General features: G+C 40.1%; 2 protein-coding genes across 3 annotated transcripts; one reads left to right on the forward strand and one right to left on the reverse strand.

Annotated features, from left to right (window-relative positions):
- The first annotated feature begins 16,243 nt into the window (after window positions 1-16,243).
- On the forward strand, window positions 16,244-114,396 carry RIPOR2 (RHO family interacting cell polarization regulator 2). Its single transcript, XM_037842533.1, is given in 23 exon segments — window positions 16,244-16,686; window positions 46,905-47,031; window positions 48,404-48,559; window positions 49,285-49,363; window positions 50,873-50,896; window positions 52,062-52,115; window positions 55,302-55,451; window positions 59,807-59,870; window positions 66,989-67,032; window positions 68,215-68,340; window positions 69,104-69,252; window positions 70,500-70,629; window positions 74,452-75,144; window positions 78,145-78,320; window positions 80,434-80,602; window positions 83,137-83,272; window positions 84,572-84,733; window positions 85,734-85,892; window positions 88,236-88,438; window positions 94,949-95,032; window positions 97,985-98,075; window positions 113,877-113,983; window positions 113,986-114,396. Coding segments are annotated over 22 exon segments (3,378 nt in total). The 5' UTR covers window positions 16,244-16,686; window positions 46,905-46,930; the 3' UTR covers window positions 114,307-114,396.
- A 12,793-nt stretch (window positions 114,397-127,189) lies between these two features.
- Window positions 127,190-140,580, reverse strand: GMNN (geminin DNA replication inhibitor). Of its 2 annotated transcripts, none has more exons than XM_037844581.1 (7): window positions 140,435-140,580; window positions 138,567-138,639; window positions 132,829-132,906; window positions 132,004-132,151; window positions 129,154-129,236; window positions 128,739-128,849; window positions 127,190-127,610 (listed from the first exon to the last, which is right to left on the reverse strand). In XM_037844581.1, the coding sequence occupies exons 2-7, from the start codon at window positions 138,612-138,614 to the stop codon at window positions 127,449-127,451; spliced, it is 630 nt and encodes a 209-aa protein (XP_037700509.1). In that variant the 5' UTR covers window positions 138,615-138,639; window positions 140,435-140,580; the 3' UTR covers window positions 127,190-127,448. The 2 variants fall into 2 exon arrangements, with proteins under 2 accessions (XP_037700509.1, XP_037700508.1); XM_037844580.1 differs by having other exon boundaries at window positions 138,567-138,671.
- Window positions 140,581-144,179: the final 3,599 nt, after the last annotated feature.

Genomic DNA, 144,179 nt, shown 5'->3' on the forward strand with positions numbered 1-144,179 from the left:
ATTGCACTAAAGCTATGCAAGCTGTTTTGGCCACCAGTCCACTCCTCTGATTTATGATCATCAGTGACCTCAGAGTAACTATTTAGATCAGATCCACGTCAATAAAGTGGCTCAATATTACAAGAAAAGCATTTTAATCTCTATTTTTAATACCTCTGTAAACAGTCAGCAAAGTCTTAACTTTTTAGGAATCCTGTAAAATATACTTGAGTGTGTCTTCCATAGGGCTTGAGTTGGAAACTAAAAGTACATGCTTATCCATCATATATGTAGTAAAATTTTTTTAAAAGAAAAAGCAATGTATAGTTGTAATGGCTAAATTCTTAGAATAAATTGGGAGTATGCCCTTCCTCCTCCCTCCTTGGTAGAAGCCATTTCACTTATTTAAGCCCAGATATTTATTAAGGAGATGTTATTTATCCACTTAATTAGGCCTCGTATAGTAGACTGTGCTTAACAAGTATCAAGTTTGCTAAACTTCACATTTATTTTTGGATGACTAAATTTTGCCTATTAATTGTTTGCCAAATGCTCTTGTGTTTAAGATGTTTAAAATTAAGTTAATTACAGAAGATATTTTAAAAATTTTCTAAATTGTGGTAACATATATATAACATAAAATTTGCTGTTTTAACCAATTGTAAGTGGCATTGATTAATTTTACAGTGTTGGGCCACCTTCCATAAGTACAACTTTTTATCATCCAAAGCAGTGCAGAAGAGATTTTAAAGGAAAAGATGTTAGATTAGTCAAATTCAAAGGACTATTTCAAATACCAAAAGGACAGAGAAAAGTGGGAGAGGAGGGGGGAAAAAAGTGACTAGTCCTAGCAAATGAGAATGGGGAGAAGAAAACAAAACCAACATGCAGGTGTTGGTGGGATACTGGACATTTGTGTACTTCCTCAACATTCAATATGTTCCTCTGTTTACAAAGAGGTGCCCATGTCTGGGGACCCTGAAATGCTGAGGTCCCTGGCTCACTAGGAGGACACTGATTCCATAGCATCTGCACTCTCTGGAGTGAAGTAGGGATTCATAATGGATTTGAACCGTTTAATCCTTGTCAATAGACAAACCAGGTCATTTAAACTAAAAGAGCCACTTCACCTTGCACTGTGTAGACAGAGCAGATCCCATAGTCATCTAGAATTTCCCTTCAAGAAAAAGCAATCTGCTTGATCCTTCTTGGATATTCTTTCATTTTAAAAAAATTATTGCAGTATAGCTATAACAAAATTTCCCATTTTAACCATTTTTAGGTGGCATCAATTACATTCACAATGTTGGGTGAGTTACCATCACCACCATAGATATTTTTAAGAGAAAAAGTTTGACCTATGCGACGATGGCAATCAAAAGGCAGGCATAAGCCATTCAGACAGGGATACACAGGCACTCTTGGGAGAGTACACAGACAGCTTGAGGATGGAAGCTGGAACAGGGAGTGTGCTGGAGTGGTAAGGGGGGGATCTGTGCTGGACGGGAGTCTGTGGGTGGATGTGCATTGGTGGCAGCTCCCCACTTGACCTCCCTGTCTCTGGCTTGGAGCCCGCTGGGCTCATGGCACTAGAGCCACACAAGACCCCTTTCTGGGTGTCCCTCAGCAGATGCTTCAAATGTCCTATAGAGGCTGGGGCTGCAGGCTCCTGCTGGAGAGCAGGATCAGAAAGTCTGAGCTGTTCAGGTAGAAATACAGCTGTGCCAACCCTACCTCTGCCTGGAGTGGGATGGAGGATAAGCCACTGGTGTTTACAATCACTGCCCACTGGGGACACAGGCCATGGGAGGACAGGCCAGTAGAAGACAGGCCACAGAGGGAAAGGGAAAAAAAAAAAAAAAAGCAGGAATAATGGCAAGTTTTACTCCAAAAGGCAAATTAATAATAATTTAATTTATATTATGGTCATTCTTTCACACATGAACTTTCCATATATTACCTTTTTTTCATGCCTCAATTTGCTTGACAAATGCTTCAGGCAGAAGATACTTAAGGAGGCATTGATGGATGCAAGGTAAATTTTGAACCTTCAAATATGAAGGTGAGGATAATGTGAACTTCTGGGAGGGCAGGGTATCTCTTTTCCCAATTGAAGCAGAGGGAAAACCTTGTTTTCAAGATTGATAAAGATTTTCATTGATAGAAAACCTTGTAAACAGAAAACAAGATCCTGAAGGTATTTTATCTTCTGTATTATGAGGTTTAACCACAGGAAATAATCGTTTCTAAACAAAGTAAAGAGAAGAAAGAACAAGTTGCTGCTTTCTGGAAAGTGATGATGTTATGTCACCTTTCCAGTGCACATTTTTCCTTCTTGGTCTTTGGATCATCGAGAGTTAGAAGTTTAAATATTTATATCACACGACTCAAACAGCAACAGAGGAAGACCAGCTGGTTCCTTCTCTCTTGACTTCATGCTAAACTGTCCATTCAGTGTATAAAGTAATGTGCTAAGAAACAGGAAGAAAATAACAACTTTCATATGAAAAGTTGAGTCAGCTGGCTGAACAGTTGAAATTTTTTTTTTTTTTTAATTTTCTATTGGCATTCAGAAAGCTCTGAGAGGGAATAAATATGAAAACATTTCTATGGTGGGATTTTCTATCTATTTATAACCGCACAATGCAATGATAAAATGGTATTTAAAAGAGAAATATACTAAAGAATCAAATATGCAGATATGATTTGTGGAAGATGCTCTTACCTGTCTTCAGATAAATCACGACTAAGCTATTAGGAAAAACAAACTCTTCTCTTTCAACCCCTGGTTTTTATGTTGAGGGGTACCAAGGATGTCTTAGGGGAGGGAAGTGCTTCAGCCCCATATTAATCTCCATAAAAAACTAGAAAATAAAAATTTTAAATCTTAATGAATTTTTTAAATGATTTTTTTTAAGTCTTTTAAGAAAACTGATATTTTGAGTGATCTGCACTCTACCATTTGAGTAAAAATAGTGTGCTTGCTTTCAGATAGTGCCCAACCCTCCCTCTAACCATATTGCTGTACTAAGTACTTAGTTTACAGAAATTCTGAAGCTACCATTGTTTTTAAATCTTTGGTTTTTGCTATTCAGACTTTCGAACTCAGGTAAGGTAACATAGGAGAAAGAGCAGAAATTTGGACCTAGAAGAGCTAGTTCAAGTCCTACTTTAATTTGCTAATTGTTTGACCTCAGGCAAGTTACCTAACCCCTCAGAAGCTTCAGTTTCCTTCTTCCATGTGTGCATGGTGATAAATGATGGTGAGGTGATGGTGATGATGATGGTGATGATGATGGTAGTGGTGGTGGGGATGATGATGATGGTGATAGTTGGTGGTGGCAGTGATGGTGATGATGATCGTGGTGGTGTTGGTGATGGTGGAGGTGATGGAGATAGTCATGGTGATGATGGTGATGAGTATGGTGGTGGGGATGGTGGTGGGGATGGTGATGATGGTGATGGTAATAGTGGTGGTAATGGTTATGGTGGTGATGATGGCAGTGGGAATTGTGATGGGGGTGATGATGGTGATGGTGATAGTAGTAGTGGTTATGGTGATGTTGGTGGTGGTTTTCATGATGATTGCCCCTCAAAAAATTGCTGTGAGGTTAAAGGAGATAATATACAACTGAAAACCATTAAGGGCTTATTATATAAATGCCAGATATTATAAAACTGTGATTTTTCTCAGCTGTCCCAAATCTATACAGTTCCCTCTTCTCCTACTTCTGGCCTTTGTCACGGGAAGAGCTGACATATTTAAAGACACAAGTTGATTGGAGCAAAGCTGTTGAGACTACTCGCCTCAAATGCTTTCCTGGGAATATAGAGGTCCCTCTGGCTCATGAGTTAACAAGCCTGGCTGCTATCTGATCTCCACCATGTGACTAAGGCAGAGCTTAGAATAACCCCACTGCTTGGCATGGAATGAAATACATGATTTTGTACCCCTTTTTTATTGCTTTAACCAACCATTCTCCCTATGAAAATTCTTGGAGTATCAAAGAACAATATACACTGTAGGAGTATGCTTGTGGAGAGAGTCCCCTTGCCTTGTTCAGGAATTGTGCTTGTTCCAGGCTTGTTCTGGAAGTGGAGAAAATGGAGCATATCTTTAACAGTATACAAGACCTATTCCCTGGGTAAATATTTACTTGCGGTAAACACACCAACCAGTTACTGCCTCCCCCATCGCCACTTTACAGAGCTCTTTTAAAAAGGGGAATTGAGAAAGGCTGGGCTCTCTATATGTGTTAAAACATTTCTAATTTAAAGATAGCAGTCACTGACATTTTGAATTATATATATGTTACAGCATATTAGGGAAGTAATTGAAATTTTAAATGATGCTTCAACAATGTCCCCTCTAATGGTGTTTTGTTGTTTTTTTTTTTTTAATTCCCACTGCTTTCAAAATACTTTCTATGGTAAAACTTATTGGAGGAAATCATGATTGTCTGTTTTTGTATATTTGTGTATGAATATATTAAAATGTGCCCACAAATGTTCAGGAGGACAAACATCAGCCCAGTTGCTTAAAAATGTGACTTTTTTAAAGCAATCTATCAATCTGCTGTGAATTAATCAATAAATATGTATTGAGTACCACTCAGTAGAAGTTACAATCAGGGCACATAATGGGTCAAAGAGGCTGTGAATGATACCAGGGTGAGGTGTAGCAGGGTGGACCTACGATGGATCAATCCAAATTCTCTCCCAAATCTGGGAAGACAACCAATGAGGGGATCAGAAGCATCAACTTCTGTATGTGAAAAGACAACACATTTTATTATTTACAACATGGACTACAGCACAAAGGACAGAAGACACCCTGTGAGTCTTCTTAACATTGGCGATATGCCCAGAAAGAAAGATATTTATGCCTTTGTGACCTACCAGGTAATGCTGAAAAGTTTAGCAAATTACTCACAGTGAGTCAATAACTGTCTGCACTCTTCTTGGTGTAAGGCAGGGCTTGGCAAACCATGTCCTGCAGGTCAAATTCAGCCTGCTGCCTGTTTTTGTATAACCTGCAAAATAAGATGCTTTTTATATGAACATTTGCAATCAATTTGATGATAGGGCACACTGACCCTGAACCCCAATTAAGCAAAATGCTATCCCAAAGAAAAAGAATTAAATACTTCTTAGCAGGCCGGTAATACAACAATAACAACAACAAAAATGTGCTCAATCATTATTATTTACTTTGAAATCATTTAAATTAATTTGAAATTTGTCAACAAAAATGTATGAGAATTTGTTTTCTCTCTTGCTATATATAAGTATCTCAATAATATCAATTTTATCTCTTGGCCCAAGAAACCTAAAATATTTACTATCTGGGTCTTTACAGAAAAAGTCTGCAGACACCTGGTCTAGGACATCAATTTTCAAATCATTTTTATCTCTTAAGGTCATTGAGAGTTTCTTAACCATCCCTCCCTCTAGCCCTCCCCCTTGTCTGCTGGTAGGGTCTTATCATTGCTAAACTCCCCTTTTTAAGAGGATGTATGTCACCATATTACATTGCTGTGTAATCCCAGTTGATCTGGAAGGATGATGAAAAATTAATGGTCCAAAACAGAAAAGCAATACTAGAATGCCTTGGGGAGAGGGGGTGGGCGGGCAGGAGAAGGCAATGTCATACAAGGGAAAAACACAGAAAGACAAAAGACTTATTCTCGCAGCCCAAGATTAAGTATCTTCTTGGACAGTGAATTTGGTAAAAGAAGATGGAGCATAGAAGGTATCCAGGACTCTTCCCACTTAGACCTCTGGATTATTTCAAGGTACTCCTCTCCCCATTTGATTCTTTGGATTCCTACATGTCATCCCAGATTGACAGCCTCCGAGTCTTGGAGCCTTTGGACCTCCTTGGAATGAATGACTGTTGCATGAGCATGCCTCGGGACTATCTTCTTGGTTTTTCCATGGGCTGTTCTGCATCTCCCTATTCACCAAGGAGTGGTGGTGCCAGGCATCAGGAAGCATCTCCCAAAGAAACAACAAATTGGAAATACATTACCTTTACATTGGGAGATTACATGGGATTAGAAGAGCTTTGATCATCCCCAAACAGTGCTGGCTCTTGCCCGCAGCCCCAGGTCCCATAAGGCAGACCAGCATGTGTCTGCTTGGCCTGCATGTTAATTCAAGAACAAGGAAGCCTTTTCAAAACAGCCGCAACAGGAGAAAGCTTAAAGCACTGCCACACACACCCATGCACATTTAGTGGGGGACACTCGGCTCCTGGTTGCTAAGCATTTCGAGAAGCAAGAATGTCTAGCTTTATTAGGCATCTCTGAGTAGTTTTAACTTGCTTGAGGGGAAAAAGTCTTGCTATTAAAAAGAGTTACAAATGGATACACCAAAAAACCAGGAAAGATCTCGGAAATTCTGCAGGGTAGTTGCTTTCTCTTTCTCTTGAGCCTATACTTTATAGTCGGGAACTGAATTTCCACATGAGCTGACTCTGATCAAAGCTAAGCATATCTGACATAATCTTAGAGTTTTCTTCATAACAGGACTGTAGAGTTAGGTATGGGAGTTCTTTCTACTAATTTCAGCCTAGTTGAGAATCAGTTTTAGGATCTCCGCATAAATACATCAAAATTAGCACTTACTGAGCTTCCTTTAAAGAAGAATAACAAAATGAAAAGATATGGCCCCTGAGGAGTTTATGAGCTATTAAGACCCATAAGGTTTGTTTTGTTTTGTTTTGTTTCATTCATTTAACAAATATTTATTGAATGTCTACCATGTGCAAGGTTCTGTTCTATTTTGGCTCTGGGTTTTAGTGGAATACAATGAAGTCTCTGCCCTTGTGGAGTTATATTCTAGTGGAAGGAGACAGGCAATAGTCAAATACTGTTAACAAGTAAAAATACAGTGCATCCAATGGAGATAAGTGTTGTGGAGAAAAATAAAGCAGGATGAGAAGGATAAGGCATGGTGGTCAGGGAAGGTTTCCCTGACAAATGGCCAGCGACTTGAAGGAAGTGAAGGACTGACCACATGGAGGTCGAGGAGAGAGTGTTTCAGAAAAAACAGGAAGCCAATGTAGCCAGAGGGCAGTGTGAGCAGGCAGAGAACCATAGAAGATGAGATCAGAAAGGTTTCTGGGGTGTAAAGCCTTATAGGCCACTGTGAGGATTTGAGTTTTTACTCTATGTGAGATGGGGAGCTATTGGCAGGCATTGGGCAAAGGCACATAATCTGATTTACCTTTCAAAACAATCCCTCTGGCTGTTGTGTTGAAAATAAAGAAGAGGGGATTGGGTGTAAAAGGCAAACACTGGAAAGCCAGTTAGGAGACTCTTGCAATAGTCCAGAATAGAGTTGATAGGCCCTTACCAGGCCTGATACCAGGAAATCCATAATGTTTTCTGATGGATTGAATATTGAAGGTCAGGGGGAAAAGTAGCCAAGCGTGACTTCAAGGCTTTAACCTAAGCATCTGGAAGGATGGCTTTGCTCTTTGCTGAGATGCTGAAAACTGCAGGAGGAGCAGATTTGGGGGTGGGCATTGTAGTGGTGGGGAATCAGGAGTTTAGACAGATAAGTATATGGAATAAATATATATAAATAGCATACACATAAATATATTTTTATATGTATAAATACATAGAATAAATAGTAAATGGTAGATACTTAATGAAATTTCACTTCAAGTACCCAGAATAGTGGCACTCAGGAACCAACCTGTTGGAATGTTGACTATAAAGCAGCAAATATTCAAGAGAAGATGATTCTTAGATTAATCTCTAGCTTATGGGGATTGGCCTATATAACCTATATGGGCTGTTTCGTAAGACCAGGAATTAAGTAATACATGGCCAACTGTTCACAAACAACAAAGGGAGGTTAAAGGAAAGATCGAGGAGAAGGCCTGGATTAACCCAGAAAGGCTTTCTGAAGGTGAAGATTTGAAGGAGGGCTTGGCATCCTTACGGGCACTGCTAAGATAAACATGAGAATTATGGAGAAGCGCCTATGAACTCTCCATATTTACAGAACTTCCTGCATTCATTTGATGCAATACACTCTAATTTAAAATGCTTGCATTTCTTGGCCTTTTGCTCCAAGGCTGGACAGTCATAGAATCTCAGCTAGAAGAGATCCGGAGACATTTTTGGTCTATCCTCCTAATATTAGGCAGGCAAGAGTGCTGTCCCATTGCTAAACTCCCTTCCTTTTTTCCCTTTCCCCCAAAGATTTATCAGACTCCCTCAGTTACACATCCATTTAACAGTCAACGACTAACAGAACGTTCTCTTTTGGCTCATATTCCACAAACTATGTCTTCAATTATGTTTCTTTATCCTAATCTTAGGGAAAATTGTTCTTCCTCCCATGAGAGAGTTTTTCTTGTCCTCAAAAACCATTATAAGAACACGTTAACAAGCCAGGAACTCTTCAAACACTGAAATAGCCAGTGAAATATTTTTATTCTACCAGGCACTTGAGCTGAATAACGTCTCTACTGCCAACAAGGGGACAAGTGTATTCTGGGTGAAGAGGCCCCGATGTCAGTGGATTTGGATAAGATACAGGGGCACGCGGCCTAACAGCTGTTGAACTTGAATTCCTCTGTGAAGGCAGCACCCGGGGCTAGAGGCACTTCTCAGAGAGGCCTGACTGCATTCTGCTCTTCTAGAACCTGCCAATGCTGAGTGATTATCCTCATTCTGACTAGGCCGTCATCTTGGGTGCAGAGAACAAACGAGAGCAGGTGTTCACATTTATCTTCCTCCAGGAGCCCCTTGAGGCTCGTCGGGGGAGGGCCATGTGAAGGATGAGGTTGAAAAAAAAAGCGCCTCCATCTCCCCCACTCTTATTCCTGCCAGCCGACAGCTGCTTCAGCCTCTTTCTGCTTCTGCTAATGAAAACATAACCAGGATTCAATAAAAGATATTTAACACTAGGGATTCCTTGGAGAAGCCACTTTCTTTGGAGGTTTGCTTAAACCAAATCACTTGGATTTGTTGCCATTCCTGTGAAATTTTCATGCACTGCAGCCTGAGCATGAATGACCTATTTTGAATGTGACAGCCAATTACACATTGATGGCATGAATAATTTATTAGGTGTGAGAGCACTGTCAACGTAGTGATATTACAGCTGCCTTGTCTGCCTGGCTAATTATGGAAGGTGACAGTTCTCTGTCCCATTGTCACAGCTCCTTTCCAAAGCTGCCGGGGACTGGGACGGGGATTGCGTGTGAGCCCAGAGGAAAGAGGGGAAATGGGGCCAAGAACTGGTTCCTGCTACCAAAGAAGGCTTTGTGGGCTGAGCAAGCGGGTGTTGCAGGAATCAGCTTTCCACTTTTTCACCTCTGCAAAGCAAAACTGTGAAAGGCCCACAGGGATGGATCTGGTATCCGAATCCCAATTTTGCATAAAATGTATGTTAGTAGGGAGAGGTATAGACCATGAATGGGTGACTTAGGAAAGAAAGAGGCCTTAATGGGTCCCCAGGGCTAGCAAGGCTCCCTAATGGTTTCCAGGCCCGCTGGAGGAGCATAAGGCCCTTTTAACTCGCAGCTGGATTCACAGCCCAGGGGCAGGATGATGAGACCTGCTGAGAGAGGCAAAGAGAGCATCCAGCCAGGAGGAACCCTGGTTATGGCTTCAGAAGCTGTTCCCCGTTTTTTTAAGCTGCCTTAATACCCCTAGGTTTGCTGGAATAGTAGTGGACAGCTCATTTAACCTCTCTGAGATTTCAGTTTCACAGGTAAATTGGGATCTAAAATAACGTCCATGAAGATTGTGAAGGTTAACAACCAGTGGCAAGGCTTTAAGGAATGGGGCTTTCTGGGCTTGTCATTCCTATTAAAATGACCTCCTGAAGTTAACTGTCTGAACTTCAGGAATTAGGGAGGGGACCTTTGGAAAGATCTTTGCATAGTTGGGGGTAGAGAGAGGGAAAGGAATTAAATGGGATAATGTACAATCATGTCTCTGGCCTCAAATGGAAAGAGAAATGAACATAATTGAAGGAGTTACCTAAGGAAGAAATATGTTAAAATATGAACGAGTGGATAAAAGCAGATTTTTAAATATTTTCAAGAATCAATAGTCATTTATTAATCTCTTATTGATGTATCAATGAGGGCACTGACAGAAAACCAATGATACTCTCAAATTAGAATAATTCAAGGAGGGTTTGGTTACAGAGATGAATTTCGAAGGTATGGAAAGAGTGGGTGAAAACTACAGGGACTGTCAGAGCTAGGAGCAGCTGCACTTTCACCACTGCTAGGCCCAAAGGATGGGAGAGGAAGAGGTTGCAAGAACCTGTGAGGAGAGAACTGTATAGAGTGGGCCTCCTTGGGAAGGGCAGTTGTCTTTTATGGAGGAACACAGCCAGCCAAAGTGACCCCACAGGGTTGAGCCTGGGAATGAACATCCTGAACTCACTCCCTGCCTTTTCTCCCATATCCTTGCCAGGCTCCTCATTGACCAAACCCAACTAGACATCATAGGGCAGAGTCCCTACGCAGGGTCCCTGCAGGTGAGCCCCCAAGGCAGTGAGCAGGATGGAGAAGAGTGGAGAGTGGACAGAGAGGAACAATGTAAGATGTCCTCATGCTTGGGGCTGCATTGGGCCCAGGAATACAAGGACAGATCAATCACAGTGTCCCTGCCTTCAGGAATATTTCCCCTGATAATGAGAGAAATAGGAAGAGAATTATGAATTTAGGACCTAAAATCAAGTACCAGGCATTGCGCTAACACAGAAATTGATAGTTTTTGATCACTTCTACATTTGTCTTGAATTCTGTTATACTTATTTTAATATCATTATGCAGTATTACTTACTGAATTAAATTTATGCATACCTTCAGCCTATGGGGTTCATTAGCTGTAGGCATTTGTAAAGTTAACATTCTGCCAAAATTTTTGTCAGTCTAGATCAGTAGTTCTCCAAATATGATCTGAGGGTTTCCTGAGACCCTTTCATGGGGTCCCTGGGATCCTCAATAGTTTTTAAAAGTTAAATGATTTCCTGGGACCAACAAGTGTGAAAACTGCTGGTTTAGATTGTTACTGTGTAAATAGGTCTTGGGATAGAAAAATTGGGAATCGCTGGACTAGATTATGTTGAAGAAAATGACATCTATATTTAACATAACAATGTATGAGAAATCCAATCTGAAGTGTCTGGATAGAAGGGGATTGTTTGATATAGTTAGGGCATGTTTTATTTCCTATCAACTTTGAACATTTCGGTATCTTCTATGCATGCAGTCTTCCAGGTCATTTGGGGCTGAAGCTAGAAGTAGGGGAAGAAGTGGGGATGAAGAAGAAGGATTGGGGATGTGTGCCTGAGTTCAAAAGGCTGACTTTATCACCCTGGGACATTCATTCCTGAGATGTACTAAAATGCTAGGGTGTTGGCCAAACAAATTTCCCATTGTGCAAGTAGATATGTATGACAATGGTAAGGAAACAGCCTGAGATGTCTACTCCCTTGAGGACCTTATCATCCATACCAGACATGAATGAAGGAAAATGGGGTCTTGCTCAGCAGTTCAGAGGCCAGTAAGCAAGACCCAACTGGCAGTTGTCAGATTGCAACAGGCTTCTGCAGATGCAGCTCTGATGCCAATAAATACAGCTCTGTTATGCTCTTTTTCCAGGGTAAAAGGTGACAGAAGCCAGCAGGGGCAGTGTCTGCTGTCATTCCTCATTCAGTCAATACTTACTGGCCATCCTCTGCACCCATTACTATAGAGCTTACTATACTTTAGGTTGTAGAAAGCATAGTTCCTGATACCAAGGAGCCTATAAACTAGTGAGGAGAAGTTTACCGTGTATCTTACAACCGAACAAAGGTATTTGGTCTGTATTCAGGGGGCACAGTGCTTCCAGGACTGGAGAGGAGGACTTGGGTAGAGCATGGAGAGCAAAGGGAACTGTCATGAAGGAAAGAGTGTTGGAGCAGGGCTTTGTAGGCAGGCAGGAATTTTAGACACTCAGAGTAGGAGGAAAAGTGATGGGCAAGGGGTCAGCAGAGAATTTTCAGGCGAAGGAAATAACTGAGCTATAAGATGGGAGCAAGAATCATTACAGACAGAAGGAAACTTGAAGATTAGGTTGCCAACCCTTCATTTTATAGATGAAGACACTGAGGTCCACAGAGGTTGAGATGCGTCCTAAATTCTCAATCAGAAGAACCAGAATAGAAGCCAAGTGTCTTGACTCTGAGTCCAGGACTCTTTCCAGGGCTGTTGCCTGGACACTGAGCACAGTAGAAAATGCCAGAGCATTGCAGGGTGGTGGAGATCCTACTGGAAAGGAGTCTGGAACCACAGAGCAGTGTCTAGGGGATTGGGCACTCATTTGGATCTCATCCAGACCAGTGTTTCCCAAAGTGTGTTCTAAGACTACTGCACCAGAGCCATCAGTGTGCTTATTAAAACAACAGACTCACAATGGGGGGGGGGGGAGGTGTGTGATCTGAGAATCTGCATTTTAATCTCCCTCACAGAGTGACTGGAATGCGTTTCATAAATTAGAAAATTAAAAACAAAGAGAGGGGAGTGAAGAGAGCAATTGGTCAGAGCAGCAAATAGAGAATTCAACTGATATGAGCAAAGTAGAGGTAGAATTATAGTATTAGGAAGGAGTTCAGGAATCTTAGAACTGGCAGTATGCCAAGCCATGAATTGGCCATTCATTTGCGTGGCCATATGACTATAGAGGAAGGTCATAAGAACCTTTGAAGAACCCGAAGGAACTTCCAAATCAGTGTGTTAGATTTGCTATATTAGACATCGCAGTTATAAAGAGAGATTAGATCTCAGTTGTGTCTGGCTCCTCTCTCTGGGCTTGGATGATGAAGGGGAGGGTCATTCAGCATTACCAGTGGGAGAGGTTGGAGTGGGCGTAACTGTCCAATGGTTGTGGAGAAGGCCACTGAAAAGTTTCCTTTCTGCTCGGTCTACATCCCTACTATATAGTTTAAGAGTAGTCAACTAGACCAAGAGTAGAAGCCCAAATCTACCAGCATCACAGGCAGAAAGTAATAGAGAAATATGAATGGATAGGGGTCACTAGATATATCCAATATGTCTAAGAGGACCTTCCAGTTAGAGCATCAACTTTACTTCATAATGGCAGTGCATCTTCAGGCATGTTCCAAGTTCTGTATTACATACCTGAAGGTCTAAATCAAGAAGCTAAACTGGTTGCATTTCAGATGTTCTTCACTTTCTTTGGGTGAATTGTGCATTCAGTAGGATTGACTGGTGGTGGAAAGAACAGTCAGGCTGGCTTGGATGATTCTGTTCTTTGACCAAAGACTAGCTTTAAAAATGTCCATGAGAGGACAGGATAAAGTTGAGTTATTGAAAGAGGCCATTTTCAGTGCTACTGAAGTACAAACACCCTGTCTGATGGTACCAAAAGTAATAACACTTCCCATAGCATCCCGTACTTCCTCCTTCACAACACTCATCTCACGCATTTACAGCTGTCCTCATCGCCGGGCTCCATGAGGCATGTTCTGCGACTATTGTGTTTACTAATGTGTCTCCTGCCCTTAGCAGAGTGCCTAGCCCCGGAGTCACACTCAAATTATCTGTTTAAATAATAGCTATCATTTGTACTTATGAGTGTTTTTAATTAAAATTGACATATAAGGAAAAAAAAAAACAACTTGCTTTAATCTGTTTCTCCTTTGGAGGGTGCCATTCCTTTCTACTGGTGTGAAAGAACAACAAACTTGCTAGGCAAGTTTTTTATGATACCCCCATTCCCAATCCCTGACAAGCACTGGTCTTTACTATTTCCCTGGATGAGGTTGCAAGAGCTCAGCCAAGGTATGCTTGAATGCTTTGCTCACTGACATTTTAGGGATGGAAGGAATCCTGCTTAGGCAGTAGCAGGAACCCTAGAAGAAAGCAAACAGCATTATAAGAGAGAGTGGGGACAAGGAGTAATTAACTGCTCATGACCACAGCAAGGGATACAGTTTGAGAGGCAATGTGAAGAACTTTGGAGTAAGAGCCAGGAGACCTGGGCTCTGGTGTTGTCTCTTCATTTGGTTGTGTGACCTTGGACATGTCATTTAACCTCCCTAGGATTTGGACAAGACAATCCAATGAGGATTGTGTCCTCGTTGTTTTGACCTGTGGTGCCTGGGCCCATTCACTCATTTATCTGATCTCGAGGATTGTGCTAGGAACTAGGGGGCTACAAGATCACCCAAGACAGATCCCATTGCCAGGAGCTTCCAATTCAAGGAATGAAATTGGGCCTGTAGGGCTCTTCACCCTCTCTACCCCACACACTGTGCTCCCTTCCTGAGAGAGCCAGCTCAAGGAGGATTGCAGCTTATTGAACCCTTTTATTCCTCTTCATAGCTTTGGCCCCAAATCCAGAATGATGAGTAGGGCAACCTCAAGGGAAATCTAAAGGCAGCAGCCCAGGGAACCACTTCCATGCTTCTCTTGTTCCTCTGGCCTCTACCTCTGCATGTATACACCCCTACATTTATACCCAAGCCTCACAAAACACTCCACAGCCAAAAGGGGAAGGTGTTATTGTAGTAACATATATACAACCTAAAATTTCCCCTTTTAACCACATTCAAATATATAATTCACTGCTATTAATTATATTCACCATGTTGTGCTACCATCACCACCATCCATTACCAAAATATTCCATCACCCCAAATACAAACTCTGCATAATTTAAGCATTAACTACCCATCCCCTACCCCCAACCCAGCCTCTGGTGACCTAGATTCTAGTTTCTGACTCTATGAATTTGCTTATTCTAATTATTTCATATCAGTGAATCATACAATATTTGTCCTTTTGTGTCTGGCTTATTTCACTCAACATGATGTCTTCCAGGGTCATGCATATTGTCACATATATCAGAACTTCATTCCTTTTTATAGCTGAATAATATTCCATCGTATGGCTATACCACATTTTGTTTAACCATTCATCTGAAAACCCAGTTCTCCCAGCACCAGTTGTTGAAAAGACTATTATTTCCCAATAGTGGGTGTGAAATGTTATCTCATTGTGATTTTGATTTGCGGTTCCCTAATGGCTAATGCTATGGAGCATCTTTTCCTGTGCTTTTGGCCATTTGTATATCTTCTTTGAAGAAATGTCTATTCAAGTCTTTTGCCCTTTTCTAGTTGGGTTGTTTATCTTTTTGTTGTTGAGTTCTAGGATTTCTTTATATTTTCCGGACATTAAACCCGTATCAGATATATGCTTTCCAAATATTTTCTCCCATTGTCTTTTCACTTTCATGATAAAGTCCTTTGATGCACGAAAGTTTTTAATTTTGATGAGGTCTCATTTATTTTTTCTTTTTTTGCTTGTGGTTTGAATGTAAAGTCTATGAAGCCATTGCCTAACACAAGTCCTGAAGATCCTTCCCTACATTTTCTTCTAGGAGTTTTCTTATATTTAGGTCTTTGATCCATTTTGAATATGGTTTGGGCTGCTTGTATTCCAGGCCTGAGGACCCAGTCTCCCCACCACAATAGGATGCAGGTATTTCCAGGGTTGACACAGTCTCCTGGGGTGTTCCTTTTGGTCAGTGTCTAAACTCACTGATTCTTACCAATTCCCTCACAAAGTAACTAAATCCCAAGTTGGGCAGGGGTGGATGCACCTCACAGTACTGTTTCATATAACACATTCTAGGTACATCATTTATTCTGTATGGTGGCTTTACAGATGAAGAAACTGAGGCAAGGGCTCTAGGTCCTATAAGACTCCCAGTATGATAACTCTCCCAAAAGGCTCTTTTCCATCTTCAAAAGGACCTTTATATGGAATGTTTTTTATTTTTTATTTTTTTGACTGACAGACCCACAGCATACACCCTAAAGGGAAGCTTTATGTATAATTCAAATCCACCAAAACAAAACAGAAAACAACTCTGTTTTCCCCCATTATTATATAAGATCTCTGTCCAACCAAGCACTGGTGGACGGCGACACAAAGCAGCCCTTCCCCGAGCCGAGGGGCTTTCCAGAACAACTTTTGCAATGAGCAACGGAAGTCTCTTACCCCCTCTCCCCTGTCCATTGTTTTCAAGGCACAGCCTTTGTTAGAGATCCCAAAAGATTAGCTGAAAGGGCCCTGCCTTGCCTGGTTTCCCCCTACCCTTTCCCTCTCAATGGCTCTATCCACCGAGCTCGCTCCCCAGCGCGGATTCCATGGATAGTCAAAGCTGCAACACAGCTAGTTGCAAAGGAATCTGGCGTGCCCAAGATCAGCTGGAGGCAGGCACCAAAGCGCAGCCTCCTGGAGTTGGGCTAAAGTAACTGTCAAGCAGCTGTCTCCAGCAGCCCTCCCTGCCTGCACAAGTGACGCCGCCAGCCCCCGCTGCCGCGCCTCCCCCTCCTCGCGGTTCCCCGCCCCTCCGCCCGCTCCGCGGTGCTGGCTGCGCGCTCCGCCACCCTCGCGCCCGCGGGACCCGCAACTTCACCGCCCGCCGCAGCTGCGGGCAGCGGACGTGGGAGGGCAGCGGGTGCCGGGGACTGGGCGCAGGGACCCCACTGCTTCCCCCGGCCTTTTGCCGCTTCACCCAAGAGAGGAACTCCGGCTGTCAGCAAAGCCGGAGGTGCGGGCAGTCCAGAGCACTACATTGGTACGGAGGCTTTTGTATGCCAGAGGAGCCCTGAGTGTCCCCTGTCATGACAACGAGCCTTCGTCTTTAGGTAGGTGAAGCTCAGGGTTTTTGTTTTTGTTTTTTTTTTTTCTTTTTCGCCTATGATTTTCCTTACAACCAGTGTGGGGGTGGGGATGTTCTCGACTTCAATGAGCCTTGCATATGAAGGCTCTTGGGATTGGAGCATCGCGTCTGTTTCGTCTGCCCTGGAGGGTTCGGGCATCAGGTGCCCGAAGGGTAGAGCTGGAAGTTGCTGAGCAAAAGGGGCACACGCATTTTTTGCAGGCAGTGTTGAGGGATGCCGGGTAGAACAACGGGTAGGGAGCGCCGTGGCAGTGCCTGGGACTGGGGCATTTCTGGGGCGGGGAGGGGCAGGTGCGAGCGCTCCCAAATGGGGATCCTCCGTGACCCCCAATGGCCCCCTGCCACCGAGCGACTTCGGGCAATCTCAGCGCCGAGGAGGGAATTCTGCTCCGGGCCCGGAGCACGGTCTCGCGGGTCCTAACTTGCCCCAAGGCGGACATCAGCCCGGCTTGCGCTTGGCTGTGAACCAGACCCTTCCCACCGTGTCTGAATTCCAAATTAAGAAGGGGGGGATGGGAGTTGGGAGGAGGGACAGGAAAGGGCAATATGTTGCGTTGATTCCTAGCTTGTGTCTGGAAAGATGAGGGGGTGGGGGGATAGACCTGGGGACAGGACCACCCTGGCAGGTCTCCGTGGCGCAGGAAGGGCCTGGAGAAGGGAAGCTTCTGCAACTCTGTTACCCATAGGCTATAAACCCCTGTCTCCCTCGCCAGGGGTTGGGGCGAGTGGATACAGACTCGTCACTTTAGAAGGCAGTGGGTGCTGTTTGAAATCAGACAAGTGGAAGCTATCCAGGTGTGAAGGTGGCAGAACCACGTGCGGGTCCCTCTGAACCGCCATCAGATTCAGGAGCAAGAGAACAAGTTGAAAACCCAGAGGACGGTGCTGATTCTGTTGGGTGCAGGGCAGAGGGAAGATCCACAACTCAGAGGCTTTTTTTTAATATTGGAGAGACCTCCCCGTTGACCAGGAAAATGCTTTAGTCTTTTTATCAGGGGAAATGCACTCTCATGTCCAGGCACTTGGCTGAAGTTCTAGGATTGTGTCTTATCATTGCCCCCAGCCATCTCTACAGGGCTGGGCATATTCTGTATGTGTTTGCCCCATTGTTACCTGACAGGCATTCGTTTCTTCCTTTTTGTTTTCCATCAGGTTTATGTGGCTCTAAGAATGTACCCCTCCTCCTTCCCCACCCCTACCCCAGTATTCCTACTAGCTGATTTGTCTACTTCCTCTCATTTGGACCTGCCTCTGAGTAACCCCACTAATACTGTCTACCTCCATTGTGTCTCCATCAAACTGTGTTTTAGCAGCTGTCACAGGCGAGAGGGATAATAGCCTTGAACTCTCCAAGAACCAGCATCATCCCGGCTATTCTCCTGTGGTTAATTAGGAAGCAGTCAGTAGCTATTCAGAAGGAACAAATTGCAGAAGTGTGTCTACTTAGGGTAGAGGTGGCTTGAGGAAAGGGACTCTCCCCATCTGTTCCCAGCCCAGCCCTCAGGAGGAGCCTCCTGCATCCAGCCGCCCCCTTCAGTTGAGATGCTGTCAAATCATGGCTTTTGCCCAAAAATCTACTGCATCCAAATATCTGAAAACCTGGACACCGGAGAATCTGTTTAGTAAAAACAGGCTGCATATGTTGCTTTTCCAAAAGACCCCAATTGGTGTTGCTTCCTTCTTCCTCTGACACACTAATGTGAGATTTTGCTTTGACTGTTTTATCTTCTGTGTAGATATAAAGAAAAACCAAGCTAGAGAGGGACTTGCATAAAATTCTGAGTACCCAAACACAAACTCCAGAAATGGCTCTTCTTCCTTGTGTTAATTGCAAAGTAAAATTATTTCCAGCAGAGAAGGGACCCATCCCCTTTCAAGGGTGACCTGGAGAAGCAGGGGGGCTGGAGAGGAGATGTTTATCTCTAGATGTTGGTACCTCAACTCACATGAAAATTCCCCACTGATGGGGCCTGCAGATGATTGCCAGGTGTCCTATCCCAAATTTGAGGTCATTAAAATGGTAACATCCCTGCTCTGATAAAAATCCACAGCCCAACTGTGATACCAATCACACGCCCACTTTTAACAGTAACCAAGTCACTTCCCTGTTATATTTTTATTTAATTCACAGATTATTAGTTCACTCCTCTGAGACAAGAGACTAACACACAGAAAGAGGCAGTTGTGGAAGGTGAGCAGTGCAGCTTCTACATTTCACATTAGATGCTTGGATTGTGCAGACGACAGTCCCTTGAGTTGAAGGGTTTGCAAACTAGCGTTTGATTTGACTGTTCATTTTGTTTAATGGGCTGTCTTGTTTTTATTCTGAAAAGAAATCAGAAGGCTTAAACCATTTTGTTGCTTTTCTTGGGGAGGAAGTGGTGGTAGAAGTGAAAGTCATTATTTATACAATGGGTGCTCCTCAGGGCAATGGCAGATCTGACTTTCCACTTGGGCTTCCTCTGCTCTGATGGCTACAAGCAGGGCCTTGTGCTGGTGAACAGCTCCTTTACAGGGTTATTTTCATCTGCCAAACTGAGCTCCATGAGCTGTGGGAGATAGACAGCTTGTGTGTGTGGCCATTCAGCCAGAAAAGAATACCAGCTGAAACAGACAATGAAACAAGGGAATTGGGGGTGGGGGTGAGGGGATCCGAATTGGCCAGCATCACTTAATTGGTTCCCCAAAGGCAAACCTAGATGTAGAATGGTGTCATGAAGCAGTTGTCATGTAAACACCTACCATGTCATTATTAGAAAGATCTGTTGAGAACAGGAAAATGATTATGTTTCTTTTCGTCTAGGAGTCCTTCATTTGCCTTCATTTCTCCCCACTTTTGAAATCATATCCTCATAAGCAGTAGTTGCTTGAGACATGTCCCCCTGAAAATTAAAACCTCACCATGATGCAGGCCTTCAAGTTAATTCAACCAATAATATACATGAATGAATTAATAAATATATGAAACACCTGCATGTCCTCTCCCCTCTTCCTTCCTCTTCTCTGAGGCCACCAAGTTCCTCTCTGGGTTAATGGCTCAGGGTTTTGGGCACAGTACACTCTTCCCACTTAGGTTGGAAATGTTCCCTAAAAATAATGGATGTTTGTGTCAGAATGTGGCAGGCTACCTAGAAAAGATCATTTTACACATGACCCCATGCCAGGTTGCCCTCCCTCAAGGAAATTTAGAACACCATCAAGAAAAGAGGCCACTCCAATTTATTTTATTGTGCACTGTTTACATGACACTGATGAGTGTTGTGGAGGAGAGGAATGTTTTCACACATTCATTCCACTAATTAAAAAGGAAATTACATTTTTTAGCAGTGAAAGCAAATGAGGTGCAATATTTCTGTATTACATTTCATAAGATCAAAATGAGGTTCTCTGCCAGACCAAGGAGGGATGAGTCTTAAATGAAGGGAATATTTTTCACACTGTTCAACATTCTGGAATATAATGAACTGATTAACAATTAATTTTATTTCTGAGGTGGATTTTAAGTCCAAGTCTGCAATGTTATGTAATTTAGTGGCATACCACTTTTTTTCAACTTAAGCTCATGTTTACTGAGCACCTCTTCTGGAATCTGGACACAAGTTTTATATATATATATATAAATGTAAGACATGGATTATAACTCATAGGGAGCTCATGGGTCTGGTAGAGAAGTAGGAGGTATCTAAAACACAGAAAGCAACCAAAGAACATATAATTGTGCTGGGCAGTGTGCTATGGGAGACCATATGTCCTGGTTTGCCCCGTAGACACCTGTTGTTGCAGCATAATTATTAATAGCACCCACTTTCACTCACAAGTGCTCCGGTTTGGATGAGAAGTTACATGGTCACCTTAGAAATAAGTGCTATGGGAGGTCAGAGAAAGGAGATGGCTGTGATTGGAGTAGTCAGTGAAGATTTCATCCATGTGCCTATTTATTATAAGGTGCAGATAAATGGAAGGGAAAAGGGAAGATTACCAATCAAGAAGATTAGGAAGACAGCCCTGTGAGGGTACCGAGGGTTTGTTTCATTTGTTTCTGTATCCTCAGGGCTTGCCTGCTGCCTATCACGTAGTGGGCATCAAGTGTTAATTCACTGCCTGTGGACCTAGATTTAAGATCAAGATCGAAGGTAGTAAAGCTGAGGAGAGCGAGGAGGCATGCCTTGCAAGGAAGGTCAGCTAAGGTTGATTGTGAACATTGGGAAATAAGGCCATTAAAAATGATGAAGATGACACTAAAACAAGATGGGCAAGAGACCGTAACCAAAACACAACATTATGTGCAGAAAAATAATATCTTGTAATGCTTTCTTGTATTTGCCATTTATCTTTTAGTTTTAAAAGCTATTGGCCTTCATCACTAGACTTGGAAGTGATTTCTTCCTTCTCAAGCAGATTGTTCATTGAAGAAACAATGACTGCATTCTCTTCAAGCTTGTCCCTTTCTGTCCTTGTCCTCCAGGAGGACTCTTGGAAGGGAGGCAAGGGCCAGGAGGGGGTGGGGATGGGTACCTTAGAAATATAAAAGCAATGTAAATGAACACAAAGAGCACAAGTTTTTTCCTTCTCAAATAGGAGGAATAAATTCAAAGTGACAGTTTCCTGGAGCCAGTGCAACTCACAAGAGGTTATTCCCTTTATAACATTTGACTTCCCTACTTTTTGCTATAGAATAAGGCCTGGAGCGACCTGACCTTGGCCTTAACTGTGACAGTTTACCTTCTCATTAATGTGTACCCCACTAGGTACCCTGCTATGTGGAGGTTCAAGGTTAACTATCCTAAATGACAATTCCAGGATAACTACCAGCTGGCAATCCTTGAATGGACATGCCATACTTTTAATTTATAAGGTTATTTGTAGCATTTTAACCATTTTAGTATGATCCATATCCTCCCAACCTCTAATTTTTGTATTGTCCTGGGGCTACATCAACCTCAGAAATAAGTAGAGCTTAAAAAGAGAGAGAGATTGGGCTGAGATGATGTACACACATAGGGTTAAGGCACTGAGAACATTCCTCAGGGTTTAGTTGCAGAGAACAGAATCCAGTCACCAGAAAGGGTATACATTGGCTTACAGAATCTTTGGGTCAGGAAGACCAAGGAAACACACTCTAGGCAAGTTCTCCAGAACAACTTTGAAAGTCACCTTGACAAACGGGACCACTAATGGAGCTACTGTCTGATTTATGATCAAGAAGCTGCCTGCTGATTTGGAAAGCTGCCTGCTCCAGAATGAGGCTACCACTGCCATGATCAGGAAACAGTCACAATCAGGAAGCCACCACAAAGAAACCAGACACTCTAGGAAGGTGGTTGCCAGCAGAAGATGCAGAAGTACAGTGTAATGGGCAAAATAATACATGCACACATGCAGATACACACTCCAAAGATGTCCCAGTCCTTTTCCCTGGAACCAGTGAATATGTTACCTTACATGGATAAAACACCTTTACATGGGGTGATCAGCTAGGTCCAATCTAAATCACAAGAGTGCTTACAAGCAGAGAATCTTTCCCTGCTGTAGTCAGAGGGACATGTGACTATGGAAGAAATGTCAGAGATTCAACGTTGTTGGTTTTGAAGCTGGAGGAAGGGGCCACAAGCCAAGGAATGTGGGCAGCTTTTAGAAGCTGGAAAAAGGAAAGGAAATGGATACTCCCCTAGAGCCTCCAAAAGGGGACACAGCTCCACTGATACCTTGATTTTACCCCTTGAGATCACATTGAACTTCTAACCTCCAGAACCATAAAATAATAAATTTATGTTGTTTTAAGTCACTAAATTTGTGATAATTTTTTACAGCAATCATGGGAGATTAATATACACAGTCTCTTCTCCCCGATATCTGCCTTTAAATCTTGTGCAGGTACATCTGATGGGGGCACCTACATCACATCTGGAATACTAGCTGCAAGGGGTTCTGGGAAATGCTGTTTTCAGCATTTCAATACAGGAAGGCACCCTGGAGGGGTGTTGGAATGGACGTTCAGTGTCAATCACTTATGTCCAGTGCAGCTGCCCTGGGAAGTCATGGGGAGCTTGGGGAGTCACAGGAATGTATGCTTATGAGACAGTCTTTAAGGGACAGTGGTATATAGCAGAACACAAATGAAACGTTTAGGAATGGAATGTTTAGGAAGTTTAAACAGTGTTACTAAGTCATTAAGCCACCAGGGATAGGGAAGAGGAGGCAGCAAAATAGTTGCCTGGTTTACCACACTAGAAGTTACCAAATGGTCTGTGAGATACACCTTAATACTCACAAGGTGGTATTAAGGAGACAATCTATATAATCTATATATAATCTATATAATTATCAGTGTCAGGGATAAATATTGACCTGCTACAGCTTAACCCTAGCTTTTTATAGTCAATACATATGGTTGATGATGTTTTCCTTTGATGGCCTCAAGAAAATCCACCCCCTCCATGATGGTCTTCCTACAATGTAACTCTGACACTCTTCCCACCAAGACATGGGGTCTATGGTCCCTTCCCTCAAAATGGTGACTCTCAGCCAATAGAGAAGATGTGTTCCAGGGCTAGATCATAAAAGATAATTCAGCTTCTTCCTTGTTTGCTGGAACACTGACTCAAGGCCACCAGCTTCCATGTAAGCTGCCTGACTATCCTGGGGTTGCCACACTGAGAGCAGGAAGCTTGCACTTGCTGACCACATGGAGAGGCTCAAGGCTGTAAGAAGAAAGACACCTGGCCAGCCCTGGCTGCTCCAGCCCTCACTGTCCCATGTCTTGGCACCATCTCACTGCGTGAGAGACCCTGAGCTAGAACTGCCCAGCCAAGCCCTTTCTGGCTTCCTGACTCAATGTTGTTGTTTTATGCCACTACATTTTGGGATCGTTGATTATACAGCAAAAAATAACTGGAATGGCCCATACAGTTAGAAGCAGTAAAAAGTTTTTTTAAAAAAATCCACAGTCTTATGTTATCTCCATGAAATTTCTCCACCCTGAGGTAAATAACAGGACAGTGATCCAAAGCCCACCTTCTCCTCTTAGAGAATATGGGCTTAAGAAACTCATTCCTGAATTTCACCTCACAAACAAATTTTCACATATTTTGGCTTGTTTGTCAGAGGAGGATTTAGGAAATTGGAATTGGTAGCTTTGAGAAGGAATTTCAGACTGGGTAACCCAATGTCTGTATAAGAATCCAAATAGCTTTAAAAAAAAAATTTTATTGTAGGAACAAGCATAGAACTCAGAAATTCCCATTTTAACCACTTGCAAGTGTACAATTCAATAGTATTAATTACATTCACAGTATTGTGCTACTGTCACCGATATCCAAATAACTTCCTTTGGAAGTGAGCTGTCTTGATGTGGCAAGTATAGGTGATTCAAACCTTTACGTTTGGGGAGTGTCCTCAAATTGGAGACATACATATGAGATGGAGAAAAAATTGGAGAAGAGCAGTAACTGAACTAACACAATGATTTTGCACCTAAAATTCAGTTGGCCACAGCGGGCCATCCTTACTTCCCCAGCAGCTACTCGTTGTTTTTTCTTTTTCTACCATTTCTTTTCTGCACATCTCCTTCCATGATACCTAAAGTTTGCTGTTGAATTTCAAGTTCTAGGTCCTGTATAATATACTATTATATAAGGTAGTATAATAATACCTTTGTATTGCTTAAGTAATTACATCTTACATTTCTGTGAATTTTTGCAGTTTTCTACAACTTTCATATTCATTGTCCCATTTAAGCTATAGAACAACGTTGTGATGTAAGCAGGACTAATATTAATATCCCTCATTTTACAAACTAGGAAACAAAACTTAAAGCCAAAGAGTTTGACTGGTTTGTCCAAGATCACAGTGCTAGTATGTGCAGAAGGCTGGCTTAGAGCTGATGTGTTCTGACTCCTAATTCAGGGTTTTCCCACCGCAGGACGTCCACCCAACTAGCTTTTCCAACAAACACTGTAAAGCTGGAGGGGGCAGCGCTGATTTGTTCCTGCCTGCCGATCCCCAGCAGTCGGCAACATGGGGACTATTTGAAGCTAAAATTCACTGGGGTTTTGACGCATGACTTTTCTCTTATTACCTGACTAATGCTCTCAGTCTGATACTTTGCTTGGCCAGGGAGAACCTGCCCCTATAATGACATAAGAAAGGTCAGGAACTGCTCCCTTTTCAGGCTCCCATGACATTCCAAAAAAAGTTTGCCCTTTGCATTTTGTCAGAATGGTCTTTAGTCTAAAATAGGATAGAAATGACATGTGATGTTCCTATTTCAAGGGTCATTCTTTTTTATAACCTCAGTGTGTGTTTCTTTACATTAAGATATTTTCCAGATGTAATTTTTTGGGGCTCTCTGTTGCAAAATGCCTCTTTCCCCACTGTTGGAAGAAAATAGCCAAAGCAAAAAGAGGCAAAAGGGCTACGCTGAATATATGGTTATCAAAATACAAGTGCTGAAAAAAAGAGTTTATTGAGGGGCTGTGTGGTTTTTCATTTAGGGAACTAGTCTCACTCCTTTATAATACAATTGGGGGTGAAAAAAAAAAAAAACCAGCTAGACCCTGCACATAAGATTCCACAATGGTGGAAATAATCTTCTCTCCATCATCTCCCTTTAGATAAACCATGCAAAAACCCAGCTGAGGCCTTCCTGGGCACAAGGGGAGTCTGAAACCACCGCAATTTATTTTCAATAAATGCAAATTCTTAATTACAGATGTGTGTGTGTATTCCATACTGCATGTTGACAGAAAGCCCCATTAGGTCATTGAAACACCCAATCTAAATGAAAATTTTTATATAACAGTAAGTTGATAATGATGATAGCTAACACTTAGTAGCATTCCCAGTGTGCCAGGTGCATGTATTAATTCATTTAATCCTCACAATAATCCTGAAGGAATAACCATTAACATCTCCATTTCATAGATGAGAGAAATGAGAGGCAGAGCTTGATTTCAAACCTGCGTCTTCTGACTTCCAAGTCCAGGCTATGATGGTGGATGTAAATGCACAAAGGGCCCCAATCGAGAGTTCCATTTCCCACAGCAACTGCCAGTTTAGCAGCATGTTCAATAAGTCTCAGTTCTCCCACATAACTTAGCTGGGTTGTGGTTGCCAGATTATTTGGCTTAGCAACTTGAATGTCAGACTGTCCCTGCAGTTTTCAGACTTAGATTCTCAGTTAATATCAAAGCATCATTGAGACTCTTCAGGCTCTATTCTAATCGCTGGGAAGCTTTTTTACATTATCCGGCCAAATGGTTCATCATTCCAGCTAAGTATGCAGTGAGTCTCTAAAGAAGATGCCCGATCATCAGGAAACGATATGGGCACTTTCTCTCTAAGTAAGCGATGCATCCTGATGAATAATGCTGTGTTGTGGCAAGCCTTCTCCTTCCTAATTGCAAATGACTATCTCTCACAATGCCTCAGAGAACTGAACAACCCTAGAAAAGGGAGGGAAAATGGAGAAAAGCAGATTTGAGAGAAAAAACGAATTATTCCTTCCCTTTATAAGAACATTTGTCTGATTCAAACCCACATGTAAAGTATCCCTTAATCAATTTTGCCTTAATTACTGAATGTAGGAAAACAGGATCATTGTTCATTCACACAGTGTTAATTTGTGCATGCAAGAATTATACAGGATAATTACCTGCAGTTGAAGAAAAATGAATAGTGTCAGATCTGGTTAATCCATGCAAGATTTATCCTTCTATATCTGTATCTGAAAAGATTTAAAGCGGTAACCCATCTGTATGATATGCAAAATTCCACTGGTTTGTTAAGCAGAAGTAGGTATTTTTTTTTTTCTTTGATTTGAATTACAAATAGAGTTCTCAGATTTGGACTGACTGGATTTGGATTTGAATATAATTTCCAGAACAATAGCTTTGATTCACTGACAATTCGTATTTGATCTTTTCTGTTAAGTGTCCATTTTTGAAATCAGGGCAAGAGAAATTATCTGCTTGGTTTCTCTGTTAGCTTGAATAAAATTTCTTTTACAGGGATAATTCAATGGAAATTATTATTATTTCCTTTATCAAGATTTATAGAGGAGTTACAGTAATGATTACTAGTTTCCACATTATTCCTTAAGCTCTGTGATTTGATGGTTTCAAAAACTAAAACTAAAACAAGCAGCTGGAACAAATTATGGGGCAATGAATGGATATGGATAGAAATCTCTCCGTGACTTTTATCAAGCAGTAGATAGCTGCCAAGGTCTCTTATATAATAGCTGAGAGAAGAATAAGACTTGGTTAAAGTTTACTAAAAAAATTATACTCCATGATTTTTCAAAAATTTGAAGTACCTTATGATAGTTTACAATAAAGAAATAGAAAATCAGTATCAAAGGAAGGAGCTACAGAAACCAAATACACTAGCTTTAAAAATAGTAATGTTCTTGCTGTGATTGAGCAGCAAATTTTGCTTGGAGCTTCCTTGTAGCCAAGCCAAAAGGGGAACATGGTAAGTTATCACTTAAGTTATTGCTATCAGAAAGATGGACATACAAAACATAGCAGTTCTTCAAAGGGCAAATTCCCCTCACAATGAATTATAAACAAAATGTCTTATGTTAGAGTTATACAGAGGAGGTTAAATTGAGATAGTCAATCCAAAGCTTTTCAGTGAAGGTCAAAAGTCAAAACCATGCATGTTGGGCTTAAGTCTTATATTCTTATTCCTGTATCAAGCTTTCCTAAAGATCCAAAAAGAGCAAGCAAAGGAAATTTCATGAAGAGAAAAAGAAACCTGTATATTTGACCCTCAATTGTCCTTTTTTGGGATAAAAGTGATGCAGTTTTTCAAAGGCAAGATTACTTGCCATAATCAGATTTTGTCCTCAGAAAATATTAGCAGAGTTGAGGATGACTTCCCCAGTTTAGACAATTGGGTTGCAACTTCATAGTAATCATATCACTATGCCAGAATTCATCACTTGAGATTTTAGGTCCTGGCAAGGCAAATTTGTATTAGCAAAATAAGGCAAAGCATAAAGACATACAACTTTCATTGTTTAGTTAAGACCATTTGTCTTTTTATCCTTGACCTTGATAATAGTAACAATAATAGGCATCAATTTTACTGTGTACATACTGTGGCTATCATCCTATTTTACAGGCTTAATATTCCCTAATCCTCTCAATGACTTTATGATGTAAATATTGTGATAACCATTTGACAGAAACTGAGCAGAAGTCATTGTTCCAAAGAGGAGATTGATGCCAGTTATGTGACTGCAAACTGGTTATCTAACCACATACCACACAACTTGTGTCTGTGTGTGCACGTGTGTTTTTAAGCTTCTTGATCCTGCTATTTCCTTATATTTACTTCTTTGCTTCTCTCCATCCCTTACAAAGACACCGGCTGTGACAATCTCTAAGATTCTATATAACTTAAGGCCCTGTGTTAATTAGATGTTAATTTGTGGTGGCACAAAATTGTCCCTGAGTCCATTCTCAAGAAATATGTGAAATGTAAGTGTGTAAAAAGTTTAAGTACTTTCATTTACTAAAACAAGTGCTCTTCCTTAAACAATTTTCCTTGACTCTGGAATTGCTACTGGAAACAAAACTGAGAAATTTGACACTTGCCCTTTCCTGCTGTGAATATTAATTGTGGCACACGACATAATCCAGAATCCAACTCTTGAGGGGGATGGAAGGGTAGGGGCTGCAGTGAATGACTGTGTCTTGCCACCTGTCCACAATATGACCTCCTTTTCTCTTCACCCTGAATACCCCAGTCTGAACAGTTGGGGGGCATCTGCTCTTGGGGCTGGAACACCCACACGCTGACTCCAGAACAATAGATCCACCCTGTCAAATGATATATTTTTGGTGCAGAGAAAAATTCTACACCTCTTAGAGATCAAAACACATTCTGATGTGAATGCATGTCATTTTTGAAAGACATTGCCTAGCTCACATTCTGAATTCTGCTCATCCCATTTTGATTGTACCTGAACACCCACATTCAATGTTCTCTGTCCTTTCAATTCCAAAGTCTTGTGTTGAGGTGTGAGAAACATACAAAGTGAATGGCAGCCTTCAAAAAAAGAAAGCATTCAGAGTGGCTGATTTTCTGGAGGGTGTTTGCTGAAAAACATTCAGATCATGCCATAGAAAATCAATTTTTAAAAACACCTGCTTAACATTGGGGACTATCGATTTAGTACACCGAGCCCTCAATCTTGGGCCTTGCCCTTATGAAGCCTGTCACTGCAAAGGAGAAGCTAAGCCTACTAATAATTGTGCCTAAGAGTCTCCCTCAGAGATCCTCTTTGTTGCTCAGATGTGGCCCTCTCTCTCTAGCTAAACCAGTTCGGCCAGTGAACTTGCCCTCCCCGCTATGTGGGAACTGACTCCCCAGTTCCCTGGCAAAGTGGGACATGACTCCCAGGGATGAGTCTGGACCTGGCATCGTGGGATTGAGAAAGTCTTCCTGACCAAAAAGGGGGAAGAGAAATGAAAGTAAAGTTTCAGGGGCTGAGAGATTTCAAATGGAGTCAAGAGGTCAGTCTGGAGATTATTTTTATGCATTATATAGATATCCCTTTTTAGTTTTTAGTGTATTAGAATAGCTAGAAGGAAATACCTGAAACTGTTGAACTGCAACCCAGTAGCCTTGTTTCTTGAAGACGAGTGTATAAGTATAGAGCTTACGTGGTGTGACTGTGTGATTGTTGAAAACTTTGTGGTTCACATTCCCTTAATCCAGTGTATGAACAGATGAGTAGAATAATGGGGACAAAAAAGTAAATTAATAATAAGAGGGATTGGGGAGATAGGTTGTTTTGGGTGTTCTTTATTCTTTTATTTTTATTCTTTGTTTTATTTTTATTATTTTTTTGGAGTAATGAAAATGTTCAAAAATTGACTGTGGTGATGAAGGCACAACTATATTATGATACTGTGAACAAGTGATTGTACACTTTGGATGACTGTATGGTATGTGACTATATCTCAATAAAATTGCAGGAAGGAAAAAAAGCGCCTGCTTAGTGGCAAAATATCCTGCACCATATTTAATGCCAACCGAATTTTTAAAATAGGAAGAACCAACTATTTTTGATCCCTCTTCAGATATTACATAGTCTTTATAATTGAAGGCCAGCTCAAATTACCAATTCTACTTCCAAGAGACTTGAGATTATACAGCATAAATGAGAGCCAATGAAATCAACTTACTTTGAAACTTTGCACAGGAAGATCTCAGGAAGTCTCGATCTAGACTTATTAAACTGGAAATGACTTGATAATACATCCTTATTACTGTAACAATAACATTAGTGAACATTTATTCACTCTTCTAAGTACTTTACATTTATTAACCCATTTAATTATCACCACCAGCTGATGAGTTTGGTTCTTTTATCATCCCCATTTTATAAAGAAGGTAACTGAGATATAGAGAAGTTAAGCAAGCTGGATTCTTTGGTATCAATGACACCGAAGCAGAAGACATTTGTTTTCTTAGCACAGCACTAGAAAACAGATGAATAGATGACAACAAGTTCCAATCCTGACATTCGGCTACTTTTAAGTCTTCACAACATTGGCAAAGTTTTTCGTTTAAATCCTAACTTTCCAGGACCATTCCTTGTCTGCCATTAAATAAGAGAGAGAATTTTATCCTGTTTTTCTGGTAAAGACTTGCAATTCCTTTTTCAAATATTTTTTGTAATGGGGTTAGAATCAAGCAACAAAGAATGCTGATGACTCCGTTAGCTTTTTACATATTAGGAGGCAAATGTGACTGATGATTACTGCATACTTGCACATGGAGAAAAATTAAACCCTGGGGAGTGTTTTGAAAAGTATGTATGCCCAGGCCCCACCCCAGATCAACAAATTCAAAATGTCTGGGGATGAGGGTCAGACAGTGACATTTTTGAAAAACACTCCAGTTTATTCTAATATGCAGACAGATCTGAGAACCCCTATGTTAGTAGATGGTACACTACATTAGGCTTTTCCTAGAGACTATTGATAGTAGTATTAAGAGGAAGGTACAGAGGCTGAGACGTAAGTTAAATATTTATTTTAGGATAGCAGATATCTCCAAATAAATCCAAATACTGAGATCCTGTCTTAGTTTGCCAAGACTGCTATGACAAATGCCACAAACTGGTTGGCATAAACGAGGAATTTATTGTATCACAGGGTTGGAGGCTAAAGTCCAAAATCAAGCTGTTGGTAAGCGATACTTTCTCTCAGAGTCTGTAGCATCTGGTGCTGGCTTGCCAGCAATCCTTGGCATTCCTTGGCATGTAAATGCATCCCTCCGTCACAGGGTGATAACTGCCTCCTCTGGTGGCTTCCACTTCTGGCTTCTTCCTCCATTTCCAATTTCCCCTGCTTATAAGGACATCAGCCATATTGGAAGAAGGCCCACCTTGATTCAATCTGGCCTCATCCAAATGGGATCTTTGGAAGTCCTATTTACAAATGAGTTCACACTCACAGGACCAGGAGTCAAGACTTGAACATGTCTTTGTGGGGAACATGATTAAATCCACCATGGTTCCTACCAGTGGATGTTACTTTCTGAATTTATTATAAGGTACAGGACATCGCCCCTTGAATAGCAGAGATTTTCCATTTATTTTTGTGAAATTTAAAATGTTGTTGTTATACTGTGTTGTTAAACCATAGCGAGCATCTCGTGGTGGAGAATGGTTATGGGTAAGGAAGTGAAAGACAAGGAGGGTGATGATGAGACAAGCCTGATACTGATTGAAGAAGCACGTGGGGCCGTGGGGCATTCCGAGTACCCTCCACTCCAGGTTGACAGAGGTCATGTTAAGAAACAAGCAAAGGAAACTAGGGGGGAAATTGTACTTTCTCAGTAGACGAGTAGAAACTAGACCACGTTTGGGAGGCAGAAACCATGATTCTGGCCCCAGCTCTGCCAACTGTGTTAGAACAGTTGCCTTACCCATAAAACAGGAATGATGATAACTGTCCTCACCTAATTTATAGGGTTGGTAATAGGATATGGAGTAGATATCAAAGCATTTGGAAAAGCACAGTCTGCAAACACAGAGTATTGTTACAAATCCCCTTCACCAATAAAGATGATTCTTGGAAGACCCTAGGTGAAATTAGAGATACGTACAGCTGTGCAGCCACCTAAAGATGAACGCTTCTTTCTGTTTATTTTGATCTCCAAAGGATTTCCTGGTCCTAGTAGCACGTTGTACTAAATTCTCAGAAAGCTCCTTACGATAGAGGAGGCCTTTGTTCACTGGCTAATTTCCCTATATGGAAATTATTTCATCTTTTCATTTTTGTATGGCTGATGTTAACAAGTTCAAAGTATGGATTTCCTTCTTCAAGTCTTGATAGGCTCAGACTTCTTTGTCCTCTTTTGTGCAGTGAAAGTCCCAGAACATCCCCACAGCCTTCTTCCTACAAGCCATAAGGCAAAAGCAAATCCTAAAGCTCTTTGGCAACACAATTCCCCTCCTCTGTTGGTTCCTAGATTGGGTTTTTTGTGTTAACACAGATGTTGACCTGAGTGGAGTGGAAAATTAGGAGGATCTGGAACTTATTAAAGTCAGTTAACTTGACCACCAGTGTGGTCAAATTATAGGCTGCTTGTTTGCTTTGAAGTGGGCTATGGTAGACCTACCTCATAAACTGAGCAACCAAGCTAAAAAGTGAAACCAAATCCCTTTCTACTAGAGAAAATAGACAAATATCCCTTCCTTGTGACCTCTTCTTCATCTGCACTGAGATCTGAGGACAGGCTGTGTATTGCATCCATCCTAGATTCCCAATTTTTACATTCACTGTGTCCTAAAGTGCTCTATGAAAGGAGTAAGAATTAAAAATTGTTGCCTTTGAGGCTATCCTTGCCTGCTTTATGCTAGAGGCGTGCTCTAACACCCATAAACCATTTGGGGATTGTCTTCTTATATTAGCACTGGGCTAGTACATACCCTAAAATTCTTGGATGAAAATATTCAAATATTCACACAAGTAGAGTGAATGGTTTAAGAAGTCCCTGTATATCCATAACCCGGTTGCAACAAACGCCAAGATTTTTCCACTCTTGCTTCATCCATCCCTTTTGAAAATTGTGGTTAAAGCATTTTAAAGTAAATCCAGACTTCATGTCATTTCACTCCTACATGCTTCAGTGAGCATCTCAAAGGTATGGACATCTTCTTACATAACCTAAATGCCATTTTGTACCTAACAAAATTAGTAAAACTTCCTTAGTGTCATCTAATATCTAGCCCATATTAAAATGTCCTGGGTGTCTCAGAAGTGAAATTTTTTCATTTGGTTTGTTATACTCATGATCAAAACAAGGTCCACGCATTGCATCTGGTTGGTATGACTCTTGGGCCTCATGTTGTCCTTCCCCCAGCCTTTTTTCCCAAGCATAAATTATTTAATTGGTAAGGATTTTTGAGTTCTACAACCATCTGAAGAATCAACACTTTTCTCTCTCTCTGTCTCTGCTGTTTATAACTTTGGCCAGGCTCACTGGGATGGGGTAGATCGGAACAGTGAAATTCAGGAACAGAAAAATGAGTGAAAACCACTTTCTCACCAGGGAACCTGAGGAAAAATGTACGAGACAAGGGTCAAAAGAAGGCCAAGTATTGCAGAGTGAGATTTGAGAGTCCCAGGGGAAAAAAGTGATCCTCCAAACAATCCTGATATGAGCCAGAGGATGGAGTAAATTCTATGAGTGATTATAGAAAGTGGCATAGGAAAGAACTGGGTTTTCAGCTGGCGAGAAAGATGGTTGGGTGTGCATTAGAGGAGACAGGTAGTCTCGGGAAAAGTCTTCTAACCCCTCATTTCCTGCTCTATAAAAATAGTTGCGCCTCTCCTCTAATAGATTGGCTAAGGAGAGTGAACAAGGAAAAGGGTTGTAGACAACAAAGAGAAGTTAACTTACTAGCCTGATTGAGAACTAGGAGTTTTGTGGGTGCCAGAGTGGGGAAACAATGTGACAGTTCCTTGAGCTCAGAAGCCACATAATATGACATTTCACTAGGGTACAAATAAGCCTCTAATATATTCTTTTGTCTTTGGTGCTGGGAATTTGTCATAGGTTGATGGATGCAGTGTTAGATACGTAAATATCTGTTCTTTCTTTGTAATTGTACTTTAATCTAAGGGTTAGATGGACTTTTTGCTTCACAACTGCTTTTGCAGCTTCAAATCCTTTGGACAAGGCAGGGGATAGTAATAAATTAATAAAAATTCTTGGTGTACAATAAAAAGGGACATAATTCTGCTTTGTTGAGATTCTGGGCATCTGCACATAGCTATGCTTCACTGCTTGGCATTCTGATTATAAATTATTTGTTTTGGGCAACCAAAATAATTCAGCAGATGGTATTCATGTGGCCACCTTCTTAGTATGCAGCAGCAAGGAGCAGTAATGAAACCACTATCCCTATTAACAGCAGTTTAATTGGCTGAAGTTCCCATGTAGAGAACATCAACGCGGGCCTCTGGAAAGCTACAGTTCTGTGGAGGCACAGGCATACCTAGCACCACCTCTTTTTCTTGTCAGGACTCAAGAGTCACTCTTTAACACTAGGTTCATCTGAGATGAATCAGTTGGTTACAGTCTTCTTCCTCCATTTTTTTTTATATGTCATAATTCATATAACTTCATACAAAATGCTATAGATTTAGGAAGACCAAAGTAAAATTCTCAGAGAAATTTACTTCCAGGCAGAGAGAATTAAACATGATGGAAAAAAGTCAGCCTACTAATACGTAATGACTGGATAGGGACAACATTCAACTGGCTCATTTCCTGAGTAGAAACATCCTTCTCTTAGTGTGTTGTCAAAAAAATTGAAATGTTAAGTTTCATAAACATTTCCACACTTTTGTCAGATTGTGGTACAAACACAACAGTTCATTGACTCATGTGACAGGCTCAGGACTGCACCGAGTTTCCCTTTATCAGTTACTAATTCACATACTAGTCTCATGACTCTTCAGTCATGAAAAGTCTTTCTTTCTACACACTGACATTTACATATGGGAATCTTTTCAATAGCTGACGATAAGCAATCAAAGTCAATCATAGAACACACCATCATTTACAGATTTCTAAAAACTGTGTGATGCAGACTGTAATCAAGTGAATGCAATATAAAGGTCGTGAAAGAATTCCTTGTTCACGAAAGCAACTACAGAAAGAGACTATGAATAATAAGATGTATCTTCCCACATAAATTCTTTAAGCTTCCCTCCCCTGGGTGAGTAGACACCCTCACTCCCTTGAGGGTAGAAGAAGGAAGGTTGAGAAGCTCAAGGGTCCAAAGCTAAGAAAGAAGTCCAAGTGTTCTAACTTTTCATCTCTTGAGGATCAGCAGGCCCCCTTTTAAACTCCTAGGAGCAGCACTTAACAGCCTCATGTATTATTTTCAAGACTATAATAAGATGCTTGAATGCTTAGCATTTGAAGTGCTGCTTTTAAAAGTGTTGTCATAACAACAGGAATAAAATGACGACTGTAACTCGCATTTGAAAGGATGCCTTAGTTTTAAGTGCATTGCTTTACCTTCATGTTGCAAGGATTTAGCTGTAGCCTCTTACCTCAAACAAAGGCCGTGATCATATGACATTACCATAACTCAGTATTTTTAGCTATATTTGTCATTGCATTATTGCCAGTCAATCTTCCATCAAATTTAATTGACTTGTTAGGAGAGCCAGAAATAAATTAATTGGCCATCTGAAGAATCTATCAGTTTGATTATGTAGGCCATTTCTGAAAAGCTATAACTTCAAATAACTTCTTATCCTGAGATAAGAAGTCATATATGAGATATGACATGTTTTATTTATAAGGCTCAATTCCATTCTCTCCCCAGCTTTCATGGCCATTAATGAATACCAGTGTTAGTCACACATGTTAGGCAATGGAACAAGCACATGGTGCATAATTATACTTCACACACTGCTGGGTACATTCCCCCAGAACCTAATGGCTTTTTCTGTTTAGGATTTCCAAAAGTGCAGCAGAGTGCTAATGATAACAATGAAAAATATGAGCTTATAAAAATGGTAATTTCAGTAAAAGTCCAAGTAGCAATAGAATAGATGTCAGTATCGTTTGGATTGCTGTTTGGAAGTAAAGAAGCAAAAATCACCATTAGCTAGAAATGAGTTGCCAGCTCTAGGGATAAACAGGCCACAAGCAAGAACGCCTGGAGGAGATGGTAATGCCAGGCACAGGGCCATTTTCTTCTATGTAGCAGCCTTGTTTTTGAATCTGGATAATAAGAAAATGAGTGTTGGTGGTGGGTGTATTTTTCCTTCAGAGTGATGAGCCAAGCTGTCTACACAGCCCATGTTCCCAAGAGCTTTTTGCCTTTCGATATGCATGGATTTTGTTGTTGTTATTGTTTTTAATAGGTAGATCCACTTGTTATTGCAAACAGCCCCAGTCTTCAAGAGCAAAATGCCTTTTTCTTTTAACCAGGATGTGTAGTTTGCACCAAATGAAGGCCTAGGAATGCTCTAGACTTTGCATTTTAAAATGAGTTATGACAACATTAGTCAAAATCAACCCAACCCCTCATGAGATTTAAGCCAGTTTTAACGTCTTTGAACCATTTCCCTTCTAATTATCCCAGTCCAAGCTGCATTTATTCAATCCACCAGAATGGAAGAAGAAACAGTTTTCATTTTCCCCAGGGCAGAAACAGTGTCAATTATCTAGAAGTTCCTACAATTGACTGTCCCAGTGAAAAGGCATGCTATTAACATTTGTTCTTTACTCTTCAAATGATTCAACTAGACTTACCTTAAAATAACTTGAACATAAGTACTCTGTCATTGCTTTGAGGGGGGAAAAAGAGAGAAGGGGGAAGAGGATAGGAATATTAAATTACTTACTTCATCTGTTTTTATTTCTTCACTTGTAAAATGTGTATGGTTTTATAATTAGCACATTCCATGTGATTGATAAAAGTCAGATTTTTTTTAAAGGGCAAGTTGTATTTAGTAGGAAAGACGATTGTTACATATAAAGTGTTATCTTTTCTTCTTGCAACAACCTTGGTGATTTTTGTACCCAAAATCACCCAAAATTTTGATATCCTCTTTTTCTAGACAAGGAAATTGGGGCTTGGTAAGGACCAGTCACTCAGGTGAAACCTGGGTAGACCTGGCTACAGAGCCAATGTTTTTTTTATACCCTACCCTGTACTAAGTATCAGAGGAGTTCCAAAATACAGATGGTACCCACCCTCAGGAAGTTTGTAGCCTGGTTGAAAAGATGAGACATTCAGGAAATAACTATAATACAAGTGAGCCCTTGAATGTGTTACTCTGACCAGTAAGGTAAAGTTCTGTAGTTCACAGGGAGAGATCTCATGGGCTGAGCTGCCCAGAAAATGCTTCAAGACACAACTGGCTTTGCAACAAAATAAACTATAGTGATGGTTTACAACCCATTAAATAAAATAAAAATCTATGAGTCCCTACCAACATTAAAAAAACAAACCAAAAAAAAAAAAAAAAACAACAACAACAAATAAAAGGATTGAGGAAAATTCTTTCTTACATTAGAAAGAATGATGCAATTAGAAGAGTACCATTTTGCCACCACCGTAGTAATAATTGATTTGGGCAAGAATCCTGGGTTAAAGAAGCAAGATATTTGCATAGCCTCAAAGTGCCTCCTCACCTATGACTTATCAATTACAAAAGTGAAAATAGTAACTTTCCAGCAGAGAAACCTGGTCAACATCACCTTAGCCCAAGTTCAAAGATCAAAGACGTAATGAGACCAACTGACAGTACGTGCCTTCTGGTGTGAGGCCCTGAGGACAGTATCACATCACTTAATGTGACATTGCTGCCGAAAATACATAGCCTGAATCTGATCATGAGAAAATATCAGACAAACCCAAACTAAAGGACATTCTACAAAACAACTGGTCTGAACTTTACAGAAATGTCAATGTCATGGAAGACAAAGGGAGGCCAAGGAACTGTCCTAGATTAAAGGAGACTAGAGACATATGGCAGCAAGAGGCAGTGCATAATCCTGGATTTGCTCCTGGAATTCGGGGGCAGTGTGGGGGAGGGGATGGGGGCAATATTACGAACATTATTGGGACAATTTGAATAAGGCCTTTATTAAATAATAGTACTGTATTAGTTAAATAATAGTACTGTATTGATGTTGAATATCTTGATGTTGATCATTCTACTGTGGTTATGTGAGTGTCCATGTTCTTAGGAAATACCCACTGAAATATTTAAATTTAAGAGTAAAGGAGCATCATATCCACAAATTACCCAATGATGGGGAGGAGGACATATATATATATTAATATGTACATAGAAATTACTCTCAAATGATTCAGGAATAAATAATGTGTAAGAAAGAGAGGAAGGCAAAGTAAAATGTGGCAGATGTTAAAAAATGGTGAATCTAGGTAAAGGGTATGATAGTTTTTGTACTTTTCTTGCAACTTTTCCATAAGCTTCAAATTGTCCCAAAATAAAAAGTTTAAAAAGTTTTTTGGCTTTTGAACTGGGCTTGCAAAGTACCTCTGTTTTCAATCCTTATCAGTTAATGTTTAAAGTAGCTCTGCTTCTTAATTATCTAAAAAATGCTATCCTCAAAATGATTCTAGATTCCAACTTCCTTGGCTATTCAGATCGTACTCATTCTTCCAGACGCAGCTTCCAGCCCCAGCCCAAGTTTTCTCTTCTTCATGAAATTTCCTGGCTGCTCCTGTCTCATTTACCCCCATCTCTTCTGAGATAGCTCTTTATTATTTTAAATTATTATTATTAATATTATCAACAGCTAGTCTTATCAAGCACTTGCTGCATAGCAGGCACTGTGATAAGTATACTTATATTATCTCCTTTGAACCTCACAAAAATCCTCTGAACCGTTTTTACTTTTATGCAGATGAGTAAACTGAGATTCAGAGAAGTTAAGTAACTTGCATAAGTTCAAAAAGTAAAGTTTGTCTGATTCTGGAGTCCATATTCTTATGGTCTTTGCTGCTTGGAGCAATGAGAAATAGATACCACTTAAAATTTCACTTTGTTATTTCTTACATTTAAAATTGTGTCCCATCTGCTTCATGTTCAATCGTTTTTTTTCTTCTCCACTTAAATTATTTAAAAAATTTTAAATAGGGACCAGTGTTAGGTTCTCTTTGGGACTTGGACAAACAGGTACCATCCTGCCAGTGTTGAGCATATAATATGCACTTAGTAAGTATGTGTTGATTGATGGAGTCTTAGAAAACAACCTTATCAGTTTCCAGATATTCCGAAAATAAGTTTCTTTCTTTCTCTTTCTTCCTTCATTTCTTTTGAGTTAGTTCAACCTAAGTCTTAATTATAACAATCTTTGTTTTTCCCTAGCACTTTACCTTGTATAAAGCATTTTTTGTATTCTGTTTGTTTTTAAGCACAAGTCCTAACACCTACAAATATGATGGGAAGGTAGGTTAGAAGATGTCCAAGTAGACTTCTGATTGTAAGACTGTTCCAGTTTGCTAAAGCTACCGAAAATGTAATACACCAGAAATGGATTGGCTTTTACAATGGGGGTTTATTTGTTTGCAAATTTACAGTTCTAAAGCCATGAAAATGTCCAAATTAAGACATCAAGAGGTAGATACCTTCTCTGAGGAAAAGGCTGATGGCATCTGGAACACCTCTATCAGCTAGGAAGGCATGTGTCTAGTGTCTGCTGGTCCTCTGCTCCCGAGTTGCACTGCTTTCAGCTTCTGATTCTAGTGGTTTTCTCCCTAAGTGTCTGTGGGTTCTCACTTAGCTTCTCTGGGGCAAACTCTGGGCTTCATCTCTTAGCTTGGCATCTCCAAACATCTGGGTCTGTGTTGGGTCTCTCCAAAATATCTCTAGGCATTTTCTCTCTAAGCATCCCCCTGCTCTCTTAAGGACTCCAGTAAACAAAACCAAGACCCAGAGGGTCCAAATCTCCATAGAAATAATCTAATCAAAAAGTCTCACCCAAAGTTGGGTGGGTTACATCTTCATGGAAACAACCCAATCACAAGATCCAAACGACAGTAAGTCTGCCCCCACAAGACTGAATTAAAGAACATGGCTTTTTATGGAGTACATAGTAGATTCAAACCAGCACAAAGACCAAATGATACTTTGATCCCTGTTGAACCTTACAATGCTTGCCTGTTAAAATAGGGAGGAATTACTACCCTCATTCAGTAGAGAATTTGAGGTTCAGCAAGTTTAGTACTTACTCAAGAGGCCTTTAAGGGCCCCTTGCCTTGGTTCTTCCAGCTCCTTGTCAAGGAGTGAGGCTATATTGAGTGGGTCTATTCATTTTTTTCTTCAATTCGCATTATTAGCCTTAGTCAGTTCAGCATGTATTTAGTATTTGGATGGCAAAGAAATGTTGACTAGGGAGAAGCAAACATTAGCATTGCCTTGATTTATTTTAAAGTAGTACATAAAAAATAGCCATTGACTTAAATATATCTACTTTTTCTTTTTTTCTTTTTTTTAAGATTAGTCAACTGCTCCTTAATAGTTACCTTGCAACCATATAATAAGCAGACACCTATTTTTAGGATTCATCTTAAATAATCATTTAGCATAGTGGGCTATTTACATCTGGCCCACATGCCTCTTTTCAGACAACTGAATTATACTTCTGCTCTTGACCATGATGTGGGGAAGCATAAACAGGATGGCAGTAGTTAGGAAAGGAGAATAGAGGAACACAAATCGGGCATAAAGAAATGACTCAGAATGTGCCGTGGGGAGCAGGCTGCTTCTTATGTGGCCTTATTGGGGGAGAGGATCAAATCAGGAGAACATTCAACTCTCAAGTAGTTGCTTATGGATTCAGATCTTCCTTCTCGTGTCCTTATGATTTTTTGGTACTTCTGCTTGTAGAGGTAAAATGACTTTTGAGAGAAGTTGATAGAGATTATTTTTTTCAGTGTGCCATAACCACATGACAAGTTAAAAAATTTAATGAGTAAAAATTCATATAATATAAAATTGGCCAATTTAACCATTTTAAAGTGTACAATTCAGTGGCTTTCAGTGCATTCACAGTGCTGTGCAACCATCACCACTATCTAGACCAAGAACATTTCATCACCCCAAAAGGAAACCCCATATTCATTAGCAGTCACACCCAAGTATCTGTTTCCCCTAACCCCCAGCAACCACTAACCTGCTTTCTATCAGATAGAGTGATTTTTTTAAAAAAATTCAGTTATATTGAGATATATTCACATACCATACAATCATCCATGGTATACAATCAACTGTTCACAGTACCATCATATAGTTGTGCATTCATCACCCCAATCGATTTTTGAACATTTTCCTTACACCAGAAAGAATAAAAATAAAAATAAAAAATTAAAATAAAAAAGAACACCCAAATCATCGCCCTCATCCCACCCTATTTTTCATTTAGTTTTTGTCCCCATTTTTCTACCAGATAGAGTGATTTTTAAAAATAGTTTGATGTAAATTCACACACCATAAAATTTATCCATGTTTATACAGTTTGATTAGTTTTAGTAACTTTATACTCTTGTGCAACCATCACCAACAACACAGACTTAAAACACTTCCATCATTCCCCTGAAATACCCTCATGGCCTTTGCCTGCTCCCATCGCTTAAAGAATTGATTGTAGAATTTTTTACTTTTGCAAGCCTGTCACACTAGCAACCTGTCAATTGACCTATGGATCAATTGCCTGAATGCAGAGGTCCCCTATTCTATCTTGGAATTGTTTAAATTTGGGGAGACACTTTTGCTAACTCAAGCTAATCAAACTCATAAGAAAGTATAAACCAAAATACCTGTTTATAAAAATAAATGGGAAATAGAACTGTCACCTAGACAGGACTTTTCAAACATTTTTCTTTCTCTTTTACTACTTCCTCTGGTAGGTAGCACTTCCTCAAGTTGCAATTTAAGGATGCTATGGGACAGACATCTTTATCAATCCTCCAAACAACCTGCCAGTGTTGATTTCTTTCATTTTATTCGTAAGAGCCAGGTTATCTGTAAGTTCTGCAGATGGCTGGCTATTTCCTCTCTATATTGCAATCATATTCCAACTTTTATTTCTAATTCCTCAAGGCATGAGACCTGGTGGCAGGAACTCTTGATCCTTTCATCTCTTTATCTGTCTCAGCCTCTTCCCAGACCCTGCAGCTTCCGAGCACCCAGGGCTCTTGTCCAAAAACTGCCTGCTGATTTGACAGAGATGAAATGCAAAGATACAAAGGGGCTTCAGGTGAGGCGGTAGCATCCACCACAAGCCAGCCCAGCATACCTGTGTCATAGTTCATAACAGAAAACGTAATATCCTATACCGATTTTTATTTCCAAAGAGACTCTATGTGTTTCATTGGAACTTAGCTCTGCATGGCGGGGAATAAGGCAGAGGTATTCGTTGCATGAAGAGTCAGGTGTAGAAACAGCTGTGGCTTTCTGGCTTCTGTGCCATGAGGTTCAGCTCAGCCTGGTAGGTTTGTTCAATTCTTAGTCAAGGTACTTGGGATCTTTCCCTAAAGATCCCATTCTTCCTGTTGGTTGTGGAAATGGCAGGGCAGGGTGACTGCCTGGTGAAATAGCCTAGGCCTCATGCAGCAAAGCAAAGTGTGAAGAGCTGCGCCAAAGCAGTTTTATGTTTGCTTATGATTGGAAACCTTTCTAGGATTTAACACTCAAAAGTGAATGTTAATCAATGTAGATTATAAGGGGTGACAGTGTGATTGTGAAAGCCTTGTGGATCACACTCCCTTTATCCAGTGTATGGATGGATGAGTAGAAAAATGGGGACAAAAACTAAATGAAAAATAGGATGGGATGGGGGGATGATTTGAGTGTTCTTTTTTACTTTTATTTTTTATTCTTATTCTGACTCTTTCTGTTGTAAGGAAAATGTTAAAAAATAGATTGGGGTGATGAATGCATAACTATATGATGGTACTGTGAACAGTTGATTGTACACCATGGATGACTGTATGGTTTGTGAATATATTTCAATAAAGCTGAATTTTAAGGTGTATGTTAGTTCTGCTGCAGTGTTCAGAAATTCCAGGTGAGAAGTCAGAATCGTAGGAGTCAGAAGCCTTTTTCAAAGCACCAACAGTTTCAAGTAGCTGCAGCCAAAGAAGAATTTGTTGTTTCCTGTGGAACTTCTAGATTATTGAATATTATATTTGGTGAACCTTAGCAATATAGTTGAGTATAGTGCATATCATAAGGAGGGCCATCCCATCTCTAAAAGTTTTGCAGACTAAAATAAAGAAGTCAAGACACAGGTCCGGAACTCATAACAAGGACTTCACTGGAGAATCTGGACTGTTTTGGTGTAATTGAAATTTATGAAACCTAATTCATTATTTCTTAAAAATCATATTTCTCCTTTGTAAGATATAAATGTAAACAACTATACAAATATAGTTGTTAGTCAACAGGATTATCTTATATGCTAGTTCTTGTGTATGGGCTCTCTCTTCCTCTCCCCTCCCAACTGTAGACGACTCCGAATGTCTGCAATTTCAAAAAAGAACTTTGCATTTCACAAATAATACCCAAATACATTTTCTCTGTAAAAATTATAACAATGCAGATAAAATTAAAATCGTCCTGACCATCACTCAGTCCCACCCCCCACCCCCCATAGACTGTCTGTGTATTCTTCTAGAACTTTTCTATTCATGTACATAGTTTTATTTTGTTTTGGTTTTAACATTCCTGGTATCATATTCTGTTTTGTTCTGTAGTGTGTCCTGGGCACCTTTCTATGTCTGCATATTATTTTTAACTGCTACACAATATTCCATCCCATTCCACAGTGTATTAGCCAAATTCCTGCAGTGATTGACATTTATTTCATTTCCCTCTTTTCCACTATTACAAACATTGCTGGTAATGAACATTCCTACATGTGCCTCTTTGTGTACTTGGATGTTTCTCTAGAGGAGATATCAAGGTGTAGAAATGATGTGTTAAAGGATAAGCTTGTGTTATATTTTAGAGAGATACTGTCAAATTGTCCTCCAAAATTTTAGTACCACTCTAGTACCCTACCAGCATTGATACTGCAATTCTACAGTAGTCGTTTCTTTAGATTAAAGCTTTTTGTCCTGTGGAATGTCCTCTATTAAAATGCAAATTGCTCTGGTAGGGTAACCTAAGTCCTTAGAGCCTTAAAACAAGTAGTATGGCTTTGTTTTGCTGGGAGCTGGAAAGTAGAGCAGGTCAGCAGGACCTCTAGGAAGCCAGAGAGTAGCCTGAAGACAGAGCACCAAAAGGTGGGAGACAGTGGTCAAAGAGATGATTAAAGAGAGTTGCAAGTCAGGGAAGTGCCAGGGAAGTTAGAAGAACAGTTACCCCTTGTTCTGGTTTGCTAATGCTGCCATTATGCAAAATACCAGAAACGGATTAGCTTTTATAAAGAGGGTTTATTTGGTTACAAATTTACAGTCTGAAGGCCATGAAAACGTCCAAACCAAGGCATAAACCTGCATATACCTTTACTGGAGAAAGGCCATTGGTGTCCGGTTAACCTCTGTTAGCTTGGAAGGCACATGACTGGTGTCCACTTACTCCCAGGTGGCGTTTCAAAATGGTATTCTCTAAAATGTCAGCTTCAGCTTTCAATGGCCGTCTTCCAAATGTCTCTCTAAGCTGCAGCAGCACTGAACTCCTCCTGTCTGAGCTTTTACAGGGCTCCAGTAAACTAATCAAGAGCCACGCTGAATGGGTGGGGCCACACCTCCATGGAAATAATCTAATCAAAGTTATCACCCCCAGTTGGGTGGGTCACACCTCCATGGAAACATCCTAGCCCAAAGATTCCAACCTAATCAACACTACTACATCTGCCCCCACAAGACTGCATTGAAGAACATGGCGTTTTGGGGGTCATAATACATCCGAACCAGAATACCCCTACTTCAGAGTTAGGTCCTGACTTGGGATGGACCCAGGTGATGGGAGGTTTTTTTCAATATTCATTTGCCTTCAATACCTCTGACTCCAGCCTGTCCCAACCTACTCCTTTTATTTCTCCCAGGACCTAGTTTTGTGTGTGCAGCCATGCTTGCTTTATTGCTGTCCTGGGACATTATGGCAGCCTTTAGGGGGAATTGATGGCAAACCACAGATCTTAGCCTTTCAGCTGCCTTCCCATTTCTTTCCTGGTAGATAACCATCCTTTCTAATACCAGAAAGGCAAAACAGAACAGTATCAAAATTGTTTAGCCCCTCACATTCTGCATGTAAATTTAATGAAAGGTTTCTGAGGATTTTCCCTCCTCCCAAAACATTTTGCAATCTGCTGTCTTAGAATCCAGGACAAACGTTCATTTCTTTCTCGAAAACATTTACAAAGGGAGAAGCACAGGCATGTTTTATGAGCCTAAAGAAGTTGTTCCTAATGAAATGTGGACAGATTGACCCTTAGGAACTAGCAAAGAGCACTTAGGAGAAACTTATTAAGGATTTATGTGAGGGTCAGGGGTAGTATAAGAAACCAGAATTTTATTTGCACCTACATTTTGTCCAGTCACTTATGCACTAAAAATTACTTTTACTGGATATACATACTTTAATAATGTTGCTTTAAAATTCTAGAAAATGTTCCAAAACATAACCTCCTGGTGTTCAGCTGGACTGGAATTTATGTCCCACGCAGATCAAAGAGCAAGCCTAATACGAAGGCTTGTTGCAAAGTGAGTCAGCACCTGTACCCTGCAAGAATGCATACAAATCCCAGAGCTTCTTTCTCCTGGAGAGGGAGGGTGGGAGGGGATTTTAAAACCTGCAGTCCCCTGGGGGAGGGGGCTGTTTGCCCTTCTCTCCCTGGGGGAGCAACCCAAACAAACCTCGTTCCTTCGCTGGGCTGCTACTATAGCTCTAAGGGGACCCTGGTGAAATTGGCTGTCCCATTACATCTGGATGGATTACTAGAAAGTTCTGCTGCTGCTGCTGCTGCTGCTGTTGTTTTAGCTTTTCTTTCTTGTAGGGTCTTTAAAGGGCACTTGTTGAAGTTATTCAATTACACCAATTTGGTGTTTGCCCACTTTGCAAGTCTTTCACCTGGACAGTAGCTGCCTCACCATTCTCCTGCTAGCCGGTCCCCTTTTCTGGACTGAGGTAATGTAGTAAGACAATGGTCTGTGCCGTCGACCTCTTTCTGATCCAAAGGGAATAAAGTTACCTAACAGTTCTAGGGCAGTCTTTTGGGGAATTAACCTCGAGCTTCAGTCCAGCTGAAGTCGTGTTTTGACAATGCATCTTGGTCAGTTGTGGCAAGTCTTCATAAAAGACAGCCAGCAACTGAAGTGAGGGTTGTTTGCTTTCTGCTGTGTTTTCCTCTTTTCTTCCCTCTTCTCTTGTGTTCTTATCATAACCTAGATTATCACTTCTTGTTTGAGCACTCCCTTGACTCTTCTTATTTTGCACTGCCACAATAGGTGGCACAATCTTGTCTTTCAAAATATACTTAAGGATAGGAAATGGGAGAACAAGTTTAAGTAAGGTTATCTCCAAAGAAACCTAGTGTTTTTAGCCTTATGACTTGTAAGTGTAGAATTCTACCCTAAGACCTAACTATTGTTTTGAATTTAATGCAGGACCTAAATGAAACTTTGACTTGGCCTATTTGTGTTTTTGTTTCTCTTGTTTCTTATTTTTGGGTGGAGGTAGACATCACAAGGTCTTCTTATTTTTGAAGGTATGGATGAACCTTGTCAAAATGAATATCTGAAGGAAAGCTGAAGTGCTTGATATTTTTGTATAATTTATATCTATTTGTGCCTTGGTAGGTGGGTATCTTTTATTCCCCTGAGAGCTGAACACTTTGCCTTAAAAAGTTTATGTCGTGGAACTGTAACCCATAAAATTCTTTGAACTTTGCTCTCTAACTACTTGTTAAATTGCACTTGGACAGTTGTCACTTCTATGTATGTGTGTTATATTCTACAATAAAAAATTATGATAAAAAATTTTTTTTAAAACCATATGTCATAGGAAAGAAATCTTACAAATATCTAATGGCCCCATGACTCATTTCACCTTGTGTCAGTCTTTCCCTTTTCATCACTGTTGACAAGCGTAGTGTATTTTCTGCCTGAGCCTGCCTTTCACTTGCCATCATTTTTCCTCTGTCTTACAGGACCTCCAACTCGCCTCCCAGAAATCATGTTGGTAGGATCCCAGTCCTTCTCTCCTGGAGGGCCCAATGGGATCATTAGAAGTCAGTCCTTCGCAGGATTCAGCGGCCTCCAAGAGAGGCGATCCAGGCAAGTAGTGTATAGTTCTCCTGGGGAAGCAGCTTGAGAAGGAAGCGAGCTTTGATGTTCTGAAGAGGGTCTAATGTGTGGTGCAAACTCAGGAGTACACACAAACATACATACACATGTGTGCACTAACATGTTGTTTTAATCTCTTTTTCATTGAAAAGATGTAATGCATAAAATATTAAATGTCTCAGTTTCTTTTCTAGTAGGATTCTTCCTACAAAGAAGATTTGCTAAGGATTTAGGATAAGCTAGTGCTATATGTGTATAGCCACCCCATATTTTACATTGCATTCAGATTTTCAGGACTATGTCTGGTATGCAGTTATGCAGTGGGTATAGACTAGGCCTCTGCAGATTGGCTCCAGGGAGCAGATGTCATTCAGTCACGGGGCTGGGAAAGTTAGTCTTCTGGTTTCCCTGGAATCTCCTCTCCTCTAACACAGGACTCAAGGGAACTCAAGAAAGTAAGTGCAGATAGTGAAGTAGGTAACCTGTAATGAAGCTTGTCTTCATATTTTCTGCTGTGATAAAGATCTCCTAGTTAGAGGGGCCTCATGCACTTTTACCTCTATTGTCTCACTGGGTACATACAGTAATGGGAGAGGAGAATAACTGGTAACTAACCTGGGAGGTGCCTGACAGGCACCTTGGAGACTCAGCGTGTCTCCGCTTTCCCACTGATAGCTGGGTCAGTGAGTGGTCTGACCTCTTAGTCTCCTAATCTGATCAGAACTTTGGATTTGTCAAGTATCCATCTTGCCATTGCAGGCTGTATTTGTGCCACTAACAGTGATGTTGAATATTTATTTATAAATTATACCTAAATATAATTTGCTAATTTGCTCCATAAGTCAAGCTTTAAAAAACAAATACAAAAAAAAGCTGTCAGTCCAACTACATGTGCTTTTTACTTTAATGCTATATAAAATTAGTCATTTGTCGTGCTTGTAGTCCTTTGTAAAAAAAATGTATTCATTCACATCCTTGTCATATTTACAGATGCTTGTACCTGACTGATACTGTGTAGCACTTGTATTTTGTAGTTGGATTATATCTTACTACCTGTTTATTATTTCCAACCTGGAAGCTTTTGTCTTCAGCATCTTATGAGGTTCTAGTGGGTCTGTATATTTTCACTCTGCACATCACCTAAAGCCGACCTTTGACTCTGGGTAGTGCTGCCCGGCAAAGCTTTCAGATATCAGCAGTTAACACAAATCTAATACCAAGAAACTAAATACAGGATGGCTCAGATCTGTTAATATACAAGGGAACATCATCTTCCCTAAAGGACACTGATCAAACACAAGGTGTCTAAAAAGGTGTCTTTTTGGATTCCCAAGACTCACAATATCTTCTTTTCTTTCCGTAGGTGTAACTCCTTCATTGAAAATTCCACCGCTCTCAAGAAGCCTCAGGCCAAACTGAAGAAAATGCACAACTTGGGGCACAAAAACAACAACCCTCCCAAAGAGCCTCAGCCACAAAGGGTAGAAGAGGTCTACAGGGCCTTGAAAAATGGACTTGAGTAAGAACATTGAACCCAACAGTGCACTGAAACCTCTAAAATGCCCAGGGGGTTTAGAGAAAAGCTAGTCTTATGAGATAAATTTTAAAACATCTGTTTCTGTTGTAGATAGGTTTATTCCTTCACCATGATTAGAGAAGCCTTAAATGAGTTCCAAAGATTTGAAATATGTTGGCCTTCCACATCCTATCCACAAGATGGAAGGAGACGTGAACAAATAATGCATTTATGTTTAACTCTGGAAGGTATAAAATTTTACTTAATGATGGTGGACAGGCATATCCATTTTAGAGGCTGTGAAGAGGATTCTGAGACCTTCCTAAGTATGTTATAGGGATTGTGTGCCCAGAATAAAACTTCCCTGGCGTGTGGGAGACATCCAGAGTCCGCGTTGTATTTAACTAGACAGAACTCGGTGAGCCGCACTGAGGGCTGACTCTATAGGTGTCTTGCCCCTTCCCTCCCGGTTGGTTTCTCTTTTTTGGACTCTCAGATTCACAGGAGTTCTTTTTGACCACTGGATGGTAACAGATGCAACCACTAGAGCTTTCAAAATGTTGAGAGGATGGGAAGATACAGAGATAGCCCTCTCCCTCCCTAATTCTGCCCTCTCACCAAGCAAAGCTCAGATTCTTAACCCCTTTTCAGAAGAAGATCAGCAGTCAGCACAAATTGCCACTTGATGGTCAAAGAGTTCAAAATTCTGTCCCATCTTATCTTTATAGTGAATATCTGGAGGTTCACCAGACGGAGTTGGACAAGTTGACAGCTCAGTTAAAAGATATGAGAAGAAACTCTCGCCTTGTAAGTATCATCCAGTCATCGGGATGTTGTTAGCACAGTGTTCTTTTTCCGGCTATCTTCTTTTATATAATGGGGATGGGGAGGGACATTTAAGAGATCCAAGGGATAGAGTACTGTCTGCATCCTGATGTGTGTTTTAGTAGGAAAAAGGAGGTTAAATCTTAATACTTTATTTTCCTCTTAATATTTTTCAGGATTTTCTAAGCACATTTATGCAGATCAACTTTATAATCAGGAAAAATTCATTTTTAAAGAACTCCCTCGGCCTCCCAAAAATAATTATAAGAAAATGAAAAGTCGAGGTTTTCCTAGCATATTGACATACAGAATTTGGAACCGAGAACTTTTGCCTAATCTCCAAATTTTAGTAAATGTGATGGGTCAGTGAAATTAGGGAGGAAAAGGAGGCTCAGGGAGTAGTGATATGAGAAGCTGGGCTAGGCGTCCTTGGGCCAGATCAATTGCATATTGTATTGCTCAGGTGCCTGCACAGTCTCTCTCTTCTAATGTGAAGATGTGCCTGGTTGAAGAGGTATTTCTAACATATTCACTATTTTAAGTGATTTTACTCAGTTCTAAATGAAGTTACACCTGAATATTCAAAGGCATCCAAAAGCCCAAGAAAAGCCTGCCTATACCTAGGAGGTACACCTATACACTCATAGCTATCTTTTTCATTTTTAGAAGATGTGCTAAAATATATGTTCTCACCTTTTTCCAAGGGATAAGGTTAATGGACTCTATATTCTAAGAATGCATTGCCTCAATCTCCGTGGACCTCCTTGTGGGGGGACCTGAGAGCTGTTCACTGCCCTCGAGCATCCTCGGGCAGCGAATGTCCCTCCTTAGAACAATGGTGAACCATGCTGGGGCTCCTGTGAATCCAGACCCTCGTGTTTCCTACCTGCTCTCCCATTGGGGGATGTGGGGACGGTGTTGCTTGAGAGGTCCCCCTGGGTCCTCAGCTTTCCCCATGAGCAGCATCTCTGTTCACACGTGGACTCCACTATGAAACTGTGAGCACACTGCAAACGACCTGGGTAGAAAAACACTACCCTCAAGTGCTCTTCTTCAATACCAATTTTACATGTTTAAACAGGAAGCTAAGATATTTTTAATAAATACATTACTACTATATTTTATGTTAACACCATTTATTTTTAAAAAAATGTTTTTTAAGTGACCATGAATTTACATGCCGTTCAGCATGGAAGAGAAGAGAGCTCAAAGCAAGTGAGAAACTTAGAGTCCCACCAAGGAGCAGAGAAGACAGGAAAGAATTCTGGAACCCAAAGTACAAATCAATATTGGTTCTTAAAAATACTTTTATTGGTGTTTAAAATAAGACAGATGTTTACTCGTAAAACATAGGTCAAAGAATTCAGCCAAACTTGCAGGGCTAATCGTTATTTCACAGATAGTGCAGAAATGCAGGCTAAATCCCTCTAGTAATATCAGTCATGATCTGGAGGAAGATATGTTTTAATCTAGATATTCCTTTCTTTTTAGGGTGTCCTGTATGACCTAGACAAGGTAAGTTTTCGTTCTGTGTTGAGGTACCACCGAGAAAGTTCTGCATTCTTGAGTAGAAGTCAGTGACAGATGCTTTTCAGATCCTCTTTAAGATAGTAAGATCCTAGGGAAATGATGATTTTTCTAATCCTGGAAAAATTCAGCTTTTTGTCTAATGAGGATGATGAAGTACTGTGACCTACAGAGTCAATAAAATGTTCAAGGCCACTTCCATAAAAATGCCACCTGGTTGTAGGGTTTCTCAGTGATTTAGTAAGTTTAGCAACTTCCCAAGGGTTGGGAGATCCTTACCAGGGTTCTCTCTAAATATTAATTACCATATTTCATCAAATCGAAGACCTCTTTGATTGAAAAATGCACCATTATTTTATGCATACCTAAGGGGAAAAAAATGATTCCTGTTGAACTCTTGACACAATTCTTGATTTTCACTTAGAATTTGTATTTTATATTTATTGACAAAACTTTTAGGCCTGTTTAGACCTGAATTTTTGTTTTAATTATACATAATGTTGCTCCATTTCCATGCCTTTCTGTGTACACAAAAACTTTTTCTTTCAGTGCTGAATCATAGCATAATCGTTTTGAACACATTTTAGAGGGCAATTAAATTGAACTCATGTAATACCGACAATACGTATAACTCAAATGAAGAGATTATAGACATATAAGCAGCTATGATTATCTTTGGGCATGCCCAGGCAGCTGTCTGACACCTGGCTTAAAGTAGCAATTGTAAAATGCACCCCAATTTCAGAAACATCAAAAGGTGAAGGGGAAAAAAGTCCATCTTAGAACTGAAAAAATGTTACATGGAACTTTTTTAGAATACTCCAACATGATACTGTCCTACCAGGAATCCAGTAAATTCCAGTTGATTAGCCTCCCTTGGTGTTAAACAATTTTGTTAATTTTGTTAATACAAAAATTCCAGCAACTCACTCAAGTTCATATCTCAGGATATTTATTCAATATTTTTAAAAAACACTTCCCAATTGATAGTAGATGTTATCTAAAATAGCAACAAAGGTAGGAGGAAAGGGGAGATATTTAGCACTTTCTGATACTTTTGAATATAAGAAAATTTTTTAAAATGTCCTCACAAGCCTTGATTTATTAAACTGTAAATGGCTGCACTTTTTCAAACTTCTTCTTTTAATTCCAGCAAATTAAAACCATTGAAAGATACATGAGACGCCTGGAGTTTCACATTAGTAAGGTAATTGAAGGTCCTGTTGTCTTTGCCTCTTTTTCAGTTCTGTTACTGATCAATACTCTGTTAAGTTGAGCTTAGCTTCTAGTCCACAAAGAATTTCTTATCTAATTGGCACCTAAGAAATAAGCAATTAAGTCCTCCAATAGGCAGTAGAAATGGAGGAAAATTAAGAATGGAATCCTGATAATCTGGAACCATTGATTGTTCTTTAGTTCACCAAACATTTATTAAATATTTCCTATGTAGCCTGCGCTGTTCTTAGCAGAGGGTTTACTGTCTCAGTATAATGTGGTTAATCATAAGATTGAACCAAACTGACCCTAAAAACAACTTCTTGCTTCCTAACTTTACCCTGGTCTGACGTCCAACTTGGTACAACATAAACTTCCTCATGAAAGTCTCTCAAGAATTTAAAGCAGTTGCCATGTGCCCCCCTAAATCCTTCTCATGTTTTGGTTCCTTCCATACTTCCTCATATGGCATGGTTTGCAAGGGCCTTTCCAACCCAGTTGCTCCCCTGGATATGCTCCAACCTGAGCTATATAAATGGTTCACAGAGGATCCCACCAGCCAACAAGCGGTGCTTTCACCCCCTTTTTCTGGACACTTATCAGGAGTTATTGGTGCAACCTAGAAGAGATTTCCCTTTGGTGGCAGCTAAATCACATGGTTTGCATTTCCTGTTTCTATCACACAGTTCCCATCCATAACTCTTTAGCCTCTCTTCCAAAAGGGGAGACTTAGGTTCTTGTCCCCGTTCTTCTACTCACTGGGTAATACAATCTGTGTGGACCTCTGCTTTCCACTCAGTGAAATGAGGGGCAGGAGGTGAATTTATTCAAGCTAGATCATCCTATGAATGTATACATATGTATATGTTACTGCCTTCGTATTTCCTGCTTTGAAAGGTATTTACTACCTGGGCCAATCTGGAATTGCTCTTATTTCCTCTAAACTCAATAAATAAAACAATGAAAGACATTTGTGTGGCAGGCAAGCTTTGAAAAATTATTCTGTTTAGTTTGAAAAACAGAGAAAGAAAAAAATCATTATTTCGTAGAGATGTATTTATTCATCTTGTATCCATGTTAGATGTAACAAACCTAAAGATTTTTAAAGGTCAGTGGTATTTTACTTACAGAACCTTATTTAGGATGCCTAATAAATAATATTTGATTGAATGAGTCAATCAATTGATCAGTTTGTTTGATGAGAGCCACTGCTGACAGTGGGTAAAACAGGTGTTTGCCTACAAATGGATCAGGTTTCTGCCCTGATCATGTATGTAAGTATTCTTTGTCTATCCTGAAGTTTAACTTTATCTGGCTAGGATAGATTTATATTTGAATGAAAATGGTAAACTTTTCTTTAAAGGCAAGATAATAGACTAAGCCATTAGGGCTATATCTATGGTCCAGTGAACATGGCTTCCTTGTTGAGAATGACAATCTCAGAGAAGTCCGAGTTTCCCAGGAGTGGGGAAAGGGTTGCAGGTGCAATTTCTTCAGACACCACATGGGTGAAACAGCCTGGCTTGCACTGGAAGAGGTATTGGCACTAGGGTTTCTAAAAGTTTTGTGGGGACCTCCCACATCAGAATGGACTGCAATTAATAATTTCAAATTCCTAACCCAGCCCCAATCAACTAAATCAGCATCTCAAAGCTGAGCCTGGGTATTCAACTTTTAACAGGCTCACCAGGTAAGTCTTAGCTTAGTTTTAAAGGATAAGACCCATCTTTTATGCCAATGACCAACAAGAATAGTTTATCAGCAGATATGCCACTCATTAAATCTTAAAACTGCCTCTTAATGAGAGACGAATCCATTGATCCCAAAGACTAGAGACTATTCTTTTCAGAGTTTGGGAATTCTCTCAGTCAAGTTGAAGGAACTAATGAACTATAAATAGCACCAAAGAATCATTTAACTAAGAATAATTTTCGAGTCTCTTAAAGCTCACGTTCTAGACTAAGCATAATTAAGAAATTTCTGCATACTTTCTGTGAAAGTATGGAAAATTATACTACTCTAACAGGTAGTAGTAGTGCTTTTTTGTGAACAGCTAAAAGTTTGCCTTCAGAACAAGAGGGAAATCTTGAACTCTAAAATCCAGTCTATTATTCTCCATCTTCTTCTGTATCTGCAGCTTAAGTTTCCATTTTGAGGTAACAAAGTTTGTACTGAAACGAAAATTCAAGTAGTTTTATGTAGGTAACCGCCTTCCAGAAGTAATAGGTTTTGTCTGTTTCTGCTAATCCCTGATGATGTCCTCTTTTATATGCCCCAAAATTCTTATAGTAATTATATTTTGCTTAGTATTGATAACTGAAGACAGTAGAAGACCATAGAGTTTAAAAATCATCAGGAATAACTTTAGCTTTTCTCAACCTCAGCACTATTGATATTTTGAGACAGTTTTTTGTTGTGGGGGCTATTTACCCATTTGTTAAGGGTATATTATTTTTATTTCAAATATGCATCCAGCATATATGTAGGTGTTATTAGAAGCATACATGTAGAGGAAAAGCAATAAAAAGTTCATTTTCATCACTTAAATTTATTTCTTTTAATTATGGTATAATTTACATACAAAAAATTCACAGCTCTCTTACATGTTCAGTTTAAGTTTTGACCATTGTGCTTCACCCTAATTTTAAGAATAACGTAACCTCATTTTCCCTCTTTATTGCTGAGCCAAGACTTTACAAAAATTGTTTTCAATAAATAGCATCAGTTTCTTTAAAAAAAAAATGCTGACTCTGGATGTGTGAATATCACCTTATGATAATACCTCTTAAAATAAAGTGATAACAGCCTAGTATCCTACAAAGTTTTCACCTTGGTGTGAAACTGGACAAACTCTTTCAGTATTTATTCCATATATAGAAGGCTCCTGTCTTCATTATACAGTGTTTGTCTCACACAGTCCACCAGTGTTAAGTACAATTTCATTTTGTGTACTTTGAAAAGAAGGACCACGGTAAAATCTGTTTTGAAATAGAAAATGGATCATAGTGGCTCAAATAAAGTTGATCAGTCTCTGTCTAAAGGGATGACACCTCTACAAGATTCTCCTTGTTGAGGTCAGAAACATAAAGTACCTTAGTGCGTATCAGGGGCCTTTGGAACTTCTTTCAAGCATGACAAGTATTTATATCCCTGGTGTTTCCTGTTTTGGTTCTGACAGGTAGATGAACTCTATGAAGCTTATTGTATCCAAAGACGGCTCCAAGATGGCGCCCACAAAATGAAGCAAGCCTTCACAAATTCCCCTGCCAGCAAAGCTGCTCGAGAGAGCCTGTCAGAGATCAACAGGAGCTATAAAGAGTACACAGAGGTAAGTGCTAACCTGTTGAGCAGCTCACTCCACCTAGCCTGATCTGAATTGTTGGTGACTGCCAAGAACAAGGCCAATGGCAACCCACACCCTCATTCCACTCTTTAAAGCCATACATTTCACTGTTTGCCTCTCTTGCACTTTTTGAGCCTATCATTGAAATTTTTTTAATGACTATCATTGGGTTGGGTTAGTGGTATTTTTGTTCAGGGCTCTCACTATACTCCAGAGCATGTGCCTTTATGAATTCCTATAAATCACTCCTTGGCACTGTTTCCTGGTGCCTTGTAACATGTTGCTTATTTTACCCCAATGAGCTTTTAGGCTCTGCAGAGGCATTCACCGATCAAATCTTATCCTTCTTTATATGCTCTGTTCTGCCTTTTTGTGCTTCATCTCTGCACAAGAAGATTGAAAATGTTGGTTGGAAAATTCAGCAAATGAAGAAATAAAATAGGTCCCTTTGCCCTGACTTTTGCCGTATAAACACACTTCCAGATTCTCCTTAATGTACAACCTAGCTTTACCCTTGAAAGTTGAACAGACCTGAGCTTAGAATGACTGCTCTGGACATCAGAGTGGGCATCAGTCCCCTACTTTTTATTGTGAGAAAGATCCCTTCCCCCTTAAAGGAGACACAATAATGAGCCATGACAGAAGTGTGACTCCCCCTGGGGTCACCTAATACCAATGTCTTTGATGAAATGACTGAATTATTAAAGCAGCACTTCTCACTATCCCATGAGTCTTGGTTCAGAGATCAGATTTCATGAATGAAGTCATGGGCCTGGTGAGGGTCTGGCAGACAAGTCCCAGAGCTGAGCATTAGTCTCAGCCCCTGGGACTACGGGCACTTCTTGGGCGACCTGCAGCAGGATCGCTTCGTATATACAGTCCAGTGTCTCCTTTTGTCTGAGCCAATTTGGTCTTTTTTCAAGACCTAAAACAAGACTTTTTAAGTTCTCCTTTTCAGAATAATGTTTTTTAGATGCATAAAATAAAATACTTGGGAATTCAGAGGAAACAAATTATGTTGAAATCTAGTTGTTTCAAAATTGTCAATACAGCTACCAAATATTTTTAAAATCAAATTTGTGAGGTTAATAAAGAACATTAACACATCAAATTTCAAGATCTAGCAATGGATCTACTAACTACTGACACTTCAAAATAGTAAACAGTATAAATGACTTTTCAAGGTATCTGCAACAAATAATGTGACATGAAATATATATTTTTATTGATGACAATGTCACAGGAACTGCTAATGCAGCTGTGGCTTATTTTCTGTGTTCCTGATGTAAGGAGATGTTAAATTTCAGTTAGAGGTTAAAGAAAATAAAGACGTGATTTTTTTCCCGCATCCAAGTTTATGGGCCCCCAAGTTAACAATCCCTGGCTTTGAAGAAACTCTAATTCATGAGACCTCATTTCTACATGACTCTGAAGTAAAAAGAGCAGTTTCCAGTTATAAAGGTTGGCCAGAGTACACCAGCAGATAACTGGCCAGAAGCTTTTAGGAGCTGTCTGCCCTAGAACATTTATGGGTCTTTTCAGAAATAGCTGCCCTGAGTCAAGTATTAGGGCATAGCATCATGACTTTGCTCACGGACTCAAAGAGGTAGAGGGCAAATTCGGCAAGAGAAAAGGCTGCCTTACAGAGGAATGAAGTCCAGGACTTTGTAGCTTCATACTTCACTGGACATCAGGTGGTTTTGTTTCTTCACAGTGAAAGCCAGGATTATTTCACTGAGAAGGTTTAGGGCAAGATGTCTCTCATGCTTTGGCAGGTGCCACATTATTCATCAATGGCTGCATGGGTGAGACAGAAAATAATTCTGAACCTGGGTGTCCCTAACTGTTAAATTATCTGCCCCTCCCCCAAAGTTTTTCAAAGACACTGATAGCAATCCTAATACGTGTAATAACATAGTTGATATTTTGGAAACTGTAATGTGTTCCTTCCCAGAGACATCCAATGGTATCACACCAATTGAAGAAAATTGGTCTCCAATACCAGGACTGTATTTTGAAAGTTTTCAAGCTGCACAGAGCTCAAATTTCATGAGGTTTACCCCAGCTTTACTAAGCTATTTAAGATACTGAGAGTTTACAAGGAATGAGGTAGTGTCGCTCTGTTTGCATTCCACCAAAGTGCCAATTCAAGAGAGTGATCATTTGGAGCAGAACAAAGATGCAAATAGGAATCAGAACATCTAGCCTTAGGAATCAATCCTGAAGTCCTCGGCAAACAAAATTCAAATGGCAAGCAATACCTGCTAGTGCTCTCTGAGTTGGCCAAGTTTAAGTTGGAGCCACTACCTTCAAGAACACAGCCTTGATAGAGGCTGGTGTCTTAGGGAGAAGTGTGCAGATGCCACCATGGGGACTGGAGTGGGGACAGCTGCTTAGGATAGCAGAGATGGCATCAAAAGCTTATGCTGACAAGCAGCAGAAGGGGACAGTCCCTGGCCACAGCAATTTTCCTTTTGATTTCTAACTCCGATTCCTCTGGTTAGTTCCTCATATATTGAGGAAGCAGGGTGGGGGTAGTTATGTTTCCAACCACATGCATGAATAGTGTCAGCTCCTTCTGCCTTTACTGTGCCCTCATCCTTTGGGTAAGGAAAGGACACTCTGCAAACCCAGGAAGCATTTCTGGAGTGCTGTGGCATTGCAGCAGGAACTCTACCTTATCACCCAAAGCAGAATTTAGTTCCTGGGCACTTTTGTCCCCAATTTTTATTAGAAAAATGTTAGACCTGTAGAGAAGTTGAAACAATAGTACAATGAACACCATATATTTTTAGCTAGATTCACCAGTTGGTAACATTTCCCCATATTTGCTTTCCGTCTCTATTTTCATATAAACATACTTTTTTTCCTAAGCCTTGTGACATAAGTAGTAGCAACCATGACATTTCACCCCTAAATGTTTTAGCAAGGATCTCTTAATTGTAGCCTATATAACATGTTGATCTCCTGCATAATCACATACCATGATCACAACTAAGAAAATTAACAATAGTTGTATAGAATTATCAAAGTTCCCCCATTTGGCCCAATAATGTCTTTTGTAGCTGTTTTAATGTATTGGATCATTTTCCAAATCGGGATGCAAAAGAGTTTAATGCATTGAATTTGGTTGTTATATCTCTTTCCTCTCTTTTATGTAGAATTTTTTTCATAATATTCAATTTTTGTAACATCCAGACCAGTTCTTATAGATTATCCTACATTCTGTATTTGTAGAACCACTAGCTTGCAATCTAATTTAACTTGTTCTTCTATGCCCTACATTTCCTGTATGGTGAAAAAGAGGCTTGCCTGGACTCCGATTGAACATTTTGTCAAGAATACTTTACAGATCAGGGTAGAGAATGGGGAGCTGACATTTGATTTGTACAGAATTTGTATTTAGGTTGATTGTAAAGGTTTGGAAATGGATAGTGGTGATGGTGGCACATTATTGTGAGTGTAATTGACAGCACTGAATTATGAATGTGAATGTGCTTGAAAAGGGAAGTTTGGGTCATGTATGTTACTAGAATGAAAGTTAGAAGATAAAATATGAGACTGTCTAACAGTGAACCTGTTGCAGATGATGAACTGGGTTAATAGTACAAGTATAAGAATATTCTTTCATGAATTATAACAAATGTGTAACACTAAAATAAGATGCTAAATAATAGGATAGTATATGGGAAAAATATATAACTAATGTAAACTATGGACATAGTTAATGGTACTATTTTAATATTCTTTCATCAGTTGTAACAAAGGTACCACACTAATGCAAAGTGTCAACAACAGGGGTGTATATGGGAACAGTGTAGTTTTTACATGACTTTCTGTAAACCTAAAACTTCTCTGATTAAATAATAATAATAATTTTTGAAAGACATTATGCTAAGTGAAAGAAACAAAACACAAAGTACTACATACTGTATGATTCCATTTATATTAAATGTAAATATAAATAAATCTGTAGAGATAGAAATAGATTAGTGGTTTTATAGAGATGGGGAAGGATAGAGGGACTTGAGAGTGACTGCTAAAGGATATGAGGTTTTTCTTTTTGAAGTAAATAATGAAAATGTTCTAAAATTGATTTGTGGTGATGAATGCACAACTGTGAATATACTAAAAGCCAATGATTGTACACTTTGGATGGGTTGTATGGTATGTGAATATATCTTAATAAAACTGCTATGAAGAAAAATAATACAGGCAGTGCAGTGTAACTCATTGCAGACAGGTAAATACTTGCTCTGTTGTTTGTGCAACGTGCTGTGTTTTGAGCTATTGTGTAAGAGGAAGCTAGCTCTAATCCCTTTCTCCTGTCCTCTTCTCAGAATATGTGCACCATTGAAGCGGAGCTAGAGAATCTGCTGGGAGAGTTCTCGATCAAGATGAAAGGTATTCTTTTTCCTGCTCAGAGAGAGTAAGGAGCTATCTCTGCAGAGCTCCTCGAAGTTTGGGAGCACACACTTTTTATTTTTCCTTGCAAAGACCCTGGACCACCCACTCTCAACTCTCCCCACTTACGTTAATTTATGGATGCTCCAGAACCTTCTCATCCTGAAACTTGCCTTCACACTTTCAAAAAATGTTTACTATGACAAAATTTCAAACATCCACAAAAATACAGAGAACATTACAATGGACCTTCATAAACTCTTCACCTAGATTTAATGATTAGCAGGATTTTGCCACTTTTGCTTCATCTGTTTTTTTTTTTTCCTTCCATGATATAGTTTAAAATAAAGCCCAGATAGGTCACTCTACCCTTGTTTACTTCAGTATGCATTTCTTAAAGAATAGGTGCATTTCTTACGTAACCACAATGCCAGTTACTATCATATTATCACATCAAACAAAGATGTCTTTGTTATTAACCCATTCCATTATCAACTTTCCCCAGTTGTCTCAAAAATGCTTTTTATAGTTGTTTCATTCAAATCAGGATCCAAAGTCCATGCATTATAATTGATTGTTAAGTAATCTTTGAGGTTTCCTTTAATGTAATACAGACCCCCTCCCTTTTCCCCTTTTTCCTGTCATTGACTTGTTGTAGAAACCGTTGCTGTACAGTGTCCCACACTCTGAATGTGTCTGTTGGCTTCTTCATTATGTCATTTAAATAGTTTCTTGACCCCCCATGTTTCCTGTAAGCCATGTAAACTGCCTACCAATTTTGGGTGCCACTCCCACAGTGGACTGTGCCTTTTCCTTTTTTTCCCAGTGCCTTTCAGTGGTTATTCCAGAAGGTTCCAATCTAGAAACAATATTGATCTATACCACAGCATCTTCAGAACAAAAGGGGCTCTCATTTAGAACGTGGAGCATCGCCCATCTGTTGTCAAATTTAAGGCTGAGTAGCCAGATAGGACTGTCAAATAAGCAGACATCACAAGGAGTCTGTTTTTCTTCTTAGTTCTGGCATATTCCACTGCACTGAAAGGAGCTGCTGTTCAAAAAACTTTTCTTTTTCTGAAGTTTCTTAGCAGCTTGATCCCTCGGTTGCTAATGGGGATTTAATCACCCTCTTGTCTACTTTATGCAATTAAGAGCAAAGAAGGGGGACTTTTTTCAAAAGTACTCAGCAGGAGAGCTTCATTTTCGAATGAGTCATCTAACTCAGGAGGGAAATTTTTCTGTCAAGTATTTAGCATGACCTGTGAGAGCTTCTCTGAAGGGGGTATACCTAGAATAAAAACACCTTGACCCTGAGCTCCCAAATGGCCACATTCTTCTGGCAGATCTTATAGGAATCCATTTGCTATTTAGATGTCTCTCATCTCAACACTTCTTTTACTACTGATATTCAGGCATCTGTTCTCTTTTTAGATTTTTAGGTCCATTCTCTTCATTTTGGGGTCCTCACCTGCATTTCAGTTCCCCAAACACTCAGGCCTTGACCCCACCCCAGCAAGTCAGAGCCCAAGGTTCCGGGATGGGGACCTGGAATATTTTTTAAAACTCAGGATGAGTATATAATCAGCCTGATTTGGGGAATGAGCTGCCCTGAATCAGTGTTTAGTCGAAAATGCTTCCCTCTGCTTCCCCCCACACTCACGCATAAGCCATGCAGATGAGTGCAGCTGCAGATCTCACAGCCTAAGAGAAATTCAGAGCACGCACATCTTATCACTGTTAATACAAGGAGGACTGTATCTCATCTGTTTCTGATGCTCACAATTACCAAACCATCAATTTTTGGTGGAGTGATAATTTCCCCTATTTTACAGATGAGCAATGGAGGCCCGGAGGGGTTAAATGACTTGTCCTAGAAGTCAGACAGTAAGTTAGGGTCAGTCTTGGATCTGAAATCCCACCACCTACCCCATATTAGGATGGAAGTTCTAACAGCGGAGCAGATACTATAAACCATTGCCCAAAGAATGGTCTCCTGTGTGGGGAGATCCTCCTCCACTTGGCGCGTAGGTCCCTGGGAGTAAAGAGGAGGAAAGGCTCCCACCTGCCAGATCTGGGGCCTCAGGCCTGGTTCCAGCAGGGGGCCGATGTTGGGGTCCTGTCATCCATAGAAGTCACCTGGCCACCCGGCTAAATAACAGCGTTGGGTTATAATGGATTATCATGATGTACTGACAGAACTTTCTGTTGCCCCTGCTCTTGCATCTCCACCTCTCTGCTGCATTCCCTCTTTCCTGCCTGGTCTGCTTCCTTTTCTTCTATCTAGACTCAAGGGGCCCCCAGGACCTGAAACTGATTCTCTTTTGTTGATTGACTTCTCTCCCTTCTTCTTTCCTAATCTAACATGAAAACTTCGAAACTATGTCTGTGAAGCCTTTTGGGGGTAATGCCCCATGGAAATCTCCTGTGATAAAGGGAAGCCTCATAGTGCCAAGAAATCCTACACCTTTGCAATTGACTACTTTCTTATGTTACTCATTCTGGCAAAAATAACCACCCCCACATACATACTGACAAACTGAGAATATTTCATAATATCCTCAGACCTGGTAACCCCAACTTCCTCTTGCCACACCGTTTGCACATTTCCCTTTTCTCTCTACTCCCAACACATAGATAAAGATCTTTTTAAAAATAGATGGGGAATAGGGTGATGATCAGAGACAATTGATCAAGCACTTACTGAGCTCCATCCTGATGAAGAATGGTCCCTGGCCTTGGGTTCCACACAGCCTTGGAGGAAATGGACATATAAGCCAGTGCATTCTAATGCAGTGGAATGAATGACCTGCAAGACAATTGTGTGGCCAGGCTGCCACGGGGTGGGGTGCCACTGACCTGTCCGGGAGGAGGGGAGCAAAGAAAAGGAAGGGTCCACAATGTAACCTTTGATGACTGTCCTGAGCAGATGGACCCACACTGGAATAGTACTCACCAGAAAGGGAAAAAGCATGTTCAAAAATGACAAGCAGACCACTGTGGCTGAAGTGCTGGTTGGAAGAAGAGTTGTGGAGAGTTACTTGGGCCCAGATTGTGAAGAGTCTCGAATGTCGGACTAAAGAGGGAGAACCAGATCCATAGTTCACCATGAGGTTAAGCAAAGTGGTCCCTTAGGGAGAACTGGCTCTTTTCCCAATTCTTGTACTTAGTTCACATGAATTTCCAGGCACTGTGTATATTCAAACCTCTGTACTGGCCCAAGTGCAAGGTCTCTTTCAGCTTTCAGGGCAGCAAGAAGAGGTCAGGCCCCCAGAGAAGGCAGAACTACCAGTGGGCTGGCAAATCTGCATTATTTATGCTTGGTCAAAAAATCAGCAAGGCCTGATTTTTTTAAGTAATTGTTCAGCTACTTGGCTGTTTCCCTTGGAGTAGGAAGTGTCACTCTTGGAAAGGAGGAGCATCACAGAACTAGAAAAAAACGATGGGGAGTATTCTTCCCACAGAATTGACCCCAAGCAAAGGAGGAAAAGGGTGGGCGGCTGCACACTGTAGCAACTGGCCCTCCACAGGAGGCCGTGGATGAGCTGTTACACCAGTAATGTGGGTGCACGGTAAAACATCCAGAAGATTCAAGAGGATGCACCATGGAAATAAAAATCCACTAGCCCCCTCATCCCTTGGAGATAACCTCTGGTGGTAGTTTACTGAGTGTCCTTACTGAAAGCTTTCTAGACAGCATAGCAGTGATCGTAAAAGCACTGAGAGAACATTAAGCTTTACCCAGCTGAAAATCCCAGCAGGCCCCCAGCCCAAAGCCTGAAAGCCAGCTGGCCAGGCCTAAAAGACATTAGGCTGTAATTGCAATTGCCCCACTGTTCGCACCAGTTCTGCACCCAGTACCATGAGCGGCTTATACAAGCAGATAGAACTTTAAGACGCACAGCACTGGGGCTGTTTTTCCTGGCTATTGCCATTTGGAACGTTACTGCTATAATAAGGGTATCAATGCCCCAGCATAAGCAATTCCAAAAAATTTTGCTTTAATAGCATGGGCTGAGAAGCTCAAAAACATCACTACCGAGTTCCTTTCTCCCATTTAATTGTTTGGGTATGAAATTTCTGATAATTTTGAAAGGAAAAAAAACCAAAACAAAACCTTGAAAGGATTTTCCCCTTTACTCACCTTTATACAGCAACACGATCAGGTCAGTTTCTTTTTAATCCAGTTTATCTGTCGTAATTGCACAGGTAAACAGGCAATGGATTAATTTGGAAATCATCTGCAGAGGTTTTTAAAGAGCACTTTGAATTTTAGTAGAATTAGCATGTTCAGCCTTGGGATTTGTAAAAGCCAGTCAATTGTGCTTTCTTTCAGAAGCATTTTTTTAAAAAAAGACCAACTAAATCTTCCAGAAAATTATTAGTGAAAATTAGGTTCTTTAATCCTGCTCTTATTTCAGTGACTCTTTTTAAGTGGCTTGTTGTGTTCTAATTATTAGTGAAAGCTGTTCCTGCATGGACTGGCTCCATGGGTAGCAAGGCATGTCGAGCTGGTGAGTTGCTGCCACCTACTGACAGGTGGTGGTAAAAGCAAGTGCTTTTTTAAGCATCCCATTCTCCATCATCTTAACCATGCTTGGTCAGGTGAAAATCAGATTCATTCATTCAACAACCAGGCTCACAACTAACAGGGCTAGTCGTAGAAGGCAGAACACAATGTGTGATACCATCCCCAGTTTACATGGGTAAAATCTTGTTTAAACTAATACAAAACAACCCAGAATTTGAAGGTAATCAGTGGCAGCTTGTGGATGCTGAGGTACCAAGGAATTAGTTTTATCCTGTTATTTGGTGTAGAAGGGATATTTGCATGATTATTTCCTCCTGGTCTGTCCCTGTGAAATCACTGGGTTAACGGAGACAAGGATTATTCTTGTTTTCTTGAATCTCTGATTTAAATTTTTTTAAGTAGTAACATTCCATTTACTAAAACATTGAGAAAATATACAGAAAAAGTTAAAAACATACACAATTGCTCCACCCAATGTTCAACTTTGTCAAAATTATGAGTATCCATCTACTCTTTCCTCTGTATGCTGCTTGCCAGTGTGTGCAATTTTTAAAATTTCTTTGTTCTTTTTTTATTATGAAACATATACATGATCTTTGAAAAAAGTAAAATAAAAATGACTACTTAATGTCAAAAATGGAAAGTTCTCCATAATTCCATTCTTTATTTTTGACAGTTTGGTGCATGTTTTTTCTAGACTTTTTTCTTATGGATTTATTTTTCTATAAATTTTTATCCTTCTTTTCTTTTTACTTAATATTACATCATAAATATTGACTTTTATTAAAAGTTCACTACAATTTATCACTGAATTCTTAAGTGAAATTTTTAATCATATAATTTTATTGTCTCTTTTCATCAGAAGATGAAAAAGTGATAAAGATTTTTGCCTGCTTTTATTAAATTTGTCTCATTTCTCAGAACTTTCAGTTTATGGGTCTCTATCGGTGCAGATGGCTTTGCACTGTGATGAGCACAGAAACAACTCCATTAACTCTGCAAAACAGATTAATGCAAAACTGGGATTACCAAAAAGCTTCTGCTGATGAGCTTAATCCCCTACGTTCACTATGTGCATGTGACTTGCATGCTTTCTTCCCCACACCTGTATTCATGCTTGACACACAGCAGGTGTTCAAGAAATGGATACTAGCATTCCCTAAGCCTGGAAGCATCCCCGCAATTATGCCATCATTTAACTGTGGTGAAAGTCTGTTACTCAAATGCCACCTTCCTCCACAAAACTTCCCTACATTAAATGACACAGTATCTTTTTTTAATCTTTTTAATTATATAAGCAATACATTCTCATAAAAATTCAAAATACAGAAAAAAAGTATATATTTCCTTTTACTGACTCCCCCTGCTGACCCCCATATGTCAATTTGCTCTCTCTTTTCATATAGATAACATCTTTTAAATAAACAGCATATGGCATTTGCTCAATAAGTAGAATCATCCCATTCCTGAATATATAATCATTACCACTTATTAAGCACTTACTATGTGCCAGGTGCCCACTCTTCTTACAAACAACTCTCATTAGGCAGATGTTGCTATCCTTACGTTAAAGGTGGAGAAACTAGGATTAAGTAAATTATCTAGCTCTGGCTACCTGGTAGACAAAACAGAAATAAACCTCAGGTTTAACTCCGTCTTGCTGCCTACGAGTCCTTGTCTGTCTCATTCCTTTGGGCTTTAACTATATTTTGATCTCTATTATTGTATCTGTAAAGTCTCTTAATTTCTAGATTGTTAGCCCAATATCTAGCATAATATACCTTCACCTACAGTGAACTCTCAATAAATATTTAAGAAATGAAGGAAAAGACTAATCAAACCCAGGGTTCCTGAGATGTCCCAAGATGGCAGCCATCAAGTCTGTTCTTGCTGCTTCTCCAGTTCTCATACTGGATTAGCAAAGACTTGCTGGACTTTGTGGTAGAAGAAAGGCCCTCATCTTCATTATGGGGGGTTGTTTGTTTTCATTTGTTGGTTAGTTGGTTTAGTTTGGTTGGTTTGGTTTTGTGTTGGTCCTAATCCATCTTCAGTGATTTCATAACACAGTAGATGATGGCATCATTATGCCAGGTAAAAAGGATGAGGAAAACAGAAGGATGAGTGAATTGAGGAGAAGCAAGGGAGATAAATACATAAAATCTCATCCCAAATGGGAGGCATTTATCAGAAATCACAAATTTTGGGGCAGAAAGAAAAGCAAGAACACAATTCAAATTTTCATGTGAATATGTTGGGTAAACAAATGAACTTATATATTTTTGGCCTTAATATTCTGACACTGGAACCTGATTGAACCTTAAATCAGCCAAAGTTCCACTGACCTCTCACTTCCACTGAAACAGCATTTCCTACCCCAGAAACTACTCTTCATCACTCTGTCAAGGAATGTCCCCTCTAGATGAGATAGATGGAATTCTCTATAATAGCTGTTTCCACCAGTAGTCCCCTCAAAATGTTATCTGGGTTTTCAAAAAGGTTGGTAACTACTTGAGTTAAAAATGTTGCCAATGTGGGTTTGTAAAGAGGGGAAATATTTTCTGCATTTCATATCCCAATTGCTTTATTACAGGTCTGGCTGGCTTTGCTCGCCTCTGTCCTGGAGATCAATATGAAGTGAGTACTGAGTCATTCTAGTTGGTGGAATTGAGAACTTGAAAGAAAAGGGGCAGTTGTCATTACTGTGTTGGAAAAAAAAAGAAATTAAGCAATAATAAAGCTTTGAGATTGGTACAAGACCTCCCACATGCTCTTCTTCTAGATTCACCAACTTTCAACATGCCACATTTACTTTAATTTCTTATTTTCTTATTTTATTTTTTTTTTATTTTATTTGTTGCCGAACTATTTTAAAGTAAGTCCAGACATCATAAGACATCACCCCTAAAGACTCCCAAGACTGGAAAAGCCATTTTCTCATAGAACCACTCTACAGTTTTCAGCACCAGGATATTTAATATTGGCACTTCAGCTAATGTCATGTAATACATTGTCTATATTCCTATTTTACCAATTGTTCCTATATACTTTATAGCAGGTTTTTATTCTGATCCAAGATCCGATCTAGGATCATAACCGAAGAATCATAGTGTCTAGATCTCTCTTTATAAAAATGTATTCCATAAAGTGAAAAAGTCTTTTATGTTTTCTCCCTTCAAACGGAAATTTATATAATTTTGTCTAACTGTCTCCTCCAAAACACTCTATAATCATACCTCTTGGAGAGAGAAGAAAAAAAAAAAAGTATCTTCCCCTAAACATTACAGCTCTCTAACCAAGGAGAGACTCACCCCCTCTCCCCAGACTATGCTGGATTTCAAAGTCCTTCTCCAGCTCCCACTCCTTCATCGGGAGGAAGGGTGTCTTACTTCTTGCTTCTGACTGCTCAGTAGATTTTTGCTGACAGTTTCTCATCTTTTCAAAGGAGCTAGGAGTTTGGAGAACTAATCTCATTGGCTCTTCTTTTCACATAGAACTAACAAGAGAAAGAAATGTTTAACATGAGTGAGCCGAAAGGCACTGTACAGTGACCTTTTACTAAAGACAACACTCCACTCTCTCTGTTTTAGAGAAGCAGAATTTATTCTCTTTTAAAAGTCTCCCCCCACTCACCATCTCCTCCACCTTCCAGAGCTCAGGAAGTGTGGAAGAAGGGATAAAATGGGGTGGAGAAAAGATGATGGAGAAGGAAAGACCTGCAATTGCTGTTTATTTATTGCCCCTTGGATCTTGGTGTTTGGGTTGGGAAGGTGGGTGAGGGCAGTAGAGCATAAGGACCCTTTTATTTCTTCTCCTTAGATTTTCATGAAGTATGGCCGACAGAGGTGGAAACTGAAAGGGAAAATAGAAGTAAATGGCAAACAGAGCTGGGATGGAGAAGAAATGGTTTTCCTGCCCCTAATTGTTGGATTAATTTCCATCAAGGTAGAGTATTGTCTTTGCCTTTCAATGTCTTTCTTGGTGCCATGCTGGATGATCCAGTTTGGTGGGGACTTTTACCAGTACTGTCTGCCTGCTGCCCGTCCACCCCACAGCCTTCTCTCTGTACCCCAAGTGCATCTCAAAGACACTCACTGTGACGTAAATGTAAGATGGGTGTCTTCATTTTCCAGGCTGCTCTGACAAATACCACACAGTGGGTTGGCTTTAACAAACCATTATTTATTGTTTCACCATTTCAGAGGCAGGAAGATGTGCATGCTTCCACCCAGGCTGGCAGCATTCTGGTTCACTGGCAACCCTTGAGTTCCTTGGCTTTCCTGGAGCATGGCACTGTCCTCTCTTTTCCCTTCTGGGTTCCACCTGACTTCCAGCTTCCAGCTACTCCTACTCACTGTATCTGAATTTCTTCTACTTGTAAAGAACTCCGCTAATCTGATTAAGACTCAACCTCATTCATTTTGGATCACAACTTAACCAAAAATAACAACTTCATGAAGTCCTGTTTACAATGGGTTCACACCCACAGGAATGCAAATTAAGAACATGTGTTTGGTGGGGGACAGGTACATAACTCAACCTACCATAATGAGCTTTAGAAATAGCCACTCTGATTCCTAACATGATTCTGAAAAACAACAACAAAACAAACAAAAACATTCAAACTAGCTAAGAAACAAAAAGGAAAAGGGAAGAATGTTTACCTTTCTCCTCTGCTGACATGTAAGGCCCTTGCTTTCTCTCCTAGGTCACAGAGCTCAAGGGGCTGGCCTCCCACATCCTGGTGGGCAGTGTGACCTGCGAGACCAGAGACTTGTTTGCAGCCCGTCCTCAGGTGGTGGCTGTGGACATCAATGACCTCGGCACCATCAAACTGAACCTGGAAATCGCCTGGTAGTAAGTTGCCCTTTTCAATTTCATCATGTAGAAATATGTGCTACGGGCTAGTGTTATTCAAAGGGTGGTCCATGGACCATCGGCTTCACCAGCGAGCTTGTAGAAAAGCAGAATCTCTGGCTCCATCCGAGACAAGCTCGCCAGGCTATGCTCATGCCAAATCTGGAGAAGCCTGTGTCATATCACTACTGTCCCCCTCTACTTCCCATTTTAAAATATTTTCTTCTGCCTGCTTCCCTCCCTCCCTCCCCTCTGCCTTTAAGCATCTGGAGAGAACTATGGCTCTCGTGTAGAGCTATTTGGAAGAAGACGATGATCCAATATGAGATACTTTACCCTCAGAGAGGTCCTGATTCTCACTGCGATGTTTTCATTATTTATCCCTCTTTATCTCATATATTCACACTGCCTAGGAAAATGCTTAATACCCTTAGTCCCTTCAAGCTCTTATTTACTGAAATAGATTATTTCCAAAGGGCAAGGGATACCTCTTTTCAAACCAATGAACTGAAAAAGTGGTTTTCTGAAGTCACCTCCTGAGAAAGTTACTAAACACTGGTTGCCCAAAACATTTGCTATTATCCCCTGATTTATTACCTGGTAAACTATGGGCTGTTGGGTATTAATATTCAGGGTCTCCTTTACAATACTGAGAGTCAAGCACGGAAACAGCAAAGAGCCTGTTGTCTTGTCATTGAAATAGTGTCCACATCCTCTGCCTGGTCCTTCTCTCCTCATAATCTGTAGTCACTGACATCTCAAACATAAGATTATTCATCCTGCGGGATGAATGGTGGTAAGTGGAGTCATTGGCAACAGGATGTCATTCTCATTTCAATCACATAAGCAGCTCTGTGTCAACTGAAATAAACAGGCTTCTATTTCTGAGTGTCTTCTTTAGGACTGAACAATAATCTGTTACTGTCTTGTATTGTTAAAGTCTCTATCCCTAGAAAGCTCAGTTTTTACAGACTCTTCCCCAATTAATCTTCAACATCTTGTTGGGTTGGGGCAAGAATTGATATGTTTATAGATGGCCAGTAAATTGTGTTTTAAGCTGGGATAATAATCTCAGGTCTGTTGGGTGGGTCCAGAGTCAGTTATCTGTTCCCCTTTCTTTTATCTTGGTGTATTTCCGGCAAGCGAATTTGGCCAAAACCAGCCCAACTCTCCCCGGACACTCTTACCCTAAGGTCTGCTGATTACAAGTGTAAGAATGTCACCAGTGAGGACCTCTTGTTTTGTAGTCCATTTGACGTGGAGGACTTGACCCCAACCTCAGGAGCTGGGAACAAGGCGGCGGCTCTCCAGAGGAGAATGTCCATATACAGCCAGGGCACCCCGGAAACACCCACCTTCAAAGATCACTCCTTCTTCGTAAGTTCAGGGTTGTCTCTGAAATTGGGATGAGTGAGCCTGCACTTGCACCCCATATTTGAAAAGCTTAAAGTGTGATGTGAGGGATTCTCAGTGTTCCCAATAATACTATTCTTCAAGTTTACCTAGTCACAGAGTATGTGCCTTTAGCCATATATGTTCGGGTGATAAACCTCCTCTGTCTTTTCTTTCCCCTCACCCTGTTCACCTACTGCTTTGATAATAACAGAGACTTTCCTAAACATTCTCCAATGTCAGCCTTTTAAAGAAGTCGATGTGCATAATGTCCTCCTTGTTTTAATCAAAAACGCTTGCCAAAAAGCTAGCAAAACATCGTAACCTGATGCTTTCCACTAACTCCCCAATCTTGCTTTGACTTCTGAAGAAATGGTTACATCCTTCACCGGGCAAGCCAAGGGGGCTGTCTGTCTTGAGTGCCTTGCAAGACACTTTCTTTGCCAAGCTGCACCGCAGCCGCTCTTTCGGTGACCTGCCCTCCCTCAGGCTGAGCCCCAAGGCCGTGCTAGAGTTCTATGTGAGTGTGGCCTGCTGCAGCGTGGTGTGCTTGACTGCCGGGGCTTGTGGCATGTATGTTTTTGCATGTCTCTTGTTTTATTTTCTTCTCTGTTTTTGCACATCTCTTGTTTTATTTTCTCTCATTGGGTTGGGGAAAGGGTTAACTCTGGCCTGTCCTTGGGGTGGAAAGCTTGGTCATGCATGAAACTTAATTTTTTTTTTTGTCCTTCTCTTCTAATGAGCCCTATTTTTGTGCTGTGGTTTTCTCCTCCACTGTGGCAAAGATATCCATGGTAACAAGATTTTCATTTTAAAAAAATACAATTACAGTTATGGTCAAAGTAGATTTTATTTCTGTAGTTAAACAAGTTTATCAGCTTTGATGCACAGTTTGAATGTTCAAGGACTGGCATTCGAGGAACTCACAAGGATTTAAATCTGTTTTATCAGAACACATTTTATTTAAAGAGGCTCTTAGTCTTCGTTTATTGTAGTGCTTGTTAATTTTCTAAAAGAAGTCCTTTCATTCACATTCAGCAAGGCAATATGCTACATATTATATATAGACACACATACATACAGATACACACAAACATATAAATATATATACATATATGTGTGTGTATGTATGTGCATGTATATATACACACATCTAAATACATATACGTTATGTTATACATTATGTCACAAGAACGTGTATATATATACACACACACATATACATATATATTCCTATGCATATACTTAATATATAGAAAATATTCTGCTCTTTACAGACATATAAATATAGTCTTTGTCCAGAGAGAAAATGATTAAAACTTTTCTGGTTAATAATAAAAATTGTGTCTTAGTCATTCATTGAGTTAAACAACACAGATGAAAAGCACCAGACTAAACTCTAGTAGAGCTTCAAAGGAAAATGGAAAGAAATATGGGGGTGGGATGGGGGTATGGATGAAAACATGTACCAAAAGATGATATAGCTAATATGGTTGTATACTATTGATGTAATGTGTATATTCATGCTGATATGCTAGACGTAGGGGGAGTTGGTAGAGGTTTTAATAGCACAATTTAAACAAGACTAAAATTAAAAAAAACCTGATGTCTTCGTGTGGCCTTTTGGATAAGCACAAAGGTCCTGTTCCCGCCTGGCACAGCCCACTGCTCGAGGCCCAGCTCTCACCTCTCCACTCTTGATCCTTTCCTGGCACAACCCTGAACTTCCCATTGTCCTCCAAAGGCACCACGCCCTTCCAGGATCTCACACCTGGGCCCACGATGTTCCTTCTGTCTAGAATGTGCTTCTTCGTCCTCCTGTCCCACGCCCAACCATCCTCCCAGGCTGAGGGCCAGGACCGCCTCTTTCTCAGGAGTGGCCATCCCCACGCTGGGGCCCTCCCCTCGTTATAGTCATACTTCAGTGATAACTGTGCTGTACTGTTGTGTGTCTATATAAGGGTGTCCCTTGGAAGATGTCAGTCCCCTTGCAGAAGGCATCCCAACATACTCTAATCAGTACTTGCCACTCAAATGGGTGTGAATGTGGGACTCGAGTGATGACTAGGGAGGGCTGTGGAACTTGAGTGTGAATCTTGACTCCCCAGTGGCCCTGACACGGTCAATACCTCCCACTGCCCTTGGAGCCACCTAGAGATCAGAGGATCCAACACATCTGGGCTGGACCACTCAGAGGACCTGAGGGCTCTGTGAGATGCCCAGGGGACCCCCACAGACAAGATCCAGGCAGTAGGACTCCAGGGTTTCCCCCATTGCTCTCCCCAAAGCTCACCTTTTATCTTTCTTAAAAACATAAGTTGGGGGAAGGGGAGGGGTACAAATAGAGGAAAAAGCAAACTGAAGTGAACAAGGGGTTGCTCAGCTGGAGGGAAAAGAGGAAGGCCAGAACCCAGCCCCTCCTCTGCATTTCCTCGGGGAACTCTTATCTCCACCACCCCCAGCATTTTGAGGAGCACAATTTGATAATTACAAATAGAGCCAAACACTCTCAGTTTTAGAGGTGAAGAAATTGAGCCTGCAGAGGTTTCTTGGGTATCCTAGTGACATGTGCTTTCCTTCATCCTGTGGTTTAAGTGAATCACCTTCCAACTGGAGTAGATGGACAGTTAGGGTTGAACAAACTGCACGGTTGGGATCTAGCAGCCTCAGATGTGGCAGTGACAGGACCAGGAAACTGCTGTAGTAGAACAGGGAGCCTTTGTCTTTCTGCTTGTCTGCTCCCCACTTATTTCATTGGTTGTACATTTTGTTTCCTAAACTTATTCCTAGTGCTAGTGTGATAATTATTGTTTTATATAAATGAAAATAGGCATTGGCTTGGTATTTACCGTTGACCCTAAAAATAGTAAATGTAAATCTGGCCAATGTTAATCAGGAATCTAAGAAAAATTACCCATTTGGAAATGGTTAATCTCAAATTACAAGAAAATTTTTCCACAGAGCAACATTTGGCACTTAATACTAAACACAGACTACAGTGTGAGGAAAGACGACTTAACAGTTGTTATAATGCCTGCATAAATTATTATCTTTGTTACCTGGATATTTCTGACCTCTGTCTTCGGCGTTCTGCTTCATAAAGCACAGGGCATACCTGTGAAACAGCCCTGGTCCACTTGACAGGAGACTCAGTGTTTCTAGACGTCCTGAGAGCCCTGGGGTTTGCATTTCTGAAAGATAGATGTTCAGTTTTATATTTTTCTTCTATTTTTATAGAAGCTGTACAAATTTACTGCTGGCCTTGACATATTTATAGCTTGGTTATGAAATTTACATATACATTTATATATTTGTAAAATAGTATTTTCAAGGACTTGGGATTTGGGGATAGAGAATAAAAAATAGTAATTTATGAAAACTGAAGCAGTACTAAAGCAAATCATCTTGTGAGTGAAATAGCATCAAAATTGGAAAGTCTTTTAAGATAGATGCAAAAAAAAAATCCAAAAGCATTATTCATAACTGTGTCTGCCAAATATTGCGAAATCCTGGAATTTAGGAAACAAGCCACCCCGCCCCACTTTTATTTTGAAAAATGTCAAAGCTATAGAAAAGTGAATGAACTTTCACTTAGATTCAACAATGGAAACAGGGTTTTAGTGCTTTATCTTTTTGTTTTGTTTTGTTTTGTTGCCAAACACAAAGCAATCAACAAATCAGATGTTAATATTGTGAAAGTCCTGAATTGTCTTTAAAAATTTTAATAGTTTTACATTTTGTAGAAATAAACCATGCCCAATGCATCATTTGCTCTTCAAATAATAATGAGGTACTTTGTATACACAGTCTAATCTTCCTGATGACATCTTTGAAAATGGAAAGGCAGCCGAAGAGAAAACCCCACTATCCTTCAGCTTCAACGACCTGCCGAACGGGGGCTGTGCCCTCTCCGCCAGCTCAGCTGGCTCTCCCTCCAACACGTGCTCGGCACATCCAGAAATCACCCTCACCCCTGCATACCTTAACCACGGCAGCCTGGCCTCCCAGAGTGAGAGCACGGACGACACCAGCTCAGAGTCTTCCAGAAACTCCTCGGCAGAAGGGCAAGGGTCCAAGTCACACCTGGAGGGACACACAGAGGAGCCCAAGAAGCCCACTTTGGCTGCCTCTGAGGCCGGCCCTCAATCCGCGGGTGCTGGCGCTGACCGCCTATTCCTGGAGAAAGATGTTGCAGAGGCACTTCTGCAAGAGTCAGATGAGGCCTCTGAACTCAAGCCAGTGGAACTGGACACCTTTGAAGGAAATATCACAAAGCAGCTGGTCAAGAGGCTCACCTCGGCAGAGGTGCCGGTAGCCTCGGAGAGGCTGCTGTTTGAGGGCTCTGTCAGCGGAGAGTCCGAAGGCTGTCGGTCCTTTCTAGATGGAAGCTTGGAGGATGCCTTTAATGGGCTTTTCCTCGCATTAGAACCACATAAAGAGCAATATAAAGAGTTTCAGGATCTGAACCAAGAAGTCATGCATCTGGATGATATTCTAAAAGTAAGTACCTTTTCAGGAAAATTGGATTAGTTTTGGTGGGAGATGTCTCAAACTGATATTCTATTTAAGAGAGCATATCTTTATTTTTACCCTGTCCCATCACAAGATCATTAGATGATAGATCATTCAAATGCCATTGATTTTTTTTTTAGTGTGAGTGCATATTAATTTTTAATTTCCTGACAACATGAAATCAACATAACTAAAATGATTAGGGCTTAAATTAATAGCTCCCCCAAAATGTCTAAACTTCTCCAGTCCCAGAGTTAATCATTCTATTCTCAAATGGGAAATGGTGGCATTCTGATAATCATAGTATCACTGAGATGTTCCTGGATAGAGCATTCTCTGGGGGAAGCAGGGCAGCAGGGAATCCCTACCCTGACTGGAGTCAGAGTTAGCCAGCCCTGATGTGAGAGCCTGGGGCTTCCTGTCCTGCTATCGCTATTGTGCTGCCTGCTGGAGGACTTCCAGCCCTACTGGACTTGGCCCAAATCAGCATGTCTCAGTGCCTCATGTTGATTATCAGGGAACAACCTTCAGTCATGCCCTAGACACCAGGGAGCCTCAGACCCACCAAAGGTACCTTCCTAAATCTACAGTGATCAGAACAGGCTGGGGTGGAAGTGGGAGGTTAGGAGTGAGGAGGGGTGATATCCCCTCAGTTGGGAGGTCCTATGAGCTCATTATTGCTGTGTCAGAATGCATCTGCCTCTACCTGGCACACACATTTAAAATTTTTTTTTAATTAAAAAAATACTACATGAGAAAACAAGACTTGGATATGTGTCCAAAATCCCACTGCCACTTCTTGTATTCTTTTGCTTTGCCACACTGATTTATTTTGCAATGTAGAGAAGAACTTTGGGTTATTTTTCTTGCAAAAGAATTTCTTTGGGGACCTTTCTGTAAATATGCTTGAAAATAAGGTTATGGTGGCAGGCAGAGACTCAACCTGCAGAAGGCAGTAGCATCTCTTTGTATGCCTGTTTTATTTAAGATGTGGCCTTCCTGGTGGCAGCTGGAACTACATTTTCAAGGCTTTTCTGACAATCTCATCCCCCTCCGCTTGCTCAGTCATGCTGACCTGGCTCTGGAAGGGATTTGTGCCCAAGGCAGATTCATGCTTTGCCTCTCCAAATCTTCTAATGTTCATGACAGATTAGTTCAGCTGTAGGCACAGCCTTTGTCAAGGGAAGCTCTGAATCTGCTTTCTGTAACGCATAACTAAAAAGCATCAGCTCAGGCATGTGCGTGGAGGCTGCTTCTCTCCAGTGAGAGCATCATTTCTCCCCTTGAAAAGCTCTTGTCTATTCTACTGAGTTGACAGGCTTTACTTTTTGGGCCAAAGGTCTTAATTTCAAAAAGCTGAGACACAAATTGACCCCACCTAACGCAAATGCCTTAAACAAAGCCAGTGGTGTTGGCAGCTCATGTTTCCAGGCATCTGAGGTACTGATAAGTAGCTCGGTCCATCAGGAAACACTTAAGCAAGTCATCTGTTAGTCTCTTAAAAAGCCTGGTTGTCACAAATTTCTTTCCTGGGTGATATTTCAGTCTGTCACTCCAGAGCTCTCTTGCTACTGCAATCCTCAACTGGACCTCTCTTTGCTATGATCAATATTTAAACACATTGATATTGTACAAGACCAAGTCCTGCAGACAGCTAGCTTAGGAGAGAAGAATCAAAGTGGGTTGAGTCTGGACCAGGCACCTCTCTCCCCTGAGATTTAAAATGTCATCAGCGTTTAGGTCTGGGGCAAGTGGCTTTGTATCCAGCCAGAATTAAAGCATCAGCTGGACAAAGCATTCTCTTTTTTTCCCCTTCACATTCCTAGGATGCTAAACACCTTGAGGATCAGAAACTAAATGATGCTGCCTCTTGGACGGAGATCACTGAGGGTGAATGAAACAACTGTGATTTAAAAGATCAAAAGATGCTCTCCCATGTGCTTTCGTGCCATCTTGAGTATCAGAGAGAGATCCCAGCAAGGCCCTTCATGCCTTGTGTTAAGAAATCAGCAAGCAGTGCCACCTAACCGGATGGAGGACATTTAGTTCTTCTTATGTGCAGGACTTGTCCCATTCAATCCACCTCAGCATCCTCTTGAACATTTGGAAGTACTTCTCTCTGTTTCTGTGTCCATAAAAACTGGCATTATCCTATTTATAATGTTTCTGTTTATTCCAGCAATATAGAATGGTCTAGACCATGTAACAAATTTGCTCATGTAATTCTGGGGCCCGTCAGAGAAGTTATAGGACTCACTCCTTCCAAGGGATAGCTCTAGAGGAAGCAGGATGGCTTCTTGTGCTCACACCAATCATTTTGTCCTCAGTTGCAAAAAAAAGTTACATGCCATGAATGTAAAATTAAGATTTCAGGCTTCTTACTTGAGGAACATGGGCTAGGTGGATTTGAGCAGTTTTTTGTTTCTGGGACTTGTTTTGTTACTCCTTTAATATAAGTGTCTTAGATGGCTAACTTTTGTCTCAGGATACTGAAGAAATTGCCACTTGGAATTAGATATTGGTTAGTGTTTAGCATTGAATCGGTGGCTGCAACAAATTAAAATTTATCTGTGGGTTATGTTTTCTTTGGGATTGAGCATGAGGTTGAGGGAGTGTGGCGGTTATGTTTCTCAAGATTTTTGGCTGTAAAATTTTTTTTTAATTTTTTATGGAAAATTTCAAACAGAAGGAGAGAGAATCATAATGGATCCCAGTGTGCCAATTCCTGACCAATCATGTTTCATCTATTCTTCTACCTACTTACTTCCCTCTGGATTATTTTGAAACAAATCCCAGATACTGTATCATTTAATCCATGGCTGTACTTCTTTTTCGAATATGAAGATTTTTAAATGCATAAAAGAATGCCAACAAAAATAAAAGCTTGAAAAAAGAATTCAGAGTGTTGCATCTCAAATTGCATGGCGTGTGTTCTGTTTCTCCTTTCGATTGTGTTGATGTTTTCCTTGGTGCCTTCTGCCTTTGCAGTGCAAACCAGCAGTCAGCCGCAGCAGGTCTTCCAGTTTAAGTCTTACAGTTGAAAGTGCTTTAGAAAGCTTTGATTTCCTGAACACCTCTGATTTTGATGAGGAGGAGGACGAGGTTTGTAATGTTGGAGGAGGTGCCGACTCAGTATTTTCAGACACTGAGACTGAGAAAAATAGGTAAGTCTGAAGTTAGTATCTGCTTATATTTCTTTGTTCATGGCTTTGTTCATAAAAGTTCTTTGTTACAATCGGAGGGTTTCTGATGGACATCTCCAGAAAACTTAAAGCTCCCTACTTGGATGACCAATTGGCTTGTAGTTCCTTTTTACTGTCAGGTACAACTTTTAAATATTGTTCACCCTTTATGGGTTAAGTGAAAATAAATTGTTTTTCCTCATTGTAAAGAGAGGGGGAAGATTGTGTGTGTGTGTGTGTGTGTGTGTGTGTGTGTGTATACAAGTACGTGTTTTCTCACAGTGTTCCGTGTCTACAACTTGACCCCAATGTAATGAATTCCAAATTAACTAGGTTGAGCACATTTCTGGAGAACTCTTACTTGATAAAACATTTGGGCCTGGCTCTCCTTGATTTGGATCTTATTACTAATGCCTTTGTTTAGTTGTGCTTTGCTTTCCCTCCCTCTTGATCTGTCTCTTGGTTTCCTTCAGGCCAGTGAGTCTTTGCTGTAGATTAAGCTCATCAGTGTGCATGTCAAAGCAGGATATAGCACAGGGCACCTATTTCCCTTGCACAGCCAAACCATGTTTTTGAAGCTACAGCCGAGGACCCATTTTGTAATTTTAGGTGGGCAAAACCAGCACAGTAGAACATACTCACCTCCACCATTTGCTGCAAAAGAATAATAAACACCTTTCCAAAGGAAGAGGTGGATTTCCTACCATTTCCTTTACTTTTGGCATAATGTGATATAAACAGGTTTTCAAGTTACAACAAGCTATGGCTCTTGAACCCTCACAATCCTTTCTGTGGTAGGTTTTAAAGTTCTTGGTTTTTGTTCCTTGAGGATTTCTTCTTCCAAAACAAAACATGTGAAATAAAATATATCCCTTGAGCAAATGGGCAGAGCAAAGAAAATGCATTAAATGAATGTCATGTTTAATTGAGACTTATCTAGCATGATAGAATTTGTGAAAGACTTCTCAACCAAATATTTTTCTGTATACTTTATCTTGTTAGCTTAAGCTATTACCTCAACATCAAGGTCAGGCATCAATCTAAGCTTTTTTTCTTCTTGCTGCAAGAAATATTTTAATAACAAAAACATTGCAGCTTTTGTATATTTTGTAGAACATTGATACTATCGTCTTGATCAATTTTACTCTATATCATTAGAAGTATTAGGGGAAATTGTGTGTGTGTGTGTTTTAAATATGTGTTTACTGCCAGGATACAAGCTGAACATTTTCCCCTTGGAGGCAAATGTGAATCAGCGTAAAGCTTTCAAAGCCCTAAGCTCTGGAGCATGATCTTTTTAAATGGTGTAGCCTGGGGATCATAAGACTAGAAGCCGGAAGGTGCCCTGTACTGACTAGCTGTATGACCTTGGTTAACATACCTGTTAGTCTGTCCTTCCACATGGGAAATGCAACTCCTATTACCTCCCGCCCTAACTCACAGATTCATTTTTAAAATAAAATTAGTTGATGGAGGCAACAGATTTTTTTTTTAATGTAAGTACCTTGAAAAACCAGTATATGATCATTATATAACTTTAGACAGTTCAACAGTGGGGTTTTAACAAAGTGTGAGAGACCAAACTAAGCTATGCCTTGAAATAGTCAAACTCCCTTTTAACTTTTGTCTGGAGGAGAACAACATGTCTCTGCTCCTGGTGACTTCTCTTTTTCCTGTTCTTCAAATAGCAATTGATCTGAAGCCAGGAAAAAGCCTGGACAGAGTATTTCTTAGTGATATTGCTCTGGGGAAACTGTAAATAGAGGAGAAAGTTTAATCCCACAAAATTTGTCAAATCACGCTGTCAACAGAGCAGAAAAGTGCAACATAAGGGCCCGTTTCTTGGTGAGACTACTTTACAAATGGTTTGTTGTGCCTGAGAAGCAAACGAGAACTCTGGAAGGGATTTGTCTGCATGACGTTTTAAACATTACACAAATTGGCAGCCAGGCTGAATTAAAAACTAGTTTTCGAAAGGTGTCCCACTTTTGCAAGATAGAAAAATGGAAGACTGTTTTCAGTGGGTGCTACTGGGGGCCTTGTAGGAGCCATGTCAAGTTGACCTGTGGTTTCACCCACCTTCCTGCTTCAACAGTTACAGGGCAGTACACCCAGAAGCCAAGGGGCATCTTAGCGAAGCGTTGACGGAAGACACAGGAGTTGGGACCAGTGTGGCAGGAAGCCCACTCCCCCTGACGACAGGAAACGAAAGCCTGGACATCACCATCGTTAGGCACCTACAGTACTGCACGCAACTTGTTCAGGTAGGATTGGTGACTCCATTTGTATTTTAGAGACCATGTCATTTATGTACAAGGAAAGTGTGCTTCCTTTTTTTTAGTTTAAGAAGTGAGATGAAATGAGAATTCAGGGATAGTAGAATAATCCTGCTTTGATTGGAGCCAAGTGGAAAACTCTAAGGGTGTGGGTGCATCCTTGCTCAACCCTGTGTCTTTCTTCTTAAAACCTAGGTCTCCAGACCTTAAAAGGTAGTAGGTAGAATATACTTAGCTCTCACTTTCACCTCACTTGGTAGTAGATGGCTGTAATGTGATTTAAAATGAAAGAAAAAGGTATTTGCACCTGGCCATCTAGAAATGGAGCTTGAAATCAAGTACTACTGAATATGTGATTATGTCACATGAGTTAGATATTCACCACCTAGATAGCTAAAAGCAAAATGCTGAAGAATATACCTAAGGTTTCCCAGGCCTTGAATAAGAACTTCTCATCAGCGATGAGAATTATTACTGCCTCTTAGCTGTCATTCTTGCACACCATATAGCTCATTTTTCTGCACATTTCAAGCTATTTACTGCTTAAGGTTTTGCAACAGTGAAAAAATATTTTTAAATTCTTTTTGTTGCAGGAAGGGTTTCAGCAGCCTTGAACAATGTGTTTCTCCCCCAAGCATCTACTTAAATGCCTCTTCCTTGCCCGATTCCTTGTCTTCTCCTAATCTTGTTCTTCCTTCTCCCAACTTGCCTGGATATGTGTGGGGGGGAAATGTGGAAGTAAATGTAATAATGGTTTCAGGGGAGTGAGATAGGTAGGAAGGGGGAAAAATGATGAGGATTCAGGCTTCTAAGAGCTGTCCTAGAGCACAAGACCACCTGGGAAACAAGGGAAAGGTCAGGTGTTAGGATGCTCGCAGGAGGCCGGGAGCAGGGCAGTGTTGCTTCTTCAGTAACACGTGGCAATGAGGTGTGGAAGAAATAAACAACCTCAGTGTAGCCTCAGACCACTTATGTGCTGTGGGAAACTGGTTGGCTGTTATGACTCTTGACACTTGGTTGACCAGCACCCCAGGTGATCTCTTCTGTTTAGTGTTGAGTTTACAAACCATGATACAAGCAATGTGGCAGAATGTACAATTTTTTTTTTTCTGGCAAGATAGGCAAAGACTTATTTACTGATAGCTATTCTATATTCACTGACCATTTGGATGAGGTCAGGTTTCACAGCTCTTTTATCCTTACTTACTAAGCCTGATGTTGTACTGAGCAAGCCACCAGTTTACCCTTTAGAGGTAAAGTAGTTATTTTGTGACACTTGAGAGAATTCTCTTCCATAAAAGGTGAACATTTTCTCTCAAAGATTGGTATTCAATTTTCAGTGTAATGTGTCTCCCCGTAATAAAGTCATGATTACAACAATTCAGTTGGAAAAATCCATGCTAGAAAAACACAAAAGCTAGCTGTGAAGACGTAGAACAAAGGAATGAGGACTGGAAACTTAATTTCTCATTTGTACTCCCTCCTGAATCAGTGGACATATGCATTCATTTGGTATATAAGAGAGATAAAAACGGGCGTTCCATGAGAATCATAACAGCCACAACAATTTTAAAAAATAAAGCCATTCATTTCTACTGTATTTACTTACATGAAAAGCATTAGTACATAACTGTTACACCAGACTTTCGCATTTGCAAGTCCTATTTGTTTTAGAGTCCAAATGCTTTAGGCAGAATAGCAGGGTAGTACAGGCCCGCATCCTGCATCCATGTCCACCAGGGGACCAGGGCAGCTTTCTGAGAGGAAAGAAAAGAAGTACAACCCTCAGGCAGTGGATGACTTATGTCCCTTCCACTCTCAGGCCCCTCCGCATTCTTATGACCAGCACAAAAGTGAAACCACTTACTGCTTTTTGTCCCAGGGCAGGTTACTTAACCTGTCTCAGTGTCTTAACCAGTGCCTCAGTTTCTTCATCAGTAAACAGGGGGTCTCAATAGGACTTAACCTCACTGGGTTGTTAGGAGAAATAACTTGACCTAATACATGTAAAGGGCTCAGAACAGCTCCTGGTACATAGTAAGCACTCATTAATTATAATGAAAGAGTGCTCATTCCAGTTATGATTATTATAAAACACACTCTTAATTTTCCACTTGAAAATAAGGAAGTAAAACCATGCTGTGAAAAATCACTGCTGTCACAAAATAAACCTTTTACTGCTTACATTCCAAGATGTAGCTTAAATATGCCCTCCCAGTTTCAAAGAGGAAGATCAGCTTTACGGTACACAAAAGGAAAGGCAAGTTTACATTACCCTTATGAGAAAATTACAGAATTTATACAGGCATGAGAAAAAGTATAGAGCAACAGAAATATGGCTGATTTCAGCCAATGTTGTAACTGCCATGAAATGAGGAAACTTATCAAACTGGAACAAAAGCACTGTATGGGTTTATTTTGCATCACTGCATTTGAGGAAGGATGAAGTTGGGGAGGGGAACTGGTGTGAGCTCTATTGACAACAACATTATTGAAACACTGGTTTTTGTTTGTTTTATTAGCAAATTGTATTCTCAAGCAAAACCCCATTTGTAGTGAGAAATCTCTTAGAGAAGCTTTCCAGGCAGATCCAAGTGATGGAGAAACTCGCAGCTGTCAGTGACGAGAACATAGGAAACATCGGTTCTGTCATGGAAGGTAAGGACCTGCAAATGATGCCGCCTTCATAGAAACGATGACACCTCCAGCCCACTCCCCTGCCTGCTCCTGTTCATTGCTTTGTCAGGATAGCATCGAAGCATTCTTGGGCCATGATATAGGGGAAACTTCTCACACTAGTGTGGCCTCCCTAACCCAGCCTCTAAGCCAAGTAGCAGAGGCATAGCTGTTTCTAGAGAGGCCTCCACCTCTTGAAGGTAGGAACTCATGTAGGACAGAAACAGCACACACCTCACAGGCACAGGCTACATTTCACAGGCTTTTTCTGTTGGTGCATTTCCATTTGAGGACAGATAATCAGGGTTGTTATTGCTCCATGGAGCTGGCTAAGACAACTCCCGCTGCAGCTGACCCTCAAATGGACCATGCTTCCAAATCCTGCTGGGAAGGGTAGAAGTACGTGAATTCAAAGACCTCCAGGAGAGCCCTGGTTTAGAGAATTTTTGATGCAGAACTTGTTATGGGGAAGATGCCTTTGGATTTGTGAGGTCTGGCTGTAGGGCTCTTTTGTGAAGACAAGAGCTTCTGCCTTAAAATGCAAGACAACTGTCAGAAGATATGCACATCAGCTATTCAGTGGAACTAGGGGAGTGCTCGAGTTTTCTAGGTTATCTCTGCTTGTTCCCCAAACTCTCTGTAGGTTTGGGGGAGGGCCTTCTTCCTGGACATTTCTGCCTCCTGCCTCCATCCCTGCCAGGAGTAGGTGACCCTGGCAAGTCTCTGAGAGGCATTAAATGGGGCCAGAAGTGCAGACTGTGGGGGACACCCTTAGGTCCTCCTCATCACAACCCATACCCAAGTGAGATGTTGACCATGTCCTAGCGCAGTGCTGGGCAGTCATTTCTGTTGGAGAACCACCTGTGCATGCTGAAAAAATCCCTCCAGCCACTAACTAATGCTACATTCCACCTTGTTCAGAAAAACCTCAAGTGTGATTCTCTTACCTTTTATGCTTTTTGGCTATAAAGTTACAGGAGATGAGATCACTGGAACATCTCCCAAGGGAAGAGCTTCTGTGTTTTCTATCTCTGAAAGCAGTTGACTTTGCTTTTGCTGCATTTTCATCCCCTCCCCAGGCTGGATGGTTTCCTCATATGACTTTTTGGCCCTTTGGACCCATCTGCCAACCAGAGAGGAACTTGTGGGTCAGATCGAAACACGCAGGATTAAAAACCAACAAAAAGGCCCCCAACGATGCCTCCCCCACCCAGCCACATCTCCTCCTCTGCTTCATTTAAAACGATTGTCGTGTGATGGGGGGTTGCTCTTCTTTTTCAGCCATTCCAGAATTTCATAAAAAGCTGTCCTTGCTGTCGTTTTGGACCAAGTGCTGCAGCCCGGTTGGTGTCTACCACAGCTCAGCTGACAGAGTGATTAAGCAGCTAGAGGCCAGCTTTGACAGAGCTGTAAACAAAGAATATCCAGGACTCGCAGACCCAGGTACGAGACAGTGGTGGGGACGACTTTTCTGTCCCTCGGTGCAAGAGTGAGTGCTGGTGGGGTCTGTCCCCCCACCCCCCTGCAGCCTGGGGGCAGGGAGCACACAGAAGGCCAGCCCTAAAAATTAAATTAAGAAATAACTCACTCTCCAGGGAAAACAGTTAAATTTAAGAAAGGAAAGATGTTGAACATGTTTTAATTCACAATATCAGCAGTGATTTTTAAAATATTGTATTTCTGTGTTACTAAAGTGCGTATACTTTTTTCATTAAAATGTCACCAGTATGACAGTGTCAAGGGGTACAACTACTTAGGAAAAACTGGCAGTTTCCACTAAAGCTAAATATACCCCTGCCTTGGGATCCAGCAATTCCACTCCTAAATGTATCAAGAGAAATAAGTGCTTATGTTCACAAAGAAAGACATACCTAAGCATTTCATAGCAACTTTATTCACAAGGGCCAAAAATTGGATACAACCCAATACTCATCCACAAGAGTGTGGATAAATTATAATACATTCATACAATATGGTAGATACAGAAATTTAAAAAAAAAACAATAAGTTACTGCTACAAGCAACCATTTGGATTAATCTCACAGATATTTTGTTGAGTAAAAGGAACCAGATACAAAAGTACACGTTGTATAATTCCATTTATATGGAGTTCAGGAACAGGCAAAGCTCATTCTTGCTGATAGAAGTCAGATTCGTGGTTACGTCTAGTGGAGGCAGGTGGAATAGACTGGAAAGGGGCACGAGAAAGCCTTACGGGGGCTGGCACTTGTTCTATACCTCGATCTGAACGTCAGTTACACAGGTATATATGTAAGTAAAACTCATCCAGCTGCACACTGAAGATTAGTTCACTTCACGCACTTTGTTCTATATATCTTAAACCTCAAAAAGAAAAAAAAAGAATGAACGAATTATAAAATGAGAGAATGGATGAGTGGTCATGTTTCTTAAAAGCTGCTTTGTATCTTCCCCTTCCAAATAGTGTTTCAAACGCTGGTGTCCCAAATTCTGGACCGGGCTGAGCCCCTGCTTCCCTCCAGCCTCTCCTCAGAAGTCATCACTGTTTTCCAGTATCACAGTTATTTTGCCAGCCATGGTGTGAGTGACCTAGAGAGTTACCTGGGCCAGCTGGCCAAGCAAGGTGGGACGTGTTCTTTAGCCACACCATGATGGTGGTTCAATTTGGACTTATCACTGGTCTTTCTAACAGTGATGGTAGCCTTGTTGTTGTTTAAGTTAACAATTGAGCTGACATTTGTCCTCTACATGACCTCTGGACCATCAACATTAGTCAGCCTCTTGTGAATGAATCAGGGGTTTACTAAGAACTGCCTAATCATCCAGTAAAGGTGTGCCATTAACAAGAAGCTGGTAAATGATTTAAATTTCTCTGTAATTTCTTTCCTCTGTGAAGGTATTTGCCATTTGTAGGTTCAAGCCTACAGGTAATACCATTTTAAGTTGTCTTTTTTTCCATGGTGCTTTCATAATAGTTTGCAGAAGTGGAATTCACAAGAAGGTCATATAGGGTGACAGTGGGAGAGGAAAGGAAGAAAAGGTGGAAAGGCAAATCTAAGGATGCACATCCAGGGAATAAGGAGAGCAAACACCAACATAGAGAGGTGGTGATGAAGTTGCCTTTTCGTATGGCACTTCAAGTATTAGAAATGAAGTATCCCCAAAACCTCTTTGGGAATGGAGCCAGGTAGTAAGGGGCTGGTTTCTAATTTCCAGGTTTGTGTTCTATAAATCCACAGAAGCCTGACAATGCAGGTTACCAGGGACAGGGAGGAATGAGATGTGTTCTGGGAGTAGGTAGAGTTTTTGGCACAGCACCAGGCAGCAGCAACATGTCTGGCATGGGCCCAGCTTAGCCCTCCTCTTTCCAGAGCTTTAAACCCTATGACAGCATGTTCAGCATACTAGTTAGCATCATAGCAAGAGGAAGAAAATCTTCCCCCACTCGGCACCACACCAGCATGGAACATGGGAGGGTCTGCACCTACCCGTTACAAATAGCTCATAGGTACAGAGGACAGGAAGAGAACACAGGGGAACACGATTTTAGGACCATGGGGTCTCATTTTATTATATTCACCATTTCTCAATATTAAATTGGTCACAAAGTCAATGTTCTAAGTAAATTTCTGTTTGACTCAGTTAATACCAAAGGGAGTTCCCTCGATGGCAGTTTCCATCTCTAAACCTCTTATGACACGGTCCAGAGAAGGCCTGCTCATTTACCAGTCAGAAGGGGAAGTGACGATGAAAACAAGTCTAACCTTTTAAGTATGGGTTTTCTTCCTTACATTATAAAAGCAAAAGGCCTTCATTTAAAAATTTAGAAAACATAGAGAAGTATAAAGAAAAATAATTCAAATTGCCCATTCTTCTGTTAAAATTTAATGCATTTTTTTTTCAGTTGAATGGGCATGAGTTTAATGTTCAAAATCGGCATTATTCATTATAGAGTGATACACTGTTCTTTAGTGAACATTATATCCCTGGTTGTTAAAAAATTCTTTGAAAAAGTTTTTATTGGTTTAATAATATTCCTCCATTTAGATGTATTCTAATATATTTGTATTATTGAACAGTTGTTTTCTGCTGATTATTTATTTATTTATTTAGCTGTTATAGGTAATAATATCTCAAGACTTTTTACTAGGATATTTATTTATAAAGCAGTGAAAGTACCAGAATATCCACATTGGGAGAAATAGGAAATTTAAACAAAAAAATTCGGATAATTCACAAACTTGTCCTTGGTGCAGAAGATGCTGCTCATCAGTGCACCTGAATTTCAGCTTCTGTTTTCCCATCTGTACTGAGCCAGCCACATTCTCATCCTGATGTTTTTGACACCAGTGGAACATTTATACTGGATATCTAGTTACAGATTAGAGTAACTAATTAGAGCACTTCCTTAGTCAAATTGAACACAGTCAATTTATCCAAACGGGACTCAAAACCATATATATATATAAACCATATTTCCCCCATATTTCAACCAACTAACTGGGTTTCTCCATCAGGGCTCAGTTGCCTCCCGAATAAAGAGAAAGCAGAGTTGAATTTGTCCAGGGTTAGGGTTTTACTGGATGGGCCTGACTAAAAGATACAGGTCATAGGGTGTGCTTTATTAGGAAGATTGTAAAAAAATGTTTACTTAAATTTTCTTCACTGTGTATTTCACATTTGATTATTTAATTCATCTAGGAGTTATTTTAGTAGCCATTCTGAGGTGGAGGTCCACCTTCATTTTCTTCCCATGTGCTCAAGAGTTATTTGAATAATCTGTTTTTTTCTCATGAATTTGAAAAATGCCACCTTTATCTTATACTAATTTTTCATATGCATGTCTTTTGTTATGTATACACTTTCATATGTACTTGAGTCTTATTTATATAATAAGATAGGATATGCTATGATACCATATAATACAATATAATATATTGAGCTCTGTTTTCTTCTTACTCTCTAGTTTCCACGGTTCAGACTCTGCAATCACTAAGAGATGAAAAACTGCTACAGACCATGTCAGCTCTTGCACCCAACAACCTCCCCGCCCAACAGGAGGTACTCAGGACTCTAGCTCTGCTATTAACTGAAGACGACAATGAAGTTAATGAGTCTGTGACACTTTACTTGGCAGCAGCCTCCAAAAATGAGCATTTCAGAGAAAAGGTAGGATATTACGTCATGGACATGAGATGGGAAGCTTGTTTAATTCTATGCCATTTACTATGAATATTTTACCATCTATTCTTTTATAAAAATAATTGTCTGCTTATTAATAATATATACTCTATGTAAAACAACTACAGAAATATAGACTAAAGTGTCCCATAAGTGCAGCCCCCAAACAAAACTGTTAATAATTTAGACAATATTCCTTCAGATTTTTTCTATGTATATGCTAACATATATAATTATTATTATTTATAAAAAGTGAGATCACACTGTGTGTTCTGTTTTGTAACTAATGTTTGTAACTTAATATATCATGGCTATTAACTTTCCACATTAAAACATGTTGGTCTATCTCAGTCTATTTGACAGATGTATGTCCCAGTGTATGGATATCCCACAGTTTATTTTTTTCTTATTATGATGGACATTTATATAGTCTCCAACTATGAAAAATGTTACAGTGAACATCTATGTATATGTACATGTACACAGAAATACATATATGAGTAGTTTGGGGTTAAGTCATCAAACTATTGGGTCAAAGAGTTAGAATATTTTTCATTTTAAAAAATATCACTCCTATTGCCAGGGAAGAGTTTATTTCCTTCATCTTTGCTTTAATTAGCCATCCTGATGAATAGGCATCTGCAATTCAAGCACACTGGGGCCCAGTCCAAGCAGGGAGCATGGTCCTCTGAGAGCCCCTTATAATTTGAACAGTTATTCTAAAAAAAACCTATCCCACATTAAAATTCAGCTCAGCTCAAGAGAATTAAACTTGGCCAATCCTTCCTGTCCTTGAAAAAGTCAAATGTTGAACTCTCCAGAGGAGTTTCTTTAATTTTTCTCTGTCATTGCCTAAGCGAGGGTGTGGTGGGATGTTTATATACTCAAGAGAAGATATTTCATTGTACTACAAAGTTGTAGTTTTTTAGGGGTTTAGTTCAAAAGGCTGTTCTTCGCACCACACCACCCTCACCTCCACTGAAAAGAGGGAAAAACAGGAAGAAGGGTAAGCACTGCTGGTAGCTGGGAATCCACTCATCTAAGTGTGCATCATGTATGTGAGAAGGATTTGGTACTCTTTGATCATGACGAGGAGCCACTATTCTAGCTTCCCCTTAGAAATAACAGCAACAACCACAATTACAACACAACCCTCCTTGGCTGTCTGTGTGCACCTTCCACTTGCAGGGCACATCCCCCAGGCCAGATGCTGTATATTTTCATTCTAATTCAGCTCTCATGTTTACTCCTGAATTCCATTTTCATCAATGAAAATAGACTTTATTAAGTTCTATAAGGAGAGTTTTATGGACACAGTAGAAATAAAGGGAAGATAGTTGCTGCCCTTGAGGAATTTCCAATCTAGTCTGAAAAACAAAAACTAATGAAAACTGCCAATTATTGAGTACCTACTAAACACCAGGCACTGTGTTACATCACTTACCTAGCTCATCTCTAACATCTCCATTTTATAGATGTGGAAACTGGGCCTCCGAGGAGTTAAACTTGCCTAAGACCACACAGTAGTTAAGTAGTAAAACTTGGATACCACTCAGAACTGTTTGACCTCAAAGCCTGAACTCATTCCACCTTTTCTTACTTGAAATAGTAGAAATTAGTACATTAAACTCTTGAAAGTTGATAAGATGGGCTAAGGAAATACCAAAATAACTAGATGAGAGCTGGTGTTACTATAAACCTTGAACCTTGCTTCAAGGATCATGTAGCTACTGAACCAAGTACAAGTTGTATTGTTGATTCATTATTTTATGCTGCTTTCCTCCCACCTGGACAAGTAGGAAATACCACTCCTCTGCAATTATACTGTTCAGTTGGGTAGTGGTTGTTCCTTTAATCACTGAGAGCCTGCCAGAGGAGATGCTGACTGCATTGCAACAGGGGGCTTCCTGCTTCACAGTATGCCTTCTATCTGCCTCCTAGGACTATTATCAATCCAAGTGTCCCAGCAGTCCCCTGTTTCCGAGGCAACCACTCAAACTAAATGAGCAAGAAACAGGGAAGTGCCAAATGCTTTCTTGAATTGTGCATCCCCTGTTCCTACTCAAGTCGGTAGGGGTTCACTGCTCATGCTCAAAGGGACAGTATGGCCCAGAAACCATGTGCTTGGGCATCAGTATTACTGTAGATAACAGGGCCATGTTAGAAATCCCTCTGGGAGCTTACTGTCTAAGACAGAACTAACAGGAGTAGGTAACATCTCTAAAATCAACATAGGCATGTTTGCCCTAGTATGTTAACCTGGCACATGACAAGTGGCTGGTCTTTTGTTCATTGAGCTAATGAATAAATAAGCTTAATATATTCATATATTCATATGCATGTGCTTACAATATATTTATTTCTGAAATAGGACAGACAAAAATAATATTTCCACCAAGGTAACCGAACTGAATGGATAATGGCCCTTTGCATTCTGCAAAGTCATCATCAGTTGGTTTTTGATGTCCAAGTCCAGCCCTTGTTAAAATTATAAAGTGGATGAACTTTCAGTGTTTTCCTCTGCCCATTTCCTTCTTTTACATCTCCCAAGGGCCCTCAAGATTTAACCACCAAACCAAAGGGTTAATGCTTACCAAAACCATATGTTCATAAATATCAAGGTTTAAATCGCTGCTAACAACTTAAATTGCTCTTCCCCTCAAGGGTTTTCACATCCTGTAGGGTTTTTGCAATAAGGATGAAGTGCTAGATGCAGATCTGGGCAGCAGTCCACCAGTGGTAGTGGGAGCTTTGTCGGAGGCTGATGGGAGGTAGGACCACATGGTTCCTTTTACAAGGGAGGCTAACCCTTGTGGCTGGCTGTCCTGCTAGCATTTGGGTTTTATTTCATCCTCCTTTTGCTGCTCACCCCCAAGAAGAATCTGTTAGAAGTTAAAAGGCAGGCAGAAGAGAGGTCTTGACGAGCTGAAGCCCAGGCTCTAACTATTCTATTAATAGAATTAAGAGCTAGTTAGTGTTATTACTATTATTATTCCTGCTATAACAACCTATACTGTATAACTTTGCTTTCCTTAAGAATGGAGTTGCTTACCCAGAGAATTGAAAACATCTTTCCATGCAAAAACCTTGCACATGAACGTTCATAGGGGCATTATTCACAATAGGCAAAAAGTAAAAACAATCCAATGTCTATTGGCTAATGAATGAATAAACAAAATGTGGTTCATCCATACAATGAAATATTATGCAGCCATAAAAATGAATGAAGTTTTGATTCATGCTACAACATGGATGAGCCTTGAAAACATTACACTAACTGAAAGAGCCAGAAACAAAAGGCCACATATCGTATGACTCCATTTTTATGAAACATCCAGAATAGGCAAACCCACAGAGACAGAAAGCAGATTAGTGGTCACCAGAGAATAGGTGGAGGGGGTAGTGGAAAGGACTGCTAAGTGGGTACAGGGTTTCTTTTTGTGGTGATGGAAATGTTCTTGAATTAGATAGCGATGATGGTTTGTTAATATACTGAATGGTACACTTTCAAAGGGAGAATATTATGGTATGTGAATTATATGCCAATTAAAGAAAAAGAAGGGAGTTGTCTACAGAACTGAGGAAACAGGGTGAGTTTAATCTCAGCTATCAGTGACTGGTGGTTCTCTACGGCATCTCATGAGCAATCACAGCATTAAGTGGTTGATTTTTACTTCCAAATTGCTTCATTCTAGGCATTCTGGTGTTATCAGATTTGGTGGGTGCTCATTAAGTGCAGAATATCATTCTAGGTGCTGTGAGGAGTTAAATAAATTACAAACAAACAACAACAAAAATGTCTTCGCCCTAGGGAAGTATCTTTTTTCCTGTAAACAAAGTTTGAATACACAGATGTATTACAAAATTAAAAAATAATGTCAGAGCTATATTTGTTGAGGGCTGGCTTTGTGCCAGGAACCTTTTAAGTCCTTTACAAATGTCACCAAATTTAATGTCACAGAAGTCCTAGGAATGGGTCTTATTATTACTGCAATTTTGCAGATGAAGACACTTTAAGGCAAAGGGGAGTTAAATAACTTGCCCAAAATCACATGTTAAGAAGTTGAGGTACATATTAGAAATATATCTGCACATATAAACACATATAAATGTAAATAATGACAACCAAGGCCATAAAAACATGGAAAATTAAGGTCCTAGGAAATCAGATAGAAGGAAACTATGAGTGCTGGTTGCATAGTGGTTGGTGGGTCTATGTTCTAGACCCATAGTGGGGCCTGGGTCTAGAGCAAACTTTGAAGGTAATGAGAAACTAATGAGAAACGCGACCTGTCAAAGAGGAGAGGAGAGGGCTTGGGTTCTCTCTGGGGAGTACAGCACCCGGGGACCTCAGTGGGTGTGTGGTGGGAAAGAAGGCAAATAGAGAGATAGTGAGAAGCAACTGGTTTAAGGCTTGAAAAGCCCATAACTAGGAGTTCCAATTTGATGCCAGAAAAACAAGAGGAGGCACTAAACTTTTCTGAGAGGGGAGGTGAGTGTGTTCGTAATCCACACTGCAGGCAGGGGGTCCCTCCTCACAGCAGAGGTGCTGAAAGTGGAAATGCTGTTGTGATGATCCAGACACGAGATTAAGACCTGGATAAGACGTGGTCATGGAAAAGGAAAACATCTGAGAAATATCGTGTAAATCACAGGGTAATACCAGTTACTGAGTCAACAGATACTTCTTAGAGTGTTTTCAGTATGGTAATCCAACGTGAGTTCTGCATTTGAAAATAAAAGTAGTTTAGGCAAATAACAAAAACTGCAGACCATGTGGCCCAATAAAATGAAATTCAGTCCTTCCTTTTCACCCCCAGTTCTTTTCAAAAGTAATTACCATTTGGTTTCCTATGAACAAATATGATGTAAGGTGCTTCTTACTCATTTGAATTAATAATAAATACATTTATGTTTTAGAAACTAGGAAGAATTAGCTTGGTGATAAGAAAATTTATTTTTGTGTGGAGATTTTTGTACAGAGCATCCATCCATATGCCATGTATCAAACTCAGCAAATCTTAAACCCAAATCACCATCTTCTCACTGGAACTTTCTGCCTTCTCCACAGTCTTCCTTATTTCTGTTCATGTAACATTATTCTTCTAATAGCTTGCCTTGAAACCTCAAATTCAGATTTAACTTCCTTCCCTTCCCTTACTTCTCATATCCAGGACCTCTCCAATGGCTCTCCAGTCTTGCCCTGTCCACTTTAACACCATTTCCCAGTGGAGGCCTTCATCCGTTGTCATACAAACTCCGCAAGTGCACCCCAACTGTTCTGAACCCCTCTGATCATGCCTCACCCCATTCTGGAAAAACCTAAAGCACAACGCGGATTAAGTGGCTCCCCCATTCAACATCTTCGCTGGCCCTTCTTTGCCCAGGTTTCTTAGGGTGCATTAAAACCCTTGAGAAGCCGTCTTCAGCTGGTCCTGTCTTCTTCACATGCCCTCCTTCCCAACCAACCTGAATACTCATTATTTTACAAATAAGCTGTACCCTCCCTGCCTGTGTGGCTTTGCTAATAATACAATTGCCTCTTGCTGGAATCCCCTTTACTCCCCAGCTTCCCACCTGAAATCTAACCCATTCTTTCAGGCCCAGATCAAACATCACCATTTTCATGCACTGGAACTCTAGATGGAGTCTCTTCTCCATCTGACTGACTTAGCCTCTTGAAGCTTTCTTATGGCACCTAACGCGTGTCTTCTCTGCAGCTCCTTCTAACCTGTCTTAGCATTTATACTAGACCTAAGGGCCCCTCCAAAGCTGGAATCATAATTTTGTATCTTCCAACTTTGTGTCGCCCTAAATTCCTTGACCTGGTAGAATATAAGGGATCAAGTTATTGAATAATCAAATAGCTCTTTTAATCAACATGAATTTTAATGATTTTTTTTTTATTCTGTAGATAGTGCAAAATACCTAGTTTTATACTGAAGTTTATCTCAGGGAGTAAAAATGATGTATATTTCCTAAACTATTGTAAAAAAAAACTTATTACATGCAAATTAAAGCATTAAAAGGATTTATTGAAAGAGAAACTGCTTGAGCAGGGAGATCTCAAACAGGAAACTGAAATGAGAGTTTCAGTGGCCATCTGGTCACAGGCACCTATAAAAGCACTTACGGGATTTTTAAGTGGGAAGTTACAATGATTGTTGACAATTAGTTTTCTTATTACATAGGAGGGTCTTACACAGTGGGGAACAGATAGACTTTGGTTAGTATGATATACTTATCCACTTCTGATAGGCTATCTCTACCGGACCGACACTGGCCTATACTAAAGGACTAAATGTTGCTCAAACTGCAATTTTATCGAGTCTCAGAAAGTCCTGTCCTTGTGATCAATTATTTTGTCTTCTCAACGTTCCCTATCATTTCTCAGAAAGGGGTTGCTCCTGGTGATGTCCAATGCAGATGGGCATTTTATTTTATTTAACACTATAAGCAGATCAAAATGTCTTAATGGTGTTTTCCCTTCTCTTTCAGGCCTTGCTCTATTACTGTGAAGCACTAACAAAGGAAAACCTCCAGCTCCAGAAGGCAGCTTGCCTGGCCCTGAAAAGTCTTAAGGTAAAGTCCAGCCACAGGGCCTTCTTGCAGTCCAGCTTGGAAAACAGGGCTAAGCTGGGTCTGTTTAACAGCTTTCCTTCCTGTTTTTGCAACATTTTCATCTACTTTGCACTGCATTTTAGTTCAGGAGTCTTTTTGTATTTTTTTAACAGCATTTCGTATATGAAAGTAAATGTGATTTGGTTTTGTTAATAATTTTCAAAAAACAATTGTGTTTTTCAACAGTCAAGGGCATCTTATCCCAACAGCATCTCTTATCCCAAAAGAGAGATGATATGGGGATTGCATCAATTTTTGTGTGCAGAAAATAGCAGGGACAAATAAAACTTGCAAGAAAGTAATAAAATTCAATTTGTTACTAAATTCCCAGACCCTTCTCCACAAACTATTTTTATTAAGCAGTTAACCAATCTTAATTTTGTCAGAGAGAGGTGTTAGTGAGCAGTGAAAGAGCTAAAACTTAAATGAAAAAAAGAAAGGGCTGAGATTCCTAGTACAAAGAGTTTACCTTTCAAAAGTCAAAATATAATGTTTGACCTACCTTGATCACACACACACACAAAAGCCTAATAACTCTTCAGAAAAGAATGAGAGGGCCACACCTTAGAATTTGCTATAATCTTAAATGGGCACATGGGATAAGGGGCAGAGACCTGCAGAACTAATGGGACAAAAAGAAAGGGAGTAATACCTCAAAAGGAAAAGTTAATGACCTGTGAAGAAAAACAGCTCTGGGAAATTTTACCTGGTCAAAAAAAATTGCCTTCAGGTGGCCAAAAAGTCCACTTTGATTGCTGTTGGTTTGGGTGCTGTCCTGACACATCAGTGACTGATGTCTGCAATATATAAATGTCTGTTTACCTATATATATAAACAAATACACAAGGATACAGTGATCGTATGAGTTTTTATGGATTTACATGCTGCAAAGGTTAAAGCAGAGGATTCAGTTTTAAACTCTGGCATATCCCAAATCTGGGAACCCTAGATTCCTCCCCTCTCTCCCTTTTCTCCTATCCTTTAGGATCCTTTGTGCCAACTAGGACACCTCTTCCTAAACCATTCCCTTCCCCCAGCTCCTGAAAGGGACTCCATGGAGCATGGTGTGAAACAGTGCTCCTGACACGAAGCAGACTCCTGATTTCATCAGCCCAAACCAATCAACTGTAGCTAACTATAAGGAAAAATAAGTTAAAAAAAAAAAAAAAATTAATGCCAGCAAGCAGACATCTCACGTTTTTCTTTTCTATTATCAATCTGGAAACAACCTTGGGAAATAAAGGCCTCAAAACAAGTGGCCCTCAACTTTGGGGTCTCCAGTCTGTCTCGGTGGGCTAAAATAATCCACAGTCTACCCATGCTGCCCACTCCACTTTGTATGTCCTGGCCCAGAACCACTACACCTGCTTCATTAGCTTACTTTTCTTCCAAGGAAGAAAATCAGAATTGATTATCCTTCCTCAACTCCTCAGGAATCTTGGCAAGAATTTTTTTGTCTTGGAGAAGGCAGGTTCCCTTTCTTCTCCCTCCCCTAAATGTTTATAAAGGCTCTATCCTAAGCCCTCTTCTCCATATAATTCCTTTCACTGGGCACACGTCTACTCCTATGGTTTCCATTGTCATCCATGTGCTAATCACTCCCAATAGTTCTAGTAAAGTTCTTCCCTTCCCACCTATGTATGCAGCTTACTCTTAGAGATCTCCACTAGGAAGTCACCTCAAACTCCACCCAGCCCCACCACTAGTCTTCTTTATCTTAGTGAATCCCTCTCTCACTAGCTCATGCCAGAAACCTAGGAGTCCTCACTGATAACCTCCTCACCACATTCTCCACCAGTCAGCCTTCCCATTCTGTAGCTCCCACTTCCTTAGCAGCCTGAGCCTATCCATCCTTCCCTCCCCTACTCAGACATCTGCGTCTCTCACCTGGATTAGAGCAAGCTTCCTGCCAGTCTCCCTGACTCCTAACAGTCTTAACTCCCTTCAGTCCATCCTCACCACTGCAGTTAGAATGTTGGTACTAAAATATGAACCTCAGAATATTTCTCTGGCTTTCCATGATGTTGAGATAAAGTTCAAAACCCTTAGCACACCTTGTAAGACCCTCCTTGAGCTGGTCCCTGCCTTCTTTTCCAAACTCATCTTTGGCTACCTCTCTAGATTCTGGGCCTTATCACAAGCTGTTCCTCTTGCCTGGGATTTATTTCCTTCTCCATTCCCTCAGCCACTCTACACACACCTACCCCATGCCCAAATGTGGCCAACTCCTCAAAGATACCACTTCCTCCATGAAGACTTTCCTGATCAAACCAGGTTATGTTCCCAGTCATATTCTGCCATAGCACCCTGACTTAGCCTATTGTAATAATTGTATCACTCATTGTAATAATTACTTTAATTATTTAATAATCTGTCATTACATTAGACTGTAAACTCTTGAGGGCAAGGACTATGGCTTGTTCAGTGCTGAGTCTCTAATGCCTGTTCACTGTCTGGTTCATAGAATGCCCACTAAGTGTTTGTGGAATATTGTTGACCTTTATATACCTCTATTTTGATATATAAGCTAAATATTAGGAATTCTTAAATTAGAGCAGTTTTAGAAGCAGTATGATGCAGTGGAAAGAACTGGAAGTGGATTCTATTCTGGGAAAGCAGTTTAGTCTTTTCACTTCTCTAGACCTGGAGTCCTCTGTGAAATGAGGAATTTAGCTGATCATCTGAGCTCATGCAAATACAATTCCTAGCTCCATCCCAGGAAATTCCAATACAGTACATCTGGAGGGAGTGCAGAAATCTGTACTTTTAAAAGAGCTCCTTAAGTGATCCTGACACTCAGCTAGGTTTGGAAACCCCTGGTTTTTAAGGTCCCTACCAGCTCTGAAATGGCAAGTCTCATGTAACCCCAGACCTAACTGTCAGAACACTATTTATGTTACTTTTCCCCTCTAGGCTACTGAAAGCATTAAAATGCTGGTGACATTGTGTCAGTCTGATACTGAAGAAATCAGAAATGTGGCCTCAGAAACCCTCTTGTCTCTTGGTGAGTTTTTTTTGTTCTTGTTTTTTGTTTTTACATTATTGTTTACTTCTGACACTCTCAAAGGGAACAGAAGGAAAAGTTTCATGTACCTTATTGCGAAGATATGCTTTTATTCCTGCAGACCCATCTATTCACACACACACACACTTCACACACACACACACATACATACATACATACATACACACACAGTATAGGGGACTGATTGATGTCCATTCTCCCCAACTCCTTCTTCCAACTTTCTGGATGTTGAGGGTGACAATTTCTCTCCGGGGCTATTCTAGTCAGTCTTTGCACAATTTGGAACCCAAGACAGAAGTCAAACCATAAAGCAGAGGCAATAATGAGTACTCGAGGTTAGACTGCCAGTTTGTGGTTGGCATTACAGCTGGAAGACAATGATAGGTTGGGTTACCAGGCATCCAGCCCCCAGAGAATGCCCCCAAACCCCCAGGTGCCTCAGCCCCACCCTGAATCTCAGGTTAACCTCTGATTGCCCTGCTAGACTGCCCATCTTTGCCCTGACACCAAGGAAAAAAGTTTAAGTATTTATTTTTCCCTGGAGTATCTAGATAACCCTTCCACTTCACTTCACTTTATAAAGATTCATGTCTAGCTTGTTTCATACTTTTTTTTCTTAGGGACTAGATGGGGTGGGAATAGCCTATCTTAACTCAGTATAAAAAAAAAGTATAAGTAGTAGTTGTAAATAACTTTACTACTACAAAATGCTATTAAAATGTAGAAGTTATACTCCTGGAAGTCTTTAAACATAATCCAGTTAATAATACTACTTGGAAAAAAGCCACCCTAGTTTGATTATAGGTGCTTAATAATGTGAAGGGGAATCATATGGCAATTATGATCACTGCGAAAATCGCATTCGTTGTTCAGCGTTCCTTCTTACAGTTACTGGTTTAATAAGGCTTTGTTCTGCTATTAAATATATCATTTATCACACAGAAATCTTAGCCAGCATGTTTGTTTAAAAGATAAAAACAGCTATTCCTTATGTCTGTTGTAGGCAGAGAAATTATTTAATTCCCTAAAAATGTACCCAGCGTATTGTTTATCCCTTAGTGTTCCAAAATAACAACAAAGGTAGGCCAAATATTTGTAAAGCATAGCCAAATGATGCTTACATTTCCCGTGCAATCTAAGGAAGCTTATCCCCCTTGAATGTGCCCCAAGATTCACTTCAGCTGCACCATCTCCAACAGTGATCTTCATTCCAGCTTCACTTTAACTCTTGACACACACTGCTCACCCCAGCCCCGTGTCCACTCTCACCACCAGCCATGGTTCACAACCTTGGCTACACATTGGAATCACCAGGAATCTTTGCAACATACCCACCTGTGGGTTCCTCTGCGGTCGCAGTTGACTCGTCTGGGGGGGGGGGGGTGGCGGCCGGTTGCTAAATCCTAGGCTCTCAGGATTGCTTGGAGGGTACCGGCGGCGGGGGCTCTTTCCCGGAGGCGAGGGCGAGGCGGGGGACTTGGCCAGGTCCCCGGCGGGGTGGCGTGCAAAGTATGGAGGGCGGCGAGAAAGGAACAGGCGGGACACGGTTCTTTTAGGGTGAAGAAACCAAGAGAGTTTATTAGGGGAGAGTACAAGCTTATATCGGGCGTTTAGAGGGCGGGGTAGCTGTAGAGGTTAAAGGCTTGGATTGGTTCTGAGAGGGCGCGGAGGTTGATTGAAAAGGGGCGAGAGTTGCTCCGGTAACGGTGTCTGGCAACAATGTATGCGCACTGGTGGTAATGGGAGTTGCACTGGCAACGGGGAGTGTCCGGGCAAGATAAGGGGGTGGGGAAAAGGCGGTTCCCTCCGGCAAACCTCCCCTAACAGTGTTATTTTGGGTGAGGAAATGGGGCCTGCCTCCGGCCTCACTTTCCCAGGCCCGGGGGGCTGCGGAGGGCGCTGTCGCCCGTGCCCACCACCCTCCCCAGGGGCTGATCAGGTCCCCCAGCCCAGGCCCGCCAAGTTGAAGCACGTAATCAGTGTCCCGCATTTCCCCCTTCTTTTCTAATTAAAGGAAGAAGCTTACCGGAGAGGCCCGCTAAGGGATGAGGGAAGGGGGAGGCCGGGGAGGGGAAAAGGGGTTGACGGTGGCTCAGCGAGGCTGGAGCTCGGCGTTGGTGTGGCGCCCGGGCGCTCGACAGGGGCCTTGCTGCTTGCGGGATGGACGAGGGTGGGGGGTTTAAAGTTGGAGGTTCAGAGAAGCTGGAGCTCGAGGTTGGTGCGATGTTCAGGCGATTGAGAAGGGCCTCGCGGTCGGCGGGTTGACCGGTGGCGGTGAGGTCGCGGAGGGTTGGTTGTCATCTCGGAGTAGGGAGCGTCAGAGGTGGCGAGTCGCTGGTACTGGACTTGCACGAACGAGGAGAAAATAGCATCCGTTTGTTTCCTTACAAGCTGGACAATTCTGCGGATAATGCAGGGTCCTAAGGTGAGAGCTAGAATAATCATTAGTAGGGGGCCGAGGAGAGGGAGGAGGTAAGGGAGGAGGGGGGTAAAGATGTGGGACCAATAGCTGGTGGCTTCACGGTCTCTTTTGCGTTGTTCCAGCCCCTCTCGGACCTTCTTTAGGCTGTCCTCGGCGAGACCCGTGGAATTGGCATATACACAGCACTCTTCTCCTAGGGCGGCGCAAAGGCCTCCTTCTTTGAGTAGGAGAAGGTCGAGACCTCGGCGGTTTTGGAGCACTACCTCAGAGAGGGAATTGACAGAATTTTTAAGATGGGAAATAGCGTCTTGTAGGTGACGAATGTCCTCGTCAACAGCCGCCCGGAGGTGAGTTAGGGCGGAGCCTTGACTGGCTAATGCAGCGATTCCGGTGCCAGCGCCTGCAAGACCTAGGAGGGAGGCAATCGTGAGGACGGTGATGGGCTCTCGCTTTTGCAGTGGGACAGAAGCTGCAGTTGTTTCCAGGCGGAGGAAGAAGTCTTCCTCGCTATGGTATAGGACCCTAGGGATGAGGACAATTAGGAGGCAAGTTTCATTAGTTGTATTGAGGGTTTGCACGTTAAGGCAGGGGGTAAGCCCTGTAGAGGAGCAGAGCCATTGGGAGGAGTTATGAGGAATGAGAAATTTTGCAGAGCTGCTGGGAGATGAGTAGTCGGCACAAGCTGTGAGGTTGGGAGAGTTACTTGAGCGAGGGCGGATGCACTTTCCTGTAAAGGAGACTGAATGAAAGGTTAGGGGGACGGCAGAGGTATTCCAATTGCATTCCGAGGGGCTGTCCTCTGTGTTTTCTGAAAAGGAGAGGTTGGAGGCAACTGGCTCATACAGAGGGGAGGAAGTGGAGAGGCAAAGCCAACAAGAGGAGGTAAGATTAGGGTTGGAGGAATTCACTGAGGTGAAGGCCGCTTGGATAAGGTCGAGGATGGGAGAGGAGTAATGAGAGGGTGGCAGAAAAGGTTGGGGTGGTGGGGTTGGCGATGCACTGTTTGCAGTTGAGGTACGGCTTCCGGTCGCGCTGCTTGTACCTGAGGTGCGGCTGGAGGGCTTTCGAGCGCAGGTTTCTTCGACTCTGGAGACAAAGGTGGTGAAAGGCTTACTCGGCTCCTGGAAGAGCTTGGTGAATTTATTAGGCCGACAGGCAGAGCAGTTGGCAAACGCTCGTAAGGCGATTCCCCAAAGGATAGGCCAAAAGGTGGCAGGTGCATTAATATAGGCAGATGCATTTATAAATGCTCCTGTGCCTAAATAGGCTTCGGGGTGATGATAGACTCCAGTGGCTGCGTCTTGCTCACTTTGCTTAGCTGCTTCCGCTTGGAAGTGAGCACGCCAATCAACAAACTGGCCGGGGTTAAGAATGGAACGGGCAAGCGAGGCCCAGTCTTGGGGGATGCAAAAGTCCATGCCGAGATCCTGCAGTATTTGGGAAGCGTATGGGCTACCTAACCCGTCCTCCTTGACGGCCCTGCGAAGCTGCTTAATAGTATCAGAGTCAATGGGATACCAGTCATACGGTTTCTGTGGTGTGGGGGTAAGGTTAAGAGGAAAGCAGCGAAAAGCACGAGAGAAAGGAGGACGCGCCTGCAGAGGGCTTGGCGCGGGAGTGGGGGTGGGGGGAGCGTTGCCCCAAGGGTTGCCTTGAGGTGTAGAAGGCAGCCAGGGGTTGTTAGTCGGCAGGGTGGGAGGAGCGGCGGCAGCTGCCGGTAGCGGCTCCGAAGGGGAGCTTGACGGAGGGGGAGGCGGAAGTGGGAGGCCCCAAGCGTCGCAAGACGGCGGCGCGGTGGGAGTGGCTAAGGCATAAGATGGTGGACTAGCTCCGCCCTGTGAAAGGGCGGGGTAAAGCGCTTGCGGTTTCCGGCCCAGCTTAGGGCTGACGTCATCGCTGGAGCACTTCCTCCCCTCGATGGAAGAAGAAGGAGGAGGAGGAAGTTCGCCATCTTGGCGAGGCTCAGTGTTATTTTGTTTTTTGGGAGTCACTTCGAGCGCGTTGTTAATCTGCTCGACTAAGGACTCTGTGTCCGAATCGTGGTCTACATTAGTATCGCTGTCTGAATCTGTTGACTGGGTTGATAGGGCCTCCTTGGATTTAATGGGGCCTCGATCAGGGGGGAGGGAGCCTTGAAGGCAGGAGCGGACGGTTATTAAGGTGGGGAGCAAGCCGGGAGGGAAGCGCTTGCTCTCATGTTCCATGGCGTTGGTGACCCGATCAATAAGGCGATCATAAGTAACAGGGTCCCAAAGATGGCAAGTGGTGAGCCATGGGTTAAAGGGCAGCAGGAGGTCCCAGTATACTTGCAGCTGCCGGACAGACACCTTACAGCGATGTGTGTCTAGGAGACCAGCCAGAGCACGAACTTGGGGTGCTTGGTGTGCAGATAGACGATTACCCATAGCGGAGTGAGAAAAGGAAAAGGGGGGTTGATTATTGAGTAAAGAAAATGAGGTAAACCGTGGTCACGAGGCCGAAGGAGACGGCGAGAATAGAAGGCAGGAGCCTCTAGTAGCGAGAGCAGTTTGGGGGGGGGCGGTCGCAAAGAGGCACACCGCGCGAAACAAAGAAACAAAGACAAAGGACCACAGCAAAGTAATGGAGGGGAAGAGGGAAAGCTACTGGAGGAAGAGTGTTAGGAGGAATGGGGGGACATAGGAAGAGAAGACGAAAGGTAGTCAGGGGTAAGAGTTAGGTTAACGCGGGAAAGGAAGAGCGGCCCGGGCGCGGAGCGGCGTGGGAGAGGCGGCTCCGGACATGGAGCGGCGAGGGAGAGGCGGCTCCGCGGGGCGGCGAGGGAGAGGCGGCCCTTACTTTGCAGGCGAGGAGAAGGGGAGCTGGAGAGGCGTCCGGGCGAGCGGGTGGTTTTACTGGACCGCTGCGTGGAGAGGACTTTCAATTCCAGGGGCCCCACGTTGGGCGCCAGTTGCGGTCGCAGTTGACTCGTCTGGGGGGGGGGGGTGGCGGCCGGTTGCTAAATCCTAGGCTCTCAGGATTGCTTGGAGGGTACCGGCGGCGGGGGCTCTTTCCCGGAGGCGAGGGCGAGGCGGGGGACTTGGCCAGGTCCCCGGCGGGGTGGCGTGCAAAGTATGGAGGGCGGCGAGAAAGGAACAGGCGGGACACGGTTCTTTTAGGGTGAAGAAACCAAGAGAGTTTATTAGGGGAGAGTACAAGCTTATATCGGGCGTTTAGAGGGCGGGGTAGCTGTAGAGGTTAAAGGCTTGGATTGGTTCTGAGAGGGCGCGGAGGTTGATTGAAAAGGGGCGAGAGTTGCTCCGGTAACGGTGTCTGGCAACAATGTATGCGCACTGGTGGTAATGGGAGTTGCACTGGCAACGGGGAGTGTCCGGGCAAGATAAGGGGGTGGGGAAAAGGCGGTTCCCTCCGGCAAGCCTCCCCTAACAGTGTTATTTTGGGTGAGGAAATGGGGCCTGCCTCCGGCCTCACTTTCCCAGGCCCAGGGGGCTGCGGAGGGTGCTGTCGCCCGTGCCCACCACCCTCCCCAGGGGCTGATCAGGTCCCCCAGCCCAGGCCCGCCAAGTTGAAGCACGTAATCAGTGTCCCGCATTCCTCCCCCAAAGATTCTACTTAATTTAAGTGGTCTGAGGTGTGTGTTGGCATCAGGGCATTCAAAAGCCTCCTGGGTGATTCTAATATGTAACAAAGTTTGAGAACCCCTGAACTCAATGTTATGAATCTCCTTTGACCCTGATACACAATACTGGTGAATGTTTATCTCACACAAAGGATGAATTAAAATAGTGAAAATAATATTTACAATGGGAATTGATGAGATATACTGTGATAAAGGGTTGGGAGTTGTTGCAGGGCACTCAAGGGGGTCAGGGAAGCAGCTATTTACCAACCAGTGTGGAATTATTTCAATATTTTAACCTAGAGCTGTCCAATAGAACGCTCTGTGGTGACTGGAGTGTTCTAGGTCTGCACTGTCCAATATGGCATCCCCTGGTCATATGTGGCTATTGAGTATCTCAACGTGGCTACTGTGCCTGAGGAACTGAAGTTTTAATTTTATTGAATTTTAATTAATTGCCTTTTAAATTTAGGCACATGAGGCCACATGAGGCAGGTGGATTCTACACTGGGCAAAGCTGTTTTAACCATGGCTATGGGCAGTCCAGTACATCCCAGCTGAACATTAGACCTGCTTAGAATCACTCTGCCTGATACCCTAAAGTTTGGGCTTTCCTCTCCAACACCCTGCCTACTTCACCAGGCTGTTGAAGGATTAAATAGTGGAGGAGCCAACACAGATCAAAACCTGCTGAAAAATGAATGCTAGTTAAGAGTGAGATGCCCCGAGAGCCTCTGTTGTGACACTAGTATAATATGGGGTAATGACCTGGGCTTGCCTTGTTCTGTTAGAGTAGCTCATTCAGTCCTCCCAACAACCCCACAAGAGAGGAAGCACAATTAGCCCCATTTTACTGAGGCGTGGTGAGGTTGTGTAACTTGCCCAAGGACATCTAGTCCCATTTGGGTTCTGAGAAGGAACCCTGGCCCTCTAGACCACCTAGAACTCTGTGGGACTCCAAAGAAGGGACTTAACACCTTTAACTTCCAATCTATCCATGATGAACTAGGAACTGACCTGGTATTAGTGTTTTTCAAATTGTGTTCATTAGCCTGAGTGGGCAGGGAGGGAGCGTGGAATGAACGGGCCTAACCCTCGTCCTCTGTCTCCATCTCCCTCTGCCATCAACTGGAAACCTGCTGTTTTATCTACTTTATATATTAGGGCTTTGCATAAATATCTCATTTCTAAAAAAAAAAAAAAAAAAAAAGGGTTCTTCTCCAACACCTGAAACCTACTAAACTAGGGAAAAAACAGCATGTGCCTCAGAGATAAGCAACAAAAATCTCTGAAATTTAGGGTCTTTTGCTTTTAGGAGTCACTGCAAGTTTCTTTTTTCTTTTTTTTTTTTTTTTTTTATCATCATTTTATTGAGATATATTCACATACCACGCAGTCATACAAAACAAATTGTACTTTCGATTGTTTACAGTACCATTACATAGTTGTACATTCATCACCTAAATCAATCCCTGACACCTTCATTAGCACACACACAAAAATAACAAGAATAATAATTAGAGTGAAAAAGAGCAATTGAAGTAAAAAAGAACACTGGGTACCTTTGTCTGTTTGTTTCCTTCCCCTACTTTTCTACACATCCATCCATAAACCAGACAAAGTGGAGTTTGGTCCTTATGACTTTCCCAATCCCATTGTCACCCCTCATAAGCCACATCCCCACACAACCGTCTTCGAGATTCATGGGTTCTGGGTTGTAGTTTGATAGCCCCAGGCGTCCACCACCAGCTACCCCAATTCTCTAGAACCTAAAAAGTGTTGTCTAAAGTGTGCGTAAGAGTGCCCACCAGAGCGATCCCTCGGCTCCTTTTGGAATCTCTCTGCCACTGAAGCTTATTTCATTTCCTTTCACATCCCCCTTTTGGTCAAGAAGACGTTCTCCGTCCCACGATGCCGGGTCCACACTCCTCCCCGGGAGTCACACTCCACATCGCCAGGGAGATTCACCCCCCCGGGCGTCCGATCCCACGCAGGGGGGAGGGCAGCGACCCCACCCTTCAAGTTGGCTTAGCCAGAGAGAGAGGGCCACATCCGAGCAACAAAGAGGCACCCAGGAGGAGACTCCCAGGCACAAACACAGGGAGGCCTAGCCTCTCCTTTGCAGCAACCATCCTCCCAAGGGTAAAACTTATGGTAGAGGGCTCAACCCATCCAACCACCAGTCCCCTATGTCTGTGGTCATGTTAGCAACCATCGAGGTGGGGTAGGCGAATACCCCTGCATTCTTCACAGGCTCCTCAAGGGGGCACTACATCTTTTTTTTTTTTTCCTTGTTTTTCTTTTTTTTTTTTTTTTTTTTAACTTTCCCTTCTTTTTTAAATCAACTGTATGAAAAAAAAAGTTAAAAAGAAAACAAACATACAATAAAAGAACATTTCAAAGAGACCATAACAAGGGAGTAAGAAAAAGACAACTAACCTAAGATAACTGCTTAACTTCCAACATGTTCCTACTTTACCCCAAGAAAGTTACATAATATAGCATGCAAGTTTCTTTTAAGTACAAACAATTATCTATTTTTTTTTCTTACCTTAGATTATGCATTTTCCATAAACACATTTTTATTGTGTTAATATATATGTAACATAACCATTTTAATTATTTTAAGTATTCAATTCAGTGGCATTAATTACATTTATAATGTTGTGCTCCGACGCCATCCATTACCAAAACTGTGTCATCACCCCAAACAGAAACTCTGTTCCCATTAAGCAATAACTACCCACAAAACTCTACTTTTGTATTTGATGTGTTCCTGAAAAAGTTAAATGTGCAAAAATAAAACAAAATTTAAAAACAGATTTTTGATTTACTGACAGGCTTCTATTTAGAGACTGAAATATATTCTAAAATCTATAATTACACCCCTTTTTCTGAAACCACTCATGTTAATATATTTCCAGCATTCCATGGAAATTATTTTTACTGTTTTTTTCCCTCACAATTGAACATTAGTCCAGTGAACTTTTTTTTTTAACTTTATCAAATAAAAAAACATTTCCAAACAAAACAAAGCAATGGGAAAAACAAATATCCTGAAATATCTTCATTCCAGTGAACTTTTGATTGAACACAACTAATTGTTTCCATCTTTGCCTCGATTGTATTAAGCGTATGAAAGTCTATTTCTTAACACTGGTATCAGCACTTTCATTTTCCCATTTTCCTACACATTTTTTAAAAATAAGAAAATCAAAATAAAATATTCAAATAATTTACAAATGCATCTTGACTGTGTGAACAATTAACTATTGGCTGGCAGATGGTGCTACCATGTATTTATATAACAGAGTCATTTTTTAACTGAGGCTTAAAAGCCTAAATTTGACCTTTATAAAAGATCGTTTAGATGTAACAGTATATAACATATGTTTATGTGAAAGTTTAATGCACTGAAGTCAAGGGTCAGACATTGAAATCCCTAATGCAATAATAATATTATCCATATGATTTCTCAGGAATAGATCTGTTTATTTTCGAAATGGCCATAAGGACTTATACTCTATTTCACACTCTGGAATTCTTTTGGTCTCTTGATGTTAGTTCAAAAGTTCTTGGTTGTTCTAAATATTACCCAGAAAATAAGAATATAATTAAGAATAATAGAAGGTGCTTTTCCAAGATATAGCAATCCTTACCTAATAAACTGGTATTTATTTTTTTGAGTAATGAATTTAAAAGTTAAATTCAAGTAGGTATTCATGATTAGTGTTCCATCTCTAGGAGAAGATGGGCGGCTGGCATATGAACAGTTGGACAAATTTCCTCGAGACTGTGTTAAAGTTGGAAGTCGTCATGGAACTGAAGTTGCCTCGGCCTTTTAATTACAAGTTAACTCTGCCTAATAGCTGTCTTAACATCTGGCCCTTTTAATCAGGATGGTGCTGTAATTTCATTGGAACATGTTTAAAACTTGAAGAGTTCTGCTGAAGTTGTCTGGAAATTTAATATGGTATAGAAAGAATTTAAAGTCTATTTTCACAGTACCTATCTACTTTTTCCTTTTGCCAATAGAATAAGACTATGTAGAATTCAGTAGTTTACATTGTTGATTATTTCCGACAGTACTTAGTAGAAGAGTCCTTCTTATCTAATATGTATGGAATTTAAAAATAGCCATCTTTGTACTTTTTTGGAAGTTCTATAAGCTGGAAATAGTCATGTGATACTTTGATAAACATCATATGCCTTGCACTTTTTCTCTGTCATGTTCTCAGGGTTGAGTGGCCCCTTAACTCCCTAATTTTACTTTAAATACAAAGCACACACACAAAAAATAATTTCTTCAAATAATAGTTTGCCTGCAGGCCTTAGAAAAATAACCCATTAGAAGAGTTTAATTTTGTTTAATTTCTTATTTTTAAAACTCCCATTATTTATTTTGTTTCTTCTATCATAGAAATTTCAAATTCATGTTTTCATTATTGTAAAAAGATAGGTAGATGACCAAATACCTTATTAAGATTATATCCGTACTCTTAAAAAAACAGAAAAAACTCAAAGCTTAAGTTTCTTTTATATTAAAGAGAGCCATTATTTTATGATACTCATTCCATAGAGGTATTTTGCTGCTAAGACAAATCAAAACCAAAAGTCATGGGTTCAGAAAGCTGTGGTGCTCCTTGAGATGGAAGAATTTGGAAGTTGAAGGAATCCTGATGAGGTAGGAGTGGAGGGACAGTAAAAGGGGTCCCTTGTTTCTGTAAAAATGGCCACAAGATTAGGAAGCAGAAAGAAGCCCTGAATGATGATGACTGCCCCAGAAAAAGCGTTCACCCCTGGGTAGCGTTCCTGGCCAAATAGTTACAACAATAGCTTCAGTTCAGGATAGCAAGTCCATTAAAGAACAAGACTATTTAGTAGCACTTATTAAATACCTTTTCTTCCTCGTAAGAGTATACAAGGTGGGGTACGCCAAGGTATCAAAATAATGTGTGAGTGTAATTAAAACTGGAATATCAACTGTACCATGGATGTGTTTGTATAAAAAAAATCATTTAGATGTAATTTTAAATATTCACATTTTAGCAAGACTTTCAAAAGGACTCTTGTCATTTTAAAGTGAAAATTGTTTGTCAGGCTTCCTGGCAAATAGTTGTTTTGACTGTGAAGTTATAATGTATATTTTTGTATATTTATAAATATTATATATATGCATATATCCTTCATTTTAAAGATACATTGTACAGACTATAGTACTATTAAATGATTGAAATGGCTCTTTTTTTAGAAAGTCAAGTCACAGATGTTACAGCAGGTTTTTGTTTGTTTTTTAAATATTTTGAATATTGCATGAGTGATTAATTCCATATCTTTTGTATTCACTTCTGCATTTTATTTTTGGTTGGAGGGTACTTTTAGTTTTGTGGCATTTGTATTCATCACTGTTTCAATCGTGTAAGTTAAAATAAAAATTATTTTTGAATTACTAGTCTCATGTACAGAGTCTGCTGCATTTTTTCATATGCCCTCCTTGAGTTGGTATTTACACAGCACCCTCATTCTCAACCTGAATTTATTCTTGTTTTGAAATTCCTACATCTATCAATGGGATAATAACACTTAACACTCAGGTTTAAAGCTAAGTGGAGAAAAAAGAGCTGCATTTCCAAGTCCTGGTATCTATGAACAGAGGCTGTAAGTTCCTTACAGCCCCAAAGAGCCCTCACTTGTGTGTACATGCTCCCAGCCCAAAACCTATGAGCACCATCACAAAGGAGCCCCTAACAATCAACACTAAAGATAAGTATTTACTGAGTGACTCCTTAAATACCAATGATTGCTTTTCCTGAGTTGGCAGTTTAAAACCATTCCTTTGATTTTGAGAAAGTTGTCGTCTTCGTGCAGGGAACAATAGCTGTTTGCTAAAAACAAGATCTCCCAAGTTTCCATTTATTTGGGAAGTATTTATCAAATACTTACTATGAACAAGGTATGTACCAGGGACTGTTCTCGGCACTGGAGATTCAACAGCGATAAGAAAACAAACTGCAGATAGATAAAAATTGCTGCCTTCACAGGGCTTATATCCTAGCAGGGGGAACAGTAAGGCAGACAAGTGGGAAAATGATTGCACTAAGTTGGGGGACTGGGGAGGGAAAAGAGCACAAGTTCAAGAGAGTGGTCAGGGGAGCCCTCGCTGAGAAAGTTACATTTGAGGACTGGCCTGAGGAAGTGATGAGCGAGCCCGGTGGGTGTCTTGTGGGAACAGCATTCCAGGAAGAGGGAACAACAAGGGCAGCAAAGGCCTGGAGGAAGGACCATGCTCAGTGTTTTAAAATTTTCAGTAGCCACATTTTAAAAAGTAAAAAGGACAGAAGTTACTTTTAATAATACTTTACTTAACCTAATATATCTAAAATAGCATTTCAACATGTAATCAATATAAATATTATTAGTAAAATATTTTCTGTTCTTTTTTTTTCAGACTGAGTCTTTAAAATCCAGAGTGCATTTTACATTTACAGCATATCTTAATCTACTAGTCATATTTTGAGTGCTCAATTGCTCGATAGCCACCTGATGCTAGTGGCTACCATACTGGACAGCACAGGACTATATTTCCCCAAATGTCCCAGTTACATCGTTTGTAGCATAACACACACACATACACACACACCCATGTACACATGCACACACTCGTGCACTATTTATACAGGATCCAACCAAGGATTACGCATTGAATTTAGTTGTCATGTCTCTTCAGGTTCCTTTAATCTAGAACAGTAATCCACTGGTTCTTTTGTTTTTATTTTTAACTTTCATAACAATATATATGAAGATTCCAGGCAAGTTTATTTTGCAGAATGTCCCAAATTAGGAATATATTTTGAAATTAGAGCCAATAGGATTTGCTGATAGGTTGGATATGGGATATGAAACAAAGATAGAACTCAAGGAATGAATCCAAAAATTCTAACCTGAGCATCTGTTTAGTGTATGTTAGGGGAAAACCAGCTTAACTTGAGGTTTTATGCATCAGAGAAGTGAAAGTAAAACTTGGTTTAGTTCAAATTGTAGAAGGCCTGAAAGTCGGGCTAAAGAATGTAGGCATACCTTGCTTTCCCTTGATTTGTGGATTCCACTCTACAGTGTTGCTAAGTGATGCATTCTGGAGTTCTTGATTATTCCCTCATGTTCCTACCTGCCTGTGGTGTAGCTGAAGAACCGCTGGCTTTTTTACACAATGGGTAGGACCTGTGTTGTTTGTAAACGATTTTGGATTCGGTTTTATCACTATTTTGTCAGGCTGTATCACTGCCTCCAGAAATTCTGGACAGGCACCATTAAGGGCTTTTTCATTGAGAAGAAGGAGGAAGAACACCTAGTTTCAGCTGACAATATTTTTCACAGAGAAAAAATGTCGGTACTTGGCCATATGTTGAGGAATGAATCTCTGACTATAGAGAAGAGAGCTCAAGCGGCCTATAGAATTGGAATGTTGGCCTTCACAGGTATTGATTCAACAAGATGGGCTAAAACAGGGGTTTCAAAATCCTTTTGCTTGTCAAAATGCTGTAAATTTCTTTTGTGATTTCTCACAGCGTTAATCTTAAAATTCCAACAATATCTTAAAATTCCAACAATATTTCTTTTACCTAAATTATTAGTTTGTTGTCTTGGCACCACCAAAGATTACTAATTATTTTTTCCTCAAGGATCTCATGTTTTAAAAGAATGTGTCCATCAAATAAATTACTAACTAAATATTTTCCCATTTTTATTAATTAAAAATACATATACTGAAACTGATTCAGAGCTTCCATAAACATAAAAAAAAATCAAAGAATCTATACTGAGTTGATATAATTTCAACCTAGTGATATGATTCCAACCCAGAGTAAAACTACTCAGTGTTTTATTTTTTTATCTTGTAAAATTGTGTTACTCTGAAAACAGCTTAGAAAAATCAAGAACTTGATGCTCTTAAAACACCTACTGAATGCTAATAGCCACGTCAGGGAAAGACAACTATTAATATCTACTTGGTTCGAAATTTAAGCGGTAAATGGTCTTACACACATCCTGCTCTAGTAACTGTCAAGTCCAAGCTCACTCCCCATCCCTTTTTTTCCTAATAAATTTCAAGATATGTAAAGAAATTTTATAGATAGTCCATAGCAACATGTCTCCTAATAAGAAACTCTGGCTGGCAGCTATTGATGTCTTAGATTTTTTCTTAAATGGGAAGATGAATTACTTAGATGTTGTCTGATAGACAAAATTTCAAAGAAGGAGGTCCATGAGAGAAAATAGTAAAAATGGTCCTTGGGGTTAAAATGGTTGGGAACCACTGGTATAGAGCTAGAAAGAAGACAGGAAATTCAGGAGATATTCCTACAGGAAAGAAAGTTAAATGCCACCCAGCATATGGGGAGACCCATTTCCCTATATAGTTATAGCCACCATTTGAAGAAAGAGCTAGCTAACTATAAAAAAGATCAAAATCCTTTAGTTTGATGTTAGTTCACAGAGTTCTGTTTTAAAATGTCACTGCTTTAGCTGTGCTGGTGGGAAATAAAGGAAAGTGCTTCTGTCCAGGCTTTGGCTAGAGCTTTAAAGTTGAATAGAATATTCTTGGGAGCCCTGCATTTCGGTGGTGCAAGTAAGAGAAGTTCAAGTAGGACCATGAATCTTGAAGACAATTGTATAAAAATGTAGCTTATGAGGGGTGACAATGGGATTAGGAAAAGCCATATGGACCACACTCCCCTTTGTCTAGTTTATGGATGGATGAATAGAAAAATGGGAGAAAGAAAGAAAGAAACAAACAAACAAAGGCACCCAGTGTTCTTTTTTACTTTAATTGCTCTTTTTCACTTTAATTATTATTCTTGTTATTTTTGTGTGTGTGGTTATGAAGGTGTCAGGGATTGATTTAGGTGATGAATGCACAATTATGTAATGGTATTGTGAACAATCAAATGTACCCTCTGTTTTGTATGACTGCATGGTATGTGAATATATCTCAATAAAATGAATTTAAAAAAAAAAAAAAAAAACCTCCAGGGAGGGGCTAGAATATAGCCAACTACGCCAACTATTCCTCACCATCTAAATAGTCTTCATCCAGTGCTTTCTTGGCTAATACCTTCTTGGAGTCAGAGGTTTATTTGAACTCAGAAGAGCTGGGATTCAGATACATGGTGAAAGTGGAGTCTAGAACCAGGTCAGTAACCAGAGCAAGAAAAACTTGGTAAGGCCCTAGATGTGCAAAAGAGTTGGGGCGAGAAATGTATTAGGAGAATGGATAGCAATGGCCAACAGCACAGGAAAAACATTTCTTCTACCAGTTAGCTCCTGGTTTTGCTTCCCAACCTTTTGATTTTTTCTTTGTTTGCTCTGACGCTCTGGTATCCTTCCATCTTTCAAGTGTTGAAAGAGAATCAGGAAGGAGATAGTGCAGATTTTCTAGATAAATGCAGTCAAATTTTATTTGCCTTGCAATACTCTCTTCTAGGTGCCTGATTAAAAGAACCAGGGAGGAGTGTTTGGCAGGCAGTGACCTTTCAGTGATTTACCCACTTAGCTTTTGCTTATCAAAATACAATTCCTAGTTCAATGCACACATCCTAGTCTTCGAAGTGGTGCATGAGGTGGAGAGAAAGACAGGAAAATTCAAAGACTACAAAGTGTCACCTATCTAGCAACAAGAATATGAACACATGAGGATTCCAAAATTTTGTCTAGCAACTAGGTATATCAAATGCTTCTGGAAATGCAAATGCTTGTTTTACAGGAGGACCAACTGCTGGGAGATTTGCAACTAGGTACATGCAAGAAGTAGCTGACTTGTTGCGAAACCATGAAATGGTTCCAAAAATAAAGATCCTGCTGCTCCAGAGTATATAGCATGTTGGTGTTACTTAAACCCTGTCAGCCAGAGAAAAGCCAAACATCTGAATTTTCTTCCTATTCTCATTGGTTTTATTGAGGAAAAACATGAGCCTACAATCAAAAGTGAAACAAACAGCAGCCTCCTTGTTAAATTTTGGACTTGCTATGTTCTCTCTGTCATAACGTGCAATAACTTGTCTTGCATGAAGGAGCTTAAAGACCATAGTCCTCCAAAATGTCATTTGCAAATGTTGGCTAATGACAATTGGTCTGGATGGCCTCAGAATTTTGCGGAGGTGCTCTATTTCCTAATTGGTTTTCACAGAAACTAATTTATCTAAATATCTTTACATGATGCAGCCATGAGTACCAATGTATTGGCCTGGAAAATTGGAATAACTAATAAAAGTTGATGTATCATCCTTCAGTGTTTTCTTTTAGGTAATTGAAAAGTTTTATATAAATTTTCATAGTTACTGCAACAACCAAGCTTCTGAAAAGCACTGCTGTTTAAAATAACCTCATAAAAATTAAATGTGCGAAACAGGAATTCATTGGAAGAGGCATAACCCATGTAATTGAACTGTTATGATTAATGGTGAGCTTTGGGGGTTGTTAGATGATATTAAGCCAAGACACCCAAAAATACTAAATCCTACCCCAAACCACAATCACACCTTAACCCATCAGTATGCTTTCAGCCTTAACTATTTCAATAGAGGACTTCCAGTTGCCATCTCTTTGGTTGAGGGTTTTTTCTGGCTGTCAGAAGGTGATCTTCCTGTCCATAAGGCCAACTGGAGGTGGGGGGTGGGGGTTAGCACTCAGTGGGAGCAGCCCACAACTCCACTGGCCCAACTCTGGGTAGAAATGAGTGTCATGTGTTCAGATGCCTAAAGACAGCCTAAAGTGAGGCTCTTAGATTGTCATAAAAAGAATTTCACTCTATTTTGATGGGAAGAGAATATGTAATAGAAAACCTGCACTTGAAGTTTGTGCTGCCCAACCTCACCAAAAGCTGTATTGCAAAAAAATAATGTTTAGGGAAAAGTACCTATAAAGGATATGTACTCCTAGCTTAATTAAGTTCCAGACATCATAGATTGTTATGTACTTTCTTCTTTCACAGAATTACTTTGACTGAGCTGTGCTTTAGTGTTATGCTTCCACCTTTCACGAAGGGGCTATAAAAAAAAGTAGTTTCACCATCCTGACTTGTATTTATTTTAGGGATGCTGTTCAGGATGTTTGCCATATCATCACATGGGGTCACACGCTCCTCCAGGTTCAGAGGTCAGATCACGTGAAGGGGCACTGAAGATTTCTGGGGGAAAAATTTTCAGACCTTAGAAAAGGAAAAGCTATGTTCTGCTGAGCAACCCTTTATTTTCATCCTTTGTGGATTCTGCGAATAGCGTAACGCCATTTCTCAAACTAGAATCCGCTGTTTAACAGGGATAGATTAAGGGCTGGAAATCAGGGGCCCCATTTAGAGTCTGGATCACTTTAAGAGCTTTTTAAAAACATTTTTTCAATTAATCTTTGTTTTTTCAAAGTAATACACATACATAGTTTTAAAAAATCAAATAATGCAAGGCCTCTAATGAGAAAGAGCAGTCAGTCCCCTACCCAACTCCTGATTCACACTCCCAGAGGCAACCATTTGAATTCTTTTCGCTGTTTCTTCTGTAAGTATCTACAGATTTCTAAATAATTCACGTCATTGCTAATTCATGAATTTTTCCATTTTAGACATTTTTCTTTTTACTTCTTAGTGTGGCAGATGAGAATTTAGCATTCTAACACAGTCCCTTGCCTAATTCCACTTTCCTTCCTCTTCTCTCAACATAATTGTGTCATAATTTTTTCTGAAGACAACACGATTATTTAGATATTTCTCATGGCTGAGTTCCTTAGTATAGTATGATTAATTTTCTTCCTTGTATGATATTTGTTTTCCCTGGAGTTTTGTTTCTTTTCTTTCTTTTTTTTTTTTTTTGCCATCATGGAGGCCACCGTCCTCTTGCTCCAATTTGCATCTGCCATACAGCTAAGAAATATTTAACATCCAGGCATCCTTTTACTCCTCTTGTGTTGGATCCTGTTTCCTACCATACTATTTTTTCCCTTTTTCTGGTTTACTCACACATTTGTTGGAGCAGATCTTCCAGCAGTTGCTTGAGAAAGAGTGCATGGAGGCAAATTGTTTGAAAACATGAATGTTAAAGATGTCTTAATTCTTCACTTGATTGATAATCTGACTTCCGCCTGTCCCTGAACCTGGAGGAGCAGCAGAGAACAACTCCCTGTGAGTACCTCACTTCCCAGAGGAAGAAGAGCTGGGCTGAGCATATTTAGTTTATTCACTCAGCTCTGCTGAAACCAGGAGTGTGCAGCTATTGGAGCTTCCTATTTCTGGAAGAATCATCAGATAAGGAAAAGAAGCAGTTTCGTCTTTCTTTTCCCGAAGGCATTCTATGTATACACAAGAAAATATACATGCTGTAGTTTCCTGGGGCCGTTGTACCAAAGTACCACAATCTGAATGCCTTAAAGGGACAGAAAGTTATTGACTCACTTTTCTCAAGGCTATGAATCCAGAATGAAAGTACCAGCAGGGCCATTTGCCGTCTGAAAACTGTAGGGGAGAATCTTTCCTTGCCTCTTCGGTTTTCTGGTTTTGCTGGCAATCCTTGGCGTTTCTTGGCTTATAGATGCATCTGCCTGCATCTTCACAGGGCCCTCTCCCCTCTGTCTGTGCCTGTCCAAACTTCCCTCTTATAAGGACACATTATATTAGATTAGGGCCCACGCTAATCCAGTTTGGCCTCATTGTAACTAATCACATCTTCAAAAACCCTATTTCCAAATAAGGTTACAGTCACGGGAGCAGGGGTTAGATCTTGAACATATCTTCTTGGGGGACACAATGCAACCCATAATATATATATCCCTTTCTTAGTCCTTTTTGTTTTAACACATCGTAGCATTCTATAAACACTAACAATTTATCTTGGTTTTGGTTTCATACCTTTATTCATCCTTTTTTCCTGCTTCATAAGCATTCCATTACACTATAATTTATATGAACAGTCCTGTATGGACATTTAGGTTATTTCCAATCTTTTGATAGTTCCAAGTCGTAATGAATAACCTTTAAATATTTGTCATTTCACATGTGTGACTCTATCAGTGAAATAAATTTCTAGAAATGGTATTGCTTAGCAATACTTCTAGTTGGTGAGTTTTCTCTGTTCTCTGCATTATCACTTTTTCATCTAGCCTAGTGTTATTTTAATGGAGTTCAGGGAGAAAGAGAAACTGAATGCCTGTGTTCAATTAGCAGTCTTATCCAGAAATTGCTGCGGGCCCCCCTCAAGACGATGCTTACATATAAGCTCTTGGTTAACATTTTATCTACAGAAGAGTAGCTTGTAAGGCAGCCTAGTCATATTGTTCTAGTCTTTTTGGTCTCTGGCATCCCTTTAAATTGGTAAAATATGTGGTCCCGATTCGGGGCCTTGAGGCATTTCCATGCTAAGACTTGAATTTTAACCTGGTTTACCAAAGCTTTTATGACAAAAAATTACCTTGTTTTCTTTTGTTGTCTCTTTCAGGTTCCTCTCTCCCCAATATTTGGGTTCTCCCCAAAGTAAACCTGAGATAAGGATTTGCATACAGAGTTTATTTGGAAGGTGAGCTCAGGAATTAGCAGTAGGGAAGGGATGGGAGACAGTAAAAGACAATGTTATTAAGCAATTTAGCACTGCATGTAAACAGAATTTTTAATCTTGCTGAGGAACAGTTCTGGGAAATGTGGCACACACATGCCTCAGAATTAATGCATCCAGAGATCCTGGGATATTTATGTGCCAATTTCTATCTTTCTTGGTTTACCTAATGACCTAAATTACTTTAGATCTAAAAGTCAAAAGGAACTAGGGCTGGGGCTAGGAGTGCCCTAAAGCAGTGTACTAGACATTTGTTGCTTTTTGACTAAGAATCTATTCTTTATTCTGAGAACACTTCAATCTTGTTGGGCGGGGGAGGGGGACGGGGAGAAGAGGTCTATGATTCTCTCTTGTCCACCATGTAGTCTTAACTGGCCTGTCAGTAAAGGAACCTGCTCTCCCCAAGGAGTGGTAACAGGCCTAGCTCTGCCCATCTTACTGTACCGGTGAACTAGGAATCTTGTACTGTGATAGAAAGAAAATCATTCCAGAAGCAGCACCAAGACAATGTTGATTAGCACCTGTTACAGGATCCCCGGGGCTGCCCTGCTCCCTACTCCTTTAGAGCTACCATATTCTTCCAATGAATTTCATTTTTGCTTCTGTTAACCAGAGTCAGTTTCTATTGCCTGCAAAAAACCTTGATAAAAGACAGGAAGAAATATGGCATGTTTAACAAATTTTCAGAAGGAAATATTTTTCACATCTTTTAGTCAAGTTTTAGTTTTCTTCCTGTCCTTTCCCCACCCCCCACCCATTGTTTTCAAACCAGTTTGTGTTGCTCTATAAAAAGGAACTAATTTTGATTATTATTCTTATATCTAGACACTTTACTAAATCTTTTATTCTAGTTTCCCTTGGATTTTCATGTTAATGAGCTTTTTCTCTTCCCTCCCCATACTTACCCTCTGTTCTAGTTTGCTAATGCTGCCAGAATGCAAAACTCCAGAAATGGATTGGCTTTCATAAAAGGGGGTTTATTTGGTTACACAGTTACAGTCTTAAGGCCATAGAGTGTCCATGGTAAGTCATCAACAATCAGGTACCTTCACTGGAGGATGGCCAATGTTGTCCGGAAAACCTCTGTTAGCTGGGAAGGCATGTAGTTGGCATGTGCTCCAAAGTTCTGGTTTCAAAACGGCTTTCTCCCAGGACGTTCCTCTCTAGGCTTCAGCTTCTCTCCAAAATGTCACTCTCAGTTGCTCTTGGGGTGTTTTTCCTCTTAGCTTCTCTGGAACATAAGTCTGCTTTCAAAGGCCATGTCCAAAATGTCTCTGTAAACTGCAGTTCCTCTCAGCTCCTGTGTATTCTTCAAAGTGTCCCTCTTGGCTGTAGCTCCTCTTCAAAACATCACTCACAGCTGCACTGAGTTCCCTTTGCACATCAGCTCATTTATATGGCTCCAGTGATCAAGGCCCACCCTGAATGGGTGGGGCCATACCTCCATGGAAATATCTCATCAGAGTTATCACCTACAGTTGGGTGGGGTGCATTTCCATGCAAATCTAATCAGCACCAAAACGTCTGTCCCACAAGACTGCGTCAAAGAATATGGCTTTTTCTGGGGGACATAATACATTCAAACCGGCACACCCTCTTTATTTTATTGTACCAGCTAGGGAACTCCAAAAGAATTTGGAATAATTGGGGTCCGTCTTTGTCTAGTTGCTATCCTTGCAACTATTTCTAAAGCTTCACCATTATTATGTTAGGCATAAAGATAGCTTTTACCAGGTTAAATTTTCTTTTTTCTTTTCCTAGCTTACTAAGGGTTTTTACCAGGAATAGGTGTTGAATTTTACCAATGCTCTTTCACCATCTATTAAAATGATCTGCCTTTTTTTTTGGTTTAATATAAAGAACTTCAAGTGTTCTTAATATTAATATAATATTGAAACAGCTTTGTATTCCTGTATAAACACTAACTTGGTCATCATGTGTTATCTTTTTAATACATGATGGATTAGATTTGCTATTTTGTTTAGTTCTCCATTTGAATTAAGTAACTAGAGCTCTATTTCTACCACTCCCAACCCTCATGGGTCATCCTAGTTATTTTGTCATCGGTTATGCTAGCCTTATAGAACTAACTTACATCAGTTTAGTCTAATCCAGGCTTCGCACATAACCTTTTCTCAACTGAGTCTTAATCTTTCGCCACTTTCCTTAAGGAGCTCAATTCTATTTTTTTAAAAAACCAACTTCATATAACTCCCTATTCTAACTTGCTAGGCTTACGTGACCTCTGACACTGTTTCCAAGGTATTTCCATTGGGATGTTCTACTAACATTTGATACTTGATTGAAAATCACTCATCTTTCAGAGAAAATTCTTCCAAATTCTCCATCTCTAAGGTCACAGTTCTCTAGATTTTTAGTACCTTAAAATGCAACACTCATACAAGTTTCCACTTGAAATCTATCCCTAATTCCACCCCACTCCCCAGGCAACCACTAATCTGCCTTCACTTTGGTTTGCAGTTGCAATATCATTGAGATTCATTCATGTTGCTGTGTATACCAATAATTTGTTGCTTTTTATGGTGGTGTAGAATCCCATTTGTTACAACCTAGCTTAGCCCCCAGACCAAAGACCATACCAGGCATGGAGTTAGACATGAGTTTAATAGGACTTACTTACAGGAGTTATGGTTCCATGGCGCCAGCTGGCTGGGAAAGACGGAAGTTAGAAGTTAGTGCTCCACAAAAGCAAGGGGTGCCAGGTGATGGTTTATAAGGGTTAGGACAAGGGAAGTGTAGGAACAGAGTTTCAACAGGGTCTAATAATACAAGGGTGTGGAGATTTGTTATCAACAGTGATCGGGGAGGGGAGTTTCAATGCTCCCTTACACTATATTTTTTCCTCCCCTGGGAAGGTCTGATGACTTTTAATGTCTGTCCAAGTCAAGTAGGCGTCTATGTGAAGTCACTGTGGAGGGGAGGGGCCCGGGCTCTGGGCCCCACACCACTGTATGGATATATACTATGACTTGTTTATTCATTCACCTCCTGATGGACATTTGGGCTATTACAAATAAAGCTATGAAAATTCGTGGACTAGTCTTCAAGTGAACATATGCTTTCATTCCTCTTGGGCAAATACCTAGGAGTAGAATGGCTGGACCACATGGATCATGTATATTTAAATTCGAAGAAAGTGCCAAACATTTCCACCAGCAGTTTTACCATTTTAAATTGCCACCAGCAGTGTAGGGGAGTTCCAGTTGCTTCATATCTTTGACTGGGGTATGGTTAAGTTTTTGTTTTTAAATTTTAGCCATTCTGGAAGGCATGTAACAGTATCATCATAGTTTTCAGTTGTATTTTCCTAATGATTAATGATATTGAGCATCTTTTCATGTCCATATTTGCCATCTGTGTATTCTTTGGTGGCATATCCAAATCTTCTCCCTATTTTTAAAATTGTCTTACTGAGTTTTAGAGTTTTTTTAAAAACACATTCTGCATACATATCCTTTGTTGGATGGTTTTCAATTATTTCTCCCAGTTGGTGGCTTTTCACACTTCTTTCAAAGAGAAGACTTTTTTATTTTTATGAAGTCCAATTTATTGATACAGTTTATGCTTTTTTGTCTATTTGAGAAACCTTTGCCAAACCTAAGGTCACTGTTTTTTCTTCTAGAAGTCTTCCAGTTTTAGCTCTTGCATTAATATACATTTAAAATTCTCTTCAATTCCCTCTCCTCTTTTGTTCCCCACCACCAAATCCTGGCATTCCATTTTTTGGCTTTTTTTCAGAAATAATTTCTATTTGCAAAGTCATCTTATTCTATTTACCTCTTCTGTTTATTATTCATTTTAACAACCTCCCAGCTGATTCCCCTCCCCTTTACCCAGAATATTGTTTTTTAATTCTATCTTTAGGCTAGTGGCCCACATCTGAAACTTGTGGAGCAGTATTGTCCAATATAGTACCCACCATCTTGTGCAGCTATCCAAAAATAAATTAAAACTCAATGAAAAATTCATTTATTCACTTACAACATCTCAAATACTCAATGGCCATCTAGGAGACAGCACACATATTCCCATCATCTCATAATTTTTTTTTTTTTTAATCAAAAAGAAAATTTACTTGACTTACAGGTGAATTTTCACTTCCAACTCTACAACTCTTAAATACATATTTTATGACTTTGCTCCTGTGGGAAATCTTTTTTTTTTTTTAATTTTTTTATTTATTGAGATTGTTCACATACCATATAATTATCCAAAGATCCAAGGTGTACAACCAAACAATCAATTACCTCTGGTACCATCATACAGCTGAACATCCATCACCACAATTAATTTTTTTTTCAGTTTTTAGAACATTTTCATCACTTCAGAAAAGAAATACAAACAAAAAAAAAAAAGGAAACTCAAATCCTCCCATACCTGTAACTACCCCTCCTCCATTGTTGACTCATAATATTGGTATAGTACATTTGTCACTGTTAATGAAAGAACATTAAAATACTACTAACTGTAATTAGTTTGCAATAGGTATATTTTTTCCCTATATGCCCCTCTATTATTTTTTTTTTAAGTTTCAGAATAGTATTTAATTTTCAGATATTTATAATCATCTTATTTGATATCACAAAATAGTGGCTGTGTTATAAATTTTACAGATGCGGATACTGTTGCATTATTCTCACCATACATAGGTTACAGAATAAATCTGAATACAGATCAATACTTCCCCTTCTTCCTCCTTTATATATTTACAAACATGCCTACACATAACCCTTGCTATTCAAATTATTTTTATCTGAACCAAGGAACTAAATGCATTGAGATAATTTTGTTTTGTTTATAGGAATTCTCACTGTAAACTATACAAGCTTAGGGATCAGAGAATAAATAGATTTTTTTTTTCCCAAACCCTTTATCTGAACTCAGAAGCTAAAATGGTTCAGTATTTTCCATTAACTATGCAATAAATAGCAAATCTTGGGCCTACAATTAATGTTCTTTTGTTTCAGTGTATGAAATAGAAGTTAATAATTGCTACTTAAATTTAGTGGTTCAATGGCTACAATAACAGATGTCTCTCCATATATAAATAGATATTTTCATCAACACTGTTCTCTATATGTCTTTTTCTATATATCCCATGCCTGTCTCCAGACGATGGCATCTCATCTACACCAACCAATAAAACATAATTGAGAATACACATTTTTCAATGGTCTCAAAAAGTCTAAGAGTATTTCTTTGGATTTTCAAAAGAAGTCTATATTTTCAGACTTAAATTTAATAGTTTTTAATTATTCTTAGTCTTAATTCCTGTTTTATCAATTAGGAAACTAAGAGTCATTTTACAAGTTAAGTGAGATGACCACATTTACAATCAACAAGTCAGAAAAGTGATGCAAGTATCTTCATCTTCTGACATCTAGTGTTTCAGAAAGAAAGCCATAGCATAAACCTGAGTTATCCATTTGAAACAGAGTGAAAGAAATGGTAGCATGGAATAGGATGTGATACAAAGTATGTTTTCTCCTTCATAATGTCACCATTCTGCAATGTCTGTTTATTCCTCTCTGAAATATGGAATTAAAAATAATTTAATATAGGGTTGTGTCTTACGATGACTATGATGCTAATAAAGCCAAACTCATATTCAGTGGTCACCATATGGCTTAAAAATGCATCTTCATCTAATATTACGGAACCTTTCTCCATATCTCTCTCTCCTTTCTTTGTTTCTCTGTCAGCAGGGCTCCCTTTAGTATGTCAAGTAGGGCAGGTCTTTTATTAGCAAAATCTCTCAGCATTTGTTTGTCTGTGAAAAATTTAAGGTCTCCCTCAAATTTGAAGGAGAGCTTTGCTGGATAAAGTATTCTTGGTTGGAAATTTTTCTCTCTCAGAATTTTAAATATGTCATGCCACTGCCTTCTCACCTCCATGGTGGCTGAAGAGTAGTCACTGCTTAGTCTTGTTTTTTCCTTTGTATGTGGTGAATTGCTTTTCTCTTGCTGCTTTCAGAACTTGCTCCTTCTCTTCAGTATTTGACAGCCTGATCAGAATATGTCTCAGAGTGGGTTTATTTGGATTTATTCTGTTTGGAGTTCGCTGGGCATTCATGCTTTGTGTATTTATGTTGTGTAGAAGGTTTGGGAAAATTTCCCCAACAATTTCTTTGAAAACCTTTTCTAGAACTTTACCCTTCTCTTCCCCTTCTGGGACACCAATGGGTCTCATATTTGGACGTTTTATTTTATCTATCATATCCCTGAGGTCCATTTCGATTTTTTCTCCCCATTCTTTCTTTTGTTCTTTCGTTTTCCATTTTGTCATACTCCAGGTCGCTGATTTGTTGTTCAGCTTCCTTTAGTCTTGTATTATGAGTATACAGAATCTTTTCAACTTTGTCAACAGTTTCTTTTATTTCCATAAGATCATCTATTTTTTTATTTACTCTTGCAATTTCTTCTTTATGCTCTTCTAGGCTCTTCTTCATGTCTTTTATATACTGTGCCATGCTCTTCTTCATGTTCTTTATATCCTGTGACATGGTCCCATTGTGTCTTTAGTTATTTGATTAATTGATCCAAGTACTGCATCTCCTCTGATCTTTTGATTTGGGTGTTTGGGTTATCCATATCGTCTGTTTTTTTTCATATGCTTTAAAATTTTCTGTTGTTTTTGGCCTCTTGGTATTTGCTTAACTTGATAGAGTTCTTTTAGGATATGTATGCTAATTCAGAGACTTCTAATTTCTCAGATCTACAGCTTGGTGGTATACACTTTAACCAGCAGTTGGCGTCTGTGAGCCACATATTCCCCTCAAGCCAGTTCTCCCCAACTTTGTCTTTGTGGTGTGTGGGGGTCTGATTCTTGCGGGGTCCAATTGGTGCAACAGTTTTGCATGTGTAGTTGGTGCTGTCCGCCCTGAATGTGGGGTGTGTGTCTGAGTGGTTAGGGAGCAAGGGTGGCTTTAACAATCAAACCTCCCAGTGTTCCTGGAGATTTAAGGCTGTTCCAAGAGTCTAAACCTTCAGTTCGGTCTCGCCACAGATTGTCTCTGCCACTGCCCCACAAGTCCTTGGTACTGGCATATGGTCCCTGGGATTTCTGAGTGGGTCCCTCTTCCAAGCCGTGCCCTTCTAGGGCCTCTCCTGAGGGAAGGCTGTGCTACGTCACAAGTGCACACTGACCCTCAAGGGAAGTTCTGGGCCACCGGGCCGTGTAGGTGCGTTCCCAGCCTGCTGTAAGGATGGCTGAATGGGGCGTGCCAATCTCCCCACTTTTGCACCACTCCGCACCCCCCCCCCCAGCTCTGGGACAACCAGCTGCGGGTGTGGAAAGGCTACTGTTCACACCAGACACTGTAGCGTGTGCGTGCATTGCTGGAAATACTTCCTGTCACACTGGGTTTCCTGGCCCAGCTCAGGGCTGTGGCACCAGCGCTAGACAGAAGCATTCCCAGCCTGCTGGGAAGTTGGCTGCAAGGGGCATGGTTTCTCTCCCCTTTTGGCTAACCCCTGCCTGCCTCGCTCTGAGACATTTAGCAGTGGGTGCACAAAAGGCTATCATCCACGCCAGATACTGAGGCGTATCCACAGTTGTGAAGATGCCGTTCCTGCCGCACTTCCCTGTGCAGACCCCACCACTGTATTTGCAGACGCTTTTGGGCTTTTAAAAAAGAACTAGTTCGACTCCAATTGCCAACTTACGGCTTCCCCACACCACAGCATGGCTGCCGGACATTCAGCAGGCCCACTCACTCGCCCCGGAATGCAGACTCCTGGCTTCACCAAGTGCGTGGTCCCTGCGGATCCAGCAGACCATGTCTAGCTGTTGCATCGCTGGAACCAGTGTTCTGGGTGACCCTCTGGCCTTTATCTACTATTTTTGATGGAGGTGTTTTTTTGCCGTCTCTCCCAACTGCCGTCTTCCAGATCCACAGTTCTTATTTACAGATTTTATGCTGTGATCCTCCCAATTTCAGGTTGGTGTATAACGAGTGGACGGTCATGTTTGTCCCCCCCAGTTATTCTGGCTTATTTACTAGTTGTTTCTGTTTTTTTAGCTGTTCCAGGGGGACTGCTTGGCTTCCACTCCTCTCTATGCCGCCATCTTAGATCTCATAAAGTTTTATTAAATTATGCTGCTATCGATTAGTAGCTGCCATTTTTTCAGTGCTTAGTTCAGGCACTGTAGTTAAAGGTTTTAACACTTACAGTAACACTATGAGGAAGGCTTTATCCCAAAGGTAAGTAACTTGCCTAACCCTTTAAAGTTTGACATTGCTCTTTATTGCCAATTTATATAAAACTACTTGCATGCTTGTTCATAGAACTTCTTCAATCCCAATGTTACATACTTTGCAAACAGTTTCCCTCAATTTTGCCTTTTTCGTCCGTCAAACTGTAGTTTACATGGGGAATCTCTAATTAATTTCTCCCCATTACTTCTTATTCCATCAACATTTATACACTTTGAACTATACCAGTGTGTGAAATGTGTGAACATAGAAAAGGTTCATAACTTAGCTACTTCTGCATTCTGTCACTGGAATTTCACCTGCCTCCCACTTTGTTTTGCTAAAGGACTATCACCATTACCCATTATTTTAAGCTTCAAATAAAGAGTCTTAGCATCCCAGTCACTCAAATTACTGGGCTAATCAAATTCACTTATGGATCTTTTGAAAAACAGATTTTCATGCTCCATCATAGGATGGAGAACATCTTCTAGACCAAAAGGGGGATGTGAAAGGAAATGAAATAAATTTCAGTGGCAGAGAGATTCCAAAAGGAGCCAAGACGTCACTCTGGTGAGTACTCTTACGCACAATATAGACAACCCTTTTTAGGTTCTAGTGAATTGGAGTAGCTAGCAGTAAATACCTGAAACTATCAAACTACAACCCAGAACCCATGAATCTTGAAGACGACTGTATAAAAATGTAGCTTATGAGGGGTGACAATGGGATTGGGAAAGCCATATGGATCACACTCCCCTTTGTCTAGTTTATGGATGGATGAGTAGAAAAATGGGGGAAGGGAAAAAACAAACAAAAAGAGGCACCCAGTGTTCTTTTTTACTTTAATTGCTCTTTTCCACTTTAATTTTTATTCTTATTATTTTTGTGTGTGTGGTAATGAAGGTGTCAGGGATTGATTTTGGTGATGAATGCACAACTATGTGGTGGTACTGTGAACAACTGAATGTACGCTTTGTTTTGTATGACTGAATGGTGTGTGAATATATCTCAATAAAATGAATAAAAAAAAAAAAAAAAAAAAGAATATCTGGATGGGGGACCTGGAAGTCAATAGTGCCTTCAGCGAACTCGAGGTGCAACTACATTTGGGAGTTAAAACCTTGGCTATCTCAGTATAAACAGGGATAAACTCATTTTCCCTCTGTTTCTTCCGTTTTCCTCTGTTTCCTCCAAGACAGCAGAGGAATAGAAAAACAATATAAAAGCCTTCTACATAGGTTTCTTATACATGATTCTTCCAAGAGATACACAATGCTTCTTGTTAGGAGGTTGAAGTTTATTTATCATATACACAAGTCATGCCAGACAACGGAGAAAATACTATTTACAGAAAGTATCATAGATTAAAAATACATAGTATTTGTATTTTGATACAATAATAGAGTACCAGGATTCAAACAAGGAAGTCTGATTCCAGAGTTTGTATTATATAGTTATGCTTTCTGCTACAGGGTGGAGGTAAACTTTGGCAGTGTATTTCTGAAAAGTCAAACACTAACAAATTTCATACACTTGGCTTTGCGTCTGTGGAGGAAGATACAATTTCTTCAGCACATGTGCCAATTTCTGAGTCTTCCACTTCAGAATCCTCACTAGTTTCCTCTTCAGAATCAAACTCCTGACTATCCAGTGATTCAAAGTTATCCTGAGTTTCATCTTTCAGTCTCTTTTAAAGAATAAACCAATAATTTATTAGAAAAACTTCATATTCCAAGTCCATTATCAGGGTGCTGATATAGCCTACTCTAGGCTTTTAATGAGGTTTTTTTCATGGTACTTTCAATAAAATTCACTTACAATTAAGTGTTATACCAAAGTTTCTATCATTGCTAGATCATATTTTCAGCAAAAGTTAAGGGTTTAATAATTTGCTAAGTTTTTTTTTTAAGCACTGAAATGTTTTCAGAGTAGAATTTAAATTAGAACTCAAACTATCTATAGTGAAGGATCAGGTTTTCTAATTGTCAATCTATTGTGGACCAATACTTTTTTAGCAGTTAAGAGAGTTTTTATAGAACTTGCAAATGAAAATGTCAAGCATTAATTCTGTCATTTCTCTAAAATACAAGGCAGCAATTCAGTACATAAAAAGTTTTGATTTAAGAAACTTTTCTTCCCATCAAGATTTCCTTTTACAAACATGAATAACTTTTAAGATCTACTTCAGGTGAAAACTGGTATAATACTAGTTTATTATTATACCATTATTATTAATTATTATTAATAATAATATAATACTCAGCTAATACTTATAAGAGCATTAGCTATTCCCCCCAAAAAAGAAAATCATAAAATCACCAAACTTATTTAGTGCACCAATTAACAGTTTTATAAATGACAGTAAAGTTACACTGACATTAAAAGTAAAAACTGCCTAAAACTATGTCAACCATGAAGTATAATAATTTTCCATGTACTTTTTGGATAGAAGTCAATTGTTTTTTATAACTCATCAAGAAAATAGATGTTCTATTGCTTCATAATAATAAATAGTAACAGCTAACAGTAATTGGGCTTTTACTATGTGCCAGACACTCCTCTCAACTTTGCATGCATTATACTCATTACTTCTCATAACAAGTCTAACAAGTAGGCATTATTATCCCCATTTGAAGTCCTGATAGGATAAACAACCTGCCCAACTTAAAACATCTAATGGTTTAAGGCAGGGAGCTAAGACTCAAACACAGGAAATCTGATTCCAGAGACCAAAAACTTACTGATCAATCACTACTGTTTCAATTTTATAGAAAAATAGATGATTTCAAATCAGGTGAATGTTAAAAATACCTACCTCTATCACCTCTGCCATATATTGTACATGTTCTGCTACTTCTGCCAGTTCTTTATTCTCCTTTTTCAGGCGGGCAATTTCATTGTCCTTTTGTTCAATTTCTTTATGAAGCTAGATAATATAAATAAGGTTCAGTATTCCATACATTTGACTACACTATAAACTACAGCCTCCAGGTATATAATTGATAGGCAAATTAAGCACAAAGTTCCTAACAAAGGTGGTATCTCTGGCTCTCAATACAACAGACTTCTTTTTGCATAATAATTCTGTTAACAGATGCCTTTCTAATCACCCTTTCCTAGACCAACATAAAAGCTAGTTTATATTGCTTGAACCAAACATGCTGGGCAGCAGAAGGAAAGCAATCCTGGAATTTTTGTAAATGCCACAAATAATTATATTCAGTACATACTTGCTCATTTTCCTTAAGTGTTTCATAGAGCGCCCTCCTCCGTTGTTCCGCCACTTCTTTCCAATATTGAGAAGATGGATTTTCTGAAATAAATTAATTCTTTACACATAACTTTAAAAGTCATTACCGTTATATACTGCTATAGAGGCTCAATAATTTTTTCTATTTAAAAAAGTATTGCCAAATCTTACTCAATACTACCCACATTACTTAGTAATACCTATTTTAAAAAGATGAAAGTTAGAAATGCACCAAATGCATTTCGTCACAATATTGGAAATGTTAAATTTAATCATTTGGTTAAGATATCTATTAGATTTCTCCCTTGTTAAGATACCTTTTTCCCTTAATTAGTAAATGATCTGTGGAGTAAAACTTTTGAATCTGTGTGAATGTCATGTTCCACAACAATCTTCTACCCAATTTTAACTCCATTGATGTTTCTTGCTTAAATCTTCTATAGCGGATGAAAAGAAGTAATTTTCTATTTATGTAATTCCTTCTACATTTAGTTGTTGTCATTCTTCTCTAAGGACTTTTCTTACCCCAACCCAAATAAAAAAAATATATCAGTATGGACTCATGTACAATAATATTCTTGTCATTATTCATTTTGATGCTCAAATTTTCCCATTGGGAACTTCTTAATATGATCTCTGTGTCCTTTTGACATGTACAGTACTTTCTGAGTACTTCCTTATTTTCTGACACAAGTTGTCCCTGCCCAATATTGGAAGCAGCCATTTCTCCAAGAAGCTTTTAGTGGAGAATAGTGTTTACAAACCAAAAACTGGATGCCAGGTTTGCCAATCCATGCTACTGGGGCGGCATTTGTTTCCAGGCTCTTTTCAGTGACAGAACCAGGAAATACATTAAAAAAAAAAATTATCATTTATACTGGTAACCCCAATTCCAATAAAACAACAAAGGGTTCTTCCTTTCTTCCCCATTCCATATTTGTATCCCTCTTCACATTATGAATCGCACCCCCAATAGACATTACACGTGTGCTCAATCCTAAAATATACACAAAATAGTTTTAGAACTGCTATACCAAAAGCACTGCCAACAACTTAATAAAATTCAAGATTTCCTTGCAGTTCTTCTTATCCATACAATATAACCCATGGAGGGTCTACAATCAGAGTTGTGTTCAAGTTACATGGATTTTTTTCTTTCTTTGTGGTTCTGAGAGCAATATAATGTATAGTTAAGTTGTTTGTTATATAACTTCAGGGTTTTCTTCACCCATCCATTGATTTAATTTTAACCAAATCAGATATGATTGTGATAGATCCTGTTGTTTATTCTACATTATTGAAGAGCTTCTTATTTGTATTCATTCAACCTTTCCTAATTTTGCCTAATAAAATTATACTGTCTACTTATGTTTTTCCATACTGCCTTCCAGGCAACTTGGAATAAGCCCAATGTCACCGTGACCTTGAGCAAGTCAATTAACTTCTCTGGGCCTCAATTTTCTCATTACTAATAATACCCAATGATCTACAAATAGTACAGAAGTAATAATCTTCCATAATGCTCATAAAATACCATTGCCTTTCTCTTTTGATTTCCACTGCCATTCCATTAAACAGTCATATTCATTACAGACATAATTCTTCTCATTCATTTTCACTCACTCCCTTTACTTCAGCCATTTTTACTGACAATCTTACCTTAACATTCTCCTGGAATATTTAAATTCCTTTCTTTCTCCAAATTTATTCTCTTAACATTTTTCTTCTTAAAAGCGTACTTCCAAGTCATAGAAACCCTTACAAAGCAATCTAATACCAGAGCTGCCATATTTACCACTCTCCTTTTCCTCACTATTTCATCCACATTTGGATCCTACCAAAACAAGTGATCAGATCTGTCCAAATTTACAATGTTTGTATATTTATAGTTATTAAGAAATTTTAAATTAGCAAAAATATACAAGTAAAACATACAAGTAACCCCAGATTAAGAGTCTATGGGCAGAAAGGGGAGGCTAAGCTTACTTATAATTGTGCCTAAGAGTCTCCCCCAGAGAACCTCTTTGTTGCTCAGATGTGGCCCTCTCTCTCTAAGCCCACTTAGCAAGTGAACTCACTACCCTCCCTGCTACGTGGGACATGACTCCCAGGAGTGTGAAACCCCCAGGAGTGTGAAACCCCCTGGCAACACGGGAAATGACTCCTGGAGATGAGCCTGGACCCAGTACTGTAGAATTGAGAAAATCTTCTTGACCAAAAGGGGAATGAGAGATGAAACAAAACTTAAGGTTCCAGTGGCTGAGAGATTTCATATGGAGTTGAGAGGTCACTTAGGAGGGTATTCTTATGTGCTATATAGATATCACTTTTTAGTTTTTAGTGTGTTGGAGTGGCTAGAGGGAAATACTTGAAGCTGTCAAACTGCAACCCAGTGACCTTGATTCTTGAAGACAATTGTATAACTATGTCACTTACACGATATGACTGCATCATTTGTGAAAACCACATGGCTCACACTCCCTTTATCCAATGTATGGACAGATGAATGGAAAAATGGAGACAAAAATCAGACGAAGAATAGGGTGGGATGGAGGGGATGGAAAGTTCTGGGTGTTCTTTTTTGCCTTTTTTTTTTTTTGGAGTAAGGAAAAGATACAAAACTTGATTCTGGTGATGAATGCACAACTCTACGATGATGCTATGAATAACTGATTGTACATTTTGGATGACTGTAGTGGGTATGAATGTATCTCAATAAAACTGTATAAAAAAAGAGTCTATGGGCAGAATTACTAACTCTATAATGAATAATATTTATCTTGGGTTATAATTTTAAATTTTAAGATAAAAGTTATGTATTTTTACATACCTTTAACCATAAGATCAAATGCTTCTTGGGTGACTCCTTCAAGATTTATATTTTCACTATATTCTGGGTTCAGAACTACTCCAGAGCTGGAAGTCTTAGATGTTAACTGACCATTCCCATGCTTCTTTTTGGATAAGCCTTTGGCTGACTACAATGGAAATATGTAGATTAATCTCATTTATTTTGATTTAATAAACAAGAAAGCTGGGTGTTTCATCACTTATTTATTAAAAATAGAGAAATCATATCTATATCTTTTTTAATGTCACTGGATCGCCTTTTAAAAAATTAAAACATCTACCAAATGATATAGCTATATTTTAGGAGTTTTATCTGCAGCAGCAATTTTAGATTTGACTTGGGTCTAAGACTAAGGTGAAATTATTTTTATTGTATTTAAATAAAGAATTCAAAATCATGGAAAGGCAACATTTTCTTCCTCATTCTGTATTTGTATCTCTCTTGATCATATTATGAACCTGACTCCCAACCTGCAAAAATCTTGATACCCTCATTCATGAGAGTCCATCATTTAAACACAGGGGTATAGGAAAGAATCTAACATTCTATTCTCAAAGCTTTCACCAACATTCCTCTTAAAGATTAATTCATAACTAATTATAACATTCAGTTCTACTATAGGTACTCATATAAATTTTTAACAATTAAATACATAACCTTTAAAATCAACTTCTTCAGGGATCATGTAATTGTTATTCTTTAATTATGTCCACATTTCAATGATTTAGGCATTTCTGAGCAAGGAACTCTTGGAAAGGTTTTCAATGTACAAGTATTAACTACCCATTCTAGCTCAATACATACCTCATATTCTCTTCCAACAAGAGATCCGGCTGCAGAAGGCTGGATCATCTTCAGAGTTCTTCTTGGGACAGGACTATTCTAAAAGTCAAGGTAATTTATTATCTGGTTACTGAGCTTTATATGGATTGTTAGTGTCTTACTTAGTTCTACTATACTTTGGGGGAAAAAAAGCAATACTAAAAATGCTAATACTTGGTGCTACTACATAATTTTATAAAGCTATATATGAACCATGAGGATATTGGTTTAATCACTTAGCAACCTTATTTCTCTAAAATAATAATAAAGTTTGAAAAAATTCTTAAGAAGGGGTCAAGTCACCTAAACTTGACACAAACAAGTTATCTTTTCTCCTCTCATTTCAAAAGGCTTTTGCTATAAACATTTTGTCAACTAATCCCATCTAATTAAAATAGAAATACAATAAAAAAACAAAATTTCTAAACTCTAATTAGTAGTACAAACCATATACTATATGATGAAATTCTAGTACAACAGGGATATCAGTATACCCTCTTAAAAAGATCTTCACACAGAAACTAGAACCCTAAGGGTACTCTACTTTTACAAAACCAAACATAGTAACATTTATGGCAGAAACCCACAAGAGAGGTAAATTGGGAGAAAACGTTAATTACTTACACTACTAAATACCACCCCCCCCCCACCCAATCAAAAGGATTCATCTCAGGCTTCCTTCAAATCATGAATATCCCCTACCACATTTATATGTATTCACCAAAGGAATATAATTTTCAAGAACGTATTTTACACAAAACAAAGTACATATGAAATAGATCCCTCTCCAATCATTACCTGATTGTAGAAGCAATCTTACTTTAAGCCCATTCATTAGGAAATCGCTAAAATGTCAGTGCTTGAAGCATTATTAAAACACTCCAATATGCCCAAGCTATTGTTTTGGAAAATATATTGTCTTCCTCATAATATGTAAATATCTTCCTGGATATTTCCTGATCTGAAAGCCCCATTTTAGCAAAAATCATTAGTTATACAGCCACCATGGGATAGCAAACAATGGTGAATACTCAAACAAGGCTAGCAAGAACATGATACCATATTAGCGTGAGAAAGTTACTGATTCTCTTCACTGTACTTCACTTGACAAGAGTTCACCTTTCCCACGGTAAAGTTTCTACTGTTGATTATTATCTCACTATTTAACTTAAGGACCAATGCCAACTAATGTAAGAACAAATATACCAACTTTTCAGATACAATTTAGATTACAGATTAGTCAACAGTCCCCAGACAAAGAGAAGAAAATAAAACTTTGGAAGCTTAAAATAATAGGTGTTAATTTATTTAAATGCTTGCTTTTAATTATGGCCAAATATTCAGGCTAACATATGGTCACAAAAAACTGAACATTTCCAAGATGCAACTTCTCTGCAAGTAAGCTAAAATTTTATAACACCTGGCCCTAAAAAATGTAACATTCTTTTTTTTTTTTTTAAATCTTCATTTTATTGCGATATATTCACATACCACGCAGTCATACAAAACAAATCGTACATTGAATTGTTCACAGTATCATTACATAGTTGTACATTCATCACCTAAATCAATCCCTGACACCTTCATTACCACACACACAAAAATAACAAGAATAATAATTAAAGTGAAAAAGAGCAATTGAAGTAAAAAAGAACACTGGGTACCTTTGTCTGTTTGTTTGTTTCTTCCCCTATTTTTCTACTCATCCATCCATAAACTAGACAAAGTGGAGTGTGGTCCTTATGGCTTTCCCAATCCCATTGTCACCCCTCATAAGCTACATTTTTATACAACTGTCTTCGAGATTCATGGGTTCTGGGTTGTAGTTTGATAGTTTCAGGTATCCACCCCAGTTCTTTAGAACCTAAAAAGGGTTGTCCAAATTGTGCATAAGAGTGCCCACCAGAGTGACCTCTCAGCTCCTTTTGGAATCTCTCTGCCTCTGAAGCTTATTTCATTTCCTTTCACATCTCCCTTTTGGTCAAGAAGATGTTCTCTGCCCCACGATGCCAGGTCTACATTCCTCCCCAGGAGTCATATTCCACGTTGCCAGGGAGATTCACTCCCCTGGGTGTCTGATCCCACGTAGGGGGGAGGGCAGTGATTTCACCTTTCAAGTTGGCTTAGCTAGAGAGAGAGGGCCACATCTGAGCAACAGAGGCATTCGGGAGGAGGCTCTTAGGCACAATTATAGGGAGGCCTAGCCTCTCCTTTGCAGCAACCGTCTTCCCAAGGGTAAATCCTATGGTAGAGGGCTCAACCCATCAAACCACCAGTCCCCTATGTCTGTGGTCATGTTAGCAACCATCGAGGTGGGGTAGGCCAATACCCCTGCATTCTCCACAGGCTCCTCAAGGGGGCTCTACATACTTTTTTCCTTTTTTTTTTTTTTTTAACTTTTTTCCCCTTTTAAAATCAACTGTATGAAAAAAAAATTAAAAAACAAAAACAAACATACAATAAAAGAACATTTCAAAGAGACCATAACAAGGGAGTAAGAAAGACAACTAACCTAAGATAACTGCCTTACTTCCAACCTGTTCCTACTTTACCCCAAGAAAGTTACCTAATATAGCAACATTTCTGTGAACTTGTTCCTACTATATCCATCAGAAATTAACAGACCAGTCATTCCTGGGCATCCCCAGAACGTTAAATAGCTTATCTGTTCTTCTTGGATTATTGTTCCCCCTTCCTTAATTGCTCTCTATTGCTAGTTCCCCTACATTCTACATTATAAACCATTTGTTTTACATTTTTCAAAGTTCACATTAGTGGTAGCATATAATATTTCTCTTTTTGCGCCTGGCTTATTTCGCTCAGCATTATGTCTTCAAGGTTCATCCATGTTGTCATATGTTTCACAAGATCATTCCTTCTTACCGCCATGTAGTATTCCATCATGTGTATATACCACATTTTATTCATCCACTCATCTGTTGAAGGACATTTGAGTTGTTTCCATCTCTTGGCAACTGTGAATAATGCTGCTATGAACATTGGCGTGCAGATATCTGTTTGTGTTACTGCTTTCTGATCTTCTGGGTATATACCGAGAAGTGCAATTGCTGGATCGAACGGTAACTCTATATCTAGTTTTCTAAGGAACTGCCAGACTGACTTCCAGAGTGGCTGAACCATTATACAGTCCCACCAACAATGAATAAGAGTTCCAATTTCTCCACATCCCCTCCAGCATTTGTAGTTTCCTGTTTGTTTAATGGCAGCCATTCTAATCAGTGTTAGATGGTATCTCATTGTGGTCTAAAAAATGTAATATTCTTACTATCATTTTCTTTACACAGTTTCTACATAGGAATAATAGGCTTTTTAGAGCCAGAAGGGTTCTTATATACTTATAGGCTTAACCTTTTTAGGAAACAATTTGAGAATCTATGAACTGGCCCCCCCAACCACATACATAATTGTATGCCTTTGCATACAATTGGCAAGAAATCCATGGATTCCAGATTAAAATCCACTCTTACAGACCTAGTTCTAGCATAATTCCCTCATTTTACAGATAAGTAAACTGAGGTCACAATTTTGGAGACAGAACCAAAAAGAACCTAAGTACCTTTATATCCAGGGAGTTTTACCATAGCTAGTTAATATTAGACTTTTCTTCAAATGCAAGGATCTGCTAAAATTCATTAAATTATGTGCTTGGGATTTGCTTCAAAATAATCCGATGGAGGAAAAGGAGAGTGGATGGGACTATAGATTAAACAAGACCGACCATATATTGATAATTGTTGAGGCTTGGGGGGAAAAACTGACAGTATTACACTATTCACTCTACTGTTCAATATTTGAAAATGTCCATAATGAACACACACACACACACACACACAAAGCACAGGGGAAAGATGTCATCATTCTAAATGGAAGCTGATGGAATCAAATTCACAAATTATTAATACAAAGCAGTGTTCAAGAAAAATAAGGATCCTGAGAAAGACAAGGCAAACAAAACAACTTATCAAAATACACTTGCTTTCACTTATCAAAGGCCTTTATTTACTCTATTTAATTTAAATCTACAAATTGATGCAATTTTCCAGAAAATGCTGTCTTATTCCCAGGATCCTTATACAGTGCAAGTTGTGTCTTGGCAAAGGGGTAAATTCATTTGGAACAATTCAAAGTTATTAGAACCACTAGTTGTAATAAAAACTTGCAAAATATACAAATGTACAAATTCCATTCTCAAGTGGAATTATTTGGACTGTTGTTCTTCAAAACTTCTTTTGATTCATATTCGAATTTAAGTGAAGTTCCCCCTCCTCCAAATTATCCTTCAGGAAAAAAGTACAATGAGACTTATATATGTTGTCATTCATTCTCTCTCTTATTCTGGGTTATTTGCTCCACGTACTTTGAAAAAGAACTGATGAAAAAAATTCGCCCTAAAACTACTTTAATCAATACTAATTTGGGATGTTTATAGAGTTGAGTTGGTAAAATCAGGAGAAGAAAAAAAGGCAAAGAATTTTAATACAGACACAGAACTCATTCTAGAGTGTGATCTCAAATTGTAACTTTTGAGTATTTTTGTAAATAATGTGTCCACTAAGAAGCAAAAATGGACCAACCTACAATCAAAAATTAAACCAAATCTGCCATACTGTTATAAGAATAGATACTTGGGATAAAATTTCCAGTGACGCTCTCATACAGGAATTAAAAAAGGGCTGCAAATTAAGCAGGTTAAATGGCAATGAATATGATGTACTCTAGAAAAATATGTCATGTAAGGCAAAATGTGTCTCTGTGATCAAAGACAACTGATTCTAAAGATACAAAGGATTTTAAGAAAATAGTTTCATGAATATAAGTGCAGAAACAAAGCAATCAGGAGACTTGTAGATAGCAAACTCTAAAAAACTATTAGAATAAGAGCTCAGCAAGGTTGCAGGACAGAAGATCAAAATCAACTGTATTTCAAAAGTAGCAGTAGTTTAGCAAACAGAGAATGAAATTAAGAAAACACTTTCATTTACAATACTATCCAAAAAAATAAAATACTTAGGAATAAATTTAACAAAAGAAATGCAAAATCTGAACACTTAAAACGTTGAATGAAATTAAAGAAGATCTAAAAAGAAAGATATTCATAGATCAGGAGACTTAACTGTTAAGCTGGCCTTACTCCCCAAATTGATCTGCAGAAATTGACAAGCTGATCCTAAACGCATATAGAAACTTAAGAGATCCAGAACAGCTAAAACAGACTTGAAAATGAACAAAGTTGGAAGACTTACATATTCCAATTTCAAAAACTGCACTAATGAAGACACGTAGTACTGTTATAAAGACAGACATACAGATCAACAGAATAGACTTAGAGAGTCCAGAAATAAACCCTTACATTTATGGTAAATTAATTTCAAAAAGGGTGCCAGGATATTGGAACCTGTGACTATCTGATATACTTTAAATAAAAGCAAAATTAAGTTGGCCATTCACATGTTCCAACATTATTATATAACTAGTGACACATCAACAACATTGGATGGCTTTCAAAATTAATACACTTGGGTAGCAAAAACCAAGTTTAAGAAACCATAATTAATTTTTTAAAAGTTCTCTAGTATTACATGTCCTCCAAAATTTCAGTAACTCAAGTCTAGAGAAATTATAGCCAGATTAAATTTGGCTATATCGAAATACTTCTAATCACATGCTTTCTACAAAGGATTAAAAAAACTATCAGATACCTTTACATTCTCTTGGAGTTCTTGTTTCTGCTTCATGCTGGGATTCATTATACAGCTGGTGAAACACAGAGGACTGGTAATTCAAAAACAGAATATGGTTCACACCTGAAAGTGGAGTTTAGATTTTTTGTTGAAAGTATTTACGATCATAAAAGTCATACTACCATGTGGTGGAACTACGTATATTTTCTCACTATACCCACACTCAGCCCTGTCAATGACTTGGGTGACTAAAAGTTAGTGACATCTTGATGATACACACACATAATTCTGGCTGGAAAAAAGTCTTGTTACAAAACGGAAATTATGCTTTCTAAACACATTTACCAAATGTGATGGTGACCTAATTAAATACAGGGCTATCAAAGAAGTGAGAAATAGTCATCTAGAAAAGAAAAACAGGTGTTTTAAATGTTCAACTCCGCCCTAAAGAAAATCCCTAACTTTACTGTTTCGAAGGCAGATTTAACCAACCATAAACTCAGCTCTGACAACCAACAATAAATTTAAAAGTGATTTATTATCAGGTCAAATATCAGGTCTCATTTGTAGGGAATGTTTTAACCACCAACTCGAATTGAGACTAAGGGAAACAAGGAAGAGAGAGCAGGAGATAGAGTGGTAATGTGGTATTAAGACTACCGAGCCAGACTCACTCCAAACTCAACATTTGAATGTTCCAAGCATATCTGTGCCTCTCTAATAGATCTTCGATTTTTGTGGCCATGTCTTTACTGAGTTGTAGTGGGTTTAAAACTTTGACTACGACTCGCCCCCACGCTAATACATGCTACACTCTGCGCTAGCAAACACATACTCATACAAACAAACATGTTTAGGAAACAAAACTTAATGTAGTTATGTGTGATGTATCCTATTTTCTAATCTATTCCATTTTAAAGAAAATGCTCGCAGGGACCCACTAAATTGATTCAGGGCGATGTTTCCCGAATTGCGAATTGTGGCTCAAGTACGGAAATCATCCAGTGGGGTCACGACCAACATTCTTCTAAATAACATAAATGAAGAAAATGGAAATGAAGAGAGAAGACATCAGAGTGCAAGGCACCTGAAGATAAATACTGTTTCATGAAACTTCGTATTTATGCGGCTGCATACTAAGTTGCGATGTGAAACGTTTTAAGACGTGTCACGATTTAAAAAGTTAAAAGCCACTGATCAAGTAAATCTAATCCTGTACAGGTTTTCCACAAATCTTGCAACCTTACTTGCTCTTCATTCTCTAGTTCTTTTCTGTATCTTGTCTCTTAAACAACTAGATTTAAAACCCTAACAAAGGAAACGCTAATAGGAGAAACCATAGTGTCACCAACAGTATTGTCTTTTTAATGGGGAATGCGGATTCAGCGATTTTCTCCCTTGAGCCAAGTTCGCGGACTTCTCAGATCCCTATGCTGACCAGAGAATAGATGTTCCGCCCCATCGCCAGAGCCGGGTATCCCCAAGCTGAATCCTTCACTCCAGCTGCACCAGAACCGCCCGCACCACTCCAGTTCCGCCTCCCCGCTCCAGGCCCAGCGCCCGGCGAGGGGGCGGGCAGTTCGTCCCGCGCGCGGGATCCCACCAACTGCGGCGCGTATATTGATAACGGCGTCCCGCCAGCCAATAGGGAGCGGGAACGGGAGAGCGCGCCAAAACCGACCCAACCAATGGGGCAGCCTCTCGCCTCACCTCCCACCCTCCCTAGCCCCAGCTCCCGCAACACTTTCCAACAACCCCTCTACCCTGTCCTTGGACGCCGGACGGCTACGCAGCTTCAGGCCGGCTGGAGCGAAAAGGAGGTTTTCTAGGAGCTGGACACCATGCGACCCTGCGTGCCTACCTCCTGCCATCTCTCCCACACTTACCGGGTGGAAACGCTCAATAGTCGCAGCGAACGCACGTAACTGTGGCAGCGACACCTCCCACAAGACCTACGACCAGCCCGTTCTCGTTCCTAACAGCTGGAGTCGCTGACACGAACCGCAGTAAACCTTCACTAACTCGGCCGCCCGCCCAGGGGAACACGTGATCACCTGACGCAAACGCGGGGTGGGGCCGACGGAATCCGGCCAATCGTCTCTCCCCTCCGCTCGCTTTCCTCGCTCCTTCCTGCGCCTGCGCGGTAAGCAGTAGCGTGTATTTGGTTGGGGCTTGGTGGAGTTTGCGCGGGTTGGGGTAGTCAGTGCTCTCCAACCCTGCCCATTGCCCTCGGAACACAGTAATTTCCTTTCAGAGTGTAATCCTTTTGCCCTTCACAAGCGGGAAAAAATTACCCTCGTTAGACAGAAGAACAAGCATTGGACGTGTGGTGCACGACTTCTTTTGTATTTGCGTAAAGCCCCGGCTCCACTGACTGTCCTGGTAATAGCTAGTTGTAATAAGCGCTTTATATCTTTTGATTATTTGTATTTCGATTATGGTGTGGTGCAGTGGGAGTTACGTAAAGCCTAATTCGGCAAAGAATTACTACAGTTATCCAGTGAGTCTCTAATACTACCAAACAATTCTAGGCACTGAGGATATAACTCATTTCAATTTGAAAGAGCTGTAAAACCTTAGTAATAATTAGGTCTAGCTTTTATTATTATTTTTTTAATTCTATGAAATTCCCAAATAACTTTGCGAGAAGATAGTGTATTTGGGCTCTCTGGAGTCTAGTCAGAGCTTTTACTCTTCCACAAATATTAGTATAAGTGTCTTTTCCTACTTTTTAACTTTTTATGGGATTATCGTTCTCAGAGGGAAGGGAATATCTATTAACTTCACAAAGCACTGCCTCTAAGGAATGCTTTCTCAGTTTTGTACCCTGTAACCTCTCATTTTTTGACAGAGCTATGCAGGGTCATAGCTTTATTTGGGGAAAATATGCATATACAATCCAAATTCATTCTGGTTATATACCCAAAAGAACTGAAAGCAGGGACTCGATACTGGGCCCAAAGGATATTTGTATAGCAATGTTCATAGTAGGATTATTCACAATGACTGAAAAGATGGAAGCAACCCAAACGTCCATCAACAGATGAATGGGTAAACAAAATGTGGTATATACATACAATGGAATATTATTCATTCCTTAAAAAGGAATGAAGTTCTGATACATCCTGTTATATGGCTCAACCTGGAACACATCATGTTAAGTGAAATAAGTCAGACAGTTGAGGTGAGGAAAGTTGGGAATGGGATTTAATGAATAATGGATATAGAATTTCAGTTTGGGGTGATGGTAAAGTTCTGGTAATGGATGGTGGTGAGGGTAGCACAACATTGTGAATGTAATTAATTCCACTAAATTGTATGCTTGGGAGTGGTTGCTTTGGGAAGGTTTATGCTTTATATATGTTTCTACAATTAAAAAAAAAACTAAAGAAACAATGACAATTATATGCAATATGCAATACATGATCCTGGACTAAATCTAATAATGGAAGAGAAAAGGCCCAAAAGGACATTATTGGGGTATACAAAAAGTTAGAATATAGACTATATCAATGTTAACTTTCTTGAGCTTGATAACTGTACTTAAGGCAAATGTGACAAAATGTTAAAAGTTGGTGGATACGGGTATCTGAGTGGAAAGTATGTTGGAGTTCCTGGTATTGGTTTTGTATTATTTTTGCAATTGTCCTGTAAGTTTCAAATTATTTCAAAATTAAAAATTTTTTAATCTAAATTCATAAAGGAAACAATCCACTTTTTGGAAAACTATCAATAGAAGATGGGGTTTCCAGAATGACAAGAATTTTGCTGATGAGTAAGTGATAAGTGTAAGCATTGTGTCATTTGACTTTGAAATACCAGCCACTCGAAATAGTAAATCAGACTTTCACAATATCTTCATTTATACACATGATAAAAAGAGATCACTGACAAATAGTTTTGAAGCATGGCTGGTGAAAGCTGATTTCCATAGATCAGGAATGGGTACAATATGGCCCCATCATTCAAAAATATATAAAATGTTGTTTTTGTGTAGTCTGTATTAGGTAAAATATAAAGCAAAGCACATAATTTTATTGCTCTCCAGAACTAAAAAACTGGGAAAGAAAAGTTTCTTCTAAATGAAAATGGTAAAGCAAACCAGAGGGGTTACCTACAAAGTTAAGAGAAATGACATTTTCAGGACATATCATGAAGCCCACTTACCCAATTTTTAGCTTTAATTGCTAATAGCCTGGTTAGTTTTGGAATGGTGTAGGAAAGATATTTCCTTTATATAATTCATTAGTGTTTGAATTTTTTAAATTCAATTTTTAAAATATCTGGGTTATTACACTCAATGCAGTGTTTTCAGGGTTCATCCTTATAGCATGAATAATTTCACAGCTGAATAATATTCTGTTGTATATATATATATACCACATTTTGTTTATCCATTCAGATGTTGATGGACACTTGGGAGTGGGGAGGGTTGGAGAGGGAAAGGGGAGTTAATGCTTAATGAGTACAGAGTTTCTGTGTAGGGTGATGAAAAAGTTTTGGTAATGGCTGGTAGTAATGGTAGCCCAATATTGTGAATGTCATTAATACCAATAAATTGTACACATGACAGTGGTTAAAATGGGAAATTTAGTGTTATTGTGTGCCACCACAATAAAAAATTTTTAAGAAATTAGCTGAGACTAAGGAAACATTTTGGGGATTATGGAAGTGTTTTATATATTGTTTGTGGTGGTAGGTACACGACTATATAGTTACCAAAATTCATTAAACTATATACTTAAAAGTGAGTGAATTTTATTGTATGTAAAGTATACATCAACGTAATTGGAAAATTAACGAGCTAAAGCAATACAGGTAAGTCCTAGGGGAAAACTGCCTGGATGCTAAGCCACCAAGTGACTGTTTTAGCAAATAACAAATCAGAGAGGAACTAGAGCTTTGTCTAAGGAAAAACTTCAGGTGGCCTAGAGCCTGAGAAAAGTCAACAGGATTATCATCAGAGAGCTTGAAACCAAGGAAAGGCATCTTTAAACCAAATAATTGTTAATCCTATCTTAACATTTGTATCTTTTATAAACTATTTCATATATGCCATTTCACTTTAATCAAAAACTCTGTTAAGTGAACATTGTAAATATAATCTCTATTTTCCGTAGTCAAAGAAACTGTGAGTTGCAGTGCTGATGGCAGGTTGTGCGCTATTTATCAACAGATTGCCTCTCAGCTTCACATTAATTGGCAAGTTGCAGAGGGAAGATTTCCCACAAGTTCTGCCGGCACTGCACTACAACACCTTCTTTGCCACTGTCTTGCCCTTTCCACTGAAGTCTGAATCTCAGACCTGGGGGAGGAGGAAAGTCTTTAGATGCTCTGCCTTAGCACCCAAGGTAGTAAAGAGAACTCTAAAGAATTTAAGAACTATAGAGCAGCCACTGCTGCTCTAGCTGAGACAGTGCTTTCAAGGTAAACCCCACTCCCACCTCAGGTGACATCCACACCTTGTTTGAGAGGATGTGGCTGTGGCAGAGAAGTTCCTATAGTGTGGCACCCATGGAACTTTCTGGAAATCTTCCCTCTAGAACTTGCCAGAAATCTGCCCTCTAGAGGGCCAGGGGAAGCTCCTCAGTGAGAGATGTCTTGCCAGAGGCATTCTACTACTACAAAATT

Source organism: Choloepus didactylus, chromosome 7, assembly GCF_015220235.1.
Source record: "Choloepus didactylus isolate mChoDid1 chromosome 7, mChoDid1.pri, whole genome shotgun sequence".
Classification (NCBI taxonomy): domain Eukaryota; kingdom Metazoa; phylum Chordata; class Mammalia; order Pilosa; family Megalonychidae; genus Choloepus; species Choloepus didactylus.

Excerpts from the sequence above, each read along its gene's own strand:
- GMNN (XM_037844581.1), bottom strand. The coding sequence starts at position 138,614 with ATGAATCCCAGCATGAAGCAGAAACAAGAACTCCAAGAGAATGTAAAG. Across the intron at positions 129,237-132,003 it reads ATTTGATCTTATGGTTAAAG|AAAATCCATCTTCTCAATAT; the intron begins GTATGTAAAAAT and ends AATTTATTTCAG. Across the intron at positions 128,850-129,153 it reads CACTTAAGGAAAATGAGCAA|CTTCATAAAGAAATTGAACA; the intron begins GTATGTACTGAA and ends TATATTATCTAG.